At 30.4% G+C, this 144,179-nt stretch overlaps 7 protein-coding genes and 3 long non-coding RNA genes across 12 annotated transcripts; 6 read left to right on the top strand and 4 right to left on the bottom strand.

Annotated features, from left to right (window-relative positions):
- The first annotated feature begins 33,070 nt into the window (after nucleotides 1-33,070).
- On the top strand, nucleotides 33,071-48,575 carry LOC115724913 (protein SRG1-like). Its single transcript, XM_030654286.2, has 4 exons — nucleotides 33,071-33,514; nucleotides 33,816-34,063; nucleotides 36,930-37,257; nucleotides 48,080-48,575. Exons 1-4 carry the CDS (start codon nucleotides 33,248-33,250, stop codon nucleotides 48,320-48,322), a joined length of 1,086 nt encoding a protein of 361 aa, XP_030510146.2. The 5' UTR covers nucleotides 33,071-33,247; the 3' UTR covers nucleotides 48,323-48,575.
- Nucleotides 37,990-39,891, top strand: LOC133039026 (uncharacterized). The gene is made up of 2 exons (XM_061117840.1): nucleotides 37,990-38,583; nucleotides 39,373-39,891. The coding sequence occupies exons 1-2, from the start codon at nucleotides 38,479-38,481 to the stop codon at nucleotides 39,718-39,720; spliced, it is 453 nt and encodes a 150-aa protein (XP_060973823.1). The 5' UTR covers nucleotides 37,990-38,478; the 3' UTR covers nucleotides 39,721-39,891.
- LOC115710630 (uncharacterized) lies at nucleotides 45,014-46,652 on the top strand. The gene is made up of 2 exons (XR_009688571.1): nucleotides 45,014-45,430; nucleotides 45,519-46,652. It is a non-coding gene; the product is annotated as an uncharacterized LOC115710630 (long non-coding RNA).
- A 2,565-nt stretch (nucleotides 48,576-51,140) lies between the features above and the next one.
- LOC115724915 (protein SRG1) lies at nucleotides 51,141-123,589 on the top strand. Of its 2 annotated transcripts, none has more exons than XM_061117839.1 (4): nucleotides 51,141-51,473; nucleotides 51,778-52,025; nucleotides 122,120-122,444; nucleotides 123,289-123,589. In XM_061117839.1, the coding sequence occupies exons 1-4, from the start codon at nucleotides 51,219-51,221 to the stop codon at nucleotides 123,532-123,534; spliced, it is 1,074 nt and encodes a 357-aa protein (XP_060973822.1). In that variant the 5' UTR covers nucleotides 51,141-51,218; the 3' UTR covers nucleotides 123,535-123,589. The 2 variants fall into 2 exon arrangements, with proteins under 2 accessions (XP_060973822.1, XP_060973821.1); XM_061117838.1 differs by lacking the exons at nucleotides 122,120-122,444; nucleotides 123,289-123,589 and adding exons at nucleotides 52,673-52,997; nucleotides 54,650-55,026 and having other exon boundaries at nucleotides 51,144-51,473.
- LOC115725218 (tryptophan decarboxylase TDC2) lies at nucleotides 74,383-76,246 on the bottom strand. Its single transcript, XM_030654662.2, has one exon. It carries the CDS (start codon nucleotides 76,027-76,029, stop codon nucleotides 74,521-74,523), a length of 1,509 nt encoding a protein of 502 aa, XP_030510522.2. The 5' UTR covers nucleotides 76,030-76,246; the 3' UTR covers nucleotides 74,383-74,520.
- LOC115725219 (tryptophan decarboxylase TDC2) lies at nucleotides 110,907-112,716 on the bottom strand. The gene has a single exon (XM_030654663.2). The coding sequence runs from the start codon at nucleotides 112,566-112,568 to the stop codon at nucleotides 111,063-111,065; it is 1,506 nt and encodes a 501-aa protein (XP_030510523.2). The 5' UTR covers nucleotides 112,569-112,716; the 3' UTR covers nucleotides 110,907-111,062.
- LOC133039027 (uncharacterized) lies at nucleotides 115,750-121,781 on the bottom strand. Its single transcript, XR_009688570.1, has 2 exons — nucleotides 116,990-121,781; nucleotides 115,750-116,167 (listed from the first exon to the last, which is right to left on the bottom strand). It is a non-coding gene; the product is annotated as an uncharacterized LOC133039027 (long non-coding RNA).
- Nucleotides 123,590-127,097: 3,508 nt separating the features above from the next.
- Nucleotides 127,098-127,530, top strand: LOC133039025 (uncharacterized). The gene is made up of 2 exons (XR_009688569.1): nucleotides 127,098-127,317; nucleotides 127,395-127,530. It is a non-coding gene; the product is annotated as an uncharacterized LOC133039025 (long non-coding RNA).
- Nucleotides 127,531-128,552: 1,022 nt separating this feature from the next.
- Nucleotides 128,553-134,219, top strand: LOC115725741 (disease resistance protein RPV1). Of its 2 annotated transcripts, none has more exons than XM_030655337.2 (6): nucleotides 128,553-129,089; nucleotides 129,784-130,870; nucleotides 131,049-131,357; nucleotides 131,673-132,839; nucleotides 132,979-133,052; nucleotides 133,896-134,219. In XM_030655337.2, exons 1-5 carry the CDS (start codon nucleotides 128,596-128,598, stop codon nucleotides 133,006-133,008), a joined length of 3,087 nt encoding a protein of 1,028 aa, XP_030511197.2. In that variant the 5' UTR covers nucleotides 128,553-128,595; the 3' UTR covers nucleotides 133,009-133,052; nucleotides 133,896-134,219. The 2 variants fall into 2 exon arrangements, with proteins under 2 accessions (XP_030511197.2, XP_030511196.2); XM_030655336.2 differs by having other exon boundaries at nucleotides 133,879-134,219.
- Nucleotides 134,220-139,696: 5,477 nt separating this feature from the next.
- On the bottom strand, nucleotides 139,697-142,257 carry LOC115695589 (ferredoxin--NADP reductase, root isozyme, chloroplastic-like). Its single transcript, XM_061117836.1, has 4 exons — nucleotides 141,854-142,257; nucleotides 141,411-141,755; nucleotides 140,554-140,734; nucleotides 139,697-140,401 (listed from the first exon to the last, which is right to left on the bottom strand). Exons 1-4 carry the CDS (start codon nucleotides 141,944-141,946, stop codon nucleotides 139,899-139,901), a joined length of 1,122 nt encoding a protein of 373 aa, XP_060973819.1. The 5' UTR covers nucleotides 141,947-142,257; the 3' UTR covers nucleotides 139,697-139,898.
- Between the last annotated feature and the right edge of the window lie 1,922 nt (nucleotides 142,258-144,179).

The following is a 144,179-nucleotide window of genomic DNA, read 5'->3' as shown; positions in this document are numbered from 1 at the left end:
AAGCAATAGATCATACTATAAGTATAAAACAAGCCCAAACTATCCATGCGGACAAACAATCCTGGATAATTTGGAGAAGCGTATTTAAGAGTCCTTACTGACTCAGCCTCTCCAAACGGGTCTAAGGTATTTCGTGCATGTGTAAAATTGAAAAAAAATTAAATTATCACTATGTGATAATACAAATACAATTGTTGAATTCTATCTTTGGTGTATAACCAAAGAGATGAAGAAAAGATAAAAACAATTTAATTTTATGCTATTTTACAATATCTTATCACATACTTTACAATATCTTATGCTCATTTATACTTATTATAATATCACTTTATTACATTTTCACTTTTATTATTTCAATTAAAATTACAAATATTTTAAATTTATAATTTAAATTAAAAATACAAACTTTTTAAAAAAAAAATTAATAACACTTTATTACATTTTAAATTATATGTTACATTTTTTACTTTTATTATTTTTTTAATAATTTATTATTTAAATTAAAATTACTAACTTTTTCAAATTTATAATATCACTTTATTATATTTTAAATTATACATTACATTTTTTTCATTTTTATTATTTTTTAATCATTTATTATTTAAATTAAAAATACTAACTTTTTAAAAAAAAATTAATACCACTTTATTACATTTTAAATTATATGTTACATTTTTTACTTTTATTATTTTTTTAATAATTTATTATTTAAATTAAAATTACTAACTTTTTCAAATTTATAATATCACTTTATTATATTTTAAATTATACATTACATTTTTTTTCATTTTTATTATTTTTTAATCATTTATTATTTAAATTAAAAGTACTAACCTTTTAAAAAAAATTTAATACCACTTTATTACATTTTAAATTATATCTTACATTCTTTAATTTTTTTTAATCATTTATTAATTATTAATAATTTATTAATCATTTTTGAATCATTTATATTTAAATTTATACATTACATTTCATAATTAAATATTTTCCTAATTATTTATTATTTAAATTGAAAATGTTTTTTTTTTTAAAAAAAAAATGAGTACTATTTTACTAACTTTTTAATTACATGTTTTACATTTCAATTTCAATTTTATTTCATTTAAACATTCAATTAATTTTACATTTTCTCTACTAAAATTTCGGCAGCATAACGGCTTAAAAAGTGTAAACCCAAAATTTTTAATACCTAAAAATAACACAAACAAATATTTCCAGACAATATATAAACAAAAATATAATTCACCCATCCAACAGCAGTCAATTGTATCACAGAACCTACTTCTCTAACATGCATAGACATATTAACTAGTAACAAACCCTACTATGTACTAAGCGAAAGCAAAACAACATACCTGAATCGAGTGTAAAAATGACAATTGCTTGCAGCTAGCGGTAATCCGAAGCGGTCGAACACGAACCTAATTCCATAAAAAAGTAAAACAAAACATTCAATTAATACCTATAAAAATTTCAAAATTTAATCACATATCCATTACCCTACACTAACTTACACATATACACACACATACACATACACTCACACACACTCACATACACTTATGCACACACATACACACACATATACATATATATTTACATACATATATACATATATACATACATACACATATATGCCTACAAACATACATACAAATATATATACATACACCAATATACACATACAAATACATGCATACATATACATATACACACCCACACCCACATACACATACACATACACATAAATACATACACACATACATACATATACACACATATATATACACATCCACATACACATGCACATACACATAAATACATACACACATACACACATACATACATATACACACATATATATACACATCCACATACACATCCACATACACATACACATACACATACACATACACATACACATACACATACACATACATACACATATATATACATAATCCAACATATATACACATACATATACATACATACATGTATTTATACATACACATACATTTATACCCATATTAAAAAAATTAAAATTAAAAAAATTAAAAATACCTTAAATAAATTGGAGGAGGTGGTCTGCGGTGGTGGTTTCTATCCTCGGCCGTCGACGATGGGAACGGTGCCTGCCGGTGGTGGTGGCGGTGGTGGCCGACGAAGTGGCGGTGGTGGTTTTTTTGAAGAAAAAAAAGGGTTATTGAGAGTGATTTAGAGGGATTGAGAGAGATTGATAAAGAAAGAGAGTGATTGAGAGTGGGTTTGAGAGGAATCGGAGAGGGATTGAGAGAGGTTTTGAGAGAAATTTTTTTTCAGAAATGAAAAATGAAAATGGGGAAGAAGGGGGGGCTTCGTGCTCGACTGAAACATATATACACTTTTACCGGCGCATTTGGATGCGCCGGTAAAAGTTCTTCTAAAAGTTTGACCTAAGTCAAACGCGCGTTTCATTTACATCTTTTACCGGCGCACAATTGCGCCAGTAAAAGTATACCCACTAGCCACGTCAAAGTCCACACGTTTTGTTTAATACTTTTGCCGGCGCAAGTCTGCGCCGGTAAAAGTTTCCCCACCTACCAAGGAAATCCACGCGGGAAGTTTCCCTCTTTTTTTTTTGGGACTTTTACCGGCGCATATCTGCGCCGGTAAAAGTATATAAGCGCCACAATAAATGAAATGAAAGGGGGCAAACTTTTCGCGCCTGTTGGCGCTTCATTTCATCACTTTTACCGGCGCATTATTCATTGTTGCGCCGGCAAAACAAACTTATACTGGCGCATTAATGCGCCGGCAAAAATAAAGCATAAATGCAAATGGGATTTCAGTTTTTGCTTTACCTCGACAACTTTTACCGGCGCATTTGACGAACTGCGCCGGTAAAAAGTCCTTTTCCTGTAGTGATCAAGCAAAACAGATAATAACTATCTAGACTTTTCATAGACTAATTAATTCAATTTCTAATTATTATATATTTTAGTTCATTTATTTTAATTAACCATCAAATGAAAAAGTCACTGATTTAAGGTTGTCCAAAATTAAATAAATAATTTTCAACTTTAATCTATTTTTCAAATAAAATTCGAAATTTCTACATTAAAGAAATGTAATTTCGAAATTTTGGGAAATGATTAACAAAATAAAATAAAATATATTTTGAAAATTATTCAAACTTAAGTTATTCTGAAATAAGATTCCAAACTTAAGATAATTTTCAACTTTAATTAAATAACATGAAAATAACAATATTAAAGTATCATGATGAAAATCAACTTAGATATTGAAATTTTCAATTTAATTAAATATATTAAATTCAAGAAATAAATAATTAAGTAAAGAGGAAACTTAATTATTAATTCTAGTTTAATACTAGGAAAATATTCTAAACTTAGATTGTACCAAAATTAATTAGGAAACAATTAATTTCACAATCTATGATATTTTCCTATTTAATATTAGAAATAATAACTAGTACTAGAAATAACTATCTAGAATATATCATTGACTAAGTGTTTTTCTAAAATTAACTTTAAAATATTACAATGAAAAATAAATTTCATATATTTTAAAAGTTAATTATGTTGCTAATTCAATTTTAATTAGGTTAGACTAATATAATTAACCTAATACAATTATTTAAATAAGGCAAATGGGCCTTCACAATTGGGGTAGTTCATGTGAGGGAGAGCTGGGTTCAGTATGTCGTACCCACTTCTATGGCCCCCAACTCTCACACAAGGCCCAAAAGAGAGGAATTTAACCTTAAAATAAACAATTGTTATTCATTGAATAAGCCCAAATCTAATTGGGCCTAAATAAATTTCCTTATGTCAAAATTTATTTTAGCAACCTAGTCCATTTACTTAGTAAAAACTTAAATGGGCTCCCTATATGTATCTAAGCCTAAAAGCAAACATATAGGCTCACACAGGTCAAATGATTTGGATGGACCCTATCATGTTACTAGGTTTACACAGATGAAAGAAGTACAAAATTTACCTGTTACAAATTATTTATAAGATCTATCGTCAATTGGACGATGATTAAAATCAGATCATTGGATCATGATCTGTCAACAAGTTAATCATAGCAATTTAGATCAGATAAATAATAGGTTTGTTAAAAAGTTTTGAATAAACAATATAAACAAACAAACATTGTCCATGTAACAGATGTGAATCAAGATATTAATATAATTAAATTATTATTCTTAAACTAACCAAATAAAGGAAACTAATTTTAAAATATCTAGGTTTATTTGAATCAAATTAAATATCTAATAAGATCAATGATTTGAAAGGAAAGAATCTCCAATATCACTTTCAGATCTTATAATTTAATAAAATAAACCAATTTTAAAATAGATTTGGTTAGATAATTATTATTTTAGGAATAAAACAATAAATGAATAATAATTACCATAATTATATGTCAAAATATCTCAAATTAAGCAATATTCAAATCTCTACAAAAATATCTATGTTATTTAAATATTTAAGATATGATTTATAAATTTCTAATAAGGAAAAAATGATATATATAGAAAAAATATCATTTTTATACTTATAATTTATAAATAATTAAATATTTAACAAAATAACAAATTTTTGAATTTGAAAAAACATTATGGTAAGTATATCTATAAAAATATCTATGTTAATTTCAAATTTATTAATTATTTAATTTACCATATAAGATAATTTTAATATAATATTTTAAATAAAAAGACAAAGTTATCTTTTAATTTAAAATATCTTAAGTATCAAAATATCTAATCTTATAATTAAATAATAAATAAATATTAAAGAACTTAACAAATTTTTAAATCTGACCATAATAGGAAATATTTAAAAATTGGAAACAATCCAAAATAGAAATATTTAAAATTGGAAAAATTCCAAATTGAAAATATTTAAAATTGGAAACATTTCAATTTAGAAATATTTAAAATTGGAAACATAAATTTTGGGAAACAATCTCATGAAAAAATTGGATTTTTGGGGAAAAATCCCAAAAATCGCAACTTTTGGGAAACTGCCCAGGAGGCTGCACGTGCAGCCCAGGAAGGCTGCACGCAGCCTCCTACGCGCGCGGACACAAGGCAGCCAGCCGAGGTTTCTCGGCGTCAGCAGGGTGCATGTGCGTGAAACATGGGCGCTGGCAGGATTTTCACGGGCGGACAGCAGGGTGCTCACGCGCGCGATTGAGCACCATGCATACCCGAAATCCCGATTTTCCAAAATTCATAACTTTTTCAATATTTATCGGAATCGAGTTCCGTAAAAAACAAAATTGCTTAATTTTTCACAAGGAATCCAAATAAAATATTTTCAAAAATTGAAAAAATAATTTCCATGGAAAAATTTCGAACAACATCAACATTCATCATAAAAGCACATAAACCAACATGAAACCATCCAAATCAACACAGAAACATGCAATCATTGTTTTAATTCATATTACATGAAAGTAAATCATTACCATGGCTATGGTGCCAGTTGTTGGAAATTATTTTACCAGGATCTAGATTTACTAACAAGTATGTTGGATTAACAACCTAATATGAATTCTAAAACAATGAAAATAAACACATATAAAGTTAGAAAACCTTACAGTGGGTGCAGCGGAATAATATGACTCCTTCCATTCAGATCTCTAGCCCTTGATTCCTTTACGTAGCGAGCATCACCAAGATCCGAACTCCGGATCTTCTTTTCTCCTTCTTTGATGCAGAAATTCCATAGTCTTCCATACTATGATTGAGATACCACTTGATGTGTGTGGGCACTACTCATCTCACAAGGATTTCGAAAATTCTCTCTCTTTTCTCTCTTAATTTCGTGGTTGATAGCATGCAAGAGAAGAGACACAAAGGTTGCTTTATATAGGGAGAAGGGAGAGCACAACTTTCCAAATAAAACAGTTTCCTCTTTTACTGTGTAATTGATTAACTGCCTTATTTAGTGTGATCCACCACTTTCCTATTATTTGCTAGGCTTTGATTAGCAATTACATGACAATTAAAAAATAAAAATAATAATTGGGAAACACAAAGGGAGTGCTCGGCCATAGAGGGAAAATGGGCCTCACTTGGATTTTGTAGTTTCCTCAATTTTATTTCAATTTCTCCAAAAATACAAGTTTTCCAATTCTAATCATTTAAATACCAAAACTAATTATTTAATAATTAAAATAGATTATTAAATAATATTGTCATTTAAAATAATTATTAATTAGACATACAAAGTCTCTTAATTAATAATTAAACCTAGAAACCCTTTTCTTTACGATTGCATCCTTAAACTGTGAGAATTCATAAAGTAGACATAGGCTAACTTTTAGAATTATAATTGATTAATTAAAATCAATTAACTGAGTCTTACAAGCAGTATGGCCTCAACTAGTATGGGGACCATGGGTCTATATAACCGAGCTTCCAATAAGTCGAACCGAATTTACCACGTAAATTCCCTAACTTATTAATTCCTCATTGAATCCACACTTAGAACTTGGAATTGCACTCTCAGTCATATAGAAACGCTCTATATGTTCCACGATATAGACACGTCATTAGTTATCCATTGTTATAACCCTAATGTGATCAATGATCCTCTATATAGATGATTTACACTGTACATGATTGAATTACCGTAACACCCTACAATGTATTTTATCCTTAAAACACTTAACCCTGTATAAATGATATTTCACCTAAGTGAAATGAGATCTCCACCATTTATCTTCGTTTGGTTAAGCTCGAAGGAAATCATCCTTTACTTCTATTTGCCAAATAGAAGCTATAGATTCCATATTTATGTTAGCGCTCCCCCACTCAATTGCACTACAGTGTTCTCAAAATGTACGTATCACCCTGATACAAAACTAGGCTTAGCTAACAAATCAAAGAACACGAGTAATACTCTTGAAATTGAGCCTAACCATATCAGGATTTCGATCATGTGATCTAGGATCAACATATGATATTTAATTGAATAGATATTTACGGTAAGTTTCAAAATCTAATTCAAAGTTCAATATCGGTCCATTCCAATGCATACTCCATGCATCCGATACTGGTAAACTTTGCCAATGTCCTGGAAATGACATAACACTTTTCCAAGGTGTAAGAATACCTATCGCTGATTATACCATGTCAGTCTAAATCCAGTGTTCTGACAAATCAGGGAATCTACTTTTGAACATATAATAAAGATTATATTCCACTGTGCTGACAACACTATAATCTTTAACCAACTCATATGTTCTGGACTTAAAAAGAATTCATACATTATATACATATAATCATGAAATAAATCATGTGAACCATGCAACATAAAATGTTATTTCTGATCTTTATTAATGAGTAAATCTGATTATATGAAATGAGTTTTATTTAGGGCATAAAACCCAACAGTATAGATTACAAAGGCCGTCAAGGTGCTGGTAAGCTATAAATTTGGGTTGGAACAATACAATGATTCTGATTTCTCAAAAAAAAAAAAAAGTGGGTAAATTTGAACCAAAATGAAAAATTATAATTTAAGAACAATAAATATAAAACTAGAAATATGGGTATGAATACTAGAAAGAAAAATAAATTAGAATACAATAATAAAATTCCAAGCTTTCTACTCCATCAACTATGATCTCGAGCATGACCATTTTCGAGCCCTAATCAACACAGATTCTCCATGGATATATAGAGAGGAGAGAGACATACAAAATTATTAGCAAATCCATACACATAGAAAAAAGAGGAAAAAAAATCTAATGAAATAGGTCCTCGCCTAGGTTTTTCAATAAATTAAAAATAAAAAGTCATACTTTTTATTATTATAGTGTTAAACACAGAAAGACTACTTCAGCATGAATGGCCTCGACAATAACCTAGAACCCCCTTCAAACACAAAACGTCAACCATGAATGGGGTTGAAATGCCCAGATCCATAGAGATCTTAAACTCTATCAACCTGCAGAGAGAGAGAGAGAAGCTGAACAGAGCAAAAATAAAAGTGAAGTGATGTCAACCTTGGGTTTTTAGGGCTGAGAATCTCAGATTTGTCGTCGTTGGGCATTTGGTAGCTGTCTTGCTTTCGTCGGGGGTGTGCATGGGCATCAAGTGTGTGTGTGTGTGTGTGTGTGTGTGAGAGAGAGAGAGAGAGAGAGAGAGAGAGAGAGAGAGAGAGAGAGAGAGAGATCAAACCTCCTACAACCTCAACCTCTACCCAAAAATGCCCTCATCATCTCTCGCTGTTCAGCATCTGTAAACAAAGAGAGATGGAGAGAGAGAGAGAGAGAGAGAGAGAGAGAGAGAGAGAGAGAGAGAGAGAGAGAGAGAGAGAGAGAGAGAGAGATCTATCTCGTTAGAAATGAAAAAAAATAGAGGAAGAGAGTTGCGATTTGAGAGATGGATTTTGAGATCATTTTTAGGGTTTTTATTATGTTTAAAATGGGAGAGACCAAATGCCCTAACTTTTTACCAATGCAGGTAACATAATGTACGTAGATAATGTAACGTTACCGCTTCAAGCTTCCACTGAGCCTTTCCCTACGGACTAGTAATGGATAAGGTTTATTTTATTTAATAAAATAAATAAAAAGGCAACAATAAATAGTAATTCTCTATTTTGCGATAAGAATGCACCACATTCACTTAATGATGATGTGTCACAATTATATGATTAGCTAAAGAAAACCTTATCGATGGGGTCATTTTTTGTACGCATATTAGAGAGGTGTCGTAGAGAAAATTTTAATGGTTACATGAAATATGTAAACATGATAGTTATATTATTAAGTAGTTGTGATCAATTTAAAAATTAACAAAAAATAATTAATAAATTACTTGTAACTTGATACTAACTTGATTTTATTTTATTTTTTTATAAATAAAGAAATATATTTATAAATATTAATAGCTTAAAAGATTGTAAGAGATATTTTTATTAAAAAATTAATTTATAAGTATATAATTAATTATAATTAATTTAAGTCTAAAATAAATTTTAAAATAACATGTTATAGTAAGTTATATAAAAATGTATAACCATCCTATAGCTACATGTTTGATGTAACAATAAATAATATTTATTTAAATATATACGTATACATAAATATATATATCATATATACCAATCAATTAATCAAACAAAAACCTAAATAGGTACCTTTCATTATTTAAAAAAAAACACAAGGCAAAAAAAGAGAAATACAAAAACCAAACTAACAAGTTCGGAATAACAAATTAACTAAGACAATATAAGAAGCAAAGCATGAGTATACTTAGTTTATACGTACACTTCATGCAGTCCAGCCTTGGTACATAAGGTACTATATATAGTTTCTTACTTACGTAACCACGCATGCATGCATGCAGTGGTATACGTACTATAGATATATATATATATGTATATCTATATTGTATAATATTTAAGAAGTTGATGAGAGGTGATCATCATGATCATTACTAGAAAAGGTGTCGATATTATTTAGTATCCATGTTCGAACACAATATCCAGAGCCCATAGCGTTGCAATTATAGGGATAACAACACTCGTTCATAAAGTTACATTGTTTACCACCAGGCGTACAACCATAACTAGCCACACATTTTCGATCTTCTCCAAATGCAGAACCCTCGCAATGCAATCCTCCACAACAAATCTTGCCTTGTACCACGTTACAGTATTCGCCGGGCCTTTTACAATTATTAGCGCCATTAGTACCTCCATAGCACCCGACCACCGCTACCACCGTTACCATCATTATTACTATTCCATTAATATTAAACTTCTTCATTATTTGCTTCAAAATGTATATTTGTATAAATGTTCTTGATTTGCTTGCTCTATTTATAGGAGAAAAATCAAAACCTAGTTCATTAGTTTCTTATTATTGTTCATGCATGAGTCATGACTCTGATGAAATTAGTATATTATTAATTAATGTGAAGTATATATTGGATTTGCTGCATGCAAGATAATATTTTATTAATCGATTTGATAAGATAATAATGTTTAATATTTCAAAAGATATTTATTGCGGTTAGCTAACGGATAATGTAAACAAATTATTGTGTTTTTATTTTTCCTCAATCCAATACTAATTAATATATGCTGACAAATGGTACATTATAGTTAAAATGAAGATTAATATTTTATATTGTTATTCACGTTTCTGGTTTAGTAACGTGCGCATGTTTCAGCAAAATCAATCAAAGCAAGCTCATTTTTAGGCCCAACCAAGTTAACCTATCAACCACTACAAAAAATCTTATTTTTAGTCACAATAAAAAATTTATGACTAAAAGTGAAAAATCTTGTTATCTATTTTATAGTCTTGGTTTTTATAAATATTTTTATAATTTATTGTTGTGTAATCAATTTTTTATTCTTGGTAAATTTGGTTTTTATTTTATAAACTTTATCTATAGTTTATTATTGTGTAAATATTATAAATATTTTATTTATGATTAATAGTTTTAGGCTTTGTGACCCTTTTGTCTATGTATATCGGTACGTAGTTTCCTTATTTAATTAATTATTTGTAATAGTTGTTATATTTTCAATTTAATTTAAATATGCTTACATTTTTATGTGCAGTTTTGGTGGATTTACTATTTTAATTATAGTCTGGGCGGCGAAAGGGTATTAATTTTAATTTATTTAATCCTTAAAATAATATTAACGTTAGGTGAGCAACTAATTTTTATGCTTTTAATTATCTTATTTAGTTTTGTTTAAATTTTATTTATACAAATATAAGACTGTTGAATTTTATATGTTTTCTAATTATTCTTGATAATATTAATTTATTTATATATAATTATATATGAATTTTATCTGTTTCTTTTTACTAGTTATTCAAATAGTTTTATTATATGTTTAAATTATATATGAGAGCACACTCATTTTTGCATCACTTTTGATAGTTTTGATAGTTTTTACGGCTGTTGTGCCTTTTTGGCTTTTGTGCCATTTATTATGGCTTGTTCCTTCTTGTTTAAGGTAGTTTTGTGGTATGGTCAATGAGCAAGGGAATTGATCCATTTTGTGCTCATGATTTCTACTTCAATGACTGTTTCACTTTAACAGATAAGTATTTCAAGTCTTTTAAGTCCTTATATTTAATATGAATTGTTTTACCATCGTTCTTTCACATTATCTTTTTCATTATATTAGGTGATAATAGAGTTTTATTTTTTGTTATTTTGTAGGTTGGTTTGTGGAGGGTCTACAATTACAGAGAACTTACCGATAAGTTTAATTTTAAAAAATAATTTGTTTGATATTGATTTTCAACAGTTTCTAATTAGGGTAATAGTTTGTTGTTACTAGCCAAAGGGTAATACCTTTGGCTAGTTTTTCTCAGAAATTATGTTTGCTTTTTTAGTTTTTAGTATTGTTGAGCTAGTGTTATGGGTTGTGTGTTAAATTCTAAGTTTATTTTTAGTTTTATTTTGAAAAATGTTATTCTAATATAACTATATTTTTTTAGTTTGGTGTTGTGATGTTTTTCAGTTTTGCTAGCTCTAACGACAATTTATATTGGGAAGGTATTTTTCAATGTGATGGGGTGCTGTTTGACTTCGTTATAGCTGTATTGTCTAAATTTCTGGGGGCAGTTTTGTCCCATGCGGCTCGGAATAAGAATTCTGCAGTGCTTGGTTTGACAAAGCATGCCCTTCGGTTAGACAATGAGCTATCCTGGTTCAAGGAGGTGTCGTCACCAATTGAGGATTGCTGCTTTGTTAATCATGTGTGATTTTATTCACCGCGTCAAAAAAAAAATATGACTAAAAGTGAAAAAATTGTGACTAATTATAAATTATTATTCTTATATTGTGACTAAAAGGTTCGTGGCTAAAAGTATTATATAGTCACAAAAATTACAATTTATTGTGACTAAATGTATTTTTAGTCACAATACTGTTGTGACTAAAACTAAATTAGTGACAGCTTGTAACCAAATACTATTTTTAGTCACAAGTCATATTTTGTTGTGACTAAAAAGTCACATTTAGTCACAAAAAAATTATATTGTGACTAAAATATTGTCATTAAAAATAGCAGTTTTTTGTATTAAACCCCCACTATAAGAAATAAGACTTTTGCTAGTGCATTTTTACACTGTCAAAAGTTGGGTATTTCATTGACAAAAGGGGTCGACAAATCAACGTCAATACTAGAGCTTTTGCCGGTGTAAAATGAAAGCGTCGACAAAAATGACTATTATCGGCATATTAAGATGCAGATAAAAGTGCAACGGCAGTAAAAGATCCAGAGCCGATAAGCCCAACTTACCGAAAGACAAGGTCAGACCACTTCGGTCCACGAAATGATGTTTGGCCTAGATTGTGAAAGCTCCATCAGGACATTTCTAAATGCTCTCAAGGGGTAATCCGAATACAGGCAATCGAAGAGACTTCCTAAAAAACATCTTGCGTGGCGATCTCCAGACTCGGGGTCCCACCATGTCAAGGATTTTTCCCCTACGTCAGATCCAAGGATCATGCACCACCAAAACGAAGCTCTTTTTTTTTTCCAAAGATATATGCTCTGACATTCTAAGTACATCACCTAATTAGCCCAAAATCAATATAAATTATAATTTACCTCATTAATGGGTCAAGTGGACACATATATACCCTACCAGGTTATTCACCCATACTAGGATCTAGACTACAAATAGAACATGATCCCTCTATGTAAAGGGATCAGTTGAGAAATTATTTTTCTACTATAAGAGCTAATAATTAGGGTTCTTCAGCTAAAGCAAAAATACTTGTATAACAATACTTTAAAATTTTTCTAGCTCAATTGTTGACTAAAATTCATTAACGCTCTAACTACATAAAAGTTTTGATTTCTTCTTTTTTAATTTATTTTTTTCTTAAATTTAATTATTTTATATTTAGTTTCAAAAATCTCAATAAACATATACCCATAGCTATTAGTTAATGCAATTTTTCAAATATCCTTAGATTTGAAAAATAAAAGTTATATATAATATATATTTATATATAAATATATATAGCGGTGAGGCACGCATGCATGTCATCCAATTAATTAATTTATGAAACTTGTGTACTGATGTCCTACTGCAACACAAGTTACCATGCAATTAGATAGACCTACCAATATAGAAATGTGTGTTATAGAGAAATAAATTATTGGATCACTTATAATTTGATGTAATAATTTTTATAGGATAATATCACTAATTAATTGTAAAATAAAACGTTTAGAATATGCTAAAGTAGTGCCCTATAATAGCAATAATCTAATATATATGGCTACGTACTAACACCAATAATATTTTTTTAAATAGTTAATGATATTTTAATAATATTATAAATAATGTAGGATTTAATACTTAATCGCTCAAATAATAATATAACACTATTAATATAGTACTAGACGAGAAATGCTAAAGGGCACCACTGGTGCCTAGCACCCTCCTACGTGTCAATATCGCTATTGGTGCAATTAAGTATCGGGTCCCATATAGTTTAATATAATAATTTTTATAGAGTATCGCTAGCCAATTGCAAGTCGACACATTTAGAAGGTGCTAAACACCACTGGTGCCCAATAGCAATGCTCGTACTAGACACCACTGGGTACCTTTAGCATTCTCTAATTAATTAATAGCTATAGGTGTACAATTTCAATCTTTAATTTTCCTAATATATATATGATTATTTTGTATATATTATAGGTAAATACTATTTTAGGTCTTGTGTTTTGTAAAAGTTATAGATTGGATCTTCTATTTAGTTAAATGATAAAATGCATCTTGTATTTTCTAAAATGGTACAAATAGGACCCTCAACTGATTTTTTGTCAAAATAAAACTTAATAATAATCCGACCTAGAGGTGTTATGACAAAACATGTTAAAATTTCTGTATCTATTCGTGTTAGGATTGTCTTCAAGTTAGTTATATTAAAAAAATTATCGAAAATTGAGCTCAAGGTCTTATATTGTCATTTAACAAAATAGAAAATCTAATTTATAACTTTTGTAAAATACTGGGTCCAAAATAGCATTTATCCTATATTAAATAGTCACTACAAAAAATATCACTTTTACCAGCACAGTTCGCTACTGCGCTTGTAAAAGTGAACTGTGCTGGTAAAAGTAACTTTTACAAGCGCATTTCACGAATTGCACTGGCAAAGAGGTCAAAATTTTACCAGTGTACATTTGTAGTGGCTGAAATCTAACTTTTACCAGTGCATTTACGCGCTGGGAAAAGTCATTTTTGCGAGCGCTTTTCATTTTATGCTGGCAAAAGTTCTAATACCAACATTGATTTGCCAACCTCTTTTTGCCAACACATTACAAGTAAATTCTATTTTATCAGCGTAATACCAACTTTTGCAAGCACATCAAAAGTGACATTTTTTTAGTGAGTATTGAATCATCCTTTGGTTACATTTATATCCTTATGAATTTTATTAATAAAATATGATCCTTGCATGCATCATATCCAATAATATATACTTCATGAGAGTCAGCATGATCAATTAATAATAAGTAATTACGAGTAGCAGGTTTTGAATTTTTCTCCTATAAATAGATCATGAAAATCAATAACATTTATAAGTAACGCATTTTTATTAGGCATCAGTGGTGCCTAACACCATCTAAAGGTGACACCTTACAATAATTAGTTAGCGATATTTTCTAAAAGTTATTAGCTTAAGTTATATGAGACCTGATACTTAATTTCATCCATAGTGGTATGACACCGAGATTATAGAGTACTAGACACTACCTAGCGATTTAACATTTCTCACCTACATACATACATACATATATACATACATACATGCAAATAATAAGTTTAATAATGGAATAGTACTAACAATGATAGCATGGTGATGCTAGGGTGGTGTTTATTGGATCACATTCAATAGATTTGGACCCAACTGATTCAATCTAATTGTTTGTTGGATATCAAATTTTGTCATCCAATCCAATCCAATCGAATTAAGTCATCCGATCTGATCCAATAGATGTATTGGATTGGTACGGTTCCAACCATTAGATGCATTGACTGGGTTTTTTTATTGGATATTAGATTGGATCCATCCAATCCACTTTAGCTGCTATTTAAGTTAATTTCATTAAAAAGAAAAATATAAATATAAAAAAATAATTTAAAATTTAATAATCCAACATACATAATAAATATTAGTTTAGTCCAATTTAATTCTCACGGATAATAAAACTATTTAAAAATAAAATTTATTCAATACGCATTGACAACTTTATTAGCGTTTAGGAAGATGAGAATTAATATTTTAAATCTAAGGTTTTTTTTCTTTAATCTCATGTGTTAAATGTATATTTAATCAATTAACATATTTTTTAAATAAAATATATTAAATATATAAAATTATAAATGTATTTTAAAAATATATAAATATAATTAGATGACCATTGGATGATAACTGGATCGGTTTGGTCGGTTATCCATTAGATCGGATGTCCGATCCAACAACCGATCCGATCCGATTAGATTTTTAGAATTTACATCTGATCCGATCCAATTATGATTGGATATCTGATTCTACTGGATCGATTAGGATTGGATCGGTCGGTTGTAATTAGATTGGATGATTTTCGCATACACCTAGGTGCTATGTAATACTATTGGTGCTAGTGATTGTAAAAGATTTGGAGCTCGTTTAATAGGCTGTGTAAGGGTTGTATTGTATTAAATATTACATAACACAATGTGTTGGATAAAATATTGTACTGTATTAATTATTACGACCATAAATTTAATACAATGTGAGTCGTATTATTATAAAAAAATGATTCGTATTAGCTTGTATTATAATGTTTACAATGACTCAGACCCAGACCCAAAAACGGACCCGAATCCTAGCCTCAGACCTGAACCTAGACCCACATCCGAACTTGGACCCAAGCCCAAAAACGGACCCTGATCTCGCCCTTGAACCCAGACCCGTACCCTGGACTCGAACCTTGGACCCTGGACCTGGACTCAGATCTAGACCTGGACCTAGACCTCAGACTCAAATCTCGGGATAGATCCTTACACGGACTCGATTCCTAACCCCTGAACTTCAGCCCCAATCCCGGATCCAGACCTGAACACGGACCTAGACCCCGGTCTCGGACCTGGACCCAAACCCTAGACCCCGACCTAGACTTGGACTTGAACTGGACCTAGACCTGGACCTTGAATCCAAACCCTAACACAGACCCTTACATGGACCGGCACCTCGACCCTTGGACTTTGGCCCCTGGCCCCCAACCCCAAACCTGGACCCAGAGTTGACCTAGACCCCTGACTCAAACCCAGACCTCGGACCCCAGACCCGAGACCCCAAACTTAGACCTGGCCCCAGCCCCTAAATCTAAACTCCAATCTCAAAACTCGAACAGGGACCCAAACACAAAAACCGAATCGGGACCCAACTAGGACCTAGACCTCGAACCTGAACCGCGACCCGGGCCCATACCCTGACCATGACCTGGACCCAGAGCACGAACTCAGAACTTGTTATAGACCCTAAATCCTGAACTCGTACCCCAAATCGGGACCCGAACTCGAACCCCGGACTCGAACTCAGACCCAAACTGCGACCCCGATCTCGGACCCGAACCGCGACTCGGACCCGAACAGCGACTCGGACCCCAGACCCCGGACCCGAACTACGACTCGGACCACGGACCCAAATAGTGACCAAACCCTAGACCCAATAAACTAGGACATAGACCCGAACTCTAGACTCAACCTTGAATTCAGACCCAGACCTCGGGTTCGGGTTCGAGGTCTAGGGTCTGCGACCGGCGACCAGGGTCGGGTCCGGGTATAGGTCCGGGGCCGAGGTTCGAGTCTAGGTCCAATTCTAGGTTCGAGATCTGTTTTCGAGTCTGAGTCCAGGCCGTGGTCAGGGTTGGGTCGAGTTTAATGTAAAAAAAAAATTATTTTACCCAACCTATTAGTACAAGCCAATATCAAACATAATATTGTATTAAATAATACTAATACAATACATTATAATACGAAATAATACTATACAATATATCACGTTGTACCAACGAGTCTCCAATTTATACTATAACGTGGTACAAGGCAAGATTTGCTCTGGAGGATTGCATTGTAAGGGTTCTGCGTTCTGTTGGGAGAGGATCGAAAATGTGTGTTAGTTATAATTGTACTCCTGGTGGTGAACAATGCAATATTATGAGTGAGTGTTGTTATCCCTATAATTGCAATGCTATGGGCTCTGGATAATGGAGATTGTGTACGAACGTAGATGTCAAATAATATGGATAATCATGACCTCTCATGCATGCAATATATATGGTAATTAAGTACTAATGCATGCATGCATGGCTTTACGTACAATGGTTTTAGTTATGTTATGTTGTCTGTGTGTGTGAAACATGTAATAAACTATTACCTTATAAATTCAGAGAAAAGCCTATAATCATTATCATATCTTGTAATTTAGTATTAATAAATAAAGATAATCAATCTTCACATGTAGCATTTGTATATTGTAATATTTGTATATTAATAGAATCTCATTTGTATAATAATGATTCGCACTTTTCATGAATATGCCTATACCATTTATATAATTGAACAACTATAATCCATTTTCATAAGCTAAAAGAAATAATTAAAACAAACTATCAAATAAGAATTAATCTTGACTAGTGTAATAAATTATTTTATTACCTAACGATTTAAAATATTTAGCTACCAAATTTGACTCACAAAATTGCATAGCTAATACTTCTATTAATAAATAAAAAATTGAATTTGCTACCAAATTATAGTAGCAAACAAAATTAATAGAAAAAAACATTAAATCATTTTGCTACTAATAAATATTTTTTGCTGCCAAAAATTTAATAGTAAATAATGTACATTTGCTACCGAAATTTTTGGTAGCTGAACACTTTTAGCGACCGGGATTCAGCTACGAACAAGCTACCAAAAATTTTGGCAGCGTAAAGTTTTTTCGCTACCAAAAAGATATTATTGGCTACCAAAAATTTTGTAGGTAAAACACATTTTTCTTGTAGTGAATTAGTCTGCATGTAGCTTCGCCCATGGACACATATACCTTTTTCATGCGTTTATAGGCAATTTAGTCTTCACTTTTCACATCAAGTAAGAAACAAGATAAGTTTATAAATGATCAGGCCCGACTCTGGGATAAAGCAAACTTGATCCGTGTCTAAGGCCCGCCCAAATTCAGGTCCCAAAACTCTAATGCACAATATATGAAAGCATAAATATTGCATATATATGAAGCATACATATATAGACCCAAAATATAATATGAAGCCCACACTTCTTTCAAATCAAGTCTTTTGTAATAGTAAGGGCGCATTTTTTATTTTTACTTTTTCTTAATCTCTTAGGTCCATATGTGATGATCAACTGCGTTACACTCCACCTTAGGCCAGTTTGATTTTACAGAGATAACAAATTGATGAAAACTCAGCTCAATCGAGAGAGTGCTGCTTGCATTTCATTAAATAGACAGAATACAAAATACAGAGGAAATAAGGGAACCAATACAGAAGCAACACGTATTACACAAATGATTGCAGAGAATCATAACAGAAAGGTTGTTAGACAAGAAAATGATTGCAAAAATGATCACACAATATCCCTCGGGATTCCCTCATTCATATTGACAGATTTGCCCTCTGATGAATCCTCATCAGTATATTCAAATTCTTTGACACCACCCCTCAAACGAAAAGGTGACTCTGTCACATGAAGTTTGTCAATTAAGAATTTGAATCTGGTAGGAGACAGTCCTTTTGTTAAACAATCCGCGATCTGGTCATGCGAAGGAACATAGCGAATTTCCAACTCTTTGGCTAACACTTTATCTCTGACGAAATGCACATCTAGTTCGATGTGTTTTGTTCTTGTGTGGTACACCGGGTTGGCTACAAGTGCACTTGCACTTAGATTGTCGCACCAAATTACTGGTGCAGAGGGCAATTTAAGTTTCATCTCAGTAAGAAGACTCTGCAGCCAAGCTATTTCAGCAGCCAGCTGAGATAATGCCTGATACTCTGACTCGGTGCTAGACCGAGCTACAACATTTTGTTTCTTCGAAGACCAAGAGATCAAGGATTCACCAAGAAAAACACAATAGCCTGCTACCGACTTTCTGTCATTAGGGCATGAAGCCCAGTCGGCATCCAAGAATCCTATTTGTCACTAGGGGCAAGATGAAGGCCATGATGCATACTACCTTTGAGATACCTGAGGATTCTCTTGGCTGCCCCCCAATGAACATCTGTAAGTTGTTTAAGAAACTGACTCAATTTGTTGACGGCAAAGGATATATCGGGTCTAGTGTGACTAAAGTATTGGAGAGCTCCAATCACACTTCTGTACAACGTTGGATGTTTGAGTGGTTCACCATCACTAATGGACAGAGGCTTTCCAGCAGTGATTGGTGTAACACTCGGCTTTGTGTTTTCCATTTGAACTTTCTGAAGCAGTTCAGCAATATACTTGCCTTGTGAGAGATAAAAACCAGTGTTGTCTCTGAAAACCTCAATTCCCAGGAAGTAGTGTAATGCTCCAAGATCTTTGAGAGAAAAAGTTGTATTAAGTTTGTCAATGAAAACATTCAACTCCTTGGTGTTATTCCCAGTCACAATTATGTCATCCACGTACACTAGGACCATGATGACATAGCTTGTTTGTTTCAGAAAGAAGAACGAAGTATCGGCTTTAGAATTCTCAAATTTCCACTGAATGAGGGTTGTCTTGAGTTTGTCATACCACGCCCTCGGGGCCTGTTTTAACCCGTATATGGATTTGTTTAACTTGCACACGAAGTGAGGGTTGTGTTCATCTTCAAAGCCAGGTGGTTGGCACATGTAGACATCCTCATCAAGGACTCCATTTAGAAACGCGTTATTGATGTCTAACTGCCTTACTTCCCAGTCATGAGTAGCTGCAATGGTAAGGACCACACGAACAGTTGCAGCTTTAACTACCGGACTGAAAGTCTCTCCAAAGTCGATTCCCGGCCTTTGATGAAAACCCTTGGCCACGAGACGTGCCTTGAGTCTTTGATAACTCCCATCTGCATTATACTTAATTTTAAAAATCCATTTGCACCCAATTATATTATAGGCATCGGATGGAGGGACAAGTATCCAGGTGCCTTTGCGTTTGAGAGCTCCAAATTCTGTGTTCATGGCAGCATTCCACCCCTTATGTTGGAGGGCAGCAGCCACAATAGCTGGTTCGATAACAGACAGATCAAAACGAGAGTTAGCCATGAACACTCGTGGCTTAAAGATGCCTGCCTTACCTCGAGTGAACATAGGATGAGTAGGCACGACAAGAGCAGTGGCTGTTGGTTTGTAGGCCTCGGAGATGAAGTTGTTGTGATGGGAGATGATGTTGCAGATGGTAATACAGATGGTGAAGTGTGCACATGATCAAAATTATCATAAGGTGAATAATGTATTGGAGATCCAGAGAAAGAATGTTCACTTACATTGTGTGTTGGAGTCTGAGGTGAAGGTACTGCTGTAGGAACATTAGGCATGACAGTGGAAGAACCTGCAACACTAGATTGATCAGTAGGAAGAACAAACCAGGAGTGAGGAGTGGACATATTGACAAATTGTTCAGGCTGCTGTGTGTGTTAAGAAAACCAGTTTGACAAGGGAATTCAGCTTCGTTAAAAATAACATGTCGAGAGATATAAATGCGCCCATGTGGAGTGAGGCATTTATACCCTTTGTGAACATCACTATACCCGAGATTAACACACTTGAGAGTGTGAAACTGAAACTTATGGGTCTGATATGGACGAATACAAGGGAAGCATGACACACCAAAAACCTTAAGAAACTTATAATCTGGCACACGGGAAAATAGAGTTTCATAAGGTGATTTGCCTTGCAAAACTGGGGTAGGAAGACGATTTATCAAATACACAGCAGTTTGAAAAGCATCAGACCAGTATTTTAAAGGCATGCTGGCCTGAGCTAACAACGTAAGCCCAATTTCAACAATATGTCGATGTTTACATTCAGCGCGCCCATTTTGTTCAGAAGTGTGAGGACAACTATGATGAAAGTATATTCCACTATCAGTGACTAATTGAGAAAAAGCTTGAAACTCACCACCCAATCGGTTCTAAGTTGTTTGATCTTTCTATCAAATTGGTTTTCAACTAGATTTTTGAATTGCTTAAAGGCTTGAAGTGCATCAGATTTCTGTTTTAAAGGAAAGAACCAGGTGTATCGACTGTAATCGTCGAGAAAGTGAATATAATATCTATAACTAGTGTGTGATGCAACTGGGGAAGCACCCCATAGATCTGTATGTATGAGTTCAAGAACTTGAGAGGCACGGTTAGTGGAATTTTTAAAGGGCAGTAAGTGCGACTTCCCAAACTTACATGCATCACAAAAGTTATGTGTTTCATTACTCTTAGTTTTAACATTACATAGTTTCAACACTTGATTCAAAACAGAAATCGATGGATGACCAAGGCGTCTATGCCATATGTATCTTCTAGGGAATTTAAAATTAAACTGTTACTGGTAGACTGAGGGGTGTGATCATGGGCAGACGACTGACTTTGGGAAGATTTCCTGGTGTGAAAACATGCTGGTGTAGGGCTAAAACAGTACAGGCCGTCCTTAATTGTTCCTCGCAGTACCTCCATCCCTGTGTCCAGATCCTTCACACAACAAAAGTTAGGAAAGAACTCAATTGAGACATTATTATCACAAGTTAGTTTTGACACACTAATGAGATTCTTAGTGATTGTAGGAACATGTAGCATGCCATTTAACTTTAAGTGAGAGACATCAGATAACTTTAATATACCAGTTCCTACATGTTTAATAACAATCTTACTTCCATCTCCAATTACCATATGCTTCTTACCATTGTATTCCACCTTGTTGTTGAGTTTCTCAGGTTCGGGTGTAAGGTGATTTGTGGCTCCACTATCTGCATACCAGCTGTCATCACTCAGAAATTGTGGTGTGGCAACAAGAGCAGTAAGATGAGATTGTTTGTCACTCTGCTGATTGTTCTCAGGTTGTGGAGGCTGACCCATAAACCCTTCATCATATCTATTGTAACAAATGGCAGCAGAGTGCCCATATTTCCCACAAACTTGACAAGTGGGTCTTGAGTTGCCTCTTCCATATCTACCTCTGCCTCTATTGTTGTTGTTACTGTTGTTTCTTCCACCACCAGTTGAGTAATTCGAATTATTCCCATAGCCACGGCCTGTGTTGTTGCTATATCCTCCACCTCTTCCATTAAATCCTCCTCTGTTGTTTGGATGAGTAGGCTTTTGAGCAAATGCAGCAGAAGGACTTCCCAGTGTTTTGTTGGTAGGTGAGACAGCTCCCAATCGTTCTAGCTTACTGTCAAAGCTGAGCAAAGACCCTTGTAGTTTCTGCCATGTGAGATCTGTTCTATATTCAAGTAAGAGAACAATGGAAAGGTACTCCATGTCCAAACCTGATAACACATTTGCTATCAAGTGTCTCTCTGGGTATCAGTCTCCTGCAAGAGCAAGCGAATCGGCCCAAACCCTCTTTTGCCTCAAGTAGTCGACCATGGATTGACCTCCCTTTCGAACAGTTTGGAGCTTGGTGCGAAGGTCATCCATATTGGCTTTCGAGTGCACCCCATATAGTTCCTCTAGTGCAGACCACAAACCAGATGCATACCTATATCCCATAACTTCGGAGGCTATGCCTTCAGACATAGACCCATACAGCCAACCCATTAGGAGTTGGTCATGAACAATCCACGCTTCATAATCTGGGTTGGTAAGTAATTCATTGTTGTCATTTTTTGTTTCAACCGTAATAAACTCTTGAGGACATGATTTCTGACCATTTAAGTATCCCTCCAATCTGTGTCCTCTGATAATAGTGAAGACCATTGTCTTCCACAACGGAAAGTTGTTTCGATCCAACTTAAGAGAAAAGGGCTGACTCAGAGTATTACTGAACGGAGTCGCCAATGGAGGAATAACAGCAGCCATGGAAGGCTGTGTACCGGAGCTTCCTTGAGAGTTCCCATTTCCTGGTCTAGCAGGAGAGACTTGAGCTGTTTGGCTTTGCTCAGTCGACATGGTAGAGCCTTGCTCTGATACCAAGTTTGATTTTACAGAGATAACAAATTGATGAAAACTCAGCTCAATCGAGAGAGTGCTGCTTGCATTTCATTAAATAGACAAAATACAAAGTATAGAGGAAATAAGGGAACCAATACAGAAGCACACGTATTACACAAATGATTGCAGAGAATCATAACAGAAAGGTTGTTAGACAAGGAAATGATTGCAAAAATGATCACACAATATCCCTCGGGATTCCCTCATTCATATTGACAGATTTGCCCTCTGATGACACCTCATCAGTATATTTAAATTCTTTGACAAGGCCGGCCAACTAATTTTTCTTAATTAACTGTATTCTATCGATATTAGTAAAATTAATTGCAATCAAGGTTCAATTAATCTGGCCTAACACACATGGTTGCCTATAAAATATATATATTTAAAAAAAAAAAACTATTAATTGTACTGTAAACATATTTGAAATTTCAGTTGTCAAGCTAAAACACTATTTTTTCTTAAAAAAAACAGATAAATTTCATTACCAGGCACAAAGCCTATTGAAATCTCCAAATAGGAAGTTTCATCAATTTTTGCAAATATTCGACTCTTAATATAATGACTCGCGTAGATTGAATTTTTTTAGAAATTGAACCACATAAAAAATCGTGTGTTCTTTTGCTTAACTAGTTGATACATAAATACTTATAAAATAGAGAATGGTGAAGATAAAGAGAATATTCACAAAAAACTTTTACTTTTAGTGACAACTTTTTAGTCCACAACATAATTTTTTTATGACTAAATGTGACTTTTAGTCGCAACAAAATTTTACTTGTGACTAAAACATAATCTTTAGATACAAGTTATCACTAATTTAATTTTAGTCACAACAGTATTGTGACTAAAACTAAATACATTAGTCACAACAAATTATAATTTTTGTGATTAATACTTTTTGCCACGAACTTTTTAGTTACCACATATGAATAATAATTTATAATTAGTCATAACTTTTTCACTTTTATTCACAAATTTTATTGTGACTAAAAGTAAAATTTTTTGTAGTGATTACAACACAAAACATTAAACAACATGTAAAACATAATGCATATATAAATAGTATATATAAAAATAATATTTATATATATAAAAGAGCTCTGAGAGCAATCTTAATACTATATACGTACACCTCAAGTTTACAAGGAATCACCAAAATTTGAAAAAAGAATTTATACCCTTGTCCCAAAATTTATTTTTTCCTATACCACAAGCACTTATGGAGGAAAAATAATAGAAATATAGCTTTCTGGACTTATCAAGCCTAAAGACAGTTTCTAGTAATGTGCGCTCTTAATAGGACTAAGTGTCACACAAAGTATACCAAAAGACCTCTATTTATAGTGTTTTGAAAATTACTTTTGAATTTCAAGCTTCCTTACATCCCATAGCTATTACTAGGGCTAAACATCGAGTAGGTTGCACCAGATTTCTGGTTGGCGAGTTTTGGGTGAAAAAAGTGAAACTGTACCCGCCCATTCATGTGTTGCGAGTTGGCGGATTTAGGAGTTCGGGGTGGGCAGGTTGACTAGGTCAACTCTTTTTTTTTAACCTAAATTTTTTGTACTTATATTTTTTTTCTACTTTATTTATTTATGAAATTAAGCATAACACTTTAATCTATATTCATTATAGAAAAAAATTAATTCCAAATCCAAAATACAAAAATTAATCCAAAACCAAACAATTACCAAAAGTCATTCATCAAACTTCATGTTCAATAAAAAGTAAAAAGTCTCAAATAAAAGTTCAAAGTCTATACTCTATAGTCTATATCCCATAGTCTATACATACTCCATAATAAGTTTGTGTAATATATATACAAAATATAAAAATAAATAAAAATAAAAGTGACAGGGTTCACGAGTTGACCAAAACTCGCTATTCGTGGCACCGGATTGGACCCGACCTGCCCGCATTAAGCAGTTTTTTGAAATATACGGGTTGATTGGGTCTAGTCCGTGTACGTTGACCAGGTCCGTCCAGGTTGACTGGGTCCGGGTCAAACCCGGTAAAAATGTTCACCCCTAACTGTTACTAGTCGAAATACGGGAGTAAATATGATTCTAAACGTTGACATTGATTGTTAGTAATACCTCATTCAATTAGGAAGAGTTTCACACGTTTTTCCCAAAAAACGCCTCCGGGCAACATGTTGCCTTTGTACTTTTTCAGCACACTAAATATGGAGTTTTGCAACTCCTCTCACAGCTAATTTAATTATACCCTCGACGTCTTACTACTCATTGTAATAATATAAATGAGTACAATATCAATTTCTATGGCTAAAAATGTAACTCTTTGAATCCATATATAACTCATTTGTGTATAATAACTCATGACTTATTTACATAATTTCATTCAATGTGGTTCATATAAGTTACAAATCATTTTCAAGTTTGTAATATCTTTATGTTACAAAGTTTGGCATATTTTTATAAAACTATATAATATAATTTAATCATCAAATATTATATATATATATTAGAGCAATTTGCGGCAAAACCCCCTTATGTTTTAATTTTTATACACTTAACCCCCTTATCTTTTTTTTTTGTGGCAAAACCCCCTTATGTTTTAATTTTTATACACTTAACCCCCTTATCTTTTTTTTTGTGGCAAAACCCCCTTATGTTTTAATTTTTATACACTTAACCCCCTTATCTTTTTTTTTTTGTGGCAAAAACCCCTTATGTTTTAATTTTTATACATTTAACCCCTCTATCTTTTGTTTTGGTAGCAAAACCCTTCAGTTTACTTTTCTTTGCAAATTTAAAGTTTTAGTTAAATATTACCGTTAAATACTAACCGGATTACTACTGTATCGACTTCGAGGTTTTACCGTTACATATACAAAGGTGTATACAGTGGTCATGCAGTTGATATTTAACGGTAATATTTAACTGGCGTGTCAAATTTGCAAAGAAAAATAAACATAAGGGGGTTTTGCCACCAAAAAAAAGATAAGGGGGTTAAGTGTATAAAAATTAAAACATAAGGGGGTTTTGCCACAAAAAAAAAGATAAGGGGGTTAAGTGTATAAAAATTAAAACATAAGGGGGTTTTGCCACCAAAAATAAAGATAAGGGGGTTAAGTGTATAAAAATCAAAACATAAGGGGGTTTCACCGCAAATTGCTCTATATATTAATCCAATATTAATACATATTTGTGACACTTCAATATATTATACCAAATTATATAGCATGTAGTTTTTCACCAAGACTAAGTGCACTAATAGGGACACTTTAACAAAAAGGCATCTTTAAGAAGATGTACTATAAACTACTCTACGGGGCTCGTTTAGTACCCTGTATTGGGCCAACCTTGAGTTAAAATGGGCCATTGGCAAAAAAAAATTTTGGGCCCTTATTATAAAGATAAATGGTACTTTTAAAAATTATTAAAAATATATATTTTTTTAAAAGGTAATTTTTTTTTATTTGGGCCTTTATAATGAGTGGGTCCAAGGCGCGAGCCTAGCCCGCCTATGTCTAGGGCCGGCCCTGCGTATTGTATTATATTATATTATATTAGTATTATTTAATACAATACTATGTTATAGTATTGACTTGTAATATTATAATATATTTTTAATAAACTCGATCTAAACACCGACTACGAGTCTGAATTCGGGTTCGAATCAGGTCTAAGTCAGAAATTGGCGTTCATCCTGAATTCTTTCTAAATATTATAATATAAACTAATACGAATCATTTGTTATGTATTAAATTAATACAACTTACATTGTATTAAAAATTTTAGTTGTAATAATTAATACAATATATTGTTTTATTTAAACATAAAGTTATTTATTATTAATACAATACACGACTCTTATACAGCCTACCAAATGAACATGAACGATATATGTATTTCTAAAATATATTTCAAGAGTTATCGAATATGAAATTATGGATAGGTTTTGTTTTAGAATTTTTTTTATGAGAAGTTTTGTTTTAGATTGGGTTGATTGGGGCATCCAACAATAGTCCGAAATAATTAGAATAATATGTCAAATCAAAGAAGTATAATATATTTTGTTATTATAATAATGATTGGGAGATTCACGTTAATTATAATTAATATATCAAATCAAAGAAGTATAATATATTTTGTTATTATAATAATAATTGGGAGATTCACGTTAATTACAATTAATATATCAAATCAAAGAAGTATAATATATTTTGTATATATTTTGTTATTATAATAATGATTGGGAGATTCACATTAATTATAATTAATATATCAAATCAAAGAAGTATAATATATTTTGTTATTATAATAATAATTGGGAGATTCACGTTAATTACAATTAATATATCAAATCAAAGAAGTATAATATATTTTGTATATATTTTGTTATTATAATAATGATTGGGAGATTCGCGTTAATTATAATTAATATATCAAATCAAAGTAATATAATATATTTTGTTATTATATTATAATAAATGTGAGATTCACGTGTTGCAAGTAGCTCTTTTAGTGAATGTTGTCTTTTTGCATGATTATTTTTTTATTATTTAGTAGAAAACAGCTATTTATAGTCTACCAATAATGTAGAATAATAGTGTTCAAATAAAATTATGATAGGTCAAATAAATAGATTTAATAACATGTATTTCAAATAAATCGTGATACAGTCAATGGACAAGAAAAGTGATCCATTTTATGCTAATGAGTTCTACATCAACAATCTTTCAATTTTAACAAATACATAAGTATTTCAAGTCTTTCTATATTTATGGATTATTTTATATTATAATATGATTATTTTATCATCTTTCTTTTATTTTATTTATATTTTTATTAAATAATGTACTAATAGAATTTTATTTATTGATGTTTTGTAGGTCAGTTTTGTGGAGAGATTACAGAGACTTTGCCAATAAGCATAATTCAAAGATTGTCTCTTCTGATACATGTTGTTTCTTGGTTTTGTCTATTTTTTTAGGTAGTATTTCAGTATTACAAGCTAAAACTTAGGTTCTTTTGCTATCAACAAAGGAAAGGTATTTTTTAATGAGCTGGGAGTGCTATTTGAGAATATTATAGCTTTATTATCTAAATTTTTAGGAGTAGTTTTGTTCCATGTGGCTCGCAATAAGATTTCTACAGCTCATGGTTTGGCAAAGCATGCCCTTCGGTTAGAGGATGAGCTGTCCTGGTTCGAGGAGGTGCTGCCGCCGATTGTAAATTGCTGCATCATTAATCATGTATTATTTTGATCACCACATCAAAAAAAATAGATTTAATATGTATATTTCTGTAAGGATTTTTTACGATTAGGGATATAGCAATTTTACTAAGAAACTAATTTAACTAGAGGTACCCTACCCATATGATTTGGGTATTATCTATTTGATTAGAGTATAAGATAAAGGTGAAAGTATGAAAACATGTACGTGCCCGGTGCGATTATAGGATAGGGTACAGGTTTAGGTGTATCCTGCCTTATTACTCTACTTGATCCTATATATAATCATATCTATATGTATATTTGAATGCATTTGGTGTATATTTGGAAAGTACATAAAAAAGATACTTTTATAATTTATTATTATGTCATTGAACATAATTTTATTGATTTTTTTAATCATTGTTTTTCTTAAAATTTATCAAGATAGAGTTACCCGTGAGTAACCTATACTCGTTAAGGTAATACCACATACCCTACTCGCAAAAATAACAGGATAATAGGTGTAGGCTAGAGTATATGGATGAAACCTTTTTCATAAAGTAGGGTCGTGTAATACGCTTACACTACCCATACTTTTTTTGTAGTGACCTCAAAAGGCAGGTCGAATAGGGAACACTGGTGCTCGAAGACACTAAAGATTCTGACCTTGGTGCTTGGTATAGATGAACACGGTGGACGTGTTAGGGTCATGGTGACTGATTGACTGAGCTAAAGACGAGACTTCAATAGTCTCAGGAAATAGATCGTCAAACTCAACAACAACTCAAGGAACTTGTCCAACAAATTGAAGACTACTCAACATAACAACGTGGCTGGGACGTCAAATGCATCTAGTTCAAGTATAGGAGGAGCATATAAAATGAACCAATGAATGTTTCACTACCGACTGTCTTTGCTCCACCACCGAGTGTCTCACTCAACCACCAACACCACCACCTAGTGTCTCTGCTCGACCACCAGCAACACTACATGTCTCTTCAAGTAACCTATACAAGCTAGTAATTAATAGGCAATAATTAATCCTCATATACATGTAAGTTTTGCACCTAATTTCTATCATCTACAAAAGTTGTATTTATGTATATAAAAAGATTACACTGAGCTAAGACATCCCTGTTAACTTAGGCAACTATAAACTCAACTCTAGGAACTTTGAGATTCGAAAAGGCCGCATTTCGAGCCCTCCAAAGATGATACACCAATACTACCACAACAACCCCAAAAATATTCCTACAAAAATGAGGAAGCTCATGTCCACGACGTAACCATCTAAGCAATTTATGAATATTAGTTTCACGAACTTTCCACCCCAACCAAACTTAATCTTGTCAAGACAAAATCTACTCAAAGTGCAATATCAAAGAAAAAATGGTCAACATCTTCCCTAGTAACATCACAAAGTACACACAATTATTCATAACACCAAAATGGTGTAAAAGACCTCTTAGTCTTCAACCTGTCCAAAGAAGCTAACCACAAAATAAAAAATGTTTACGAATCATTAACTTTGAAAGATTTGAGGAACCCATTTGTTGATTAGCATTTATGAGTTTTTGGTAGATGTGATGAATACTAAATTTCTCTACCCACTACAAAAAATTTCACTTTTAGTCACAATAAAACTTATGATAAAAAGTAAAAAAGTTGTGACTAATTATAAATCATCATTTTTATGTTGTGACTAAAAGGTTCGTGACTAAATGTATTAGTCACAAAAATCACAATTTGTTGTGATTAAATGTGTTTTTAGTCACAATAGTTGTTGTGATAAAAATTAAATTAGTGACAATTTTAGTTACAATTAACTTTTTATTGTTACTAAAAGTTACATTTAGTCAAAAAAAAAGTTATGTTGTGACAAAAAATTATCACTGAAAAGAGTTAGTTTTTGTAGTGACCATAAGATCATGCATGCCCAAAATATTTTTAAGACTGTTCTTCGATTTCACAATCTCCCTCCAAGACCAACTAGCATTATAGCATTATTAGTAGGACCAACTCATTTGTTTTTATATGATCTTTTGAAATGCATTTAGTAGTGTCTAATAATTGAACTTTTCGTATTATATCACAAAAGTAATAATGATATCTTGTTTTGGTGTGTGTGGTCATAAGATCAGAAAAGAGAAAGAGAGGGAGAAAATTAAGAAAACGGTGGTATTAATTAAATTATTACTACATAGAAAAGGCTAAAAGGCATAAGTAGTAGTAGCACCTTCCTACGTATTAATATTGTTATTGGTGTAATTAAGTATTGAGTGTTATATAATTTAATGTAATAATTTTTAAATAGTATCGCTAATCAATTACAAAACAACATCTCTAAAAGATGCTAAGCACCACTAGTGTCCAATAACAATGTTGTAAGTGTCTCAATCGATTCCTAATTAATTAACATTTTCATATATGAATTATTATGTAATTATGAAATAATTAATTAAGGTTATGATCCAATAATGGATTACATCTAATAATATTTTTATATGTAGCTATCGATAGTACTATAGCTTAACTTCTCCTATATATACACTTCCCTACATACAAATTCACGATCAAGAAAAAAACATAAAAACATATATACATCTAAAAAACGATGATGATGATGATGAAGAGTTTAATAATTTTTCTATTTGTGGTTAATAATATGGGGTGGTGCTATGGTAGTAGAGTAGCACATAGTGTTACTATGATCCCAAGTAATCGTTGTTATATAGAAGGTGAGTATTGCAGTGCCTTACCTTGGCAAATGAAAGTTTGTTGTGAAGGGTTTAGCTGTGAAGGGTTTCTGAGTAGTGAAAACAGATGTGTGAGATATTTAGATTGTCGCAAACTTGGTGAAGAATGTGCTCTTTTAACCCCTTGTTGTTACCCAAATCATTGTAGTGGTACAACTTCCCCTGGCTCAAAATGTTTGGCCCCTAGAACTTCTTCTTCTACTTCTACACCATCATCAATATTGGCACTAGCTCATGTTGATGAATAATTATATATATGTATGTGTTGTTTGTTTTTGAATTTTAATAAGAAAGTACTGATCTCTAGTAGTACTTGTATAGACTAGCTAGGATATACATATATGTCAAACCATGTTATTATAATGTGGTAATATAAGATGTATGTATTGTATCCCAATTGGTACTTTCTCATGAATAATAATATATATATATTTATGTATAAAATAGTAACCCAGACCCGCCCGTTTATCATGAACGAGTTCGAATTGAACCACCCGTCCTATATGGGTGTTTTCCAATTTTCGGGTTTTACAGGTTAGGTTCGTGCAGATTGGTCGAGTCCAGGCGACCAATGTTCAATCCTACTATCTACTAGCTTAATTTCTCCTATAAATATGACTACATATACACTTGCACATACATATATATCATCAAGAAAGAATAAAAACAAGATTATCACAATATATACACTTTTATTGGGTATTACTCATTGATGGGTAATATTATGAAAAATTGAGTTTTATGCTTAGTTTTTTTTTTTTTATCTAATTAAAAAAATCTCTCGTTTTTATATTATATGAGTTGTGATTGTTCTATCGGCTGAAAAAAAATAAAAAAAAAAGTTTTTCAACTAAAAAAAAGTTTTTAAAAAATACTGATAAAGTTTTTTTTTGAAGGAAAAAATACTGATAAAGTTAACCTTATGACAATTATAAATAAATTATAAAATAACCAAAAAAACAATATCTAATATTCTACTGAAGTACTTATTTTTTGAGGTAAAAAAATTCAAACCATAAAAATAAAAATTTCTCAAAATTAACTTATTTTATTATTTTATTTTTTTTTAAAAAAAAATTGATCTATTATTTAAAAATCATAAATATATACATTATATATATTATTAAATATGTTAATATATAATTTTATAATTTTCCCCCTCAAAATAAATTTATTAACAATTTGCCCCCTACTTGTGAATTGGCTCCATCTGTCGGTGAGGGTTTCCTACTTTTCTATCTATTGTTATATAGTCAACGATTCCCTATATTTAATATATGATTTATTGCACATTAATTACTAATTAGAGTAGGTAAGGAAAAAAATATGTGCCAATATATATATAATTTCATTTTAAAAATAATCATATATAAATATGAATATATATAAGTGTACTATAAATGAGTATTACTCATGAATGTGTATTATTAAGAAAATTTGACTTTTTATGGGTAATTTTGCTATATCTAATTAAAAGATTTTTTTTTTTTTTTTTTTTACATTATATGATTGAGGTTGTTTTATTGGGTTAAGGAAGCAATAAAACCAAAGTTGAATTTGATGAGTAAAAAGAGACAAATAATCAAAATAATGTTAAATATAAACATATTTTTAATTTATTATGAAAAAAAATATTTTTTAAATTAAATAATAAAATTAAGCACGTAATTAAATTTAAAATTTTCTTTTATTATTGATCGTTTAATTAAAATTTCATTTTTAAAAATCCATATTTTTAAAATTAGTATTTAATTATAGTTTTTTTAAAAAAATTCTCATCAATGGCTATTATACCCATTAAAATTACTGTTAGATTCAAGACTTCATTCAAACAGGGGCAGAATAAAACATCGAAACAATACAGTATACAAATATAACTATACATATTTATTTAAAAGGGGTGTGTAGTTATTTTCTTCTACCTAATTAATTTTTATTTTTTTTTTTGTATACATCCACATGAGCCTCAGATCCTTCATTGCATGTGGCACTATATAAATATAGGTTGGATATATCTATATTATATATTGGTCATCACCTCTTCAAAAACAAAATCATCTCAAACTAATATCAACTCTTCAAAAAAATCTCAAATTAATCAATAATGGAGTTTAAAAGTTGCAGTTTGATTGTGCCAAGTGTGCTTGAAATGACAAAAGATCCCAATATGGTGACAGTTCCAAGTAGATACATCCAACTTGAACAAGATCAATTAGATGAAGCCAATATTGATCTCAATTCTTCTTCTGATGATTTCCCAGTTATCAACTTCGAAAACTTGTCATTGCCAATGTCTCATCATAACTCACAACTCTATGAATCTGAACTCACTAAGCTTGACTTAGCATGCAAGAACTGGGGCTTCTTCCAGGTATTTATTTATATATTATATATTCTCTATTTATTATAATATTTCCGCCAAAAAATATACTTAAAGTTATTCGTAACATTTATATTATTTTTTTAGCAGCGAAAATACTTAAATTATTAATTGTGTATCCAAGTTATTATAAGCATATCTAATAACTTGAGTTAAAAAACATAACAAGTTAAATATTTTTGCTGCTAAAAAAATTATGTACTAATTTTAGCTTTTTTGTCGTAAATATTCTTAATATTTACATTAATAATAATAATAATAATAATAATAATAATAATAATAATTTTTGCAGCTGGTAAATCACGGTGTAAGTAATTCTGTGGTAGAAAAAATGAAGGAAGAAGTGAAAAAATTGTTCGAATTGCCAATAGAGGAGAGGGAAAAGCTATGGCAAAGGCCGGGAGAAGTAGAAGGTTTTGGTCACACTTTTGTTTTTAACGACCAACAAAAAGTTAATTGGAAAGATGACTTGTTTCTCTTTACCTTACCACATGCATTGAGAAACCCTAATTTATTTCCCAATCTCCCTTCTTCATTGAGGTATTACATCTTTAATTAGTTATGAGATGTGATTAATTAATTTCTGCAAAATATTTTTTTATTTATATTTATAGTTATCTTTTAGAATTGTATCCTTCTTATAATGTGCATAACACTTCAAACACATAAATACTGCAAAATAATATTGAAAATAATCTATTTTCAACCATTATTAACCATATGTATATATATTACTTTTATTACCACTTAATGATAAATGTTTTAAGGAACATTATCATTAAGTCAACATAGTATTTACTATAATCATCAAGAAAATGAACATAGTATTTGAAACCATCTTTTGAGACAACATGGGAGGGGCCCCACAAGTCAGTGTGAATGAGAGCTAATGGTTGGGTAGCCCTACTGGTAGATAAGGAAAATGGCAATTTATGGCTTTTTCCTTGATGACAAGCATTGCAAAATTGTAATGCCTTTAGAGAACCTGTATGAGAGATATGGGGTAAAATTTTGGCTAAAGTATTCTCAGCAGGGTGCCCCAATTTGGAGTGCCAATTATTTATGTCATTAAATTTTGATGTAGAGTAAGCTTGTGGAGGAACATCAAAAACAACTTGGCTACTTTTATTAATTGTTGGAGAATTACAATAGTCGGATTGTACATTAGAATGACAAGAACAAGAACAGGTACAACATGAATTATCTACCCTAGAACTTGTGGTAAGATGACATTGAATGGCTGAATTAGATGACTCTCCAAGCTGGTATAAACCATCTTTGGCCCTCCCTTTAAGAAGAACAGTCCCTGTTAACTTGTCCTTTACAAAGCAACAAGATTTATGAAATTCAAGAAAGACATCATTGTCAGTGGTGAGTTGAGAAACACTAACTAAGTTTTTCTTAATAGCAGGGACATGTAAAATGTTTTGTAAATGCAAAGGAGATGAATTGCTAGAGGGAATAGACAATTGGCCAATATGGGAAATGAGTAATTGCTTACCATTACCCACAGCTAGAGACTCGGTTCCTTGGTATGGAATAGCAGTGTCCAAAGTGACATTGCCATGACTGACATGGTTGGTGGCACCGGTATCCACATACCAAAGATCATCATCTCCCATATCAGGAAGAATTGTTGTGGTTAAAGCCTGTGGATCATAGGTAGATTCAATCTCAGTTAAAAAAGCATGAGAAGAAGAAGAATTACCATACTTGGGGGTGGTGAAATTCTTGTCAAAGCGGTAGTGACAAACAGCCGCTGTATGACCAAAGCGAAGGCAAACTTGACACATTAATCTGGAGCTATTCCCACGCCCAAAGAAACGCCCATTGGTACGGTTAGACTCAGCATTTGGAGCACGAGAAGAAGGCATACCAGATTGGGAATTACCCCCATTTCTTGACTGGTTGATACTCAAATTGGCTTGCATTTTGAGAGATAAATCGGTGATACTACTGTGATGTTCGAGACGGGATTCATGAGAAAGGAGCAGGGCCTGTACTTCCTCGAAAGAAAGATTGTCACTACGGGATGTGATGCCGGATACCACTGGATCGAAATCTGGTCCAAGGCCATTCAAGAGTTGGAGAACCAAGTCTTGGGTGGAAACAGGTGAACCAGCAATTGCCAAAGCATCAGCAGTAGCTTGGGCTTTCTCCACATATTCAGCAATAGGTAAGGTGCCCTTTTGAAGTCTTGAAAAATTACCTTTCAATTGCAAGAGCCGTGCCTTAGTTTGGCTGGAAAATCGTTGTTCAAGAGCTCGCCAGACCGTGAAGGATGTTGTAAATGTTGCCACAGAAGCAAGAATAGGTTCGGACATGGATGACCGAATCCAAGAAAGTAAAAGCTGATCCTTCTTTTTCCATTGCAGGTACTCTGGGTTGGGGGTTCCGTTGATCAGATGTTGGGGTGGGGTGATTTCAGTGAACAAGATTTGATCCAAGTCATGCCCGATTACAGTAGGAACAATTTGGGATTTCCAAGAGAGGTAATTGAGGCGATCGAGTTTGACGGTGAGGGAAGAGGACAACGAGTTGGCAAATGGATTCCAGTGAACGGCAGGGGCAGCAGGAGCCGTAGGGGCAGTAGGAGCTGTAGGGGCAGGAGTAGCAGCGGTAGCCATGGTGGCGAGAGGATCGGAGGTGGAAGATTCCATTGACGCAAGTCAGAGACGATGATACCATGAAGAAGGTAAAAACCAGTGGAGAAGAAAAAAGCTAAGAGCTGAAATGAAAGAACAAAGATTGAAAATGAATGCAAGGCTTACCCGAAAACAGGGGAGCCATTTCTTTATTTATAGACCAAAGTAATACAAAGCAGTACATAAAAGTTTGTTACATGCTAAAACAGAATTAACAACTAATTAACAAAAAATCTGTTAAGTAATGATAAGTTGGTTAACAATTTTCAACCATTATTAACCATATGTATATATATTACTTTTATTACCACTTAATGATAAATGTTTTAATGAGAATTTTTTTAGGAGATGAATATAACTATCATAAAAGATTGCAATAATAATAATAATAATAATAATAAATAAATAAATAAATAAATAAGAAATTTTATAGTTGCTTTTGTCTATCTAGTATAAGTGCACTAGAGCTTATATTTAAGGAGATAGCATATAAATTCAAATTTGATAACAATAAATACTATATACAATAATTTCAATTTTATCATGTATATTTAATATATAATTTTTTAATTAATATTTTTTAAAATATTTAATTTATTGATTATTATTAATGATATTTTATTATTTTAATACAAATCTGTACCTTAAAATGGTTTTATTGGGCTAGATATACAATCTATTATTATTATTATTATATTGTTGTTGTTGTTAATTCCTCTTTTATTGCTATTATTCTAACACACATACATAAATGTGTGCAGGGAAATTTTGGAAATTTATTCATCAGATTTGGCAAAGCTAGCCAAAAGTATAATCTCCCAAATGGAAAAAGTTCTTGGAATAGAAAACAAAGAAATTTTAAGGTTAGTTGAATTTGATGGAATGCAATCAATAAATATGATCAACTACCCTCCATGCCCTCAACCAGAGAAAGTTATAGGTGTGAAACCTCACTCTGATACTGTGATCCTTACCATTCTCCTTCAAGCCAACCAAGTAGAAGGCCTCCAAGTAAAGAAAGATGGCAAGTGGGTCCTTGTGAAGCCTCTCCCAAATGCTTTTATTGTCAATGTAGGAGATATACTAGAGGTAAATAATAATCTCTTAATTAACTGGTTAAATATTATGTTTGGTGTGATTTAATTTAAGGGTAAATACTATTTTTGATCATGTGTTTTGCAAAAGTTATATCAATTTGACAAAATGGACCCTGAACTGATTTTTTGTTAAAATAAAACTTAATAATAATCCGATCTGGAGATGTTATGACAAAACTGGTTATATTTTCCATATCTGGTCGTGTTAAAAACTGCCTTAAAGTTGGTTATATTAAAAAGTAAAATTGTTAAAAATTGAGCGCAGAGTCCGATTTTTACCATTGTGGAAAATAAGGTCTATTTTGTTATTTAAAAAAACAGAGACTTCAATTAATAATTTTTGCTAAACACAGGGTCTAAAATAATATTTACCCTAACTTTAAAAAAAATTATAAATTTTATAGATTTTTATATCTTCTGTGCAAAAATATGACTCTTTTTCAAAAAAATATTTTATAGGAAAAATTAAAAAATATAAAAAAAAATTAAGGATAACCAATTATCATATACTGATTTTTTTCCATATTTTTAACTTTTTTTAAAAAATTCCATAAACTAACTTTTTATTAAAAAAAAAAGTCATACTATTAAAAACTCATACCTTAAAACCCGTAAAAATGAAAATATATTGTATGTGAAGGGTGGAGCCGGAGAAATTTTTGGCCTAAGAACATTTTAATAATATATAAAAAAAAAAAAAAAATGGGTCCATTGTCATTTTTCCTTGTTTTACACTCTATACGTTTTTTATATGAGTAATTGGCGGCAAAACCTCCCCAACTATCAATTTACTTGCAAAAAACCATCCAACCTCATATTTTGGTGGTAAAACCCTCCAAAGTGCACTTCCGTTTACATTTTTAAGGTACCGTCAGTCTGACCTCGTTAAGCCCTAATTTTGCCCACGTGGCAATGACAGGTCAGTTAAAAATTATCCTATGTGGCATATTTAAAAAAAAAATATTAAAGTAAGTAATTAACATAAAAATAAAAACTTTAAAATATAAACAAAACCCTAAAATTTACAATAGAGACTGGAAATTAAAATCTACACAGAAAAGAAAGAAGGAGACGAAGAAGAAGAGAAAGAGCAGAGAAAAAGAAGAGAAAGAGGGGAAGAAGAAGAAGAGAAAGAGAAGACGAAGAAGAAGAGATAGAGGGGAAGGAGACGAAGTTCAGCAGAAGAAGGGAAGAACGAAGAACAAGAAAGAAAATGACTGTAAAATGTCGTTGTCGTCCTCCGAAGAGATCTATGATTTTCACCTCTTGGACTGATGCAAATCCAGGTAGAAGATTCATGAGATGTCCTCTGTACAATGTAAGTTTGCATATGTTGTATGTAAATATGAATTTATTATTTTTCCAAGTTTTTTTTTTCTTTTTCGATAAATCAGAGGATTGGGAATACATCTAGAACAATATAGAACAATAGATATTATTCTTAGGATGAAAGTAGTGAATACAAAAGACCCAAAATAAAAGAAAGATAGATACGTACCAAAATTTGAAGCTTTAATCAATTAATCTTAGGAATGCATTCATAGAAACCCAAAACCTTTAAAGCCCAAATAGAAATAAGTAACAATAGATATTCAAAAAAAAAAAAAAACAGTAGGATGAAAAAACTGTGTTTGTTTGCCAAGAAGGAAAAGTGAATGAAATAGAAGAAAATAATGTAAAGGGAGGTGAATGAATATATATTCTAGTTTTGTCGGCTCTCTTTACCACACGAACAAGAGAAACTATATGAGCTGATGAGCTTGGATTGGCATTTGATGAGCTAATCTTTTGCAAAGATCATCCCAGTAAGTCAAGCCAATACCATACCACCTTTCAAAGATCTTTCCGTGATTCAAAAAGATAAGAAGAAAAAAAATGAAAACGACAGCTGATTTGTCTATAAATTAATGCTAATTAACACTAATTATGCTTTTTATTTTAAATATATAATTATTGATTTGTGATAACGGTTATATATATTTCAGGTTAATACTAGCTCTAGCTAGGCTACTAAGTGTTTTTCCATACTAGAAAATAGAAATGGGTTACTACTTATACTAAATCAATCTGATATATAGGTATTTTAATTAAATGTTTTTTTTTACAGCAAGTTGGTGGGTGTAAATTTTGGGAGTGGTATGACCCTCCGATGTGTGAGCGTGCTGCAGTAGTCATACCAGGCTTGCTGAGAAAAATAGGGAAGTTGGAAGATGAACTTTCATCTATGACGTCGAAAATTGCTGAACTTTCATCTATGTCGAAAATTAATGAACACTCATCTATGTTGAAATTTGACGAAGATCCTGATTTAACAAACATGGATGAGGGCTACAATGAAAGCTTTGATGACAGCAGCCCAAGTATTCTTGTTCCTGAAAATAAAAGCAGTCAAACTTTTAGATTTGTATTAATTTGTATTGTAGTTATTTTTGCTTTCCTGTGGTTAAAATCATAAAATTATGTAAGGTGGTGTTTAGTTTACCGAAATGTAATTGTAATGGTAATAGGAATAGTAATGGAATGTAAAAGTAATAGTAATGGGAATACTATTACCATGTTTGGTTTATTTTGTAATTAGAATTGAACTTATAAAACTTTGATTCAGCTATGGTTTATTTTGTAATTATAATTGAATTGAGAAAACTTTGATTATATGATGGTTTATTTTGTAACAGAAATAATAATAGGAATATTATTACGATGTTTGGTTTATTTTGTAGCTAGAATTGAATTGACAAAATTTTGATTCCATTATGGTTTATTTTGTAATTAGAATAAAATTGACAAAATTTTGATTCCATTATGGTTTATTTTGTAATTAGAATAAAATTGACAAAATTTTGATTCCATTACGATCTTGATTCCAATCAATCAAAAAAACAAATTCAAATGTAATAAAATGAAGGCAAAAGTTCGCTCTAATTTTTTATTTGTCAATGGTTTATAGTTCATTACAAAATAAGCTCCTGATGTTCACTTAACTTAACCCAAAAAAGAACATTCAATGGCAGCAACTCCTAATTTCACATATAGTTCATGTGTGCATCCTAAAACATAGAACTCACTAAATTAAGCAGCATCCAAAAAAAAGTAGGATATACTGCTTACAATTCATACATCCAGTACTTACTTACATAACAAAAAAAAACAATTACAATTCAAACACTAATTTAGTGGTGTGCTATATCAAGTTGTAGGATTGGAAGACCCTGCATTTGGAGCTGCTGGTGCATTATCCCTTGTCTCCCTTGCCAACCGTTTCTCTTTCCTCTTCCTCCTCTTCAAAGTTTCCTCACTTGGGTTTTTGGAAGGTGGGCGACCTCCTTTGTTCTTCTCCACCTAAACAATAAGGAAAAATAAATAACAATATGTATCCTTCAAATAACAATATGTAAATTAAATACCTGTGTCTGTGGGGTTGTAGTCTTTGGTTTTTTGCATTTGGCTTTTGTGTGTCCAGCTTCTCTCGTTAGCTTGAGCAATGCATAACCAGTCCAAATCTCCTGGTTTTAGTTGCAGTTGGTGGTGGTGGCTCATCACCCGCTCTCTTTCTCTTCTTTCTAGGTCTGCCTGGAAGGTTGTGGTCTCCAGGAGGCAAGATCGGATTATGACCTTTGTTGGGCCATTGGTCGGGGCTAGACATAGGAAAGATTGTGCCTTCATAAGCAGCTTGAAATGCTGGCTTCTGGTAGTAATCATGAATATAACCCCATTGATGATGGTTGCAAAACCAAATAGCAGCCAAAGCATGTCCACAAGGTATTCCTGAGAGCTGGAATACTCTACAAGTGCAAGTTCGTTTATCCAAATCAACCGTAAATGCACCTCCAATGTTCATCCTAACTTCAAACATTGTTGCATTGGCACGTGTAACTGAACAGTGTCGTGAAACGTTCTGCCGTTGTCTGACAATCTTCACAATATTGTTGTGGACAGTTTCTGTCCACCTCAACACAGATTCTCTTCTCTTGCAAAATCGACACATCAACCAGAATCTTATACTCTCTAGAAGAGTAATTATTGGCTTGTCCCTTGCATCCATGATAGCGTGGTTAAAACTTTCACATATGTTGTTCAGTAACATGTCACATTTAACTCCCTCTTTAAAATGTGCTTTTGTCCATTCTGTTGGTGGTTTAGCAGCCAACCAGTTGTAAGCACTCTCATTTTGATTCTTTAACTCTTCCATTCTGGAGTCAAAATCTGCTGGTGTTGTGGCTCTAGCTGCTGCCCAAAGCATCTGTTTCAACTCGAGTCCCGGATAGTCCTTTTTAAAGTTTCCATACATGTGTCTCACACAAAAGCGACTGTCCGGGGTGTTGAATATAGATTCCACAGCATTTTGGAGACCCTTTTGCCTATCACTCATCATAGTGAATGTGTTAGGGTTAGTCGGTGTCAAATCATCCTTCAACAACTCTAAGAACCATGTCCAGCTGCTAGTTGTCTCTTTTTCTGTAACTGCATATGCTATTGGAAATATGCAGTTAGCCCCATCTATCCCAACTGCTGCCAACATCACTCCTTTGCAATAACCTTTAAGGAAACACCCGTCTAAACCTATTAGTGGTCTGCACCCTCTTAAAAATCCATCCTTGCAGGCTTTCAAGCATATGTATACTCTCTTGAATATTCTTTTTCCATCAACTAAGTCAGTCTGAATCTTAGCTGTGCTACCAGGATTTGTAGCTAAAACCTGATTGCAATAATCCTCCAACATAGCATATTGTTGAGCTACCGATCCCTCTAACTGAGCCCTTGCATAATTCTTAGCCCTATAAAATTGAGACTCGGTTACCTTTGAGAACTTGCTGTCTTTTGTCATCTCCTTGAAGGATTTGAAGTCCATGTTTGGATGCATCCGAAACTGGTCTAGGAAATACTTTGACAACCATCTGGCATTAATGTGTCTATTATCCAATGCTATTCCACAATCGTGAGTTTCCTTGTAAGATGTCACCTTAAATGTCCTCTTATCTTCTTGGACATGAGCATGAACAAGCCATGGACACCCATTTGCTTTGCATTTGGCCCTAAACTTCCTACTGTCATTGTTTATCAGAACATACTCTTTACACATGAAAATGAAATGTTCTTTGAGAGCAGTTCTGAGTTGTGTTATATTTGCAAATTCCATTCCCAAAGCAAACTGGAAATCTTCTATTTTCTGAGTTGGATTATATTCCAACTTGTAACCACTTGCTTCGTCATCTTCGCTGTGAACACTTCTCAAATCTTCTGCATCTTCAACCATAATTTCCTCCTCATCCCTATCATCAACTCTCAATTCAGGCACACTACTCCACCATGTATTAGGGTCGGTTGGCCCATAATCTTGCCTTTCAACTTCCACTTCAGCAACATATTCCTCTTCAACAAATTCAAAATCAGCTTGTGTATCACCCTGAACCTCTGGTTCTGCATCAACTTCAGGTTGTGCAAACTCTGGAACCTCTGGTTGTGGTGGTTCTGCACCAAGTTCTGTATGTGGTGGTTCTGTTTCAACCTCTGGTTGTGTCTCTGGCTGAGTGTCAAAAATAAATTCAGGAGCTAATACCTGAAATGGTTGCAAAACAAACACAATTAATTGAAGCTTTGTTCTGAAAAAAATATGTATTCACTATTGATTAGTATAGTAGAAGAAATAATAGAACCCAGTAAAAATTAGGAACTTCCATGATTAGTGATCATTAGGATTTTCTCTGGTTTCAAGTGTGTTGACTTGCTTAAATATAGTCCAAAATCTCATTTTTGTCTATGATATTGAGAATATTTCAAGGCTGATGCCCATATACCTTTTCTTTTTTATCTCAGGTAACATTGGAAAGTGACACCACAAATGAGGACAGTGAAATTTATAAGTTTAAACAAAAATTAGTTATAATAGCCGTTGTAATAGTTGACTGATGAAATATAATAGTAAACCTCTGGTTCTGCATCAACTTCAGGTTGTGCAAACTCTGGAACCTCTGGTTGTGGTGGTTCTGCACCAAGTTCTGTATGTGGTGGTTCTGTTTCAACCTCTGGTTGTGTCTCTGGCTGAGTGTCAAAAATAAATTCAGGAGCTAATACCTGAAATGGTTGCAAAACAAACACAATGAACATTCACATCCAACAAGAGCAAAATGCATATTAAAAATTTATTAGAAACTTTGACCATGCTGCTTTGAACAACAAATACAAAAGTGATCAGTATTGAGCAAATAATTGCATATTAAATTGTAAGATAAGACCAGTATACTATTTAGCTGTAACTGATCATAAGCTCAACACTTTACCCCAATTTAGAGCCATTGAATCTCTTCCACTATGTAAGAAAAAGAAAAATACTATGTTTTCATCATAACCTATATTAACATATTTAAGAAATCTAACTCTCACAATAGGTAGAGAGATATATATATAATTTGCAAAAAGAATAAAAAAATCTACTATACACATATATACATGAACTGACGCTCATGTCAGTGGTCATTCAAGCTATATATCACTCAAATAAGTACCATGGTTTCAAATTAGAGACAAAGATGTAGCTAGAAACTCTAAACTATATCACTCATGAGCAACATCATACCAAAAACAAATTAACTATAAATGGCCCCGAAGACAGCATGGCAGAGAGGCTGTGATTTTAAGCAAAAGCAACTAAAGTGAGGGAATATTTACCACATGAGATGGTGAGGGTACTTCACGTGTTTTTGATTGTTCGCTTGGTTCACCACATGATACCTACAAAAAAATAACAATTCAGTTAATAATCAATTAAGAAATCAGACTATTATCAAAAATTTATTAGCATAAGTGTTCCACCTGATCATCTTCACACTCTAATTCTTCCTCAGCAAACACCATGTAATCATCTTCGTAACTAACATCTAACTCTTCCTCTGATTTTGATTCGATTTCAGAATCAGATGATATATTAATAGGACTACATGTTGCAGAATTTACTTCATCAGTTGAACCATGTGCTAATGCATCACCCCATTTCACAAACATGTTGAAGAAGTAGTCATCAGTGCTTATCTTTCCCGATGGATTAACAACAACATCCACTTCCAAATTTGTATCCGAGGGAAGCTCTTCAATTGTGCACTTATGCAATTTTTGAGAATCTGGTATGTGTCTCAGAGCTTCCGGGTCTTCTTTCCACTCTAGATCCACAATAGGTTCTGGCATAACCATATAAACTTGAGCCTCCCTGTATCTCCTATCTCTTAAGTCATCTAAGATAACACTAGCCTCTACAACCCTTATGCCCATGTTCAAATGCTTCTTATATGGCTTAAAAAGAAAACCAAAAGGAAATTTGTAATTTAAACCTATAGCCATTTCTTCTAACTTTTGCCTATTGAAACCTTCAAATTCACAGTTGTCGAAGTATGTAAACCCCCCTCCCTCGTACCTTAAGTTTCCATATGGAGTAAACCACCGACCCCCGTGAAATAGTTTCACAGTAAATAGATCATCATTGCAGCCTGCAATCAAATTAAAAAACAATAATTTAGCCAATGTATCTAACAGATAGAGCTTACCATCAATTTTCCATACAAGCATGGAGTGAAGGAGACTCTAGTTTCATAACGCCTTATCATCTAAAAGCATTATTTGACTTTAATTAAAGTTAAAGTATATTTAAAAGAATAATAATATATGTATCAGTAATTGTTGCATCTTTTCTAGTGTCTAATATTAAGTCCAAGTCCAAGTCATTACAGTTAGATATCCAAGTGTATGGGGGGTGATAGAAGAGAATTTCCAACAGGTTGGCTTTAAGAGAAAGCTAATTCTAACAAAACATCACCTTTAATTAATTAATTAATTTTTATTTTAATGAAAAAGCATATACTATAAATTGAAACTGAGGCTAATTAATTAGAGTGTGCAGCAAATTCTTTGAGCATATATGGCAAAGGATCAAGTGGCCATACCCACCTTGAAGGTATTAAACCTTAATTAATTAATTAGTCAAGCTTCTTTGGTTTTAATTTGATCCACTTTCAATGTATATATATATACAATATATTAATAATGATTAAAATCAAAAAACTAATTAAGTTTCAATATTATTTTTGTCTATGTTGAGAAGGTTGAATTGAAGGTCTTCATCCATTGTTGTGATGGGTGCAGAAGGAAGATTAAAAAGGTTCTTAGGAGTATTGAAGGTAATTAATTAACAATACTAATTTTGTTTCTTTAATTTCCAAAACAAATTAATAATTGCTAATTTGTGTGTTAAATTGTTTATTGCAGGTGTATTTGGAATAGAAATTGACCCAATGATGCCAAAAGTGATAGTCACAGGAAATGTTGATCCACAAATCTTAATAAAAAAGCTTTGCAAAGCTGGAAAACAAGCACAAGTAACAAAGAGTGAGAAAGTCAAAGACTTTGATGATGATGATGATGAAAACAAAACTAGCAATATTAATAGTAATACTAAAAATAATGAAAACAGTGTTCCTAATTCAAGTGAGACTACTACTAAAAGTGTTGTTGTTCCCACTTCTTCTATCCACAAAACACAAGCCATGCCTATTAATATGCCTAATTTGGTTATAGATTCATCTAATGAGGTTAGAAAACATAATATGATCATTCCTAGCAGAATGGCCCTACTCTGCCAATGGCCCTAGCAGAATTAAAAATCAGTTCAAAGAATGGTTCAAACCAGTTCAAATATCTGAGCAATTAGCTCACAATCTTCCCTCCAAAAAGTGGCAAAACCACCTTAGCATTTTACCCCACTTTCAGCAAAAGACAATTATGCTAAGATTCCCTACAGAACCCATGTGCAAGTGTACCCCACAAGCACGACAACTTGCTAAGATTCCCTAAATTTTTTAACTTTATTAAATAGCAACTAATAGACCACACCTACTTTTATTCTTGATCAACTAACTCACCACCAACCAAAAATATCATATAAAAGGGGTCATTATTCTCTAAGAAAAACCTAGAAATCAAAAGTAGGAGGAGTTGAGATGAACACTTACTGTAATCAGGAGCTGCATCATCCTTGTTCCTCATTCGAAAAGCCATTGCAACCCCCTTCCACCCAGTTTGAAGCCCTCACTCTCTCTTCCTCTCCTCTTCGTCTCCGAGTCGTCTTGGTCTTCTTCTTAGTTTCAGTCTTCTTCTGGTGCGAACGTCTCCTTCTTGTTCTTCTGTTCTCCCCAAACTTCTTCTTCGTATCCCTCTTCTTTTGATTTCTGATTCGTCTTCGTCTTCGTCTCCTTCTTCTTCCTTTTTCTTTTTGATTTTTGATTTTGATTTTCACAGGTACTGTTTTGTTTTATTTTTAAGCTTTGTTGGATGTTTGTTTTAATTTTAAGTTTAGTTTATGTAATTATTTTTTTTTTCAGATAAAAGATTTATTAAATTTCATTTATGATATTTGTTTTAAGTATTTACTATTTATTTTTAAATTTAGTAAATGACATGTCATTGCCACGTTGGCCAATAAATGAATGATCTGTCATTGCCACGTGGGCAAAATTAGGGCTTAACGAGGTCAGACTGACGGTACCTTAAAAATGTAAACGGAAGTGCACTTTGGAGGGTTTTACCACCAAAATATGAGGTTGGATGGTTTTTTGCAAGTAAATTGATAGTTGGGGAGGTTTTGCCGCCAATTACTCTTTTTATATTGTCCTCTTTTATTTTTACCTTCTTTTTTAAAGTCTATCATTTTTACCTCTTTTTTTAAATATTGTACCAATTTTGCCCCTGTCACTTCAAGATACTCTCCATGTGACTCTCTTATGTCAGGGTATTTTGGGTACAATACATATAAAAAGAGGTATGTTTCAATTAAATATAAAATTAGAGGTAAATTTAATCAATTGATTAATAAAAATAGTAGTTTTCAACTTACCCCTAAATGAATTGGGGGTAAGTTAGTAGATGGGCTTGACTAATAGAAAGGGATAATTATATAAGGTACAATTTTTTATAAAAAAAAATATTTTTACGTTTAAAGAATTTTTTTAACATTTTTACGATTTTTCATAGAAACAACAAGAAAACTACATAAAAGTAACATGGAAATGGCATCTAAATAATATCAAACAACAACAAAAATAGCATACATATAACAAAAAATCAACAATAAATTAACAAGATTACAACATAAAAAGACCATCTTTTCTGTAAATAAAATAAAAAAATCGTGAGATATTTAAAATACAGTAAAACCGTATTTTTATAATTTTTTTATTTTTTTGTGTATTTTTGAAATAACACCTAATAGAAAATGTCAATTGGATTGGGCCTACTTATTAACCTAATAAATAAATAAAAAATTGTCTTTTTTTGGGAGCTTTTATGTATGAATCAGATTTTGGGGTCTTGTGTTTATTGAGCCCTAAGCACGGGCTTAGCTGGCCTTAGCCTAGGGTTGGTTTTCTGTATGTGTGTTGCCTCCCACATTATTCATATGTACTACTTTATGAGGCTTATATGTATTAGTCTTAGCTACCAAGTCTTATTCCCATGATAAAATTTTAGAAATTAAATGTTATATTCGATGTGATTAAATTAATCCATCAGATTGGGCCTTGAATTTGACCATTTGGGTGAGCCCTAAGTACGGGCTTAGCTTGCCGTAGCCTAAGATTGAGCTTGTGTATGTGTGTTATCTCCCACATTATCCATCCTTGAGCAATTTGTCATGTTTATAATTATATTAGTTTTAGATACCGAGTCTTAATTCGATAGAGTTTTAATAATTAGAAAAATGTTATATTTAATGCGATTAAATCAATCCAATATATATAATATTTATGTAATTTTCATATGTATGGTGCTTGCAGATTTTAACAAATGGACTATATCCTAGCATTGAGCACAGAGTTGTAGTAAACCCTAAGGAGGAAAGGCTCTCAATTGCTACATTTCTTAATCCAAATTTAAAATATGATATAGGCCCAGCCTCAAGCTTGATCACTCCACAAAATCCTCCCAAATACAAAACAGTTACAAATAAAGAATATGTGAAGGGTACATTTTCCAGTGAACCTGATGGAAAAGCTTATCTTGATATTATGAAATTGTAATTAAGCTTAATTAATTACATGTACTGAAGGACTTGAATCAATAATCAGTTTATTATTAAGATATTTCTTTAATAAAATAATAAATCAAGAGATTGTTCTTGAGGTGGATTTTATCCTTGCTACAAAGGCAAAAGATACATTACTAGTTACTAGTTACTAGTTGCTAGTAAAGTAATAATGCCTTTATTCTTAAAATTATGTAATATGTTATTCATATTAAATAATGTAAACTTTATTAGAAGGCTTTCTTTGATTGGAAGACGATATAATTTTACTTCTTTGAGGGCATAGAGGGTAGTTCATCATATTTATTGATTGCATTCCATTTTCAACTAGCTTGGAACTCCTGTAATTAATAGAAGACAAAGTCACTAAGACCAAAGGAGAAGTTTCTTGATGATGAAATTTATTGGTAATTGTCATATATGAGGCACTCTAATCTTTTATTAATTTATAGAAAATACAAATGAAATAAATGATAGCTAAATAACAAAAGACATGTGATGCATGACAGTAGAAAATTGATTTGTGAATTTATATGAGCTATTATATGTAAACATAAAAAAATTATATCTTATCTATTATATATGTGGTACTAAAATCAAATCTTATCTTTTATATATATGGCACAAAAATAAAATCTTTTTTTTTTAGATTTTATTTTTATATATTAAAGTCATTAATAAAATAGAATAGAATGAAAAATATAAATATACATATATTTTGTTTGGTTATATTATGAAGTATTGGAATGACGTTCTATTATTTTAGTAGAATGATTATTCTATATTTTTAAATAAAATGAATGACAATTATAATGCAAGATAAGAAATAATTTAATAATTTTTTTTATAATTTTTTTATTTATTTTAAATTTGATTCCATTTAATTCTTATTTTTATTCCTATTCATATAATTTTATTCCTCCAATCAATCGTCACCTAAGTATTGATAATATATACTTTTTTTGGTTTCGACAAATGAATACTTTGACAAATATATATATGTATTATATAAAAAGATAAAAATATAAAAAAAAAAATCATGGACAGCTTTATTTTTCAAAAAATAATTTCTTAGCTTTGATTTATTTATAATTTTACAGTCTAAAATTTTTATTTACAAAAATATAATTTTAAAGTTTTAAAATTATAAAAATATAATTTTTTTCAAAAAAAAAAAAAGAAAATAACTTAAATGAGAAATTAACCTCACAATAACTCTAAATAAACTATAACACTCAACCAAAAACACTGATAAAACTAATATATAAAAAAAATTATAAAATAACTAAAAAATAATATCAAATATTTACGTATTTTACGACATAAAAAAAATTCAAACTAAGAAAATAAAAATTTCTCCACATTAACTTATTTTATTATTATTTTTTAAATTTGTAGTCTACTATTTAAAAATCATAAATATATACATTATATATAATTAAATATGATAATATATAATTTTATAATTTGCCCCCTCAAAATAAATCTGTTAACAATTTGCCCCTACTTTTTATTTTTTTTGCCCCCTACTTTTCTATCTACTATTATAGTCAATGATTCCCAACCATACAATAATTTAAAAATAATAAAGATATATATTTAATATATGATTAATTACACATATACATCAAAAAAGAGAATGCCACTTTATTTGTTTGCCATATCAGATTAATTAAAATTATTATAGCTTATGATAGGGGCACCTGTCGTTATTGATTAATTAAATATAAGATTTCATATAATTTATTATAATAATATTTAAAAAATATTACTAATTAATCGCAAAACGATATATTTAAAAAGTACTAAACATTACTATCGTCTAATAGTAATGTTTATTAGAACTTGTAATTTTGCCACTCATAATGTGGCTAGATGAGCGTTTGCTCATCAGGTATTTGGGTCTATCCCGGTTTCAGTTGTACTTAACAATATTCTGTGTAACGACCGAGAGGTCTAATTTATTTGAATCTATGATATAGACGCTTTTCCTCAATAAAAAAAATAGCAATGTTCATTAAAAAAAAAAAAAAAGAATAAATAAAATAAGCATAAGCATGTGCTCCGCATATCCTTCATTGCATCTGCATTAAATATCTATCTATATATAGAAAAATCAATGAATCCTTTTTGAGTAGCTCTAAAAAAAAAAAAAGAATTTTTTTTTGTCTTGTAGTTAAATTGAATACTTTTTTTTTCTTTTTTTATAAAACTCTTTCTTGCTGTTTAGAAAAGAAAAAATATATTTATCAAATTTTAGTTCTTGTATGAAAATTGTGAGACTGACTAATAATTACATTTTTCTTTGTTTTCAATTAATTAATCCTTTTTTTTTCCTTTTTCTTTTCAAACTTCTAAGTTTTATCTCTATATTGTAAAACATAATTACAAGTCAGCTCTAATTTTTTAAAAAATATAAAATCCTTTTTTTTTTATCTCTTTTTCATTTTCTTTTCTTCAATCTAAGTGAAACAGAAAATTCATTACATGTTTCTTTTAATTTTTATGCTTAACAAAATTATTTTTTAATAAATACAATTTTAGTTAAATATAAAATGTTGTTTTTATAATAATTATTATTAGGTATTTATACAAAATAAATTTGTTTTAATATTAAAATCTAATTCTCTTTCATTAAATTAGATTCATTTAAAATTTTTGTTGTAATTTTTTAATAACTAATATTTATTCATATTTAATCAAATTAATTCTTATAATTCCTTACAAAAAAAAATATATTTTGTTTTTATTTTAATTATCTTATACAAAATAAAAAAAAATATTACATTCACACAACTAATTTCTATATATATATATATATATTATTGCCATTGGTCATATCACCTCTTCAAAATCAAAATCACCTAAAACTAATCTCAACTTAATTCATAATGGAGTTTGAAAGTTGCAGTGTGATTGTGCCAAGTGTGCTTGAAATGACAAAAGATCCCAATATGGTAACAGTTCCAAGTAGATACATCCAACTTGAACAAGATCAAGATAATGTAGATCTCAATTCTTCTTCTGATGATTTTCCAGTTATCAACTTCCAAAACTTGTCATTGCCAATCTCTCATAACTCACAACTCTATCAATCTGAGCTCACTAAGCTCCACTTAGCATGCAAGAACTGGGGCTTCTTTCAGGTATTTAATTATAATATTTCGGCGATAAATATACTTAAGTTATTCGTAACATTTATTATAATATTTCAGCGAAAAATATACTTAAGTTTGTATCTAAGTTAAAAGAAGATTTGATAACTTGAGTACGTAATTACGTGTTTAAAACATAATAAGTTAAATGTTTTTGCTGCTAAAAGTATTATAATTTGAAAAGTTAAGTATTTAAATTGTATAAATTATTTATTAATTTTAACTATTTTTGTCGTAAACATCCTTAATATTTATATTGAATTAATTCTTATAATAATAATGATAATTTTTGCAGTTGGTAAATCATAGTGTAAGCAATTCTGTGGTAGAGAAAATGAAGGAAGAAGTAAAAAAATTGTTCGAATTGCCAATAGAGGAGAGGGAAAAGCTATGGCAAAGGCCGGGAGAAGTAGAAGGTTTTGGTCACACTTTTGTTTTTAACGACGAACAAAAAGTTAATTGGAAAGATGACTTATTTCTCTTTATCTTGCCACATGCATTGAGGAACCCTAATTTATTTCCCAAACTCCCTTCTTCATTAAGGTATTACATCTTTAATTAGTTTATGTGATTAATTAATTTCTTGAAAAATAATTTTTTATTTATATTTATATTTATCTTTTAGAATTAATGTATCCTTTTGCACAAAACATTTCAAACACATAAATAGTGCAAAATAATATTGAAAATAATCTCTTTTCAAACCATTAACCATATATATTACTTTTATTACCACTTAATGATAAATGTTTTAATTAATATGAATTTTTTTTTTTTTTTGAAATCATTAATATGAAATTATTTAGGAGATGAATATAACTATCATAAAGATTGCAATAATAATAATAAATAAAATAATAAAAAAAAACTATAGTTGCTTTTTTGTTTCTAGTATATAGGTGCACTAGAGCATATTTAAGGAGATAGCATATAAAGTCAAATTTGATAACAATAAATACTATATAAAATAATTTCAATTTTATCATTAATCATTAATAATATATTTAATATATAATTTTTTAATTAATATTTTTTATAATATTTAATTTAATAATTATTATTAATAATATTTTATTTTTTAATACAAATTTGTACCTTAAAATGGTTTTGTTGTGCTAGATATCCAACTTATTATTATTATTATTATTATTATTATTATTATTATTATTATAACACACACAAATGTGCAGGGAAATTTTGGAAATTTATTCATTAGAATTGGCAAAGCTAGCCAAAAGTATAATCTCCCAAATGGAAAAGGTTCTTGGATTAGAAAACAAAGAAATTTCCAAATTAGTTGAAGATGGAATGCAATCAATAAATATGATCAATTACCCTCCATGCCCTCAACCAGAGAAAGTTATAGGTGTGAAACCTCATTCTGACACTGCAATCCTTACCATTCTCCTTCAAGCCAACCAAGTGGAAGGCCTCCAAGTCAAGAAAGATGACAAGTGGGTCCTTGTGAAGCCTCTCCCAAATGCTTTCATTGTCAATGTAGGAGATATAATAGAGGTAATAATAATCTCTTAACTAACTACTATACTTATTGTTGAAAATAATTGGTTAAATATTATGTTTGGTGTGATTAAAATTTTAAAAAAAATTATAAATTTTATGGGTTTTTATAACTTCTGTGCAAAAATATGATTCTTTTTTTAAAAAATTATTTTATGAGAAAAATTAAAAAATACGAAAAAATTAAACAAGAATAACCAATTACTTTATACTGTTTTTCTTATATTGATAACTTTTTTTTTAAAAAAAAAAAAAAGAATACATAAATTAACTTTTTATTAAAAAAAAAAATCATACTTTTACAGACTCATACCTTAAAACCCGTAAAAATGAAAATATATGTATGAGAAGGCTCGAGCCGGAGAAATTTTTGGCTTAAGAACATTTTAATAAAATAAAGAAAAATGGTTCCATTGTCATTTTTCTTTGTTTTATCAAAATTGGTTAATAAAATGTGAGGAAATTACATTTTATACCTTTTTTATATTGTTCTCTTTTATTTTTACCCTCCTTTCTAAAATCTATCATTTTTACTTTTTTTTTTTAAACATTATACCAATTTTGCCCTTGTCACTTCAAGATACTCTCCATGTGACTCTCTTATGTCAGGGTATTTTGGGTACAATACATATAAAAAGAAGTATGTTTCAATTAAATATAAAATTAGGTAAATTTGATTAATTGATTAATAAAAGTGGTATTTTTCAACTTACCACAATAAATTGAGTGTAAGTTAGTAGGTGGGCTTGACTAATAGAAAATGTCAATTGGATTGGGCCTACTTATTAACCAAATAAATAAATAAAAAATTGTCCTTTTTGGGGAGCTTTTCTGTGTCTTAGGCACGGGCTTAACTGGCCTTATAGGCTAAGGTTGGGCTTCTGTATGTGTGTTGCCTCCTATATTATTCATAGGAATAATTATATAAGACACTATTTTTTTGTAAAATAATTACATTTTTACGTTCAAAGAATATTTTTTTACATTTTTACGGTTTTCTAAAAAAGAACACGAAAACAACATAAAATCAACAAGAAAACTACATAAAAGTAACATAAAAATAACAACAAAAAATAAAATACATATAACAAAAAATTAACATCAAATTAACAAGATTACAACATAAAAAGACTGTATTTTTTGTAAATAAAATAAAAAAAAAATCATAAAAATATTTATAATTCTGTGAAACCATATTTTTGTAATTTTTTTGTTATTTTTATGTTTTTGTGAAATAATCCCTTATTCATATGTACTTTATCAGGTTTATATGTATTAGTCTTAGCTATTAAGTCTTATTCCCATGATAAAATTTTAATAATTAGATCAATATTATATTCGATGTGATTAAATCAATTTAATATATATGAATCAGATTGGGCCTTGGGTTTGGCCGTTTGGTGAGCCCTAAGTATGGGCTTAGCTTGCGGCCGTAACCTAAGATTACGCTTGTTTATGCGTGTTGTCTCCCACATTATTCATATGTGAGCAATTTGTGAGGTTTATAATTATATTAGTTTTAGTTACCGAAGTCTTAATCTTATGATAGAATTTTTGTAATTAAATAAATATTATGTTTAGTGTAATTAAGTCAACCCTATAAATATATATATATAATATTAATGTAATCTTCATATGTATGCTTGCAGATTTTAACAAATGGACTATATCCTAGCATTGAGCACAGAGTTGTAGTAAACCCTAAGGAGGAAAGGCTCTCAATTGCTACATTTCTAAATCCAAATTTAGAATATGATATAGGCCCAGTCTCAAGCTTGATCACTCAACAAAATCCTCCCAAATACAAAACAGTGACAAGTAAAGAATATATCAAAGGTGTATTTTCCAATGAACCTGATGGAAAAGCTTATGTCGATATTATGAAATTGTATTAAACCTTAATTAATTACATCTACTGTAGGACTTGATTGTTATTGAGGTGGATTTTATCCTTGCTACAAAGGCAAAAGATACATTACTAGTTACTAGTTACTAGTTACTAGTAATAATGTCTTTATTCTTAAAACTATGTAATATTTTTTTTTATCAAGAAGAAAGTTTCATTAATTACACCAAAAATATATACCCTCACGGCTCTCCAAAGGAGACCAACCTTACCCCTCACTTAATTACAAATCAATCTCTTTAGTAAATCTATCTCCACTTTGGATCCATTCCTATTCTTGAGAAGATACAATCTATACTTGACATCTTTTTTAATTTTGCTAGCTATACAATTAATAGTATTAGAGTAATTTAGAAAAATACAATTGTTCCTATTCCTCCAAATATGGGATATTGTGGCTGCCAAAATAACAACCAGCAATCTCCCAATCAAGCTTGAATTTCCTAGCCGAAGCCAATTATTCCAACTCCCATAATCAGCCGACCAACTTCTAAACCCCACCCAAGCAAAGACTGGATCAAGAACTAGCTTTGAGAACCTGCAGTTGAAGAATAAATGCTGATGGTTTTCACTATCATAACCACAAACAGCACAACAAGTATCAGTTACTGGTATGTGAAAGATGGCGAGTTTTCTCTTGTGAGCAGGTTAGAGTGGGATGCCTGCCATAAGATGAAACTCTGTTTTGGAACATTCAGTCCACACCAGATAACCCTTGCAGCTAGGTCCGGCTGCTGAATAATCTGAGAGTTATAGAGCTTGGAAGCTCTAAAAATCCCTTTCGCACTAGCAGCTTTTATGTCTTGAGCCGAAAAGCTCTTCCTCAAATTGCACAACTTCTTCCAATACTATATTGTATCGAATTTCAACTCATAATTCCAAAAATCAGCCCCTTGAGATACACAACATTAACCCAATATTTAACCCATTTAATATGTTATTCATATTAAATAATGTCACTACAAGAATAATGGTTAATACCAACGCCACTATTACCAACGCCTAAAAGTCCTCATTAAAAATGAGAGTATCAATAACGACATTTGCCTGTCGTTGGGAAAGCTATTCAGTTTTTTTTTTTTTTAAAAAAATAGTTAATTAATAACGACTTTTTCTTTTCAATAACGACAATGTCGTTATTGAAAAAATCTTTAATAACGACATTGTCGTTGGGAATGTGTGTGTGGTTTTTGAAAATGAGCCGTTGATTTAGGCGGCAAATTTCCCCTCAAAATTGTCCCCAACGACATACCCCAACGACTATGTCGTTGGTGGCAGACTTGTCAATCTGCCACCAACGACATAGTCGTTGGGGCATGTCGTTGGGGATAATTTTGCTATAAAAAAAAAATTTGCAGAGGAAACCATTTCATTTCCTTCTCATCACAGTCCGCCTCTCCCCTTCAAAAACCCTATTTCAGAAACTTCGCCTCTCCCCCTTCAAAAACCTCATTTCAGATCCTTCCGCCCACCACCACTCCGTCCCCGACGTCGTCTGACCGCCCAGGCTCCGGCTCCTTCGGCTGTAGCGTCGGCCCACCACCGGTGGCATTTGTGAGGTAATATTTCATTATTTTTTTTAGTAGCATATATTTTTATATATGTATTTGTATTTATAATTTTTTTTTGTTTTAATCTTTGTAGCTATTTAGTTGTATTTATTTTGATTTGTAAAATGTTATATGTGATTGTAGTTGTTGTTTGTTTTATTTTTAATATATATGGGTGAATATTCTGAAATTGGTTTTTTTTAGATAATATTTGTATTTGTATTTGTTTTTGTTATTGTGTAACTCTAAATCTATTTGTTAAATTCAAGATTATTAATAGAAACAACAACAGCAACAATATAATAATAATAATAATAATAATAATAATAATAATAATAATAATAATAATGTCAGACTTTTAAAAAAACTTTAGTCTTAATTGAATATATATCTTAATGGAGGATAGGAAATCAACAAATATAACACAAAATATATATCTATAGAGATTTAAATAAAAAAGTTGCTATGTAAGATTGTAAAATAAAGAAAAGATTGTGGTATTTCATACCTAATTTGACTTGTTTACTTTGATGCTTTGGTCAATCAAAGAATCTGTAGGCTTACTTAATTACATTGGCAAAGGAAAAAAAATCATGTGTTAATTTCTGTTTATATATATAAAAGATATAGATGCGGCTGGTTTGTTTGTTTGTTTGTTTTTTTATATATATATTTTGATAATTTTTTGGTTTATATTGATAATATGTAATATTTTAATATTTGTGATGTATTTGGAAATTTTTAGATCGTGTAAATTAGGTTTAAAATTTTTGGGTAGTTTAAAATATAAATATTATTTTGGCCAAATTTTGTTAAAATTTTGATATAATTAAAAAAAACATAGAAGTTATATTTAAAAAAGAAAATTATAAGTTAACAATTATTTAAATAATGAAATTATTCTAGAATTAAGTAATTTAACTAAATAATTTTTTTTTTTGAAAAATAATAATAAATAATTAAAAATTTAATAAATAACTTTTATTAGTTGAAAGTAGATAATTAATAATTGAAAAAGTAATGAGTTTAATAATTAATAAATTCATACAATAAAAAATATTAATAAATAATTAGACTAATAATAAAAAAATAATCTAATATTTTATTAAATAAAAATAATTTAAATGAAAAATTAATATTTACTTTTAGTTAAAAAAAAAATAGACAATCTTGTATTGAAGTTACATGCAATTTTATTTAAATATCAAACCTACACAATTTTTTAAATAATATTTTGATATATTAAACCTAGAAACTAGAAATTACGTATATATATTCTTATATATATTTATATAAGTTAGTTTTATTATCATATGAAACGTATAAAAAGTGGTAATAAAATACAGTATACTTATTTATGGGGATAATCAATGTGCTAATGATCTAAGTTACTACTAATTAAAGTTTTTTTTTTTTTTGATGGAAAAAAAATGAATGAATGACTTGTATAAGAACATAAAAGCTATGATATTGTTACATAATTGAAAAGGTTTTAGCATATGTTTAGTAATGAGGTTCACCCCAACATATATAGTTTACATATATCCCATTGTGGTCCTGAGAAGTGGGACAAGAGCAAAAAGAATAAGCTCAAATATATAAAGAAATGAGGGTACATAAAATATCCTAAAATAATAAATAATTAAATACTTAATAAATAAGTTTTACTAGTTGAAAATAGATAATTAATAATTGAATAAATAATGAGTTTAATAATTAATAAATTCTTACAATACAAAATATTAATAAATAATTAGATTAATAATAAAGAAAATATTTATAAATAATAAAAATAATAAGTTAATAGTTTCTTATAAAAATGGTAACAAGTTATATTTTAAATGGATAATTATTTAACAAAATTAGTGAAATAAATCCTAAAATTTAGTAATTGAATTAAAAAGATTTTTTGTATATTTATAAAAAAAAATAGTAATAAATAATTAAATAATTATAAATAACTTTAATTAGTTGAATATAAATAATTAATAATTGAGTAAGTGATGATAAATTTTATAATTAATAAATCTTTGTAATGTTAAGTCTGGAATGTTAAGTCCTGAGCAATTTCACAGTCAAATGTACCAGTCATACTTGCAGTTTGTGTTTCAGTCGCCAAACAATTCGCAAGTATTGTTGAATATGATGACGCACTCGCCTCAGACGTCTCATATGTTAGAGCCTCGGATGCCACAAATGTCACAGATGCCGCAAAATATTCAGATGTCGACACAAGGGCAGCAATATCAGAACACATCGCAGACGATGCCGACACAACCATGGGAGCAGACATCTCAAATGATGCCGACACATCTAGGACAACAGACTTCTCAGATGATGCCGACACAACAAGGGCAACAGACATCTCAAATGATGTCGACACTACATGGGCAGCAGACATCTCAGATGATGACAAGTTCGCAAATGCCGCCATACTACCCACAGATGCCGGATGTTCCTGGGTCGGATGTTCCTGGAGATGCTAGTGATGAGGACGATGCTACTACAAACTTCTTTTAAAATATCTATTTTAATTTTACGAACTATCGATCTAATATGTTTGTTAATAGTTTATGAACACTAATTTATATTTAGGTATGCAGTACTATAATGTTTATGACTCACTTTTTATTGTAATATTAGTGACTCTAAATATTTTCTTTTAGTTAAATGATTTCATATCTTAATTAATTCAATAATTTTATATATTAATTAAATAATTAAAAAAAATTAAAATTAAAATTAATTATTTAATTTAATAATTTTAATATAATATTATATATTAATAATTAATTACAAATAATTTTAATATAATTATTTTTTTTTTTTCGAAAAAGCTCTTCAATAACGACATTGTCGTCATTGATAATAATATCAATAACGACAATGTCGTTGTTGATGCACTCAGGTTTTAAAAAAATAAATAAAATAAAATATTATTCCCAACGACAATGTCGTTGTTGATAATTTTTATTCCCAACGACTTAAAAAGTCGTTGTTGATAATCGTTTTTACCAACGAAGTATTCCCAACGACTTTTTACCAACGAAATGTCCTCATTGATGCGCAATACTGACGAAAACAGGGGTTTTTACCAACGAAATTTGTCCTCATTAATGCTCATTTTTCTTGTAGTGTGTAAACTTTACTAGAAGGCTTTCTTTGATTGGAAGACAATATAATTTTACTTGTAAACTCTAACTTATTTTATAAGGAAAAAGTTCCATTATCATCTATATATCTATAGAAACATAGGGTGGTGATATGATGGCTTTTATATGAATTATATTTTAATTTATTTTTTTTCTCATTTTTACATTTTTTATTTATTTTTTAAAATTTTATTGATTTCACTCTTTAGTAAGTTATTTTTTTTAAAAAAAAATAAATCTCACATTTTTTAGAAATGAATGTAGTATAGCACTTAGAGACTATTTATAGATCATTATTCACTTAAGTTTATATAAAATTAATATTACATAATTTATAATTTTTATATGTATAATTGATGATTTTTACTTAATTAATTAATTTTTTTTAGATAAATGCAACATATCTAAAAAAAATTATTTTTTAAATTATGTTTTTTTATTTAATAAATATCTTAACTTTTTAATAATGTTTAAAATAATTAAAAAAATATAAATATGCACAATAATTTATCTATCTATATATATAAAGAAAAACACAATTTATATGAGCACTTTTGTCATGATTATTTTGCTCAATTTTTATCATTTAATTAGATTTTAGACTAAAATTTAACAATTTATATAAAATTAAAAAATTACAGAACATTTGACTAATAAAAAAAATCATTATCAAAATCAAATGGTATTAATTTTAGTAATTTATATTTATATATCTATAGCGCCTTCTATAAGTTATATGAAAATAAATTAGTAATGTTAAAATTTTATACAATTTAAAAATTTAGTTATCATTAAATAAAAGATATAATTTATTATCTTGAAGAACATGTTGTTTACTAGGTACTTTATAATCACAATATTATTAATATTTAAGTTAGTATATGTTGAAAATACAAATGAATACTTCTAACTATTCGTGTCATTTCGAAAATGGCCAGACTTGGGAAGACAGGAGACGAGTTTCAGCCATTATCAATCGGTATTTCTCAGACCTTTTTACTTCGTGTCAACCTGTTATCTCTTCAGACTTTGATAACCTATTATCCCCATTAATAGAACTGTGTGACAATGAACTTATGCTGGAAATTCCTTCTGATAAGGAAATTACAGCAGTAGTTTTTGAGCTTCACCCGTTGAAAGCCCCGGGGCCAGATGGATTCTCGAGTTGTTTTTATCGAAAATTTTGGGGCATAGTTGGGAAAGATGTGTGTGCCTTAGTGAAGGATTTTTTCATCAGTGGAGATATGAATAAAAAGCTAAATTTCACCCATATTTGTTTGATACCGAAAATTGAAAATCCAGAGAAGGTAGAGTAGTTTAGACCCATAAGCCTATGTAATTTTGTTTACAAAATTGTCACTAAGATCCTTTCTAATAGGCTTAGACCATTGATGGACAAATTGGTGTCTCCTGTTCAATCGGGCTTTATTCCTGGTCGATGGATAGCGGAATCCTCTATTCTGACTCAGGAACTCATCCACAAGATTAAGACAAAAAAAGGCATAGGTGGCTTGATGGCGATTAAATTGGATATGCACAAAGCATATGATAAGATGGAGTGGGGATTCATTTCGAAAGTCCTGCTTGCTAATGGTTTTTGCAATAGAGTGGTTCACCTAATTATGCAATGCATTTGTACTGTGTCTTACTCTGTACTCCTTAATGGTAGTCCCATAAAAAAGATTACCCCGGAGCGTGGTTTAAGACAGGGTGACCCCCTCTCTCCTTTCATCTTTATCCTTTGCCAGGAAGTACTGACGAAACTCATATGCCAAGCTGAAGAGAGAGGGAAGATCCATGGTATAAAGATTTCAAGGAATGCTCCCCCTATTTCACACCTTATGTTTGTCGATGACACAATTCTCTTTGCTCGAGCAAATGAAAAAGAAGCTGAAGAGATTATTAAGTGCCTCTCAACATATGAAGCATGGTCAGGAAAAACTTGCAGCAAGCACAAGTCTTCGGTTTTCTTTTCCAAGAATCTTGATATGCATAGAAGATCTTCAATACTAAAACATCTAAATGTCTCACCAGTTCGTGGAGATGAAAGGCACTTAGGGAACCCTTTTATTTTCAAGAGAAGGAAGACAGAAGAATATGATCGTTTGAAAGAGAACATGACCAGAAGACTTGAAGGCTACAGCAGGGAGGTTGACTTTGATAAAATCGGTATTATCCTCAATGCCAATTTATGCAATGTCGACTAGCGAAATCCCGGTTACCACTTGTAGAGAGTTGGATGGAATTCTGAGAAAATTCTGGTGGGTTGGAAGTGGAAAGAAGGATAGATTCTTGGCTCTTCGCTCTTGGGATACCATTTGCCAACCAAAAGAGTCGGGTGGTTTGGGGTTGAGGAGATTTGAGGATGTTAACAAAGCCCTCATATCAAAACTGAGTTGGGATCTGGTTAGTAATGTTAAGAAGCCATGGACTTCTTCCCTCTTAAGTAAATACTGCCGTTATGAGAAATTCTGGGAGGTGAGACCTAAAAGTTGTGATTCGGCCCTTTGGAAAAACATTTTAGAGACTAGAGATGTGATAAGGAAGGGTTCGATTTCTCTTGCTGCTGCTGGTGAGCAGGTTGATTTCTGGAGACAACCATGGATACCATGGATGTCTTTTGCTGAGTTTCAAGAAGTAATGGATACCCTGAGGGATCGTGGTTTTACAGTCAAGACGTTGGTGGATATCTCTATTGGTCATGAGTGGAATGAGGAGTTAGTGAGACAAATCTTTGGAGACGTTTTGGGTGACCGAATTCTTACCATTAACAGAATTCCCTACCCCCATCAGGACAGAGTCTTTTGGAAAGGAAGAAAGCATGGTCGATTCCGTGTTAAGGATGCTTATATGGAGGATCAGAGAACTCGGTTTAGTCTCAGGAAAGATATATGGAAGTGGATTTGGGAACCTGGAATCCATCCCAGGTTATCTATAATCCTTTGGAAGGCTATCAATGACGCTCTGCCAACTGTAAACAGACTTGCCACTTTCACAAGCTTCGGTTGTTATCTTTGTGGGAATGATGTGGAAGACACGATTCATCTGTTTAAAGAATGTGCCTTTGCTAAGGCTATTTGGTTTGCAGGCCTCTTTCCTGTCTCGGTGGATCGTATCACTTGCAACAGTTTGGCTCATTTTCTGGAAATCTTAGTTCCGATGCTTGCTGGTACTTCAAGATTGGAGGTTTTAACTTATGTGGGCTGTGTTTTTGAACAGATTTGGAAGTGCACAAATAAGGTTAAATTCAAAGGAGGAGTATCAGATATCAATCTTGTAGACAATTCTTGGTTCTACAAAGTTGAGAATCTGGCGGCTGCTAGTGCCATGGAAGCGGAAACCTTGGCTGTTCGCATGGCTTTGAGCCTTATTGCAGGGAATTCCTGGAGAAAGGTGCATATTTTATCGGATTGCAGAACTGTTTTGAAAGCTTGCTCTTTGAGGAAGTGTCACTTAGACTGGAACTTTTTTAATTTGTCTTTAGAAGTTAATGAGCTAATTGATTCGGTAATGGATTGTAGTTTCTTTTATATTGGTAGAAGCCAGAACACTATAGCAGACTGTCTGGCTAGAAACATTAGAAGGTCTATTATTAACCCCGGTTTGTATTGTGGGGAGGGTGATCCCCCTGTGATCCCCAATTTTTGCTCTTTGCCTTAATTAAACTAAAGTTGTTTCAAAAAAAAAAAAAAAATCTTTTCGCGTCATTTTATTGTGTCCAATTCACTAATGTAAGATATTGGGAAAAAGTATATAACCTTAGAATATTTTAAAAATGAAGAATTGTTGTTCAGGATTGTATTGAGCATTAATGTAATTGTTTTTTAAAATTAGATAAGAAAATAAATATTGCATTAAAATGTTTTATAAAAAGATTAAAAAAAAAAGCAAAAAGTACAAAATGTCATCAACCTGTCTATTCAAAAATTTATATATATTAAGTAGATATAGATATAATTAAATATGCCAATATATTGTTAAAATGTATTATTAGTGTTTATTACCTTCCTCGGTCACATACCGCTATTAGTGTAATTAAGTATTGAATCCTATATAACTTAAAATAAATAACTTTTAAAAATATCGACAACTAATCATAAAACACCAATTATAAAAGTTATTAGGTACTGCTCAGAATATATAATTTTATAATTTGTCCCCTAAAAATAAATTTGTTAACGATTTGCCCCTACTTTTCAATTGGCCCCCTCTGTCGGTGTGGGTTTCCTACTTTTCTATCTACTATTAATATTATAGTCAATGATTCCCCACCATACAATAATTTAAAAATAATATATATATTTAATGTATATTTAATTACATATAAAAGTAGGTAAGATACAAACAAAAAAAAAAAAACAAAACAAAACGTGCCAAAATAATTTTATTCTAAAAACATATTCTTATATAAATATGTATATATGGGGGCATATCTATGTTGTTTGGATATATATATCTATATATTATTATTGATCCTCTTCAAAATAATCTCAAATTATAGTTCATAATGGAGTTTGAAAGCTAATTGCTACAAGTGTACTATAAATGACAAAGGTCCAAGTAGATACATCCAACATGATCATGATCAAACCAATAATATTGATATAATCAATTCTTCTTCTCATTATTTCCCAATAATTAACCACTACAAAAAAATTATTATTTTTGGTGATAATTATTTAGTCATAATATAATTTTTTTGTGATTGAATGTAACTTTTAGTCACAACAAAATATTACTTCTGACTAAAGCATAGTATTTAGATACAAGTTGTCACTAATTTAGTTTTAGTCACAACAAGTATTGTTACTAAAACTACATTTATTCACAATAAATTGTAATTTTTGTGACTAATACTTTTAGCCACAACCTTTTTAGTCAAAACATAAGAATGAGAATTTATAATTAGTCATAACTTTTTCACTTTTAATCACAAATTTTATTGTAACTAAAAGTAAAAAAATTTATAGTAAACTTCCCAAACTTGTTATTGCCAATGTCTCATAACTCAGAACTATATGTGAATTTGAATTCACTAAGCTCCACTTAGCATGCAAGAATTATGACTTCTACCAATTATGTACGTATATAGTTTTTATTCATAATAATATTTTTTGAACAAAAATTTCCAAATCATTATAGTCTTAATTTATTGGACTTTTAAAAGCTGCTTACTTTTGCTACTAATTACAGGAAGAACTTTCTGATAAGCTGAAAGCAAAAAGTAGAAACTCAACCAAACATGATTTATATTTAAATTTGTAGCACTTAAATATAAGTAATGAAAATACTTAAATTGTAAATAATGTCCTTAATGTTTATATTGATGAATTAATATATTTTTCTTCAATAATAATGATTAGCAGTTTATAAATCATAGTATAAGTAATTGTTTTATAAAGAAAATGAAGGTGGATGTTGAAAATTGTTCAAAATGCCAATAGAAGAGAAGAAAAAGCTATGGTAGAGGCCTGGAGAAGTAGAAGGCTTTGGACACTTTTATTTTTAATGAAGAACAAAAGCTTAATTGGTAAGATATTTCTCTTTACCTTACCACATGCCTTGAGGAACCCTAACTTATTTCCCAAACTCTCTCCTTCTTTGAGGTTTATTTATTTATTTTTTTATTTAATTCCTTAACAATTACATATTTGAATATTATCATTTTGCATTTTTGAACAAAATTAATGCTTCTTCTATAGTTGTACATCAAATTTTGATGCACAATAAATATTATATTTTAGCTACAGTGTTTTCGTTGATCATTAATGATAGCTTTTAATGTACAAATTATAAGGTAAATACTATTTTATTGGCCACTCTCATTCTCTATTGTATCTTGTAACTATGAGGAGCTTTCATGTGATTGGTCCACCTCAATCTTCATTCCTTCCTGTAGTGTGTTCGAAAAATTTCAAGAATGAACTTGATCTTCATAGCCATTTCCTATTCCTTAAACACAACATTTCTGCTTATCAAGCATTTCTTGTGTCCTCGTTCAAGGCACCACAGTTTGTAGCCCTCACTACAACAATATTGGATATAGGTGACATTTAATTTTGTGACATTTGCTAAAATATGTTACAAAAATAATAATTTGATGACATTTAGCAAAAAAATGTAACTAAATGTATTCTACTTTCTAAACTTAATTTTTAATAACATTTTTAAAATGTTACTAGAAATAAATTTTAGTAACATTTTAAATAAATGTGAGTATAACTTGATTTTAATGACAATTAGTAACATTTCAATTAGTAACATTTTTAATAAATGTTTCAATAATAGTAATTTAATGACATTTGGTAAAAAATGTCATTTTAGTAAGAATAAATAACATTTTAATTTGTGACATTTTTTTAAAAATGTGAGTATAAGTATATTTAGTGGCATTTGACAAAAAATGTTACTATTTGTAAATATATTTTTTTTTACATATAATAAATATTTATAAAAAATGATATTTATAAATATTTACACATAATAAATATAAATATCATTTTAAAAATGTCACTAGAATATTTTAATAATAACATTTGTAAAAATGACACAAAATAATAGATTTAATGGTATTTTAAAAGTATTACTATAACACAACAACACGATTTCAAATATATTTTGTTTAATAAATTTTTTTTAGTTTATAATTATTATTAAAATTTGTATTTATTTCAAATATTTATAATAAAATTTGAAATGTTATATATAACCTAATTCATTTGATGTAGGAAAAACTAAGTAATGAATAATAGCAAAGGATCATAATAAATTTTTTTGAAAAAAAAGTTGAAATAATCTGTCAATAATTATTAAGAGAAAATAAAAAAAAAAAATTACAATAATCTCTAAGGTTCTTCTTCACCCATGTCATTTGTACCAATTGACACCAATGTATCAATAGCTATGTCTTCAATATCATTCCTTATCAAATTGATATCTCCATCCTCAACATCAAAATTTGTACTACACATTTCACTTTGCAAATAAGATTCTACATTCTCATCGTGTGATTGCACGCTCATATTATAATAATCTCTAGGATTTATTTTTAAAGCAACATGCCATCCTATGTGTTTGAGGTCTTCCACATACATTACTTGTTCAGCTTGAGATGCTAGTATGAATGGCTCATCTTCACGCATCAATTTTGAAAGGTTGACTCTTGTGCAATCTTTTTCTTTTTTAATTCCACTTCTCGAAATCCAATCACACTTAAATAACACAACGCGATTTCCCGAAGAATAATCTAGCTCTATAATATCAGTTAATACCCCATAAAATGTAACATCTCCAAAAACAGGATTTGGATCACTACTACTTGCAAAACTTTGAGTCTTGGCAGTCATAATAACTCCACTATTTTGAGTTTTTAACTTCTTCTCAACTGCTTTTGTGTGGAATTTGAAACCATTTATTACATATTTTTTGAATTTAATGAAAACATTGTTTGGTCCTTTAGCTAAACAATGTAAATCGTCAGAAATTCGATTATCTCCGTTATCATATAATTCTTCTACCTGATTTAACAAAAAGTAATAGCTACACTTAATGCGACACTTAATGCGTAAATGAATTTATTAAGTTAAAAAAATTATGATAATATTGAAAAAAAGCTTACCTTTTTTGCAAACCATGATGGAAATGACTGACTATGAATCCGATCTATAGTCATTGCTCTTTGACGAGAATTTTGTTGTGCAATAATATTACGATGTTCCCTACAAAATGAATTAGTATTATACACATAACTATATGTGATATTATAAAAAAAAATTTATTATTAGAGGTATAACAAATAATATACTTACTCAATGAATGAGTCCACGACATTGCAATTAAATAGCACATATCGATGTGCCTTAACTTTAGTATCCTCATTTAAACTTTTAATATACTTTTTTCCCAAATTTCGGCCCGTCATTTGGAAAATAGGAAGCAAATTTTCATTGACTTCCAAATTACTGTAATTTCTAGGCTTAAGATTAAACTTTGTCTCCACGCCTTCCATGTATCTTGAGCAAAATGTCAAACATTCATCAGCTAAATATCCTTCAGCAATACAACCTTCTGGTTTGCTTCTGTTTCGAACGTATGATTTCAACTTAGACAAGTACCTATAATTATTCATATGAACATTAGAAAAAAAAATTAGAACATTTTCAAATTTAATAATATAAAAATTAATTCAGATTTTACCTTTCAATAGGATACATGCAACGATAAACTGATGGTCCAGCAATTCTCGCCTCATAAGCTAAGTGTATCACCAAATGAACCATTATATCAAAAAATGACGGAGGGAATAATTTTTCAAGATTACAAAGAGTGACTGATATTTCTTGTTCAAGTTGCATAAAATCTTGTGGTCGAGCAACTTTTGAATACATCATGCGAAAATAATTACTTAAAGCAGTTATATGTAGACGAACACGTGAACTTGATATTCCTCTCAATGCTAGTGGTAGTAATTGAGTCATAATAATATGAAAATCATGACTTTTGACTCCCTCTGAATATCCTAAAAACAAACACATCAAAGCCCTAGGCTTTAGTTTGTCTTATTTGATACGCACATAGATTGTGCAACCAAACACTCTCTTAGATGTTCAAACCTAGGTGGCTTTCCTATCCACACCTCTTGAGGTGTCTTAAAATTGTTTGGCACAGAAGGACATTTGTTTATTAGATAACATGCATCTTAAGAACTTCTCCCCAAAATGGTCTTTCTAAACCAACACCCACAAGCATGCATCTAATTACCCTCTCTAACTGTGTCCTATTCATTCTTTCTGCACCTGTGGTGTGTTCATCATTGTTTTGTGTTTGAAAATTCCCTCTTTTGCACAAAACATCTTGAATTCTCCTGAGCAGTAGTCTAGGCCATTGTCTGTCCTGAGTATTTTGAGCTTGTTACACTACAAGAAATGTTACTTTTACCAGTACAGTTCGCTACTGCGTTGGTAACTTTGACCAACGCATTTTGCAAACTGCCCTGGCAAACCAGCGCACATTTGCAGTGGCTAAAATCTAACTTTTACCAACATATTTACGCGCTGAGAAAAGTCATTTTTGCCAGCGCTTTTCATTTTGTGCTGACAAAAGTTCTATACTAACGTTGATTTGCCAACCCCTTTTGCCAACACATCAAAAGTAAATTCTGTTTTACCAGCGCAATACTAAACGTTTGCCAGCACAAAAATGTATCGGCAAAAGTAACATTTCTTATAGTGTTACCAGTTTGGTTTTCTAGAAGCTTTCTACACTCAATGAAAGTACCCAGGGCTTGATTCTTATTCTTCAACAAGTATACCCACACCACACCTTCTTTCTGAAATCATCTACAATGCTCATAAAATAGTGTGCACCTCCCATGGTTGAAATTCTTGTTGGTCTCCAAAGATGTGAATGTACATAGGCAAGTTTCTCTGTGGTTATGTGTTCTCCTTTACTGAATAGGCCTTCCCAAACACAAATTCATCACAAAATTCTAGTCTTTCTTACAATTGCTCCTTGAACAACCCTTGCCTGTTTAATTGCTCTAGTGCCCTTTGGTTAACATGTCCAAGTCTAAGATGCCAAAGTCTAATTTAGCTTGTTGCAGGGTTTTGTACAATAGGTACGTGCTGCACTTTCAATGAATGTTTTGTCATCCGAAGAGTAAAGACCATTGTTTAGTTGACCTTTGATGAGATCTTGAAATCCATGACAAATTCCCATAACTACATTTTCAATCTTGACTGAGTAACCAACCTTATTAAACATTCTAATGGACAGTAAGTTTTTTTTAAGTTCAGGGACATATCTGACTTGTTATAGAGTTTTAATATTCTCATCATGAGTTTCAATCATTAATGTTGAGGGAAATGATGTTCTTTGGTCACAAAAATTTTGGCTTATCAAACATATTGTACAAAGAATAGAAAATGAGATTCAATTTAAAATTAGTCTTGTAATGTGAAAAAAAGCTACACAAAGTGATAGAGATTGATTTGCTTCAATTTGTAAAAATTAAAAGAGATTTTGTGTTTTTGTGGTAAAGGGGTTGTTAAAGGGAGGTTGTAACAAGTTATAATTGAGCAATACAAATACAATCATCTTATTCATTGAAAAAGTATTAAATTTGTCAAACAAAACAATGATTACAAGACAACAAGACAAGATAAGTCTATATTGTGTTTTCTCCCTTAATAAAATGTTGGGGTTCCAACTAGACGGCAATGTCTTTTAAACTTTTCACAATTTTTGGGGTCAGTGAAATTATTTCAAAGTGCATTAAAGTTTTGCAGGTTGTGGAGATGAGTGATAGTCACCAGGAAACAGTTGCAATGAATGTCGAAAGTGAGGTTGGTGGGGTAGTTGAAGAATTAATGGAGGGGGAGGAATCTGTTTTATCTACTCCCCGTGGTAGTGAAAAGGAGGCTTTTACTTCTAACTCTGGGGCCTCAGAAGATGGAAAACAGGGAGAATACAACGGTGAGAAAATACAAGATAAGGGACAGGGAAATAATGAAGGAGGGGATCATGATGGCGAGTTGGAGAAGCTCAGGAATAAGTTTATTCAGACAATGGCTTTGGACCTAGAGCCTGATTTCGAGATTAATGGGGAGCTGATAAGAATAGGGGTTCTAGCTTGCTTCTTCGATGGTAAGGGTCTATCTAGAACGAGATTAAAGGAAGTACTAGGCAATGTCTGGAAACAAAGGATAAAGGGCCCATGGAGGTTCAAGACACTCAAACTAGGCCTGTGGGGAATTTTCTTCGACTTAGAAGAAGACTGTGTCGAGATACTTCACAAACGACCGTGGATCATTAATGGAAAGCTTCTGATTATTAAGGAGTGGCCAGAGGATGGGAGCTGGAGCAGAGTTGATATGAAGAAAACCTTATTCTGGGTGCAGGCTACAGGGCTTTTATCTCCCTATCTAAACAGGTCAAATATTCCTACTATAGTGGCAAAGGTTGGGGTATTTAAAAACAGTGACACTTGGGATCAACGATCAATATCTAGACATGGATTTTTCAAATTTCAAGTGGAAATTGATACGGATCAACAGTTGGTTCCAGGCTCTTATCTGGATATCATGCGAGGTAGGAAGGAATGGATTCAATTCTAATATTTCAAATTGCCAAAATTTTGTCATAATTGTGGGAGAATAGGACATGACAAGAATGGGTGTTGGAGACCAACTGCGTTTGCATAACCATTGGAGGGGAAAGCTGTCATGGCTTTTGGTCCTTGGACGAAAGCAGAGACTGCGGTGATTAGCTGTTTCAACACAAGAAACCAATTAGAGTGGTTCAATAATGAAGCCGGAGTAAATTGTATTCCTCCCAGAAAACCTTCAGAGAAACCACTGGTGATGGTGGATAAAGGGAAGAAACCAGTGGATGAAAGGAAGAAACCAACAGAAAGCGAAAGAACTGGTATCGATGGAAGAGCTCATCCTATTAGAGGACTAAGAAGGAAGGTTATCAGGAAAATACTCCAAAGGCGGTTAATGGAAAGAATCTGAAAATGGTTAAGGCTTCTTACTTTAACCCAAGAGTCATTTACTTTAACCCAAGCGAAAGAACTGGTATCGATGGAAGAGCTCATCTAGAATTTTGGTTTGTTCAGATTGTATGGCTGCTATTCAGGCTTTGGGGAAGGGGAAATGTGTTCCTAATTGGAGTTTTTTTAGTGTTTCTTTGTCCATTTTAGATCTTTCTAAAAGTTTTATGTCTCGTAGTTTTTCTTTTGTTAATCGTTCGAAATTAGAGTTTGTTGATGGTTTGGCGGTGTTTACCATGGGGAGGGCATCCCCTTGTGCTACCCATCCTTTTGTTTCAGTAATGAACTCTTAAGTTCCTTTAAAAAAAAATGATTCAGTAAAGACAAAATTGAGCAAAATCAGATATATATGATGCCATGTGATATTTGTAATGTTATATTTATGAATAATTTATATTATGATATGCTAGGTTAGTGTTGTATATGGTATTAATTAATTAATTGATCATGATTCATGCAAGCATAATAAATTAATATTATTTGTAATGTTTAAATAAATATTATTAATATATTTAGATGTAGATCAAGATCTAGATCTTTGATAATTAATAATGTATAAATATAACTTTTCAAAGATATTATATGATAATATATAGGATCATATAAACAAATGTTTTTCCAATTTTGTTTTTTTCCACATTGATTAATGGTCCAATTAATTGATCTGGTCAACTACTACAAATATTGTTGAATATATAATTCATTATTAGCTACTTATAGCCACATACACTAAATTATAATGTTATAATATATATTCATTAATATTCAGGTACCTACTATAACAAATATAATTAATTATATAGTAGTTCATGTTCTGTCAAAATAATACTATAAAGAGTAATAAGTCTCTATAGTGCATTTCGGTTGCTTTGGTTTTTAACATTTAAGATACTTTTTTATCCTAGTTATAATGAGAAATGTTAAAATGTATTATTGGTGATTAACACTACTTTTTTCGGTATTATAACGTTATTGGTGTATTTAAGTATATATTGAGTCTTATATACTTTAATAAAATAATTTTTAGATAATATTATTAATCAATTATAAAACGTTACTTATAAAAAATTCTAAGCACCACTAATATCAGATAATAATATTCAATTATAATAATATATTTTTATAATTATTTATAACTATTTGTAAATTTTAGAAAAAATTATAGTGTTGGAAAAATAGTGCTCACTTTCTAGCTACCTCCACTCTTGTGGTAGAAGTACTAGCTGTGTTATAATTACTATCCTTACTTGAGTATTAATTATATATTATATTTTAAGACTATTATTATTAGGCATGCATCAGTAGTGTTCGATAAAAAAAATAGCTACTTTTAGTGATAATTTTTTAGTCACCATAACATTTTTATGATTAAATATAATTTTTAGTCACAACAAAAAATTATTTTTGTCTAAAACACAGTATTTAGATACAAATCACTAATTTAGTTTTAGTCACAACAAGTATTGTGACTAAAAATACATTTAGTCACAATAAATTGTAATTTTTATGATTAATATTTTTAGCCATACAGATTTTTAGTCACAACATAAAAGTAATAATTTGTAATTAATTACAACTTTTTTACTTTTAATTACAAATTTTAATATCACTAAAAGTAAAAAAATTTATAATGAGCATTAATTATACTAAAAGAATCTTTTAAATACCAAAATAAATAGAAGATTTATCAAAACAACTCTTTAAAAAAGTGGTGTACTAATAAATTTCTAAACTAATATATAAATATTTAAATATATATATAAATATGTCACCCCGTAACAATTGGATACATAAAGACAGTCTTTTCTGTTTTGAGATATTCATATAAGATTATGTTCGGATAGAGGATTTCCAATTGTGAGTGGCACTCATAATGATAACAATATATTATGTATTTAATATATATTTTTTTAATAAAAAGTATGACATTAAAATTAGAATATTTTATATATTAAGAATAAAATCAATCAAATGATTTTATAAATGTATATAATAAAATGAATATTTTATATTTATTGAATTTAGTCACAATAAATTGATTGATATATTTTATATATAGATTTATCAAATATTTGATTTCTCAATTTAATTTCTTAAATTAATTATTAAACTATTCTAATAATTAATGTGGCAGAGATTTTAATGGAAGGTCTCACCTATGTAAATATAGATTCTCGGTCTCTGAGTTCACTACTGATCATTCTGTGAAACATAGTAAATTCATCTAAAGAGAGTAGAGAGAGTTTAGATGCCCGATTATCCACACTAATAATTTTTCTTTTCTTTAGTAGATCCAAAGATCGCGTGGAACTAAAGCTCGGTATTTCGATCCTTAATTATATTGTGTATACATTCATTTAATTTCGCATTTCATATACACATTCATATGTATTATGCATATAAAATATCTAAGAGTTGGTATTAGAATAAATTTTATATCTCTGTCTTGATCCTTTAAAGTTTTTGGTGGGTACATATATTTTGTATTTTTGTTCATTAATAGTCCTTTATATATATAGGGATATGATTTTGTCCCGTTATTGTACTTTCACGGATTGTAATCTGTGATGTACGACAGCCGTCAGATAAAACAGTTATTTGATCCGACGGCTGAGATTGATCTAGGAGTAATTAGGGTTAAAAAGTAAAAACGTACCCTGACACTCATTTAATGTACCCTGAGACTCATCTAATGTACCACGGAATACAATTCCGTGAAAGTACATCACGAGAAAAAATCATATCCCTATATATATATATATCTATTTAGTTTATCAATTTAGTAATATTAAGATTGTATTTTATTCATCAATTTGATATTATCTATGCATTAAGTAAAATCAATATTTTCATATATATATAATTAGATATCACTATATTCATACTCTCCATGTACATATATACATATAATTTTGCCTATATATATTTATATATAATTTTCTATAATTATATAATTTTATTATTTAATATTGATTAGAATATAATCTAATCTATATATTCCTCACGGTTTCATATACGATAAAATCATGTTATAAACATGTATATATATATACCAGTTTTTGAAGAACATGGTCGGACCCGAACTTTTTTTTATTGAAAATTAAAGTATATTTTTACGTATTTTGGATGCATAAAATCAACATAAATCTCTTAATTTATATATTTAAATTCATTTAGAATTGATTTTGGGTATTTTCATCGAAATTATTTTTCCTATACAGTGTTTTCAATCACAGCCAATTCATTGCAGACAACAATAATAATAATAATAATCACTCAGATACAAAACACGCATTTATTAAAAGCAAGCAATATCAATTGCACATATTAACTTAAAAATATATATAAACAAATATAATTTTTAATTTTTAAGTAGTTGAGTGGCTCCCTCTTGTATTAATTTCCATGCGGCGATGACGTGGCACTCTTCTGTAAACATAGTTCCCACACAAAATCTCAACATATATATCCCACCCACTATAGTGTGAGACACATAAATCTTTCCAGATGAGTTAACAAAATCAAGAAGCTTTCGGTTTAACAACTCATTAGCATCTTTAGAATTATTGTTATTAGGGTTTATGAGCCTAAAGCACACAAGAGCAAACAATCTTGGCACCACAATCTCAAATCTTGGGTCGGATTTTACAAACATTTCGAAATCGGCTACCATTTGAACATCGGATCGAATATGGTTTTGAAGATTCTCAACACCGTGGCTACGAAGCACAATCCATAATCGGATTGAGTTGAATTTTCGAGATGCGCCTAGTTGCCAGTCTTTGAAGTTCACCACCGGGTTGGACTCGGTAGAACTACTCCATTCGTTTTTTAAGTACTCGGGTTCGACTCGCATCGCTTTCACAATCAAATCTGATCTTTTAACCCACAAACAACAACAACCTAGGCCAGTCAGAAGCCACTTGTGTGGGTTCATACTAACTGAGTCAGCTCGCTCAATCCCGTTGAAAAAATGTTGAAACTCAGGACAAATGCAAGCGCTTCCAGCGTAGGCTGCGTCCACGTGGAACCACATCCCATACTCTGTCGCCACGTCAGCAAGTTGCTCAAGTGGATCGACAGCGTTGGTTGATGTGGTCCCCACACTTCCACACAAATAAAGTGGGACTAATCCTTTTGCCACGTCATTCTCTATTTCTTTTCTTAACTTGATAGGACACATGGAGAAAGGTCTACCTTTCTCCATGACTGTGGGAATTAATCTGATATTATTCGGATTTATTCCCATAGCCTTAGAAACTTTTTCAAATGTCGAATGGGTCTGGTCAGACCCATAGACAACGAGTTTCAACATGTTCTCTGTCCCGATTTTCTTTATCGCTCTGTCACGTGCGGCATGTAGGGTCATGATGATTGCATCGCTAGTCGTATTCTGAATGATTCCGCCGCCAGTACCGCTACCACCCGAGAAAAGAAAAGATTTTGGAAGATTGATCATGTTCGCTAGCCAATCCATGACGACCATCTCGAGCTCAGTAATGGCCGGAGATACCTGCCAGCTAAACCCGGGACAATTGAAACCGGTGCATAGCATTTCCCCGAGAAGGGCAGCAGTGCTGACGTTATTCGGGAAGAATGCGAAAAAGTTGGGACTCTGCCAATGTGTCATGCCTGGGATTATGACATTGGTAATGTCTTTCAAAATAGCTTGGAGAGGTTCTGATTGAGATGGAGCTGTATTAGGTAATTGGTTTCTGATATCACCCGGTTTGACTTGGCTAAGAACTGGGTAAGACTCAATTTGGGTATAGTAGTTGGCTATGAAATCCACTACTTGGTAAGCTTGTTTACGAAATTCTTCTGGATTGAAAAGATTGCCATTTGAGTTTACCAAGTCAAAGCTACCCATTTCAATATTTTTTAGAGAGAGATAGAGAAAGAGAGAAAAGTATTGCTTGTAATGAATGTATGGAGTGGAGAGGATTTTATAATACTTGAGCTTGGTCTATTTTTATATATAATATTATATATATGTAATGTGACTGAATTGGTTTATTTTTTTTTTTATGAACTAAGTTGGTCTATTAATCTATTTATTAAACAAGGAGCAATAAAGTATTTTGTGGAAAAATATTATTATGTTTTAATTTATTTATTTATTTTTATCTTTTTTCAAAACTCTCTTATATTTACTTTTCTTTATAAATTGGAAGTCTTAGTTAGATATAACCGTTAAATACCAATGAAATTACTATTGTATTATGTTTGAAGTTTTAGTATTACATATACACAAGTGTACAATAGTCATTTATTTAATATTTAACGATAATATTTAATTGACATCTCAAATTTTAAAAAAAAACTTAAAAAAAATTTATTTAAGAAAATAATAAAAAGATTATGTGTATAAAAATAAAACATTAAAAAATTTCACGACAAATTTTATAAATATAATCTATAAATAGCTTTACAACAACAACAACTCTCACCCCACAATATTAAATTATCATAGTCACCGACAAAATTGATTTTGTGATATCAATATTCTTCATTTCTTGATCTCTCTATCATTTTACCCAAATTTCAATGTGTAGTATTATTATTGAAATAATTTAATATATCCTATTATATTTTATTTTAATAAAAATTAAAAAAAAAATTACCAATAATTTATAGAGGACCATGTGATAGTAGTACTAAGGAGAGGTATTTATCAAACTATTCATACTGCATAAATTGCACGCACCGTATCACACTGCATAAAAGATATAATTAAAATTATTTACAGGGTATAATTTACATTTTTAAATTTAATAATTTAATCCACAATGCACTATATATTAAAAATTACTAATTTTTACAATTACTTTTAAATAAGAATAAATATGTGTAATATAGTCATAATTATGTATTTCCACAAAATATTCCAAAGAATTGATGGATTGGGCAATTATGCATTAAGAGCAAGTGTAAGGAGACTGCATATACCTATATACACGGGGATTCAACCTCTACTGAGATTCCATTTGATGCACCATTTTGAGATTTTCTCTATAGTGCACGGCATATATGTGTGCACTGTAGCCGCGTCATATATATATATATATTTAATTAATATTTACATATATTTATATTATTATATTTACAAAATTAAGAATTTATTTTAAAAGATTTTATAATATATATATTTTTAAAATTAATGTACGAATATAATCTTATTTGTTTCAGTACTTGATAATTTTTTTTAGTTTATTTTTTATATAATCGTGTATATTATAGTTTTTTAAAATATTTTATAAAATTTTGAGAAATTTAGAAAATTTTAACACGCCGAAAATAATGCATTTCTTTAAAAGTGGCACGCTGATATACTCCTACCTATTTCGATATTTGAGAGACTTATTTAATCTTTTTTATCATGGTCATGTACATTATATAGCTATTTGAGATACACTATAAAAAATTTTATTTTATAAAAAAGTTGTGGCTAATTATAAATTATCATTATTGAGTTGTGACTACAAGATCCGTGGCTAAAACTATATTAGTCACAAAACTTACAATTTATTGTGACTAAATGTATTTTTAGTCATAATATTTGTTGTGACTAAAATTAAATTAGTGAAAATTTGTAACTAAATACTATATTTTAGTTACAAGTAACTTTTTGTTGTGACTTAAAGTTATATTTAGTCACAAAAAATTTATATTGTGACTAAATGGTTATCACTAAAAGTAGCAGTTTTTTGTAGTGATATTTTGTAAAATTTAGAAAAATTTAATACGCTGAAAATAAAATTGAGTATTATTATCTTTAATCTAATTAGTAAGTTTATTTAAATTATTAGTTAAATATAATAATTGTGGTGATTTTTGTTAATTAATATGATAATATTTTTTATTTTATTAAAAGATTAATATAATAATAAATAATTTTTTTAGTATTATAGTTGGAATAAAAATATTTTTGAAGACTAAATTTAATGATAGTGTAATACTAAATTTGGTATGTTCTTAAAAATGCTCTAAGCTTTGAATGATGGGGCACATCCAAGAGTAGTAGGTATGATAATTAATTACTAACCAAATCAAAAAATGAAATGAGATTCACGTGGTGCAAGTAGGTAGGTAGCCTCTTTTCTATAAATATATATATTAAAATATTTTTACAATTATGTGGATCTCTTATAATATTGTTATAGTAAATTATTAATTTAGGTGGTATTTGGTAATATTTTTTTTAATCAGTTTTGTATTTTTAAAATCGAAAAAGTGAAAATATTTTTCAAAAACATATTCTATAAAACTGTTTTTACTTTTTTATTTTTTAATTGAGAATCAAAATATTAAAAAAAAAAATTACTTTCAATATTTTTTTAAACAATTTTTTTTTTCTTAATCAATACTTTAGATTTCAATCAGATCTGAACTCAAAATCCCCCACAACCCTGGCGCTGAGCCCGGCCTCTGATCTGAACCTGAATCCGACCCCGGACCTAGACCCAACGTAAATAAAATAAAAAAATAAAAATAGAAATGAAGTTTATCGAACACACTTTTATTTTTTATTTTTAAAATTGAAAAACAAAAGTAGTTACGGAACGTATTTTCTTTTTTCAAAAACAAAAATTTTAAAATAAAAAATTTTACTTTTATTTTGTGATTAAAAAATTAAAAAACAAAAGTGTTATCAAACGACACCTTAGTTAATTAATAACAAATGGGAGATTCAAGTGGTCGTGCTCTAAATACGGGCTGTTTTTTTTTTTTTTTTCTTTTTGAAATAGCTTGAAATTGATATGAGTCTCGATTAGGCACGAATAAATATGAGTTTGGACGTGATACAATACGATACTATAAATTGGCACGACACTATGAGGCACCAAAGTACTTAGCGTAGTGTTTAACGCCTCTATGACATGACATCTTATAATTAGTTTGTGGTTCTTTATAAATATTATTAAATTAAAATAAGTGGCTGGAACCCGATATTAAATTGTACCAATAATAATATTACATCTTATAAAAGTGGTAGGACACCATATATTAGTGTTCTTTGAAGCTCAACATATTACAAATATTTTATTTGATAATAATAATTTGAATATTTATTCGTAAATATTTAAATTTTAATTATTTTATTTTTTTTATATAATTTTATGTGAAAATTGTTAAAAAAATTAAAAAAAAAATAATAGAAGATATAAAAACACATAATTTTAGTAATTATCTTCTTAATTGTAAAAGTAATTGGTAAAAAAAAATAGAATACGAATTTAAGTCTGTATAAGAAAATAAATTAGCTTATATAAAGCACAATACAAACTTGAACATGATAAGAATTTGAGTATAACATATCTCGAATTTTAATGGCATGACATGTTGTGACCTAACCTATAATTTTTTATAGCATGGTACAAAATAAATTGTATTTTTTTCTTTGGCACCTTAAGATACGACGAATATTTATGACACCACATATTCACAGCACTAGATCCAACCAGCTAGCTATAAATTAATACAATACTTGTTTAATAATCATGATTATTTTGTCCTATATGTAAGAAATAAATTAAAAAAAGTAATAAAAGTAACTATTAGTTATGTTTAAACTCATAAAGAAGAAGAATAAGATATAATAACAATATTATTGTGCGTGGTGATGATCACCGATTAGAAGAGTATTGCTATTGAATATTAGTGGTATTCGGTATTTTTTATAGGTGATATGTTATGATTGATTAACGATATTTTTAAAAAATTGTTTTCTTAAGTTATAGGACCTAATATTTAATTATACCAATAGTTGTATAACACCGAGGACGGTATTATAGGCACGAATGGTGCCTTTTAAGAATTCTTTAAGAATTGCTTAAAGGGTACTTAGTGAAAGTCCTAATTTCTACCAGTTCATATTGAAAGTCCTAATTTCTATCAGTTCATATTGATGATTCTTAGCAGATTAATTCTATGTTATGAATTAGAAATTAAACACAATGAACACAGAATTTACAAGTTTCCTCTGCATTGGAAACGCATTCCAACCGAGTAGTGCTTGGGTTCCCTTGAACCGGGTACAGTAACTTTCACTAAACAATCAATTCAATTACAATATCCAGTTCTGATTCTTCAAATCAAACAAAGTAATCTAAATTGACTTTTATACAAAGTTACCTAATGCTTGAACAACCTCAAGCTTTGAGATCTAAACACATTTAGATCTCAAACACAAGAAACACACAGCTGAACAACCTTCAGCAAAGAATCTGAACTCCCTTCAGATCAAGCAGATTTGAACTTCATCTTCAACCTCAGGAAGATCTCTCAAACTTCAATCTGCACAAACAAAAACAGAAAATATGTTGCCCTAGCAGAGCAAGAATCAAGAAGAAGATTCTAACAGAAGAGAGTTAGTTAGAACAACGGTTTTGATCGAATTTATATACTAAAGATAATAAACCAGACTAACTAACCAACCAGCAAAGTACAGCTGGCACACTCTAACAAACTAGCAGAAAGCTGACATGGCACTAAAATGATATTAGTGAAAAACAGATGCAACTAACTCCAGAACAGATGTTAGAGACAACAAATACTAAACAAAAGCAATATCTAATTTGCCACACAAAACATGACACTTACACTTAGTATTCTCCTTGGTGTTATACAATTATTGGTGTAAGTATCACGTCCTATATAACTTAAAAAAATATTTTTTTGAGGATTTCGGTAACCAATTGTGAGACGCTACCTATCAAAAGTGTTAGACAACATTGATCCTCAATAGCAATACTCTTAATTTTATTATTTTTAATTTTTTTTAATTGTTAACATAAAATTATAAAATATAAGTAGAATTTGTATATATTTATCAACTACAATTTAATTTCCTCTGTCACTTATTTTTCTTTTTTAAAAAAAATGAATTAGTGTATGATGAGAAGAACCACCTTAATATAAAATTTATTTTTTCAGAGTTATTATTTATAAGTCGTATATTATAAGAGACATACAATTTAATAATATAGAAATTTATGAGAAAAATACCAACTACTCCTTTAATAGCGATTATAAAAATTAATAACTATTTATAGAACTTATCTGTAAGAGTGTGCCTCATATCTGTACTCATATTTTTGTTATATTATTTTAGTACTATTTCTTTTCTACAACATCAATGAATAATGAAATTAATGATGTAGATCCAACAATAATACTATATAGCTTTTGTAATTTATCAAATATATTACTAATTTATTATTATTATTTTCTTTTTAATTAGGAGGCCTATTTGATGTTGGTGATTAGTATTAATGTTTTTTTTAATAAATGTACTTTGTTATTAGTAACATTTAGATAAAACTATAACAATAGTTAAGTTTAATTAATAATTTAATCACCATGCAACGATTTTCCTAGTAAAAAGGAAAAAGATAAAACTATAAACTAGAGCATCGAGAGACCCAAATAGATGCAAATACGATCCCAAAAATTTGATTAGATTCCAAAAATTTATATTTTTTTAAAGGAAATAGGGATATTTCATTAATACGCACAAAGCCTAAAAAGTCTCAAAATACAAAATAAGCAGAAAAAATTAAATAATAAAATCCATAAGAAGCCCCGACCACCAAATACGAGACTTATCTAAACGCCTTCCTTACAAGAGATTGGGCAACGATATTCTTAGATCTTTACAATGAGACAAAGATAAACTTTGAAAAGAATTCCATGCATTAGAAATATCATTAAGTATAATACCAAACTTATTATAACAAATATAATTATCATTGACAACGAGAACCATATGTAGATAATCAAAGAATGCTATAAAATTGTTAAACCCCAATCGAAGGTAAAAGGAAAGGTCGTGAAACAGGACCATTGCCTCTGCTATGTGAGGCTCGAGGTTACCAAACAGTGGAAAGGCACCATAGAACAAGACATCTCCATTTGGAGCGGAAGGTACAACTCCTAAACCCATCTTTGAATCCTCGTTGCAGAGATTGGCATCAACAAATAGGTTCACATCACCTAAAACAATATCCAAACTAGGGGCCGAGATACTCCTCGAGCCCAAATTAGTGGAGATCAGGCCATTAGACACACCCATACCCATTTGAGGGTCTTGATAACCCCCAAAGATAGTTAAGTGCCCAAGGACTAACCATATTATTTGAAGGAAGCTTGTTGTCATGGACAAAGATGTTACGTTTATGCCATATATGCTAATTAAGAACAACAAACTCTTCCAACTCTTGTTTGCTCAAAATGTGCATGCAACCCAAAAGAAGCTCATAAAAACTATAGGCATCCTCTAAAGTATCAAGACCTTTAAGATGTCATTCCGAATGAATTGTGTTAAGGGAGGTGCAAAGCCATAGCGCATGCATGAATAGTGGTCTCATTATTCTGAAAGTAAATGGAGTAGACCTTAGACACATGAAGGCCATGGCGAGTGAGGTTGGCATAAGATGGCAAAAAATTCAAGCTTGCCTTCCAAACGAAGAATTTAATATTTGGTTAGAGATTAAGGCCCTAAATAAATTTCCACCAATGAGACGTCCCTAAAGAGGTCGACTCTTGGCCCCAACCCAAGCTTGAAAGTATTCCAATAACCACTCTCAACTAGAAAACACACCATTGTTAGAAAAGTGCCATATAAGTCTATCTTGTCTATCAAACAAAGAGCAAGAAATAGAAATGATAGCTTTAGCTTCTACCTTATCAAACACTTCCTGAATAAGAGTTGAATTCCAAATGCCACAATCAAGTTTGAGATCACTAACCAACCAAAGATGAGGACCACCATTGAAAGAGTAGGTATGACCATGGTCTTTGGTATCCAAACATCCTCATGAGTTTTTATAGTGTTGCCTTGTCCAATAAGCCAACAACAACCTTGCTTCCAAAGATCACGACCCAAAAGAATACTCTTCCAAAGAAAAGAAAAACGCTTTGTCTCTTCAACATCAAGCAAGGAACTATTGGCATAGTAGAAACCCTTCATAACTTTAGCAGTCAGGGACCCTGAGTGGTTAAATAGATAAGCAACCTGCTTAGCAAGTAAAGATTGGTTAAAACAAGAACATATCACGAAAGCCCATACATCCATCATTTTTGTGCCAACAAAGACGGGACCAAGTACACCAATGCATCTTCATAGTATCATCATCTCCACCCCACCAGAATCTAGCACACATTTGATGTATTTCATTCGCAATGCCCACTGGCAAGCAAAATAAACTCATAGCTTAAGCAACGATGGCTGTGATTATTGATTTTAAAAGAACTTCCTTGCCCCCAACAGAGAAGAGCTTAGACTTCCACCAAAAGAGTTTCTTCCAAATTCTATCTTTGATTGATTGAAAGAGGTCACTCTTACTTTTACCAGCAAAACAAGAAAGCCCTTATCATGGCAAGGAACAAGAGGGACACCAAGGATATGTGCCAAGAAAGCACAAAAATTTGACGGCATATAAATGAGAAACATACCGCAGACTTATGTAGATTAACAAGTTGACCTGAAGCATTTTCATATGCCAAAAGAATTTCTTTAAATCGAGAACAACTGGCCACTAAAGCTTCAAGAAAGAAAAAGCTATATATCATCAACAAACAAAAGATGAGAAATCATAGGACTTCACCGACCACAATTGTTACATGAAAGAGAGCCTAAGTCAATCTCGTGCTTAATAATGGAAGACAACCCCTCAACACAGATGAGAAACAAAAAAGGGGAAAGAGAGTCCCCTTGTCTAAGACATCGAGATGGCTCGATATGACCAATGATATATCCATGTTAACATTAATAGCACAAGACACTGTACTGACACAACGCATAATTAATCCTATCCAACCAGGATGAAACCCAAGCTTGGAAAACATACCTTTGAGAATGACCCAACAAATCATAAGCCTTTGCCATATTTGCCTTATAAGCAAGAAAACCCTTACGACCCTTCTTGTGCCTTTTGATAGCATTAAGTGACTCAAATCCAATCATCACATTATTAGAAATTAAGTGCCCTAGAAGAACTTTGTTCTTCAAAAATAACGCCATTCAACACTTATCTTAATCTATTAGTCATCATCTTTTTCAATGATTTTATAAAGAGCATCACAAAAGCTGATGGGCCAAAAATCACGTGTAAGAGAAGGAGATTTTACCTTAGGGATCAAAATAAAGATAGTTTCATTAATAGAGGAGTCCGAATATGATCCATTAATAAAACCAAGACAACCTTTACACACATTCTTACCAACAATATCCTAAAATTTCTAATAGAAACCAACCTCATCCCATCCTTACATGGGCTCTTGCTCAGGTGCATTTGGAACAAGGCCACTCAAACATCACCTTTAGTAAACGGTCTCATCAACACACCATTCATCTCATCAGAAATCCGAGGCTAGATCGAATCAAGCACCAAGTTTAAAGCATCATCAGGCGGTCTATTAGAGGAAAACAAAGACTGAAAATAATCTTTAAACATCGTAGTAATACAAATAGACGAGAACTCTTTAATATGGGAATGAAGAATGTGGAACGTCTAGTTATTCCCAAGACCTTGAACGTTCCAAAGCTAAATAATTCATAACGCTCGGTGGCCTTGTTCTACATGGACCACCTCTTCAAAACTAACCACAACATATTTCTCAAACACACCAGGTAAAAGAGAAGATATCATGACACCAGGGACATGTACAATTGGAATCGACTGTATCGATACGAACCTCATGAAGATCAATCGGAGTCAAAATGAGCTGAATGCGATCCTCCTTAGGACCACATTTAAGAACCTTTTTAGGACTCTAAGACTTAGATTTAAGAACACCATATTTATCTTGAAAAGAAACCTTTTTAATTTTTCTTTGTACGCACCTGCGATGAGCTTGATGTGGTTCCATGCAAGATATGCATGGGAGTCACGTACGTGAACAGTGCCTACTTCACCTTCAACCATATCTTTAGAAATCCCATGCATTGAAGAGCCCATATATATTACTAGCACATAAAGTATCCACGTCACCCTTAGCATGGTCACCTCTTTATGCACCAACTCATATTATTAGGCACACATTGAGTGTTAGACTCCCCAATCACAGGTAAATAATTACCATGGGCCACGGGTAAATAAATAATGGGGATTCTGTTAATTATGGAAGAAGAGTCAATACGTCTGCCAACACAAGGAATTATGTTTTGAACTTTCCAAACAGTGATATCATTTTCAGGCTCGTTTGGTACGCTGTATAAGAGTCGTATTGTATTAAATAATAAATAATACTATGTTTAGATGAAGCAATATATTGTATTAATTATTACGACCAAAATTTTTAATACAACGTAAATTGTATTATTTAATACCCGGACATGGACCCAAATCCGGACCCAAACTCAGAACTGGACCCGGACCTGGGACCCGGACTCGAGACCCAGACCTGGACCCAGACTCGGGACACGGACCGGACCCAGACCCGGACCAGGACTCGAACCTAGCACCCTGGACTCAGACCTAGACCCAGACCCGAGACTCAAAACCTATACCCAGACCCGAACCCGAACCCAGACCCAAACCTAGACCCGAACCCGAACTCGAACTCAGACCCGGACCCAAACTCGGGACCCGGACCCTGGACTTGGGACCGTAACCCAGGACTCTCGGACCTTGACCTAGACGCAGGACCGGACCCGGGACCGGACCCAAACCCGGACTTGGACTTGGTCCTAGACCCGAACTTGGACTCAGACTCAGATCCGGACCTAGACCCAAACTCGGACCTGGGACCATGGACCCGGACCCAGATCCGAATCCCAAACCTGGACCCAAACCCGACCCAGACCCAGGACCCAAGATCCAGACCCAGACCCAAACCCAGTCTTAGACCCGGACCCAAGACCTGGACTTGGACTCAAAACCCAGACCCAGACCCCAGACTTGGACTAGGACCACCAAAGACTCAGTTCTTAAACCCAGTTCCAAACCCAAGAGGCAAACCCACTCCTAGTCCCGGTCCCACACTAGGACCCTGGACCTGGAGCCGGATCAGACCCAGCCCCAAACCCGGACTCAGAACCTAGACCTAGATCCATACCCCAGACCTGGACCAAGACCACCCCAAACTCGGTCCCTAGACCCAGTTTCAAACCGAAGACGCAAACCCGGTCCCGATCCCAAATCTGGACCCTAGACCAGGACCCGAACCCAGACCTGGCCCCAAACCTGGACTCGAAACCCGGACCCAGGGTTCGAACCCGAGACCCGACCCATGCGTAGTCGGTGTTGTGGTTGAGTGTATTGAAAATATATTATAACTCTATACAATCTATTAATACAAGTCAATACCAAATGTCGTACTATATTAAATAATACTAATACAATACAATACAATACGATACAATGCAATATAATCCAACACAATACATTTTAATGCGACGTACCAAACGAGCCCTAAGTGTGCTAGATAGATGATGCCATTTCACCAAATCATTGGCCACCTTTTTCGTCATTCATAGCCGGCGTTGATTGAGACGTCAAAACACCACCACCAATAGCCCGCACCTCTGGCCTCGAACTCATCACCGTAGCAGCACACTTCCTCACAAGAAACACCTCCTTAGATGACAAATCACAACCCTGAGACTTCTTCAAAAAGGGCCAGTAATCTTATCGGGATAAGAAACCCGAACCCAAGAACAGGGAAACCTCATGTTAGCCGACTTTCCACAGCTTACACAGTTAGGCTAGGATATTTCGTAGTTAGGATTTTGGGCATTCTTTATATATTAAGGATAAGTAGGGTGATATATTTGAGCTTAACACAAATACTTTAATTTTTTTTTTTTGTATCTTTACAATTGTTATTGGAGTACAATACTAAAAATAAAGACAAAAATATGACAAAGTTATTTTTGGCATTAAATATAACAATTGAAATTGTTTCATGAATTGTGATTTTTTTTTTTTATTTTTACATTTTAAAGCAGTTTTTTTTTGTACTTTTACAGAAATCCACATAATAACTCATATAAAAACAAACAGAGCAACTTAAATCGTAACTAAAATCCACATAGAAACTACTGGAAGAACTACCAGAACAATATCCAAACTGTAAATTTTAAAAAAAAAATTAAAAAGTAGTATATATGAGAGAAGGTTTTTAGAAATGCCATTAGATGAGAGAAATTTAATGTGTGGTAGGGTGATGATTTATTTATTTATTTTTAAATAGTATTGTTTAAAGTTGGTTGTAATAAGAAGATGATCGATAGTTGCCCTTTTCACTGTTAGTGAATACATTATTTCAAAACATATCTCAACCATTAGACTTTTTTACAAAAAAAGTCATGATGAAATATTACATTCTTCATGGGAACTATTAGATCATAATACATTCAATGAACATTAGGATGATGCAGTCATTGTTAACTTATATGTACTAGAAGTAATTTTTATTGAAGAATACTTTATTTGTTAAATGGGTTATATTTTAACTTTGCTTCACTTATTAATCAGAATTGTTAAAAGTATTATTGGTGTCCAGCACCCTCCTCGATGTCATACCACTATTGGTGTAATTAAGTATCGTGTCTCATTTTCAAACTTACTGGGATATTGTGGGTTCTTCCTTTTGCAAGGCTGTTCAGGATGTGTTCTGTAAAGGGGTGATTAATCCTAAGTTGAATTATACCTTCATATGTCTCATCCGAAAGATCCAGAATCCTGAGAAGATTGAACAGTTTCGTCCAATCAGTTTATGTAATTTTCTCTACAAGGTAGTTGCTAAGATCATTTCAAATAAGTTACGCCCTATTATGAATGATTTAGTATCGCCTTTACAGTCGGCATTTATTCCGGGAAGATGGATCGCAGAATCTTCTATGTTGACTCAAGAAATTGTCTTTAAGATTAGGAAGAAGAAAGGGAAGGGTGGATTAATGGCGGTCAAGCTTGATATGCTTAAAGCATATGACAGAATGGAATGGTCCTTTATTGAAAGAGTTCTTATGGCTAATGGTTTCGATTCTAAAGTTTGTCAACTGATTATGGCTTGTGTGAGAAGTGTGTCTTACTCTGTTCTGCTTAATGGTAGCCCGATAAAGAAAATTGTTCCCCAGAGGGGATTGCGGCAAGGAGATCCGTTGTCCCCATTTTTATTCTTACTTTGTCAAGAAGTCCTTTCAAAACTTCTGCTGAAAGCTGAATCTGATGGGTTGGTTCATGGAATTAAAATAGCTACATCGGCTCCTCCTATTAATCATCTCATGTTTGCAGATGATACTATTTTGTTCTGTAGGGCCAATGAAGGGGAAGCTGCGGCTATTATTCAGTGTTTGTCAACTTATGAACAATGGTCTGGGCAAATGTGTAGCAAGACAAAATCCAGTGTTCTTTTCTCTTCAAATTTGAATCATACCCGTAAACAATCTCTGCTGAATTGCCTCAAGGTATCTCAAGTTACTGGAGACGAATTGCATTTGGGGAACCCCTTCGTGTTTAAAAGAAGGAAGAAGGAGGACTACACCAAATTGAAGTCGAGTTTGACAAAGCGTTTGGAAGGTTGGAAGCTAAAACTTTTATCCTATGCGGGCAGACTTACTCTCATCAAGTCAGTGGCTGCTTCCATCCCGGTATACATGATGTCAACCAATGTGGTTCCCCTTTCGATTTGTAGAAGTTTAGATGCGTTGGTGAGAAAGTTCTGGTGGACCGGGAATGTGAACAAGGATAGATTTATGGCCTTCAAATCCTGGGATATCATCTGTCAACCGAAATCTCATGGTGGCTTGGGAATCCGAAAATTTGAAGACATGAACAAGGCTCTCTTATCGAAACTTGCTTGGTGTGTTGCTTCCAATGTCTCTAAGCCTTGGGTTCAATGCCTTTTAAGTAAATATTGCCAATATTATTCTTTTTGGAATGTCGATCACAAGGCAAATGAATCCTATGTTTGGAAAGGAATCTTAAATGCAAGAGAGCTAATTCTTAAAGGTTCAGTTTCTATGGCTGCAAGTGGCGCTTCTATTGATTTTTGGAAACAACCATGGATCCCATGGTTAAGCTTGGGCGATTTTAATGAGTTGATGAAAAAGTTAAGGGGGAAAGGTTTTACTATAAGATCATTGGCTGATCTTTCCTTGGAGGGAAGGTGGGATGAGGAAGTGATATCCCAAATTTTTGATGATGAGCTTGCAAAGAAGATTCTTGATATTCCTAGACTCCCCATTCATCATGGTGATCAGTTGGTGTGGAAAAATAGGAAGAATGGCCTTTTCTCTGTTAAGGATGCTTACTATGTGGATCAGGTGTCTAGTTTTAGACCTATTCTTGAGATTTGGAAACTAATTTGGCACTCATCAATTCATCCTAGAGTGTCAATAATGCTTTGGAGAATTCTCAATGAGGCCCTCCCAACGAAATCTAGACTTCCATTCCTATCGGAGAAGGAATGTTTATTGTGTGGGGTGCTGAAGAGAGCTGTCTGCATTTGTTCAAAGAGTGTTCTGTGGTCAAAGCAATTTGGTTTACTGGTTTGTTCCCCTGTCGTCTTGATTCCATCCCTGGTGTCTCGTTGATTCAGGCGTTAGAAGCCATTTGTACTACTTTTTCGAATGTCAAAAAGCCTCAGATCCTTCTATATTTTGGCTGTGTTGCGTTGGCTATTTGGCAGCAAAGAAACTTAGTGAGATTAAAAGGAGGAGCTGTGAACTTTGATAAAATTCTTTTCACTATTTCTTCCTCCTTAAATGAATTTGCTTGCCCTTCTTTCCCTGTTGGTAATTTAGGGGCTGTTCCTAGCTCTCTGACTGCTGATATTTGTAGAAAGGGAGTGGATATAGTGCTGGTTGTGGATGCTTCTTGGCGTGAGGGTGTTGCGGGGTTGGCGGCTGTTATGACAAACTTTGTTAATGGGAGCTGGGCCTATAAGACTGCTCAGGTAAAATCGTCTTCCCCTTTGGAAGCTGAAGCGAGAGCGATTCATTTGGCTTTGGCATGGGCTGCTAGCTCCGATTGGACCTCTATTCACCTGTTCTCGGACTCTTCGATAGTTATTAACAATTTTTCTAAGGATAGAATTCTTCCGGATTGGTTAATTATGGATGTTTCTCTTTCTATTTTAGACTTAGTCAAGAATTTCGATGTGTGTAAGTTCTCCTTTGTTCCTCGTTGTTTAAACTCTTTTGCGGATGGTCTTGCTAGGAGCACTAGAATTGCTAGTCCAAAGGCAGGATTGTTTCTTGGGGAGGGAATTTCCCCTGTGATTCCCATCTTTTGCTCTTGTTGTTATTGAACTTTGTTTTCTTTCAAAAAAAAAAGTATCGTATCTCATATAATTTTAAAAAAATAGTTTTAAGAGAATATCGTTAATCAATCTTGAGACCCTACTTATAGAAAGTGTTAGATACCACTGGTACTCAATAGCAATGCTCTTTATTAATTTACATATCCATTAAAAATGCTCTAAGTTTTTTTATTTAGTTATTTTTTAATTTTTTTCTTATCAATATTATATAATTAATTATATTTATTAGTGTTTTCTTTTTTCATCAATTTATTTAGTTTATTTTTCTTTTTCACAATGCAATATACATAATTTTTTTTTAAAAAAAAATATGTGTTTTGTTTTTGAAAAATAACCACATATATCATATTTTAACTTTTTTAAAAAAAATTTACAGTTTGGGTTGCTTCAGTGATTAATCTGGTAGTTTCTATGTAGGTTACTATGTAGATTTTGGTTACGAATTAGGATATTCCATTGGTTCCTATGTGTATTTTTGTAAAAATTAAAAAAAAAAAACCGCTTTAGTGTAAAAATACAAAATTTTCTTTACTGTTTTGTTTAGATATTTATAGAAAGTCTGTATATATATATACATATATTGTTTGTGTTTTGTGTTATTTGTATCAATTATAATTACATGTTAAGTTAGTTATATCTTTTTATTATCTTTCTCCTTATTTTTTTTTCATTTTTTTTTAGTATTTGAGTTTTACAAAAGTTATTAATTAGATCATCTATTTTATTAAATAATAAAATATTTCTTGTATTTTTCAAAATAGTATAAATAAGACCATGAGTTTGTGATTTTTTTTTAAATATAACCAACTTGATGATAATTTTCAGCACGAATAGATGCAGAAAATATAATCAGTTTTGTCATAACACCTCTAGATAGAATTATTATTAAGTTTTATTTTAACAAAAAAATTAATTCAGAATCTTATTTATATTATTTTAGAAAATACACTGTCTATTTAATTATTTAACAAAATAAAAGATTCAAGCAATAACTTTTGTAAAATACAGAATCTAAAATGGTATTTACCGTATTTTTTTATGCTTTATATTTTTTCTTTCATATGAGTTAATATATGAAATTATTATATGAAAAATACAAATTGACATTTTATTTTAAAAAATACATCCATAAGGTGTGGACAACATTTATACTTTTTATGTGCTTTTAATTACCAAAATAACTCTTACACTATCACTTACTGTGTATACCACCTATTAACTTTTTTTTCCAAGAATTCAAAATAGCCCCTGTTTTGATTGATTTTGGTCATCTTCTTAAGTGAAGTCGCCAGAATTAATGATGGTTCTCTTTCTGGTTGGATTTCATTTCGATTGTGTTGGCTTGCTGGATGGTTGACCAAGGCTGAATCAGACAAAGGTTTCAATCTCAGAAAGCATGGATCGTGGGTTGAAGGTGTATGTAAGAGGTATTTGTTTAATATTTGTAATTTAGGATGTATATTTGTTTATTTTGGCCAGCTAGAAGTTTTTTTTGGTAAGATTGACCCCAATTTTTCTCCTTGTGGCTAAAGGTGGTCGTCGTCCAGTGAAGAAGAAGTCGAAGGTGTCTTTGCTAGAAAAAAAATTTCAACTTCAACGGTTAGAAAAGAAATAAGTCAACTTCAAGGAAACTGTGATGAAACTGTAATGCAATAGTTATATCTGTTCCGAGCCAACTAACATAAAATCACAAAACAACTAATTCTGCATATTTAATACAAACAAATATTACAACAATTGTGTTTTATTTGTTCAGATCGCGTATTTGACAATTTGGAGTCATATTTTTATAATACTATGATATTGTAGTAGGAAAACTATTATTCAACTAACGTGTAACTTAATTGTAACTAAAAATATTAAATGTGAATGTGTATATGTAAAAAAAAACTATTTGTCAGTATTTGTACCTAATAGTAATATGTGGAGAAATAACTGTTAGTACAATATTTATGCAGCTGTAATACAACTGTTATGAAACATTAAAAATCATAACAGTGTTTCCACGTACATAACTCTATCTACATGTCTCTTTGTGATTTAATATGAACAAATTCATTATTGGAAATTTAGAAAGCAATAAAAATACAACAGGATAAACACTTTTACTATAGTATTGATGTAATTTTTTTTGGATTATACTTGAGTTGGATTGTTTGGGAACTCCAGTTCAACTTTTTGAGATCTACATGTCATAATTTGGAAATTAAAGTTAGGACATTAGTTTTATGCTAATTAAATTAGATTTTTAATTGGTTGAATTTTAGTTTCGTAGTAATTTTTTTGTATTTTTTTTAGGAATTCAAAGCAGCCCTATTTTGATTGATTCTAGGTTAGAAGGCGAAGTTGTCGAAATTAATGGTGGTTCTCATTCTGGTTGGATTTTGTTTCGGTTGTGTTGGGTTGCTGGGTGGTTGACTGAAGATTGTATTAGACGAAGGTTAATCACAGGAAGCATGGATCGTGGGTTGAAGGTGTGAGTAAGAGGTATTTGTGTAATTTTTTTATTTTAGCTGTATATTTTGTTTATTTGGTTGGCTAGAAGTTTTTAAATAATAATATTACATTTTTTTGTTAAAACTGAAAAAATCTCTCAATATATTCTAATTAAACATACTCTTGATGAAAATAATAGAGAAAACGCACTATAGATTTTTTTTACTTTAGCCACAGCAAAACTTATGACTAAAAGCAAAAAAAGTTTAAGTCCGTCTTGACAATACAAGAGTTGACTGATGGGACTTATAGTATTGAAAATGTCTATAAGAAGCTCATTGAGAACGAAGATACAAATGCTCATTTTTTTCTCCAACATTATTTGGAAAAAGTTTAATGTTTCGAAACAATCTTCTTATTCTTTGGCTTGCTCACTTGCATAAGCAAAAATTTGTGCTCAGATGTTTCAAATTGGCCGAATAGCGGATAATCCTTTTTGGTTGATTTGTGGTGATAAGAGAGAAGATATTGAGCATCTATTTTTTGATTGTTCTTATGGGAAGGTTTGTTGGTTACAAATCAAAAACTTGTTCGGATAGATGGTTCATTCTTTTAATCTTCAAACGCTCATTCGGAGGATTGAGAGGGGCCATGGTCTTTTTCCTTTTCGCAAGAAGATTTTTGTTACTGCTGTGGCAGCCACTACTTATCATGTTTGGAGGGTCCGAAATGAGGCTTTATGGGATCATAAAGTTGCTAGAGTTCATTGTACGATTTAGCGAAGTAAGAAAGATGAATAAATAGAGTTACATATTTTTTGACTGATAAAATCAGTATTGTAGAGATAGACATTGGGTTGTGGAGTTACATGTATAGTAGGGTTTTGCCTTTATTTGGTGATGGTTGTAGTGTTTGTTTGATAGAAATGAAATTTACTTACTTACAGAAAAAAGTAAAAAAGTTGTGCTTAATTATAAATTATTATTCATATGTTGTGATTAAAAAATTCGTGGCTAAAAATATTAGTTACAAAAATTACAATTTGTTATGAATACATGTGTTTTTAGTCACAATACTTATTGTGATTAAAACTTCAGTAACAACTTCCATCTAAATATTATATTTTAGTCATAAGTAACTTTTTGTTATGAATACATGTATTTTTAGTCACAATACTTGTTGTGACTAAAATTTTAGTGACAACTTGTATTTAAATATAAGTAATTTTTTGTTGTGACTAAAAGTCATATTTAATCACAAAAAATTTATGTTATGACTAAAAAGTTATCACTGAAATAATTATTTTTTGTAGTAAATGGTGATAGGTACCATTGGCACCCACCCCTAAAATATAAATGGGTCCCCTTCCATAGACACTAAATCTACAGTTATATTTTACAATAATTTAAGCCAAGGGTCAAAATTATCTTATGCAATGTGATAAAATTCTTCAATGCAGGCAAGGGCCACCAAAATTAATTATTAAGGCTGTGACAATGATGTCGGAGGCAGAAAATATTAATTGAGGGGTAAGTTCTGAAAATAATTATTTCAGGGGGTAAATTATAAGTAGCTATGTATTATTTTTCTTTTAACATATTTAATATAGGAGAATTAATTTATATATTTTTTAAAATATATTTTTTTATTATTTTTTTTAAATTTAAGGTTTGGATTGCTTTTGTGGTTTTTGTATAGGTTGCTATGTGAATTTTATTCGCGATATAGGTTGCTTTGTTGGTTGCTATGATTTTCGTAAAAATGTGAAAAAATAAGTATTTTAAAGTAATTAAACATAAAAAAACCTATTTAATATATACAAAAGTTTATTTATAGGATTTTTCCCGTTAAACTATTATCTATATATATTATTGCAGTCCCTAAATTTACCAGTATATATGTTAAAAATTATTTATATACAAAGTATAGATTATTATTTTATATTTGGGTAAATACTATTTAGACTTTGTGTTTTGCGAAAGTTACTTTTTTGACCCTTTGTTTTGTTAAATGACAAAATCGACTCTATATTTTTCAAAATGGTACAAATAGTCCGATCTAGAGATGTTATGACAAAATTATTTACATTTTCTATATTTGCTCGTGTTAGAAATTGTCTTTAAGTTGGTTATATTAAAAAAAAAATTGTCGAAAATTGAGCTCAGAGTCCTATTTTTTATTATTTTAGAAAATATAAAGTCCACTTTGTCATTTAACAAAACAGAGAGTCCAATCAGTAATTTTTGTAAAATACAGGATCCAAAATGGTATTTACCCTATTTGCATGTTGTATTCTTATTTTTTATTCGAGTTATTTTCGGCAAAATTTTATTATATATATTTTTAATTTTTATACACTTAACCCTCTTATTTTTTTTTTTTGGTAGAAAACTCCCTTATATTTGCTTATCCTTGCAAATTTGAGACTGTAATAGATATAACCATTAAATACAAGTTGGATTACTACTGTATTGACTTTGAGGTTTTACTGTCACATATACACAGTAGTTATCCAGTTGATAATATGTAACAATGATATTTAGTTGGCACCTCAAATTTACAAAAAAAAAAAAAAAAAAAAAAACTTAAGGAAGTTTTGTCATTAAAAAAAAAATAAGAGGAATGTATAAAAATAAAATCTAAGAAAGTTTCGCTATAAATTATTTATTTTAGATGTTTTTTTTATGGATATAGCAAAATATTAAAAAAAAAATTAAACCGTATAAATGTTAATGGTGATATATACTTTGTATAAAATTTCTTATACATAACATAATTTATTATGTATATTATAAGAATAAATACTACTTTGAATTTTGTGTTTTGTATAAATTATTGATTGGACTCTCTATTTTGTTAAATGATAAATTAGACCTTGTATTTTTTTGTCCAAATGAAAGTTAACAATAACCCAATATCTTGATCACTTTTTATGACAAAATTAGAGACATTTTCTGCATCAGTTTGTACTAAAAATTATCTGCCAGTGTGTCTGTATATCTCAAGGAGCTTCGCGACTTCCAGAAGTAGGCTAAGTCGGAGGCCTCTAAGGCTGCTCTGAAAGCTCTTGTAGCTCCAATCACTTGTGAGCAGTGCGTGAAGCGCTTTGAGCACAGTGTCTTGATGGCCTGAAGATCCAATAATTTCAAGCCCAAACTTAATTTCTTACCCAACCATGAGGCAGGTCTAGCCCTTTTTTTTGGAGAAAAACAAGAAATTAGAGGCCAAACTGGCTGAGACTCTGGGTCCTCGCCTACCTCCAAGAGTTGACTGCACTGCAATTTATCACAGACACTTAGAATCCTAGACTATTGGGTGAATAGTAATCCTAAGATGACGGTAGAATAAAGTAAAACCTAATTTAGTGGTCATCTAAACAAGATTAAAACAATAATCATGACATTGAACATAGAAGAATAGAAACAATTTGATATAATGGAAACTAGAAATTAATATTCAATAAAGAAACTAAGAATTCATGTCTCGAGTTTTGAAATAACCCTTAACTAAAAGAAAACTACTCGGAACTAGACATTATAACGAAAATCATAATTCTTCTCATTCTACTCTTATTAAATATTATGATTTGTAGCCCAGATCAGAGAAAAGAACAAATTTGTAGCCCAAAAAGTAGAGAAAAAGCAAAAGAAAAATTACTAAAATCACAACGAAACTAACAAAGCAAAATAAGTAAAAAAGTTTGCATAGGGTTCGATTCGAAGGTGGGAGGGAAAGAGAGGGAAAGAGAGGGAAAGGGAGAGACTTACGGAGGTGGAAGAGGAGACTTACGCCGGTGGAGAACACCTTTAGACCTTCAGAGCAAAATCGCGCGCATATAGGGTTCGAATTTGGTCTGTCTAAGAAATTTGGGGGTAAGTAAACAATAGAAGAATTTGAGTCGTTTTAAAAACGCCACACAATTTCTTTACCGTCGGTTTAAAAATGCCACACAAAGTATTCGTGAGCTTTGTAAAACGACGCTAATCATGTATGTATTTTTTTTTTTTTTGGCTTTTACCGTCGGTTGTGTTATTAGTGAGGGATATAGAACCGACGCAAATTATTTATTATTTGCGTCATTTTACAAACGACGAATATATTAAATATGGTACTATTCACGTCGGTCAACGCGATGAACAGTCGCGTTGACCGACGTGAATAGTGAATTTTGTAGTAGTGTATGATATATGGATTATGTAAGTGGGCATATGTATTGATTTTATATTGAGGTATCGCTGTATGATGTTTAATTCATCTATGGTTATGTTATCTAGTTGGATGAATTATGTCTTACATAGCTCTTCTTACTATGCGTTATAAGTTCACGGGTACTCTGTGTGCTGGTAAAGGCATAACTAAACAGTAAGAATGGCGAGCTCGAGGCATGGATTACATGTTAGGAGATTGTCACAATGTTTTGGTTTAAAAATATATTGTTAAAGATTATGACTCGAATACTTTTATAAAATTTAATGATTAAAAGTTTATGAATGAATCAAGTGTTTTTGTTTTAAAATAATGAGATTTCATGCTTTAGTTATTTTCAATAAATTAATTTATTGTCTTTATTATAAATAGTTTTAAACGGACTAGGGAGTGATGTCTCGGGAACTCTGGGCGTGTTAGGTTATTTTTAGTATTAATTTTAGTATATTTTTAAATTAATTTTACTCGTGTTTGGAGCAAAAAAAGATAACAAGCATAAAATTGCTCCAAACACGAGTAAAATTAAATTAAAAATATACTAAAATTAATCTAAAATTCATACTAAAAATAACCTAACACGCCCCGAGTTCCCGAGACATCACTCCCTAGTCCGTTTAAAACTATTTATAATAAAGACAATAAACTAATTTATTGAAAATAACCAAGGCATGAAATCTCATTATTTTAAAACAAAAACACTTGATTAATTCATAAACTTTTAATCATTAACTTTTACAAAAGTATTCGAGTCATAATCTTTAACAAAATATTTTTAAACCAAAATATTGTGACAATCTCCTAACATGTAATCCATGGCTCGAGCTCGCCATTCTTACTGTTTAGTTATGCCTTTACCACCACACAGAGTACCCGTGAATTAACGCCCAGTAAAAAGAGCTATGTAAGACATAATTCCTCCAACTAGTTAACATAACAATAGATGAATTAAACATCATACAACGATATACCTCAATATAAAATCAATACATATGCCCACTTACATAATCCATGTATCATATTGTACATTATTCTTATATATAATATAACATCATACCATAGTATAAACTTAATGCATGCTATACTCACACACATATAACATTGTATTGTATCACACATTGTCCTCACATACGATAATCTACTTCCACTCATGTTGATCAGACATGAAGTGTAACCTGTCCTACCTTGTGCTGTTCTCACACTTGGTATCAACGGGACAGTCTCTTATCACAAGTTGTACTCACCCATGATAAGACAATCTGCAAGTAAACTCATACAAGCAGCGAAAAATATATCCTGCAAGTACTATGCTCATACAAGCAGCAGAAAACCTATCCTATAAGTGTTATTCTCACACAAGTAGTCAAAAGCCTTATCACTATCACATGCTAACAATACTAATCATAAACAACAATTCATTATACAAAATCTCATAAGCACATAGACATCATATATCCACAATAAAATCGTATGTTTCAACATACACCCTGTGCACAGATGTTCACTCTTCTTACCTTAGCTATCAATAAATTTTCTGGTTGAGAACAAGATCCTCATAACTGTGGTTGCTGGAGTTTATGCCGATTTCATCATTGGTAAAGTGTAACTTCGTCTTTGATTGCTCTTGACACACCCTTTCAATTGGGGAAGCTTCCCATGGTGTTCAGGATCTCAAAACGATTAAAAATAACCAAAGAAAAGCGTCCCAAATAGACGGATCAAAGTCGTCTCGATCCTTCGTTGGCCGTGTACCGCCATTAATGAAGCCAAAAATGGCAATTTTTGTTCAGGGCCTTAAAGCTTCCATTCTTCACGTCAAAAATGATCCTTTAGGTCTCATAAGCTTAAATACAACCTTTTGTAAACCCAAAAATGATTCAAACACGTTTAAATTCCTGATCGCTCAAGAACGTGTATGAACATGCATGAAAATGGTGAATCTCGTTTTGGGTGTTTTCGAACTGTTTTAATATGCTCAAACTCTTTCTTAGAATCTCAAAAGCCCATTGAAAACTCTCAAAGTAACCAGAACACGCCCGACCCGAAGACGGAAAAAAAGATAAAAAAATTAGTTCTACGGTAGTTCGTTACGGTCCCGCCCCACACACTCTCTGCCTCTCACTCCGTCGCACGACTTCTGAACCCTAGAAGTCGATCTCCAGTTAAAATGAGAATAAAGAGGATCGTTGACCAAATATTTGAACGATTCATTTCCACAATTTTAGCTATTGTAACCGTACGTATAAAAAATAATAAAAATAATATGTTTACAACTATACCATATAATACCATTATATAATAATATTTTCTATTACTGTACTAAAAATAATAATAATAACAAATATTATTATTCTATATTGTATTATAAAATTAACACATAATATCATTACTATTATACCCATAACAATAACATTATTTATTGCAAATATTAAGCAATATACACATGCCAAAAAAAATTAATTAGTATATCATCATAAAAAAATAATCTCATACATATTTAAACATATAAATATGTAAAATGACAAAATATGTTTTCAAGTTAGCGGATATAACATGATAACCTTTCAGTCACAACATAAATTTTTTATTACTAATTGTGACTTTTAGTCACAATAAAAAATTACTTGTGATTAAAACATAGTATTTAGATACAAATTGTCACTAATTTAGTTTTAGTCACAATATGTATTGTGACTAAAAATATATTTAGTCATAACAGATTGTGGTTTTTGTAATTAATACTTTTAGCCTCAAACTTTTTAGTCACAATATAAGAATAATAATTCATAAAATTTGTGACTAAAAATAACTTTTTTGTAAGTGCAACTAAGTAGAAGGTCTTCAAGTCAAGAAAGATGTTAAGTGGATCCTTGTGAAACCTCTCCAAAATGCTTTCACTGTCAATGCAGGAAATGTACTGGAGGTAATAATCTCATAACTACTAATTAGTATTTATCATACATTATGATTGGATATTTTGGTAATTGAATATATATTATGTTTGGTGCAATCATTACAAAAAATTTCAATTTGAGTCACAATAAAATTTGTGACTAAAAATAAAAATGTAATAACTAATTATAAATCATCATTCTTATGTTGTGATCAAAAAGTCCGTAGTTAAATGTATTAGTCACAAAAAATTACAATTTATTATGACTAAATGTGTTTTTAATTACAATACTTGTTGTGATTAAAACTAAATTAGTGACAACTTGTATCTAAATACGTTTAGTCATAAGTAACTTTTTGTTGTGATTAAAAAATTATTACTGAAAGTAGCTATTTTTTTGTAGTAAATTAAAGCTATCGGAAAAAAAAAAGAAACTTGTAGTATATTTGCAGGGTTGGCCCTAAAATTTTTTAAACCTAAGAACATTTTAATAAAATAAAGAAAAAATGAGTCCATTACCTTAGAAGCAACATGTTCTTCTTTTTCATTGCTTTAAAGTCCTTTCTCTTTTGTTGTATCAAAATTGACTAATAAGTGAATTGGGGGTATGTAGCAAGTGGGATTGACAAATAGAGGGTGTCATTGGATTGGGCCTACCCCGTTTTAGCCCATAGTCAATCTTGTGTATATATATGTTGTGTCTTACATTGTTAATTTATCAAAATTATATAAATCTTTAGCTACCAAGCCTTAATCCCATATAGAAGTTTAGTAATTGGGTAAACACAATATTATTCATCCACATCTCATATATATATATATATATGCAATTTTATTTAACAAATAATGGACTATATCCTAGCATTGAGCATAGCAGTAGTAAACCCTAAGCAAGAAAGACTCTCTATTGCCACATTTCTTAATACAAAGTTAGATTGTGATATAGGCCCAGCCTCAAGCTTGATTACTCAACAAAATCCTCCCAAATACAAAACTGTGACAAGTAAAGATTAAGTCAAGGATTGATTTTCCAGTAAACCTGATGGAAAAGCTTACATATTGATATGATGAAATTGTAATTAAGCTTAATTAATTACATGTTTTGAAGGACTTGAATGGCGTTTATTATTAAGATATTATTTATTTAATGAAATAATAAATCATGAGATTATTATTGAAGAGGATTTTATCCTTGCTACAAAGGAAAAATATTTAAGTAGTTATTACTAGTTACTAGTTACTAGTAATAATGTAATGATGGCTTTATTCTTGAAATTATGTAATATGTTATTCATCATATTAAATAATGTGCATCAATGTAAATACACTCACTACAACAAATCTTATTTTTAGCTACAACAAAATCTTATTAAGATTTGTTCTAGGGCTCACCTTAGCTTCCCTCTTCCAAAGCTTCCTCCTAACCTTGAATTCCTACTAGAATCAGCAAGGTAAAGAAGAAAGAACCCTTGGTTCTTGGCTGCTACAACAAGAGAGAGAGAGAGCAAAGAAAATTGGATTTCTTCCTTTTTCTTTTAATTTGTATTTTTCTTTTAATTTTCCTCAAATAAAATACTATACTTAGCTGAAACAATATAAATGGCCAGTTGCCAAATAAAGAGGAGGCCACCTAATCCCTTAACAAAATTATAATGCCATTATAACTTATAACTTAAGGAATACAAATCCTAGGGGTAAAATGGTCAAAAGCCATACTTCGTCCAAACTTAGTATTCTATTTATCTCAAATATTTATACTACTAAGAAAAAAGTTCTAGACTTATCCATGTGACTCAAACGACCACTCATCGCATTTTTCGTTGTCGTTGATCAAAAATCATAAATATTACATAATGCATATATAACTTAAATAATACCTCTAGAATTTAATAAAATCTCCATAATTAAAAAATTATAACTGTAATGCCTCTTTTGATAATAGAACCCAAAACATAGTAAACTCATACATAATTATAAAACACATGACCAATAATTAATGTTAATTATCTTTACTAATTGCATACTCTAAAATACGGTTATTACAAATACAGTATAGAGATAGTAAATTCTTATTTTAGAAATTTATATTTTTATAATAATAAAGTATAAAAGTATAATTTTTATGTAATTTCCAAATATGTACAGTAAATGCATAATATTTAAATATATATATAGAAATAATTTTATATAGGGTGGGATAGGGTAATAGGACATGATATATGCACCTATACCTGTATGTACCCTACCCTACCTTATCCTATACCTGCATCTAGAGAGGGAAATTGGGCTGTTAATGTACGGGGAATGCAATCCCCGCCCCCATCCCCGCCCCCATCCCCGCCCCATCCTCGTCTAATAACCAACGGATTCGGGGTAGGGGAATACCCATCGGTTATGGGGAACCCATCGGGTATCCATTAAGGTAAAATAAAAAAAACATAACCTAGTAGAAAATAAAAACTAAATATGTCTCAAAGTTTGAAAAAAAAAATAAAAAAATCATAACCCAATAAGTATAGGATCATAGTCGCATACCTCTCAAGCCTCCCAACAAATTAAAAAGTAAACAAAGATGAAATTAAGAATCGAGATGAAAGTATCTTTACACATGTAATCCACAATGATCATCAGTTTACTATCGTCATTAGATCTTCATAATTTAAGCATATGATATATAATTTTGATTATGGATGATAATTAAAATAATTTTGATTATCAATCATATATATACTATATATGTTAAGAATAAAAAGAAAATTATATATATCTGTATCGGGGTCGGATATGGTGCGGATTGTATTATCTCCGCCCCTGCCCTATCCCCGCTTCGGGTATTGAAATTGTCCCCCACCACCGCCTCATTAACCACCAAGACGGGGAATCCCTACCCTATTAGGGGCGGGTCCCCGCAGTTACCTATCCCCGCGGTATAAATTTCCATCTCTACCTGCATCATGTACTGCATGTTTTCATATTGTCACCCTAATCTTAAAAAACCCTTAAAAGAAATATACATATTAAATCTATTTATTTGATCTTGGCGTATCATAAATTTGTTTCAACACTATTCTACATTATTGGTATAGTCTATAAATAGTTGTCTTCTACTAAATTATAAAAAACTAATCATGCAAAAAGACAATACTCAACCCAAAAATGAAATTGAAAATTATTGTGATGATCATCATAATGATATTGAAAAAGCTAGTTTGATAATGTAATAATATATTGCTGTGGTGGAGCCATATATAATATATTAGAAAAAAAATACATCACGATATATATATATATATAAATATTAAAATAATATATATGTATGGAAAACGCTGATACGAAAATAAAAATTTAAACAATTAATAAGTGATCTAAATAATTATAATATATAAATTTATATTGAAAAAATTAAGTTATGTCTGTATTCTAGACTACTCTATGGGCTCGTTTGGAAAGCCGTATTAGGTCGTATTGTATTGTATTGTATTATATTGAATTGTATTTTATGCAATATTTTTATGTAAAACTATATGTGGTATTAACTTTTATGGACACCTAAATATATAATATTTTAGTATAAATTAAAGTTTAATATAGTATTATATAAAAATATGATATATAATCCAATTCAATATAATACAATACAATACAATACGACCTAATACGGCGTTCCAAACGAGCCCTATATGTATTTCCATAAAATATTCCAAGAGTACCTGTCGATCGAAAGGGAAATATAAATTAAGTTTTATTTGAGATTTGGTTGATGGAGGCATCAGCATCAACAATATATAGTTGGAAAAATTAAAATATAATATAATGTTAAAATAATGAATGGCAAATTCACGTGGTGCAAGTATCTCTTCTTTTAAAATTAATATTATTAGTAAATTATTATAATTATAAAAATAATAATAATAATAGTTAATAATATCTGGAAGGACAAATTCACGTGGTCCAAGCAAAGCTATTAATTTCAAGAGTATTGCATGTTTAATGTTGTGGGAAGTTGGGATTAATTAGCGATTTTTTTTTATTATTAAAAAATATTTATATTTATATTATAATCATTTTTACTAGATTTATTTAACTTTGTGGGAGATTTTTTATTATTTTGGTCTATAATTATCAAATTAAAAAAATTATATTTAATTTTTAAAAGACAATATTTTTGGTAGTGGGGCTATATAGCCCCCACATTGAGAGTAGTGGGTCCGTCCCTATTTGGTAATACTTTTTTTTAGCTTAATAGAATTAAAAAGTAACATTTTTATATAAGTGTTGCCTCCTAGTGTTGCTAAAAATTTAGGTATAAAACAACATTTTTATAAGTGTTACCACATGTTATAAACTTAAGACACATATAACAACACTAGTTATAAAAATGTTGTCATATCATCCCTTTTTATTTTAATATTTATAAAAAATAAAATTAAAATAATCACAATTTGTTTCTTTTGAAAACAATTATTTTATTACTGCAAATCAGCTAGCTTGCAAATCAATAGAGACAAGCCCCCCGCAATAACTACATTTTCGGTGTAAACAAGCAGCTCTAGCTAAATAATTGGCAGCCTTTGTTTACAACTTTTTTTAAAATAAATGTTTTGCTAAATTTTATAGATATTTATACTCCATTAAAATTCAATATTTTGCAATAAAACAAGAAAAGGCTAAATAAAGCAATTAAAATGTTAAATAAGAATACTTAATGTACTAATAAGAAAATCTAATTAATAACAAAGTTGAAGATTTGAATAATGAAGTACGACAAAAATTTCTATTTCTCTTTGACTTAGTTTAGGTGCCGTTTGGTAACATTTTTGTTTTTTAATTTTTTAATCACAAAATGAAAGTAAAATTTTTGTTTTTAAAAAATTTATTTTTGAAAAACAAAAATGCGTTCTGTAACCACTTTTGTTTTTTAATTTTAAAAACAGAAAACAAAAGTGTGTTCTATAAAGTTCATTTTTATTTTTATTTTTTGATTTTATTTAAGTCGGGTTTAGGTCCGGGGTCACATTCGGGCTCAAGTCAAAAGCCGGGTTCAGCGCCAGGGCCGTGGGGAGGGGATTTGGGTCCGGGTCTGGTCGTAATCCAAAAGATTGATTAAGAAAAAAAAACTGTTTAAAAAAATATTGAAAGTGATTTTTTTTGTTTTTAAAATTTTAATTTCTAATTATAAAATTGAAAAGTAAAAACAGTTTTATAGAACATTTTTTGAAAAAAAAATTCACTTTTCTATTTTTAAAAAACAGAAAACTAATTAAAAAAGTGTTACCAAACGCCACCTTAGTACTTTAAAAAAGCTAGATATTATCCATGTAATTTTTTCATATGCTTGGAAGATTGAATAGTTGCTCCATCAATGGATATCTTATGAAGAAAATACATAAAAAAAAATGTTGGTATAAAATAATATATACTAATACCAAAAATGAATAATTAGAAAATAAATTTAAAAATTATTGTTGTGAAATGTTATTTATGGATGTCCAAATCACCATATTAATTATCATCATTAATATTTGATTGTATTTTCTTTTATTACTTATTAATTTAGTTTCTCATTCCTTTAGTCAATACTTTTGTATAAGTAGAGTTCACCCTATTAGAATAAACAACTTAAAAATGCTCATTCACTTTCTCTTTATCTCTTCATCATCTTCTTCTTCTTATCTATTTTATATTATTCTATATTATTTTATAATAACTTGAACTTATATATATCTTTATATATTAAAAGTGTCTATCTAACAGCAATTCTTGGTTTAACGATTCTTTTTTTTATTTAGCCTTACACGATTAACTTAACAGACTGTTAACAGACTGTTAACGTTAAACGTTAACAAATAAATAAACCCAATAATTAAACCCAAAAAATTAAACAATCTTTTTTTAAATTAAAAAAAAATATCTTACCCACATATCTCTCTAACAAATCCTACCATTTTTGAAATTTTTTTACACGGCTAAATTCAAATTTCAAAAAATAAACCCAATAATTAAACCAAAAAATTAAATAATATTTACGATTAACTTATTATATCTCTCTAACAAACTACAATTTAAGAACTGGAACAAATGTAACATATATTATAACCTTATTATTATGGTTTCCAATATGTTTTTACTGGACATAAAACTTTAATTTAAATTTATTATTCAAATCTCTCTAAATTAAATATTATTTATTTTTTATTCATTTATTTCCTTCCGAACTCATAATATAATACTTCATATAAAACATAACATACGTGCATATACTAGTATATATATATATATATATATATATAAAGTTTACTTTCTCTACACACAATTAATCTCTTCATAAAAAACAATTACAATATAAAAAAAATTACATACGCAACAAGCATAAAAATAGAACACAATCGAAAAATATGAAAACTACCTTAAATTGAGCCCACAATTGTAGTTCTCTGATATATAAATTTGATGAAGAGATAGATTACATCAAGCTTTAAAAGTGGAAGTCAAAAATGTCCAAATTAATTAAGTGGAAATTGAAATGTCCAAATTAATTAATAGCCAACCTATAGTAGGGAGGTACTTTGCAGAATTTTTTTGGAGGATTGGTTTGTGTTAATAAAGAAATTAATGGATAGTTTTTTCTTCATTTGAAGTTTATCATTTATTTATATGAATGATTGTGTAACTGAAAGAATAAGTTACACTCCACTAACATCTCAAAAAAAAAAAAACATTCTTTTTTTAAAGATAACATATGAGTATCAATTTAAATTATATATGGCAACACTTATTTTGTAAGGTTTACTTGGATTTTTTTTGTATTATCAATGAAAACACTCTTTTAAAAGTGTTAGTATTGGTTATTATTATTTGGTCTAAAAATATTAAATTTTTAAATATGTGAATTCTTTAGCAACACTTCTTTTTTAAGTGTGTCCAATTACAATAGTAGATAAATTAGTTACACTTTTTAATTAAGTGTTGTTTAATAAATGTTGCTAAATATTTTTTTTAGTAGGTGGATACAAGGAATAAGTATTTAATGATTATTATAGTAAAGTAGTGCAGTATTGGTATTAAATATTGAGTTTTGAGTGGTTATTGATTTAGTATACGAAAATAATTTAGTTTAATAATTATACTCTTATAATTAATATATCATTTATTTTATAAATATATTTTATATATTTTTAATATATTATCCATTAATTATTTATTACTTTTAGGGCATAAATCCTAACATTTGTACCACTCGGACACATGTCAACCAAAGGTTCAACCTTTAAAAGCAGAGGCTACTTGTCGCTCAAAGCTTGTTCGTTTATGATCAGTAGGAGTCTGTAAAATCTGTCTGGCAAAAAAGTGGGCTGGTATGCGCCACTACTATGCTCGAATGTAGGAGACAAGATCTAATCTTTGTTAAAAAAACATAAATGTCACTTTGGTTACTTGGCATGTATAAAAGGTCGACATCTGCAACATCTCAAGATGGTAGACGTCCGTGTTAAACCTTTCAAGTACCCATTCGGGTAAGGTCTTAGTGAGATTCCCTTTCTCCAACCCCTCCGGGTTCGAGAGAGGTAATTCGCCTTCCACGTCCGGGAGGTTGAGGCGAGCATGAGTAGGCTTCTGTGTATCCTTTCGTCCTGGTTGTTTCCCTGCTCCAGGAAGCCTCTTCATGACAGAGTAGACTTTAATTAAGGAAGGAGTAATCCCTCCTCATTAAATGACATGTGTCATACTTCGCGGAAACGTGGATAACAACGCCCATTGGACTGTTTTAGTCTAATTTTTTTATAGTCACGTATGTTATAATTATTTAAGACAACTCGCAAAATTTTAAGAAATTCAAAAAAAATTAACACACTGAAACCGATGTACCTCTTTAAAAGTTTTATGCACTATTGTACTCCAACCTGTTTCGACATTCGAGAGACTACTTTTTTAGTCTATTTTTTTTATGGTCGTGTACATTATAGCTATTTAAGACATCCTACAAAATTTAAAAATTTTAACACGTCGAAAATAAAGTTTGTACTAGTTATTGTACATGTGACTCTTTTATTTAGATATAACAATTGTGATCATTTTAGTTAATTAATTTAATATATTTTTTTATTTTATTAAAAAATTAATATAATAATAACGAATATTTTTTTATTATAACTTTTGGTGTTGTGGTTGGAGTGGAAATAGTTTTGACACTAAATTTTATGATATGTGACACCAAATTTAGTGTACTCTTTGGAGATACTCTAAAAAATTGTTAACACCGCTACAAGAAAACATTGAAATAACTAAATGTTTATAACTTCATTATTATCAATTTTGGTGGTCTAATTTTCACTTTGCATTGACTTTTGTGATTGTAGGAGTTTTAATGTTTAATATCCTCTACCTTAGTAGAGAAATTTAAAAGTTAGACTAAATTTTTATGTAAAGACCACTTAGCTTAAATTTAGAAATCAGCAAATGATTAAGAGTTTAATTATGAAAATTATTCATTAATTCTAAATTATTAATTTATAGTGATTTATTTGAATTCAGAATGCATTTTATATGTTATATATAGAAATTTCATAATTTTGCATGTTCAGTGCACGGCAACATTGGAACGCGGTGTATGGCTTAGTTGAATCACATCTTAGTATTTTAGTTTAGCGGGGCGACATAGTTAGATATTGGGAATGTCGAGAATAGTCAGGATTTAAGAATTTCCTAAAATACCCCTTAGTGTTCTTTTTATGGCTTTTGTGTGGGAAGGGCATTTTAGTCTTTTTCCCACTTATTAATTTGTCCTTTAGTGTGATTTCTTTTAAATTATTCTAATCTGAATTTTATTTAATTCTTGGCTGATTATTTTAAATAAAACCAACCATATTTAATTCATTTGATGAAAAATCAAAATTTGGACAAAAAATTACATTTCTCTCTCAAACTCTCTCTCTCTCTCTCTCTCTCTCTCTCTCTCTCTCTCTCTCTCTCTCTCTCTCTCTCTCTCTCTCATTTTAGAACCGCTAGACCAGCTAGGGTTTGCTTCCATTTCCTCTCAATTCAAGCAAGTTTCTGCAAGATTTTGGAGTGCTTAAGCTCTAGGTAAGCTTTTGACTTTGTCCTCTTGAGTTTTCTTGAATTTTAAGAAAGTGGATATGCATGATTTTGTGGTTTATGTTGCTATAGCTGATGTTAGGGTTTGATGTTGTTTTCTGGAAGTTAGATATGTTGTTTAATGTTGATTTAAGCATGTAGTAGTGGCTGATTGTTGAGTTAACCAAGCTTTGAGTTTTGAAGCTCAAACTTGGAGCTTTAATGGTGGTTTTTGTTTTTGAGCATGTTGTGATATTTTATTGCTTTAGAAATGTTCTCTAGGTTTTATAGAACAGGTCCGGAAGGTTTCATGTGGATTGGGGTTAATTTGGTGGAGTTGTAGAAATTTTGGTCTTTCCTGCACTGAACCGAAATTCCGGTTCAGAGGGGCCTGTAGGAACCAGAATTCCAGTTGGCTCCCAAGAAACCCCACAGAACCGGAATTCCGGTTGGGCAGTTTTTGGAACCCTACCTTTTTCCCATTTTTGAGTTATTTAGGGTATTGCCATGTTATTTATCGATAGGGAAACCTTTTAGTTTCAAGTTTAAGTCCCCGGAAAGTGATTTAGCGTGTCATTCACCTATGTTATGATTGATGTGATTTAAGAGCCTATAATTCGCCAAGGAGTTGTTCCACTCAGGTTGGCTAGCACACCTGAATTCGGAATCAAGGTAAGATTAGTATAATGTCATGCATATGCTTATACATGTTTAGCGTACATATTAGTTGCCATCAGAATAACATATCAGATATATGTTAGGCAAATCTATAGCCATCAGATTAGCATATCGGGGCAACAGTGAGGTGTACATAGAGTTGCACCGAGATGCCATCAGATATAAGCTAGGCTATCAGATAGTATGGATTAACTGCTACTACATTAGTGCGATTAGAGTACTGAGTATAGGCTGGATTCGTGGTTAGTCATACTTTGTCAAGATCGATCCTAATTCAGTTAGGGTTATGGTTATAACCCGGGATATTAGTATGTTTATTATGTTATGCTTTTCTTACCGAGTCTGTCGACTCACAATGCTATTGCTATGTGTAGGTAAGGGCAAGGCTAAAGCTGAGGAGGCGTGAGAGCGAGCAGGTAAAGATTGTACATGTCGGGGCGGTTAGGCCTGGAGCGTACGATCCTTGGGACACCAGGGCTTTTGTTGTTTTGTCGCTAGGTGACAAGTATTTTGTAATTGCGTAGTAAACTTTTGTAATAGTATTTTGTAAACGGGATCCCGGAAGTTTATCAAAGTTATATGTTATATTTTAATTAAATAAGGGAAATTTTAATTAGTCACATTTTTCCAATAACCTCGTTGATTAGCAACGAGCTGCACAGTACGTTAAAAATCACGCTAACACGCCTATGCTAGTTAGGGTGTTACATTTTAGTTTCAATAAACGACGACACTATATTATTCAGAAGTTTTCAAATATAAGTTATTTTGTTAAATTTTATTTCTTGTTAGAAAAGAAAAATTGTTGGACATTTTTTTGTTATATAAAATTTCATAATATTTTGTTTTTTTAGTGCACTAATCAACTTTCAACTTAATGTGTTTATTTGTAGGTTAGCTTAAATTATTCATTTAGATTGCGAGTCTCTTTTGGGATGGTCTCAAATAATTTTATCTAAATTTTTGAAGTAACTTGGTGGTATATAAGTTGCTTTATTTTGTAGCGATTAATATGCTCAGTTTGTATACCTTCTAACTAAATAATTAACTTGTTGACTAGATGTTCCTCTCTACATCGAAGGTTGTCTTTTTATAATCTTAATCACTCTATAAAAAAAAATAACTACTAATAACAAATGGACTTTTATTATTTACTATGCATAAATAAATAAGAGTTTCTTCATTATATTTCCTTCAACGTTTTCAATCATAGCCCAATTCATTAAAGACGACAACAACAACAATAATAATCACTCAAATGCAAAACACACATTTATTCGGCACATAACAAAACAAGCAAACGTTATAAATCACACATATTAACTTAAGAATATATATAAAAAATATAATATTTAATTTTTAAGTAGTTGAGTGGCTCCCTCTTGAATTACTTTCCATGCGGCGATAACATGACACTCTTCTGTAAGCGTGGCTCCCACAGCAAATCTCAACAAATATATCCCACCAACTATAGTGTGAGACACATAAATCTTTCCGGACGAATTAACCAAATCAAGAAGCTTTTGGTTTAACAACTCATTATCATCTTCAGAATTATTGTTATTAGGGTTGATGAGCCTAAAGCACACAAGAGCAAACAATCTTGGTACCACAATCTCAAATCTTGGGTCAGATTTTACAAACAATTCAAAATCTTTTGCCATTCGAACATCGGATCGAATGTGGTTTTGAAGATTCTCAACCCCGTGGCTACGTAGGACGAGCCATAATCGTATCGAGTTGAATCTCCGAGTTGCACCCAGTTGCCAGTCTTTGAAGTTCACCACCGAGTTAGACTCAGTACTACTCCATTCATTTTTTAAGTACTCAGGTTCGACTCGCATCGCTTTCACAAGCAAATCAGATCTCTTAACCCACAAACAACAGCAGCCTAGGCCAGTCAGAAGCCACTTGTGCGGGTTCATACTCACTGAGTCAACTCGCTCGATCCCATTGAAAAAGTGTCGAAACTCCGGACAAATGCACGCGCTTCCGGCATAGGCTGCATCCACGTGGAACCACATCCCATACTCTGTCGCCACGTCAGCAAGTTGCTCAAGTGGATCGACAGCGGTGGTTGATGTGGTCCCCACACTTCCACACAAATAAAGTGGGATTAATCCTTTTGCCACGTCATTCTCTATTTCTTTTCTTAACTTGATAGGACACATGGAAAAAGGTTGACCTTTTTTCATGACTGTGGGAATTAATCTGATATTATTCGGATTTATTCCCACAGCCTTGGAAACCTTTTCAAATGTCGAATGGGTCTGGTCAGACCCATAGACAACAAGTTTCATCATATTCTCCGTCCCAATTTTCTTAATCACTCTATCACGTGCAGCATTTAGGGTCATGATGATTGCATCGCTAGTCGTATTCTGAATGATTCCGCCACCAGTACCGCTACCACCCGAGAAAAGAAAAGATTTGGGAAGATTGATCATGTTGGCTAGCCAATCCATGACGACCATCTCGAGCTCAGCTATGGCCGGAGATACCTGCCAGCTAAACCCGGGACAATTGAAACCGGCACATAGCATTTCCCCAAGGAAGGCAGCAGTGCTGACGTTAATCGGGAAGAATGCAAAAAAATTGGGACTCTGCCAATGTGTCATGCCTGGGATTATGACATTGGTTATGTCTTTCAAAATAGATTGGAGAGGTTCTGATTGAGATGGAGCTGTATTAGGTAAGTGGTTTCTGATATCACCCGGTTTGACTTGGCTAAGAACTGGGTAAGACTCAATTTGAGTATAGTAGTTGGCTATGAAATCCACTACTTGGTGAGCTTGTTTACGAAATTCTTCAGGGTTGAAAAGATTGTCATTTGAGTTGACAAAGTCAAGGCTACCCATTTCAATATTTTTTAGAGAGAAAGAGAGAGAAAGTTAATAGGAAATTATTGCTTTGTAATGAAAGTATGGAGTGGAGAGGATTTTATAGGACGTGGCGCTTGGTCTATTTTTATATATAATATTAACACGTGACTAAATTGGTCTATTTTTGTTTTTTTAACTAAATTGGTCTATTAATTATATAAATAGCTTTACAACAACAACAGCTCACACCCCACAATATTAAAATTTATCATAGTCACCGACATAATTGTTTTAGTGATATCAATTTTCTTAATTTCATGATCTCTCTTTCATTAATTTACTCAAATTTGAAGAAGTATATATAATATTATTATTACAATTTTTTAATATAATATTTTATTTTTTTTATTATAATAAAAATTATAAAAACACTACAATTTTTTTTTACTTTTAGTCACATTAAAATTTGTGAATAAAATGAAAAAGATTGTAACTAATTATAAATTATACTAAAAGATCCGTAGGTAAAAGTATTAGTCACAAAAATTACAATTTGTTGTGATTAAATGTATTTTTAGTTAATATATTTATTGTGATTAAAACTAAATTAGTGATAACTAATAAATTCATTGGATTCAGTCAGTTTACTTTAAGAATTGGTGGAGTTATGAAGCTCCACATGACTCTATTAGGTAGCTGGTGTTGAAAAATAGTAGTGATTATTAAAAATTTGATTAAGCAAAACATAAGCTTAACATATTTCAAAGGTATGAACTTTAGTTTACTTTTAAATAATGTATGTTAAGAAATGTGTTTGGTTTTTAGATGCTATTGTTCTTTGGTTTATTTTTAAGATAAAAAATAAAATAAAAAGTTTGACTACTTTGTGAATAGGTTAATTTTCTTTTTTTTTTTTTTTTTTGTATTTCACACTAAAGTTATTGTACGTTATTTATTTTAAATTGTATTGTTATTTGGTTTTCCTTAAGAAAAAAAAAATACATTTCAAAATATTAAGTGTGAATATATCTTGAATATTAAGTTTGCAATTACATTATTATGATATCTTCAAGTGTCAGATATATTAAATTATTAGAACTATATTTATTTTAGATTGCAACACCATCATTTAAAATATTTGAATATAAATAAAAATTACTACACCCAATAAATAAAATAAATTTTTCTTGAATAAATCACTTTATTAAAAAAATTCAATTAGACTATAATAATAAATTAAATTATATGATTATTTATTGAATCATTTTCATTTATATTATAAAACACCTAACATAAAACTAAGTATACATACCCCTTGCACGTAGCTTTCTCCTAGTCATTTATGTATTTCCACAAAATATTCCGAAAGAGTTGATGGATTGTGCAATTATGTATTAAGCTTTGTGTTTTAGGTTTGAATGATGGGAGACGTTGAAGAATATATTTTTTTTTTGTTATACATTAATTAAATTTATCTTCAAATAAAATTTAATTAATTTATATATCTATTAAAAATGCTCTAAGTTTTTTTTATTTAGCTTTTTTTTTTATATACTTTTGTTTTATTGATATATAAATTTATAATTAATTACATTCATTAGTATTTCATTTTTTTAATCAATTTATTTAATTTATTTTTCTTTTCTTTTACCGTGCATTATACTTAAATATTTTTAAGATATGTTTTATTTACTTTTTTTGTTTGGATATTTATAGAAAGTCTGTTTATATATATTGTTTGTATTTTATTTTATTTGTATTAAGTATAATTACATATTAAAATAGTTATATCTTTTTATTATCCTTCATCTTATTTTTTTTAATATACGTATTTTACAAAAGTTACCAATTTATCTATTTTTTAAATGATAAAATAGACTTTGTATGTTTTAAAATATTACAAATAAGACCATGAGTTTGCGACAATTTTTTTTTAATAAAACCAACTTGAAGTTAAGTCCTAACACGAACAGATACAGAAAATGTAACATGTTTTGTCATAACACCTCTAGATTGATAGAGTTATTATTAAATTTTATTTTAAGAAAAAAATAGTTCAAGATCTTACTTGTACTATTTTAAAAAATATAGGGTTTATTTTATTATTTAACATAATAGAAGGTTCCTCAATCAATAATTTTTATAAAATATAAGGTCTAAACAAATATTTATTGTAATTTTTATATGCTTTAAAATTGTTTTTTTTTTCATATGAGTTAATACATTCTAATTGAAAAATACTCTTGATGAAAATAATTAAAATGTACCATTGACACCCACCGCTAAAATAGTGATTATATATTTATATATAAATATATAAATAATAAAAATGAATGTTGTGTTTTTTAAAATAGTACAAATAAAAATTATTTTTGATTGGGTTATATTAAAAAATAACCAAAACTTAATATTGATACAAGTTGAAGATAAACTAGTTACTGATCACATATAATCGACCTTTAACAGTTACATATTTACAAAAATATATAATCAGGCATGTGATAAAATACTTAAATTTTATTTTTAATATTATAAATTATTTAACATTTTCTAAAAAATTTATAAATTGATAATTATCAAAAAAAAAAAAATTAACTGATGAAGTCTATACAAGACTAGTCATTCATGTATTTCCACAAAATATTCGATGGATTGGGCAATTATGTATTAACCTTTGTTTTAGGTATGAATGATGGGCACATCAAACAATATTAGGTATAAATAATTAATTACTAATCAAATCAAATCATCGAATGAGATTCACGTGGTGCAAGTAGGTAGCCTCTTTTTTGTTTTTTCAAACAATTAGGTATTATAGCTTTTTTAGTAAATAGGTCTATCTCGGCGGGTCCGGCTTCCATTATTGATTTATCTCAGTGGGTCTGGCCTGCCGTAAATTTTAATGCCGAGATTGCTGGTGAATCTATCTCGGCAATCCCGACCCTTCGTTATTGGAGGCATTCTCGCCGTTAATTATGACGCATTCTCAGCAATCTATGCCCGTCGAGATAGGTATATTTTTTTATTCCAATTTAATATTTTTTGACACCTATCTCGACGGGTCTAGCCTTCCGATATTGGTCAATCTCGGCAGTCTAAAGAGCCCGCCGAGAGAGTGTACTGGTGGAAAAAAACAAAATAATTTCTCCTACTATTACATTGATTGCATACAAAAATTTACAATTAAAATATAATTTGTAAAACAATCTTTCAATACTTTAAATAGATGTATGTAATTCATCTCTTAATAGAATAAAGTATTATATAATAATATATATTGTAATTAGTTCAAAAGTTTGACAATAATTATGATTAGTCATATATACTTAATAAATTTTAATCTAAATCATGATATATACTCAGTTAAATTGGAGACTCATTCTTCGAGCACTTCTTGATCTCATCCATTGAGTATGTTTTCTGAACATAACACTACAATATAAAAATCAGTCAAATTTTATATATATACTAGTTTCTTTATGAATCAAAATTTAAATTATTGTAAAGGTACGATAGCTCAAACACTTGCATGCTTCACAAGATAATCTTTTGGATCGTTCGACATAGTTAAGTCTCTCATTAGTCGCATGATGTAAAAACCACAGGCTTTACCGTCAGGTTGTTTAATTAGGACCCTGAAAATATTTATATATATGTCGTAATTCTTGAATAGAAAAATAATTCAAATAGAAAAAGTTTTAAAATTCAATTTAAGTACTCATGCCATATCCATATCCATATCTATATCTATTTTTGGTAAGTTTGGTCTATACCATTTACGTATAAGTGTTCTCTTATATCTACAACTTTTAATTTTTTTTAAATTTCCACACTTCATACACGGGGTAAGATATCATAGTAGGATCCTCTTCATTTTGCATGGCAAAATTCATGAAATAATTAACTCCATTTTCATACTCTTTTGACAATTTATTCTTTTTCATCCAATCTGTATTCATATTAATCTATAATTACTTAAAATAATTTAATGCTATTACAAGTTAAAAATTATATCAAAGCAATTTTTAAACAAGTCAAATTATTTTAGTACTTATAAATCTTCATTGTTATTAAAAATTGAGTAGAGTTTCCTCTGTTTCTATAATTTTTTCCGATTTTATAAGTACCAATATCAACAAACAAACACGATAAACAACACACAATAAACATAATTGAAAATTGGACAGAGTTTTCTTGGTTTCTATAATATTTTCTAATTTTATAATTAAGTACATATATCAACAAATAAAAACACGATAAACAACACACGATAAATATAATTAAAAATTGGGTAGAGTTTCCTCTATTTTTATAACATTTTCTACTTTCATAAGTACCTATTGTTGGAATATATTTTACCAGGATTTAGATTTACTAACAAGTATGTTTTTAAGATCCTAATCATGAACTTCTAAAACAATAAAAAATAAACACATAAAAGGTATGAGAAACCTTACAGTGGTAGCAGCGGAATTAAATGACTCCTTCCGCTCAGATCTCTAACCCTTGTATCCTTTCTGTAGCAGAGTATCACCAAGATCTGAGCCCGATTCTCCTTCTCTTAAATTTGGATTCTTCACAGCCTTACTGAGTACCACTTGATGTGTGTGGGCACTTACTCTATAACTATAGGATTCGAAATTGAAGAGAGAAAGAGAGAGAGAAGGATTCGAAATTAGTAGAGAAGATGGCTCAAGTTTTTGACTCAAGAAAAGTGTTTTCATCATCTTTTTCTTTGAGGCCATCACTACCTATTTATAGGAATCCAACTAGGGTTAGGTTAGAATTATTTGACATTAAAATATTGAAAAAAATAAATGGTAAATTAGCCCTTAAGTGGCCGGCAATGGATATGGGCCCCACTTTGCAATTTTGACATTTTTTCAACTATTTATCTTATTTTCTTAAAAAATACTAGTTTTCCAATTCAACCACTTAAATGCCAAAACTAATTATTTAATAATTAAAAATTAATTATTAAATAATATTTCCATTTAATACATTTATTAATTAGACTTAATAAAGTCTCTTAATTAACAAATAAACTCTAGAATCTCTTTCTTCACAATTAAGCCCTAGCTTAGTGAAAATTCATACTAAACATAGTCTGATTTTTTAGAATTATAATTGATTAATTAAAATCAATTGACTGAGTCTTACAAAAAGTATTGTCTCAACTAGTATGGGGACCATGGGCCTATATAACCGAACTTCCAATAAGCACATCTAGAATTTACCAAGTAAATCCACTAACTTATTAATTCCTCATTGCATCCACCATAGAATTTGGAATTGCACTCTCAGTTACATAGAGCGCTCTATATGTTCCATGATATAGATACGCTATTAATTATTCATTGTTATAATCTCAATAATCAATGATCTTTTATAGATAATTTACATTCTTAGAGATTAATTTATCGTTACACCCTTCAATTTATTTTATCCTTAAAACACTTAGCCACCTATAAATGATATTTCAGTGAATTAACATAATCACTGAAATGAGTACTCAACCATTTATCTCTATTTAGCCAAGCTGGAAGGAAATCATCGTTTCACTTCTATGTCCAGATAGAAGCTATAGATTCCATATCTTTGATTAGCGCTCCCACTCAATTGTACTACCATGTTCCCAAAATGTACGTATCACCCAGACACTGTCGGACCCAATTAAGGACGAGTGTGGATTAAGCCCATGCTGAAAAAAAATATTTCTTTTACTTCTTAACTAAAAAAAAAATCTTTTAATTATTTTAATTACGCACAACAAATGCGCAACAAAACGGGAGATCAATAGTTGAATGATATTTTGACAGCATATCTCGAAAAGGATGTATTCAATGCTATTGACAACGAGCTTATCATTCATCGTTTTTCCAAAACATGAAAACTCGTCAAGGACAACTCTAGATATGAGCTCAAAAATTGATATATTTGCTAAAATTTTAAGATATTGAGTATGTTATATATTTTGAACATCGTTTTAGATTGCTTTTTTTTTTGTTTCTTTTAGAAGATTTTTAGTGCGTGATATTTAATATCTTTTTAGTTGGGAATTGAAATATTGAATTGTGTTTTTCTTTATATATACTTGTTTTTTTTTAGAATATTTTATAAATGAAAAAAATTTACGCCCACCCTCCAATTAAATTCAGGGTCTGCCACTGCACCCAGACCAAAAGGTAGGCTTAACTAACAAATCAAAGAACATAAATAACACTCTTGAGATCGAACCTAACCATGTCAGGATTAAGATCATTTGATTTAGGATCAACTAGGTGATATTGAATTGAATAGATATTACGGTAAATTTATCATATCTAATCCAAGTTCAATATCGGTCCCTTCCAATGCATACTCCATGCATCCAACCCAAGCTTTACTTTAACCAATGCCCTGGAAGGGACATAGCACTTATCCAAGGTGCAAGTAAACTATGTTGTAGATTATCATATCAGTTAAACCCTGTGTACTGATAAATCTAGGAATACATTTAATCACATAATCTTGATTACTTTCCACTGTGCTGACGACTCAATAAACAAGAACATCAACGTGATAAGGATTTAAAAGAATTTATAAATCAAATAAACATATAAATGATCACATGAACCAAATGACATACTAAGTAAGTGATGAAAATACTTCTGTTTCTTTATTGATAATTGAATGGTAAAAATTCAATTGAAATAGAGTTTTATTTAGGGTACAATCCCAACACCTATTATATCTACAAATATCACACAATAAGTTTCCTTCTTATATCTCCGCAACACACAAATTTTTGAGAACCTACTTCACTATGGATGAATATTTAAGATATTCAAACTATTCTAAGATGAAAAATATTATGTCGTTAAGTAAAGAAATGAGTGATTGTACACACCTCTTTTGATAAACCACCAAACAAACTTCACTTCAATTTGTAAAATGAATCCTTGCTAATTAAATCCACAACCTAGCTACAATATTATAGTTGATTGTACACAACTATAATTTATTAAATGATTAAGTAAAGCGTAATTAATTAATTACGGAGATTATTTTAGAATATGTGAGTATCATGGATACCATTTCTGAAATAAAATATTTTTGGGCTTGGTGACTGTGGAACTGGACGGTGTGATCCGAAATGTCACGACATTTAGGGATGGATTATTTTGGAAATATTCTAGATTAATTTTTAGAAAATCGGTGTGGCGGATTAGCTAGAATTACTAAAATACCCTAGGTTTAATTTAAGATTAAAGGGGTATAATGGTCTTTATGATTTAGATATTATATATTTATATTAGTGGCTGCTTTTAAAAAAAAAATAGAAAATTTGGTTAGTAAAAAGGGGGTTAGCTTTGTTAGAAGCATTGGTGGTTTTGCTTCTTATGCTTGGCCGAACCCTAGGGGAGCTGCAGCCTAAGGATTCTCTTACAATTCATCTTCTTCTTGGCTGAATTAGTTGTGAGTTGGAGTCAATTGTACACTAAGGTAAGTATTCAACACTTTTTTCTTTGTTTTTTTGAAGTTTTAGATTGGTTTAAGCTAGTGTTTTAGGAGTTTTTGGGGCTGTGGTGTTAAGATAGGATTAGAGTATGTTTCTAAGTTAATTTATGAGTTTGTTTAAACTTGTGGAGGTTAGATATAAGGGCTGTTTGGATTTGATATGATTGGTGAAGTATATTGAGCTTAATTTCCATTTGAGAATGTAGTTTTGAGAAAGTGGAAAAATTATTGTGAATTAGTGCTTTGGATACATTGTATTTATGGTATTGAACTGCTCTGGTAAGTTTGGACAGGTTTGGAGCTGATTTGTGTGGTTTTTGGGTGAAAACCAGTTTTTCCCGTTTCTGCCAGTAGAGAAACCGGTTAACCGGTTTTACTGGTGTTGTAAAATCGGTCCACCGATTTTGCCAGTAGGGAAAATTCTGGTGTTATAATTATTTCAAACATATATCCTACAAAATTTTTAAAAATTTAGAAAAATTCAACACCCTGTTCAAACATTGTGTTGCACGTATGACTATATTTTCTTATAAGCATGTGAAATAGACTATTTGAACACTAATTTCTATATTATAAATTATTTTTAAATTTTTTAAAATTTTGTAAAATATCTTAAATAATTATAAATGTGCACGAATATGAAAAAAATTGGACCTAATTTTTTTTAAAATATCGAAACAAATAAATGATACATCAGTACATTCTTTCTGAGGGGTGCATTGTAAAAGCACCTAATATCATTTATATAAATTGCATAAAATACAAAAAACTATGGTTGCTTTTTTTTTTTTGTTTCTCCTATAACACTAGAGCATATAATATATATATATTTATATATATTATATTAAGAATGTGTCTTTGATACATAATAAATGCTAATTTTAATTATGGATATTGCTATTAAGTTTTATAGGTTCCTAAGAGTACTACTGGATCACATTTTATAATTAATTAGTTTTATTTAATAATAATTATTAAATTAAATTATGTGAGACTGAGACTAGATACTAGATTTTATTAATAACGATATAACACCTTAATGATACATTTTAGTATTTTTCTTTAATTACAATTTTTTTATTTATCATTAATGAGATTTTGATATACATATAGTTTTTTTTAATTATAATACAGTAGAACCTCTATTTAAGAATACACTTGGGACCAAAAAAATAATATTCTAATTGAGAGGTTATAACTAAATAGAGTTACACTTGAAAAAAAAATCAAAATATCAAAAAATATCAATGTAACAAAAATACCAATAAACAATTCTTAATACTATATTATATTAGAATTATTTTCGAGTACATATAATATTTATACATGTACTATAATTTGAAATAAAATTATTAATTCTACGTAAATAAATTTAAAAAATATATGTATATATTTTTTTTAAGATGTAATTATTCTTATATAGAGGTATATTTTATTAATACGGGACTTAAAAAATGTATAACTAATTACAATATAGAGGTTATTCTTATTTACAACTGGCCCAAATTGGGACTTCATTTTTTTATAACAAATTAGAAGTTATTCTTGAATAGAGTATTCTTAAATAGAGGTTCTACTGTATTATTATTAATAGTTTTTTTATTAAAAAATTTTAATTAATTAATAATTATTATTAAAATGATATTTTAATTTTTTTTCTACCTTGAAATAGTTTGCTTATACTAAAAATTAGTTTTCTTATATCATATATCAAATGAAACAAATACTAAAAATTGTGTCTAATTTGATCCACAAATACTAAAAATTGTGTCTAATTTGATCCAAAATATATACTATATAATAATATTGTGCCATGGCACACCAACAGGAACGGACACACTATTTAATTAAATATTTTTCATTTAATTAAATAATTATACTACAAATTTGTAAAAAAAAAACTCCCACAAATTAAATAAACTTATTAAAAATAATTATAATTTTAATTAAACGTACACATAAATATATTTTATAATAATTAAGCCTCCACAAGAGGAAATTCCTGAGTTACTGACATCAAAGAATATTATAAATTATTATTATTATTATTTTTATTATTATTATAACACACATACATAAATGTGCAGAGAAATTTTGGAAATTTATTCATTAGAATTGGCAAAGCTAGCTAAAGATATAATCTCCCAAATAGAAAAGGTTCTAGGAATAGAAAACATGGAAATTTCCAAGTTATTTGAAGATGGAATGCAATCAATCAACATGATCAATTACCCTCCATGCCCACAACCAGAGAAAGTTATAGGTGTCAAACCTCATTCTGACACTGTGGCCCTTACCATTCTCCTTCAAGCCAACCAAGTAGAAGGCCTCCAAGTTAAGAAAGATGGCAAGTGGGTCCTTGTAAAGCCTCTTCCAAATGCTTTCATTGTCAATGTAGGAGATATACTAGAGGTAATAATCTCATAACTACTATAATGATCATTATCTCGCTATAAAATATTTTATTTTTAGTCATAGTATAAAACTTGTGACTAATTATAAATCATCATTCCTATGTTGTAACTATAAGGTTCATGGCTAAAGGTTAATCACAAAAATTATAATTTTTTTTTGATTAAATGTATTTTTAGTCACAATAATTATTGTGACTAAAATTAAATTAGTGATAACTTATATCAAAATAATATATTTTAGTCACAAAAGTAGTTTTTTTATTATGACTAAAATCACATTTAGTCACAAAAAATTTATATTGTATGAAAGATTTATGAAGTAATATATCTTTCAAAATATATTATTAAAATCCCACTTTTTCTATTTTATCTCAAAATTTTACATTATACTATACATTAACTTTTTTTATATAATATATAACGTTAAAACTTTTGGTTTTTTTTTTCTTCTTTTTCATCTTCAAATTTTAATATATTTTATTCATTCAAAAATATAATGTTAATATTTGTTCATATTTTGACCAAAAAAAAATATTTACACATATTCTCGTATTAAAAGATAATTAAAATCTAAAATAATTAATAAAATATATTTATAACAATAAATAGTATTTTATAAATATAGATTATGAATATTAAATTTCAAACAAACTTTAAAATAAAGAATATGAATTTAGAATATCTGATGTAACATATTCTTAGTAATCAATTTTTCAAATGTTTTAAAGTCTTAATGGTATGATATTGGTAGGGTTTTGATAATTTTTAAGTAAATATCATATTTAGTGTAATTAAATCTATTTGTATATATTATTTATGTAATTTGCATATGATGGTTGCAGATTTTAACAAATGGATTATATCCAAGCATTGAGCACAGAGTTGTAGTAAACCCTAAGCAGGAAAGGCTCTCAATTGCTACATTTCTTAATACAAATTTAGATTGTGATATAGGCCCAGCCTCAAGCTTGATCACTCAACAAAATCCTCCCAAATACAAAACAGTGACAAGTAAAGAATATATCAAAGGTGTATTTTCCAATGAACCTGATGGAAAAGCTTATGTTGATATCATGAAATTGTATTAAAGCTTAATTAATTACATGGATTGAAGGACTTGAATGGATCAAGTCATTATTATTATATTTCTTTAATAAAATAATAATTATATCATAATATTATTATTGAGGAGGATTTTATGCCATGCTACCAAGGCAAAAGATCACATTACTACTAGTACTATACTAAAGTAATGATGTCTTTATCCTTAAATTATGTAATATGTTATTCAGATCATTATATTATATTGTCTTAATATTATTATATAATTTAAATAAAAAGTGAATCATACTATTTAATACATAATAAATCATTTGTATTGGGTTTGTATTGTAATATTTACAAAATGTCTGGGGTTGGGGACTCGAGCTCTAGACTCGATCTTGTTTCGAACCCCATATCCTTATCCAAACCTGACCCCAGACCCCAAGCCCTGAGCCCTAAACTTCAGACCTAGACCTGGAACCCAGACCAGTTGCTCGGACGCCGGACCCGAAACCAAAACCTGGCCCTAGACAAGGCCATGGACCCAAGACCCTAGATCCCAGATCCAGGCCCGAAATCAAGCCCTTACACCGTCCCCTACACCAACCCCGGGCCCTGTCCCCAGTCCCAGCCTTGGACTGCAGACCTGACACCAAACTCCGACTCTGACCCAGACCCAACACCGGACCCGATATGAACTATGAATGATGCAATTTCACGTGGTGCACTACAAAGTAGCTCTTTTAAAATTAATATTTATCATTTTCTCATTGTAATATGTCTTTAAAACTCACTCTCTAGCTAAGAGGGTACTTATTTTATTCGTATGGATTTAGTTGTTTAATATTTTAAGCTCCTCTTTGTATCTTATGGCTTTATAGACTTTGTGCATTTTAATGGATATTTCTATTTTCTTTCAAAAAAAATAATAATTAATGATGTGTACTCGGTCTAATTAATTAGCCTAAAGTAGTGATGGTGCATATTATGGATTATACTGAAAATAATACTGTTATGGGTTAAGTATCACTCAAGATGTAACTAAGCATTATATCCTTCATAATCGTTAGTCACACAGTAAAATCGTAAGTCATGTAGTTTCCTCCAATTCTATCGTGGCTAATTAATGCTATCTTAAAGATCTTCAAGTATTTCACGCTAGCCTTAAAACGTGCTTGAACAATTCAAAAAATAAATACACATGTTTTGAATAGGCATTCAAAATTAACAACAAGCTATTTACATCTCCGAATGTATGACAAGTTATTCGGAAGACTTTACTTACTGATGGACAAGTAGCTATCCAGAAGAATCATCGAGACTGATCACAACTTTAGAAACAAAATTTTCTGAATGAACACCATATTTTCTGTAATTCCTTTCATGAACTAGCTCCCTGAAAGAATACCAAACTTATAACCCTAATCAATAATAAAAAAAATATATAATTTACCAAACCGATAAATATATATATTTATATAACTGAAAGTCGAAACAGACAATAATTCAATCCTTTTCACACTATTATAAGTACGTGGACCACTTTTAATAAGGTGACAAAATCATTTCCCAATAATATATACTTATCAATAATGGTCATCACAAGTAATTCCAATCACATCTACCAAAAAAAAAAAAAAAAAACCCTAAAGTCATCACACGCCCTTTTTCTTTTGACAAAACCTTACGATATAGGGGACCACTTCACTTGACTAATTAATTTAAATATATAATATATATATATATTTCAATACAATCAATAAAAAATATTTATTTATTAATTTATTTTAAAAAAATATAAAAAAAAAATACACTTATCCTTACAAAAAATCTTATTTTTAGTCATAATAAATTAAAACTGAAAAAATTATAACTAATTATATAAAATATAATTTCTATAAAAATCTGTGACTAAATGTATTATTACAATTTGTTATGACTAAATATATTTCTAATCATAATATATGTTGTGATTAAAATTAAATTAGTAACAATTTGGATTTAAATACTATACGTTTTAATCATAATTTTTTTTTTATTGTGACTAAAAATTATATTTAATTACAAAAAAAATTATATTATAACTAAATAATCGTCACTAAAAATATTTTTTTTGTTGTAATATAAACTACAAATATTGGCCATATATTTTATAGGTCCACAATGAGACAATAAGACGTTTAAAGTCTTCGATAAATAATGTAATAATTCTAGTTTATTGGGTCCACAATGAGATATTTTATGCAATAAGAGAGTAATCTAAGGGAAATTTACATTATATACTAACTTTTGTTATTTTTTTACAAAAATACTGTCAGACGGTATTTTTTACTTTTTTACTGTGTTTTTTTATAAGTTTCATACTGCAGTATACTGTGTCAAGTTTTTACTGGTGTTCTACTAGTATTCTACTATTGTTTTGAGTTGTTCTGCTTTGTGTTTTACTAGTGTTTTATAAAAACACAGTATTTTTGAAAAAAAAAAATTCGTGTAACAGTATTTTTGTAAAAGTTAACCCAAATTCCAATATTTTTGTAAATTTCCCTAATCTAATCAATCTTTAATGGACTCATCAATTATTATCATTTATATAAATATTTATCAATGGTTTTTTCTTTACTAACAAAAAATAGTTCAACATATATTAATCACAAAAATTATAATTTTTATAATAATAAAAATACTCGTATTATTATTCTTTCTTTCTATTAAAAAAAATGTTAATTTTTCTTTTGAGCTGTCTAAATATTAATTTTTAGCCATAAAAAAAAATATATTATATTATTTTTTATTATATAGTATGTCTAGTTTCTCACAAAGAACATGTCTCAAACGAAAACAGGAATATATGAAGATTGTCTATCTAACGGCAATTTTTGGTTTAACGATTCTTGGTTTAACGATTCTTTTTTTATTTAGCCTTACACGATTAACTTAACAGACTGTTAACGTTATACGTTAACAAATAAATAAACCCAATAATTAAACCCAAAAAATTAAACCATCTTTTTTTAAATTAAAAAAATATCTTACCCACATATCTCTCTAATGTTTTTTGAAATTTTTTTACACGGCTAAATTCAAATTTCAAAAAATAAACCCAATAATTAAACCAAAAAATTAAATAATATTTACGATTAACTTACATATCTCTCTAACAAACTACCATTTTTGAAATTTTTTATTTATTTAATATTCTATTATATAACAGAATATTCTTAATTAATTTTTAAATACATTATTTTCAAATAATATCTCACAAAAAAACAGATGACATTCTTGCGATTCTTTTTTCACGATTTTTCTACCTTCTCCCTCAAACCTATATTTTGATTCTTCTTTCTTCTCTCTCTCAATCTCTCATATCGATATGAGGCAGCCATTTCTTAAATTTCTATTAAATATACATATGTATATGTTTATTTATGTAACTATTTGATTCGACCAATGCTAGCTCCTTTTTATTTCTTGTCTTCTTCTATGTATCATATATTTTAATTGACTACTCAGATGATAATGATTTTCACACTAATAATAATATTGTCATATTCAACCTGGAATCGCCAAGTTTACATACAGAGGGTTGTAGAGCTTTTAAAATGGTTTTCAAAAATATCATTAATAAATCTATTCAAGACGATGGTTTGGTAAGCTATATTTTATAATTTTTATTTTCTTTCTTTTCTAATATGAGAATAATGATGTAAGATGGGTGTGCATAGCATGACCTGGTTCTATCAGGGAAGAAGTTATTGTCACAAACAAAACTGGCTGAAGAAGACGCTGAGAGGAATGTGAAGAAGAACATCAGGAGGGAAAAACACTTGGTAAAATGACCTTTGTGTACATTACATTTGTATCTGTTTTTGTTTTGTGTTATTAATCTACATGTCTAATTTTATAGATGAGAGAAAAGGGACATGTGATACCAGCAAATTATTTGGATGCACTTAAAGAGTTTTAATTGGTGTTACAAAAGGAGGTAGTGGTTTCTTACTATATATATAGATATATGCAGTAGTTCTCACTGTAAAGATTTATTACGTTGTTTCTCTTACTATTTATGTATTGTACTGGTGGTGTTTTAGCGTCATGCTGTTTAACTCATGCTTTTAAGTTTTAGGGTTGTATTTGGCTAAACAAATTTGGTTAGTGTATTATCATTGCTGCTACATAGTTTATTATTTTTAGCTTTATAATGTTAAATTTCTTTTTGTGTACTTTCCAGAGCTTCTAATAGTCTTCACTGAGTTATATATTGGTATAGTTAGACTTGAAGTAAATTTTAATATTGTTGTTTGGTGGATCTCTATTTTGTTATTATTTTAGCTAGAACTCTTTTTAAATTAAGTGTGTTTATTATGTACAATACTTTCTATTATTAGCTAAGAGAAAAGAAAATAATAGAACATATTGATGAAATATTATAATTATATATGTGTTACTTATTTTATATTATATTACAACATAAGTTTTTGAAAAATATTCAAAATTATTTTTATAAAAACATCAGCAATTTGTTAAAACTGTCCCTGAAATTATTAACAAAAGAAAATGAACAATTCAATTATAAGCACACCGAAAAAAATGAAAGTGTGAACTACGAACACTATTTGACCATAAAAACTAAAAAAACATATATTATCATGTCCTCATTTAATATTCTTAAACTTTAGGAATTATTTTTCCCAAATTTTTAAATCTTTAAACAATATTTTTCTTTATTTTTTAAAAAAATTATAAATCGTTTTCTAACTTTATAAAATTTTAACATTATTGTTTTTGATACATCTTGCTAATATTTCATGTCTAATTTGCTTCTCTTAAAACTTTATATAGAATTTTTATTTAATTTTCTTTTTAAAATAATTTTATGTTTTTAGTATTGCTTATTTAATAACATTCATAAATTAAAATACAACTAATTATATAACTAAAATACAAATTATGTAAAAAATAATTAAATATATAACTAAGTATACGTACATTGTACGTAACATTTATCTAGTAAATATATATATATATGTATATAAATCTTGATCTTTCTTCAAAGCTATTCTTCAAAGCTGAGTATATTCATTACAATATTTCATAGAAGATAGAGTATGGATGTTGATGATCATGATAAGCCATGTGCCCCCGTCGCATGTTCGCAGAATAAATACGACGTTTTCATCAGTTTTAGAGGAGAAGACACTCGCGCAAATTTTGTAAGTCATCTATATAAAGGACTCAAAGACGGAGGAATTGAAACGTATATTGATGATAGACTTGAGCGAGGATATGAGATTTCCAAAGCTCTTTCGGATGCTATCAACAACTCTAAATTTTCCATAGTTGTTTTCTCAGAAAAGTATGCATATTCGTCGTGGTGCTTGGATGAGTTGGTGCATATTCTCGAATGCATGGAGAAGAAAACACAAATCGTTCTGCCTGTGTTTTATCATGTATCGCCTAGAGATGTGCGCGCACAAAAAAGAAGTTATGCAAAAATATTTCGGGAATACGAAGAACGTTACAACAATAGTATTATACATAGATGGAAGGTTGCTCTTGCTACAATAGCTAATCTCTCAGGATGGCATGCATCAAAAAATAGGTTCTAAAATTTCTTTCCAACTGCAATTGTATATATATTTTATTATTTTGTATTTGTCTTTCAATGATTACTCAAAATTCACTTTTATTTGTATATATATTAAATATTTTAATATGTACACTAAAATCGCCCCTAAAAAGTTTACAAAGTTGCAAAAAAAAAACAAAAAAAAAACTCAATTTCTTTAGGGTGACAACTTTATGTCGCCTCTAATATTTTCGCTCCTAAAAACTAAAGTTGTTGTAGTGTGTAGATGTATGGAAATTTATGTGGTACACTCTTTCTTAAAAGGGTTGTTTTAGCAGGCTTTTTTATCTATTTCGATATCTAAAAAAAATTAGATCGATTTTTTTTTTTATGATCACGTACATTGTAACTACATAAGACTATCTATAAATTTTCAAAAAAAAAAAATCTAAATAATTTGCTGTACTGAAATTAAGATTCAAATAGTAACAATAAACAGTCGCGTGTACAAAATAAAATATTTGAACCTTATTTTTAGTATTGTAAAGTACTCAAAATTTTCTAAAAATTTAAACGCGATCTTAAATAACGTACGCAATTATGTGAAAAAAACTAAAAAGTTGTTATAGATGTTGAAAAAAATAAAAGGTGTACTAAAACACTTTTTTAATTAGGAGGTGTACTATAGACTTACTAAAGTTAATTATATATAATTATACATGTGTAGGAACGAAGCTGAGTTAGTTGAAGTAATTGTCAACCATATTCAAGGGATGTTAAGATTTACAATATCTTCAACTAAATACTTGAAGCAATTAGACTTAGTTGGAATTGAGAAGTCTATTCATCATATCAACCTGTTGTTGTCCAATGCTCCCATGGTAGGAATTTGTGGCATGGGTGGATTGGGGAAAACCACCCTAGCTGATGTTGTATTCAAATTATATCGTCATCAATTCGACAGTTATTGTTTTCTTCGAAATATTAGAGAATTGCAACAAAAGTATGGTTCAACTTATTTGACAAGAGAGTTGTTCTCTAAATTGTCAAAAATTAAAGATTTCGATGATGAAAATATGGATGTTGTAAAGAACATGCTTTGTCATAAGAAGCTACTCATAGTTCTCGATGATCTTGACGACCTCGACGAATATGATGCTTTACTTAAAGATAGTAATTTTTGGTTAAGTTCCGAAAGTAAAGTTATTATAACAAGTAGGGATCAACAAGTACTTCGAAATGTTGTTGGAGATGACGATAACATATACAACCTGAAATTTCTAAACGACGAGGAAGCTCTTGATCTTTTCCATTTGCATGCTTTCAAAAGAAAAAAGGTTGACGAAAGCTACATAGAATCCTCAATAAAGTTGGTGAAATATGCTCAAGGTTTACCGTTGGCTCTCAAAGTTTTGGGGTCTAATCTATACTTAAAGAGCAAGAAAATATGGGAAAGCTTGTTGAAGAAGTTGAAAGTAAATCCTGATCAAGGAATTCTAAATGTATTGAAAATAAGTTTTGATGGACTTGACAACATGGAGAAGAATTTGTTTCTTGATATAGCATGTTTCTTTAATGGTGAAGTAAAATGTCATGTGAAAATCATATTGGAGGATAGTGACTCATTTGATGCTATTATTGAAGTTCTCATTGATAAGTGTTTGATAACTGATGTTAATGGTAGACTTCAAATGCATGATTTGTTGCAAGAAATGGGTCGATCGATTGCTCGGGGGTTAGATCATAACTGTTCGGGAAACTATAGTAGGTTATGGAAGCTCAAAGATATCTATCGATTCTTGAAAAATACTACGGTACTACAAATATTTCATTTTTCATTTTTTATAGTTACAAAATACGGTTACATTTAGTTTTACACATTTTTTACAGACTATAGTTGTTTTTTTTTTTACAAAAATAAGGATTTATTTTCATGTTGTTACGTTTTATGTCGCACACTTTCATAGCTAATTTTAATTTATAAATTCTCAGGAGGATGCAAGCACAATTGAAGGAATATTTCCAAATGATAGCGAAATATTCTTTTCAGAAGATCAAGAGCCCATGAACTTGGACCCTTTAATCTTCGAAAAAATGCCATATTTACGATTGCTTAAATTGGCATATTTTCAAATTCGTTGTCAACTTCCTCAAGGTCTTCACTCTTTTCCTAGAGATCTTAGATATCTGAGATGGGATTGTTACCCGTTAAGAACATTAGGGTCAAATTTTACACCACATAATCTTGTTTATCTGAGTATGACTGATAGTGAGCTTGAGAAACTATGGGATGAATTCCAGGTACGTATATAAATATTTATATATATTTGCAACAATTGTTCTTAAGTTATAATATATTTGCAGTAGTACTTAAGTATAATTATTCTGTTATGTATGCAATACTCACAATATTTATTTGCTCTTATAAAAGTGTCATAGTTATAAGTAGACTAATAATTTTACACCACACACATGAAAACCTAAGTACGTATCAAAAAATAACTTCTGTATCGTTAAGTGTTACAAACATAACAATTTGATTATTTTTATTATAAGAAAAATAATTAATTGGTAACCTATAAAATGTTATAAACATAATAATTTTGGTACGTGCAGGATATGAAAAACCTAAAATATGTCGATCTTGGAGGCTCAAAGAAGTTGACTTGTCTCCCAAATTTATCTAGAGCAAATATTTGGAAGCTTGACCTAGAATTTTGTACGAATTTAGTTGAGCTCCCTCCGTTGAAGTTTCATACAAATTTTGACGATGCGAAAGATGAAACAAAAGCAATTAATTTCTACAACGGTTGCATACTTGAAGAGAAATGTGACTTACTACTTTTGGAGGGTGTTTGGTTTGGCGGATTGAAGGATTGTTTTCTTAATCGCAATATGTGCTCTAATTTGAGAATTGTTTCTGAGATGTCTGGTAATATCAAATACATATGTTTGCGTTCCACGGCAATAGAAGAATTGCACACTTCCATTGGATCTCTCGACAATCTTTTCGTGCTCGATCTCTTTGGTTGTCGACATCTCAAGAATCTTCCTAGCAGTATTTTTGATTCGACATCATTGAGTATTCTTGATATGCATGGATGTGTCTCTATCAACACATTTCCAAAGCTTCCGAAAACCCTAAAGGCATTAGATTTGAGTGGAACATCAATACAACGAATCAACTCATCATCGTTCGAGTCCATGCCCTTTCTCAAGAATTTCTACATGAATAATTGCACAAAACTCGAAAGCATTCCAACTACCATTTGTAAGTTGAAGTCTCTCCAAGTACTTTCTTTTATAAATTGCTCGAAATTGAAAAGCTTTCCCGAAATTTTAGAGCCAATGGAGAATCTAGAGATGCTTTATTTAAACGGAACAGGGATTGAAGTAGTACCACCATCGATTTCGCTTCTAGCTAAGCTTCAAAATTTAGATTTAAGAGAATGCGAAAATCTCAAGTCTATTCCAGTATCGAACATCTATAATATGTGCAATGTTTATATCTTCATTGATGAAAATCCAACACAACAACATTTGATTGTTTCGTTACCATTCGATGTAAACATTTCTACAATGCTTGACCACTCAAAGTGCAAAGGTTCTTGTTTGGACATGAATCGAGTATCTTTCCTAAACTCACAATTTGTTGGGCTCATAGACTTTTCTCGTGACGAGTTAATACATTGGAAGTTTAATTATTGGAAAAGTTACATTTGTAGTGAATGCTTCTTATTCTACACAATACACAATATTTTAGTCAGCAAATATAAAAATCAGGTATGCCTCTCTTTCTTACATTACAAACTATATAATAAATATCTATATATATATATATAAATAGATATTACTTTTTTTTTATGACCATTGATATAACATATGAAGGTAACTATTCTTATTTTTGTCATATATATTACAGAAAGAAAATAAAATTCGCATCTTGGTTTGACAATTTGAAGTTCTGAGTTTGTTATCATCTCTTTTGTGTTTCAGGTAATTATAATCTATGTTTAAATTTCTGAGCTTTTGAATAATTATAGGAATGATACACTAACAGATAACACAATGTAACAAAAAAAAAAAATTAACGTATTAAATATTTTTTATCTAAGATGGATCTCACTTATTAAAAGCACTTTAGCCATCAGTCTCATTTTTCCTCACCTCATCCGTAAACAAAGGTCCTTTCTTCTTCATCTGCATAGTAAAGCTAAATTTTTTTTATAACAATTAAGCTCCCACACAGACGGCCTTGAATTGAAATGAGCTGTAGGTAAAAAAAAATTTCTTAACCTTTACTATAAAGATAAATAGTATTTTTAAAATTATTAAAAAAATTTGTATATTTTTTAAAAAATATTTTTTTTTATTTGGGACTCTAAAATAAGTGGGCCCTAAGCGCGGGCTTAACCTGCCTACACTTTTTTCATGAATCTTACCTAATTGCCCCTCTTTATTTTATAATTTATTTTATTTCTAATTTATATATATTGAAAAACATATTTTAACATATACCAATTTATATCTTTAATAATTGTAATGAAATTGTACATCACTAATTTAGTTTTAGTCACAATAAATTATAATTTTTATGACTAATATTTTTAGCTAAGGACTTTTTGATCACAACAAAGGAATGATGATTTATAATTAGTCACAACTTTTTTACTTTTAATTAAAAAAAAAATTCTAGTCAAACTAATTACAAATTTTCTTGTCACTAAAAATATCCGGCTCTACCCAAACTTTTCTGGTTCACCCCAACATTCCCCACTTGTCCGACTGTTGCTGAGCAGTTTTTGGGTTTAATTTTTTGTAGTGAATATCTTGAACTAGGTATATCGCATCTATCGGGGAACCAACACTGTTTCCCAAACGAGTTGCATCTAGCATCGCCGAGATCACAGCCAGAAATAGGCACACATTTTCGATCCGAACATACTATTCGACATTCACATACCAATTCACTACAACAAATCTTCGTTTCCGCCGAGTGACAGTATTCCCCGGCTACTCTACAACGCTCATCACCACCACCATCATCACAAACATTAATTATTGTGCCCACAAATTTCTTCATTTTCTACATATGTTTATAATATGTGGTGCAAAATTCAACTAATTTATTTTTCTATATCTTTTTTGCATTGAGGCAACCTACCAACTACTACAGTATTTATATTGATTCACCTGAAAATATGATTTATAAATCAAGATATGTTATCCTTAATCATAAATTAAGATAATTAATATGATAAATGAATTTAAATTAAGTATGCTCGTCGAATTTATGTTATTTCTGTATATAATATACTTCTATCTAGGTGGTAAATTTATTTTTTATGTAGGTAATTATTCAATTGGATATACTCAATCTAAATAATATATAATTAATAAATAAAAAAAACATATATTTTACTATTATATAAAAAAAAAAAATATAAGAGTTTTTACACTACATACTGAATTTTTAATTTTTTTTACTTTTTTACTGTAGCAGGGTTGAATTTTTTTCAAAAATATCATGGAAGTTTTATTTTTGGTACTGTATTAATTAAATTTTCACTATTGTTCCATGATTATTTTTTAGTTGTTTTACTGTTATTTTCATTAATCTGTTTTGTTGTTTTACGGTTGCTTCATAAAAAGAGTATTTTGTAAAAAATTCGGTATAGCAGTAAAATTATAAATTTTTACCCAAAATTTAATATTTTTGTAAAGACTCAAAAAAAATATATGATATGTTGAATAAAATAATCTTAACCTCATGATTCCATGCCACAAATGCCTACCTTATTTAGAGAATTTGACAATTGTTTGTGGAGATCTGCAATTGAGTTGTCCATTCCAACAATTTCTTGCTTTAAATTATGATGACATAAAGATCTTAATTTTTCTCTTACAGATTTGAAAATATCATGAACAGCCACCTCAGCTTCATTACTGCGTATATATAAAAAAAAATGTTATAGTAATCTCTTACATATTAATATGTATTGAGATTGTTGGATTTAAGAACTTTTGTTTAATTTTTGTAAAAAAAGTTTAACATGGATGAAACTTCAGGAGACGTGATTTAGTATATGTCAATGTTTAAAAGGCATGATTTGATAGAGATCAAAGTCTAGGGAGTATGGTTTAGATCATAAACAATCATTGAAATAGTAAAATTGAATGAAATTAAACAAAAGTCCTTAAATCTAACTATTTTAATAGTTCATAAGGGAAATTTTTAATGACCAAAAAAATTCAACACTACTACAAAAAGGAGTATTTTCGTCGGTTTTTTAGTGACATATAAAGATTTTGCGTCGGTTTATAAAACCGACGTATAAACCGTAGACGCAAATAGTATTTTATTTGCGTCGTTTCTAAAAAGACGCAAAAAATAATTTTCTTCACTTTAAACCGACGCAAAAAATAAAATATTCTTGATAACATACTGCGTCAGTTTGAAATTGACACAAAAAGCTTTGTGCCATTTCAAAACCGACACAAAATATTTTTACCGTCGGTTCTTAAATGACGCATAACTTGTTGTAAAATATTTTTATTTTTACCTATTGCGTCAGTTATAAAATGAAGCAAAATTGTAGGTAAAGTAAAATTGCAAATTTCTATACAATTTTTCCTACCTGTATTTTCAGATTTTACAATCATTAACTATAAAACTAACTATAACTAAATACATAATCCAAAAAAAGTTAAAAAGTTATAATTAAATGAGGCATGTAATCACTAAATAAGTTAGAAAAATTATCTACAAAAAATTGACCAGCTAAACTTTAAATTCATACATAAAATTATATAGTAACTTGATTACAATAATTAAAATGTTAATTCCAAGAAAATAAACCTACATAACAAAGTGTAAACCGAAGTAAAGTTACAACATTAAGTAAAACTGAAACAAGATAAGAAAAAGAATAATAAATAAATACCAATACTGTAGAAAATACTTTAGTACATGAAGAATATAATATACAAAGTCCAAAACACACTAAGGCAACTGATAAGTATTTGCAGTTTTATGTCACAACCTGCTAAATAAATGGATAAATAGTAGAACCAATCAGTTTAACTTTTTTTTTTTTCTTTTTTTTTATTGGAAGAGCCAATTTGACTTATTAGTACATCCAAAACATAACTAATACAGAAGGAAAAAACAGTTTCAACATTCAAGAGGATTTCTAACGAAAGGTTGGCCATATTTAAAAGTTTCTATACTATTTTTTTAGTGAATTTGTCAATTCCAAAAAAACGTCAATCTATCATGAAACAGTATTATTGATATTCTTATGACTTCACGAGACTTACTGATTAATTCATGACTATATGCTATCTTTGGTAAATACCTAAAATTTTAATAAACAATGTTTTAAATTAAGCAATGTTGATGATGTATTTTCCTACTTATTACAAGTTCAGCCAGCACTGAATTACAAAATTGAAAGTTTAAAGTGGCCAAAACTTTAAATGGACTAAAATAAGTAAAGAACTTTTAATATTGTTGGAGAATCCATAGTAACCAAGTGAAAATATGTGAAAAAAATTAATACTTATATTTGAATGAATGGCGTTGATATATATATATTATGTTTACAAATAATGATAATCATAATATATCAAAACAAAAGAAAACATCACCTCTTACAAACTATGAAAGCCTGGTTATGTAAGGCGTGTTATACCAAAATTAAGGATGGTCTTGTCATATTGACTTGAAGCGTAGCTCACTTTCAAAAACATAGTAAAATATTGTATTTTAAAATTAAAAATAGTCTAAAACAAAGTTCTACCAAAAAAATAATAAATAAATAAATAAAATGAACAACAACAAAGTAAAGAAAATAGCTCAAGTTGTACAAGCTTATTTTTATCTTCTTTGATGGAATAAAAACTGAAATAACAGAGCCCTATTCATTCACCTATCCATGTAAACTGTAAGCATATTCATATTAAAAAGAAAAAAAAAAGTTGAAAATCTTTAGGAAAGCATACATTGCATATTAATAAGAAAAAGTTGTTTATCATGGACATATTCCTTTGCACATGACATGTGCTCTATGACTCATGATGTTGTATCTCTCTCAAGTTAAAGAATAGAGAAACAAAAATCTCTATTTATATCTCATTTTTCCTTTTAGAAACAAATACAAGATTTTAAATCTTTAAAATAAAGCAAAGTCCCCTGAACTAATCAAATTAAAATAAAATGAAAAATTAACTCAGCTTACTACAATCTTGATACAACCAACTATTAAATTAATTAAGGGAAAGAAACAAACTGTTTATTTATTGAACAAAGAAAAAATATATTCAATAATAAAAAAATATGAAATACCCGAACGTTACTTGAAACAACATCAGAAATATAAGACATAATAAGAAGTAAGCCCAAGTGAATACAACCAATGAGAGGATCATATATTTACAATAGGACAAGCACCAACAAAAAAGAAATAGTATGTGCTAAAGACATTAATAAATTTGTAAAACAAACTTGAGAAATATATTTACAATTCTGCTGCTTCAAAGGTTATAAAATTTGAGTCTCAATATCATAATCAGCATATTGCTATCAACCCATCCCTGAGATAATTATGCAAATGAGTAGAACAATATGAAAGAGTACTCAAGCACTTACTTGTTCAATATGAAAAATGTAAGAATCTTGCATATGCTCTTGATTAGCGATATAAATTCTGTACACAAATTACAAACAACAAAGTTCAATGTTTTTATTTTCTATTTTTCTACCAAAGAGATAAAAATAACAAAAAAAAAAAATAAAGAATAAAGAATAACAGAGAAACAGATCAAATGAATATCCCACAATGCAATTGTAATCCACCTTGATGATTCTTGGAGAATTCATCAAACCTAGAAAAAAAATTATTGCTCTAGTTCCTTTGGTGGTGGACACCCATTTTTGAGATAGAATTACAAGAAAATGACAAGATAGAAGTCCCAAACACATATGTATTATCCATTGATGAAATATTTTTTAGAAAAAATTGAAGAACTTGTTGAGTGACAAACTCAACAAAATTCACCTTCCTCATATGAAGAGAACCTAGAATTTTATCAGGATATGATACATGAGCTATCAAACCCAATTGAAAAATAAAAATTACCAATTTCAGTAAGAAAATAAACATTAACAGTAAGATTATGTCAAAAAAAATTCTAAAAAATAATAATAAGGATAATTAAAACCTACCAAAACCATAAAAGAGAACTTGAATCAATCAAGGGATTAAATTAAAATTCAAATAAAACCCTAAACCCAATAGAGTCAGTCGCACAAGCAAAAAAAGAAAAAAAATCAAATTGATCCTCCAACAAAAAAAAAAAAAGAAAATAAAGAAACTCACAATATGAATGCCTTGGAAGCCAGAGAAAGCAAGAGTCTTAAGAACCTCACAGCCAATTCCACCCACCCTAACCATGGTACTTCTTATCTTTTATTTCTTCAACGATGGAGAAGGAATTCTTAAAGTTGGTCTGAAGCAAGCAGACATATAAAACCACATAGATGAAACCCAACAATGAGAAGAAAAATGAACCACGTAGATGAAACCCAATAACGTATTACAGAGGGTAAAACACAAAAGAGATTAAAGGAAAGAAATAATCAAACCTTCTATATTTTAAAGGTTTAGGAAGAGCAGAGAAGATGTTGAACCTTCGTGGTGCCGACTATGGAGAGAGACAGGAGTTGTGTCGTGCTGACCGCCGAGAGAGATGGACTGCAGGTGAGAGGAACACAGAGAGAGGGAATCATGGATGATAGGGGAGCGATGGGGGTCGAATATTCCCAGAGCTATACCCTAATTTCTGATTTGGAGAAGAGAATGAATAGTCTGCTTATTTCTCGATTTGGGTTTAGAGGAAATAGAGATTCAGCGTCCGTTTAAAGAACTTGAAACCATTTTTGTGAGTTTTTATAACTGACTATATAGTCATATTCCACCTTTCTAAACCGACGCAACAAACCAATTAAAATTTTTAATATTGTACTTTTCCCGTCAGTTTTTTCATTACTGTCTAATTAGTAACAGACGCAAATAATATTTTTTTAGCGTCAGTTTAAAACAGTTGCATAAATACATGCCTGACTATTTACGTCGGTCAACGAAATGAACAGTAGCGTTGACCGACGTAAATAGTGTAATTTGTATAGTAGTGCAAGGAGCATGATTTGGTATGTCACGACCCGAGCCCTAGGCCGTGGCAGATATGTAATATCCATAACTTGGGTGGTCAAAGGTCACACTTTGATCCTTGTTGGAAGATAAAACTTATAATGATCCTCTTTTGTGAATGACTTTGGGAATTTGTGATCATGCGCAGAGGACCTTTATATAGTGTTTAAAATCATTCAAAATAATTTATATAGGGTATCTACAAGTGATTTTTTTTTTCTTTCTTATACAAGTGATTTATCTAAATTAAAATCACATGAAGGGAAAGGAATATTATAGAATATTAAGAAACGTAAACTAAATTTAAACTAATAAGTGAAAACTATATACTTCTATGTTACTATGTATCTCTACAATAGTGGCACCAATAATAATAATAATAATAATAATAATAATAATAATAATAATAATAATAATAATAATATAAAATGACAATCAAAAATGAAATTCTTTTATTAATATTATTATTATTCTCTTCTTTATTCAACTGAAACAACTCAAACAAACTCCCATCACATGTTTGAAGGAGAATAGAGATACACACACAAATATATATAAATATATAATAGAAGAGAGAAGACACGCATGCATGCATGTACGTAGGCTTGTGCGTAGTAGGACAACATCATCATCAGTATACTTCAACTCGCCATTGGTTGTTAATCTTCAATGATGTGAGTATGTCATCCCATTTTTTACCAATTTTCATGGCAGCATCACCTAAGGCATCTTCAATTGGTTTTACCATGTCCTTACGCCCACCTAAGTATATGTAGGCTCCTTTAAGCAACAACTCTAGCACCTCATCAGCATAGTCACTAAAAATGTCTTGAACATACATCTTCCCACCCAATTTGTTCTTTTGTTCTCTGCTCAATGCTATGTTATAAAGAAAATTATTTGGGTACTCCTTTTGATATTGCTCGAATTCACTTTTAAAGAGTAGGCTATCGTTGTTGCTCGCCCCTTGGAATAGCCATGCAAGTCCGGAGAATTGGAATGTTGGAATATCTTCTTTGAAGAAACGTTGAAGATGAGCCCTAAATGGCGCAACACCAGTCCCAGTAGCCACAAATATGTGAGTTGCATTAGGGTTTTTGAAATCTCCCAAAATCATTGCCTCGCGAGTTGGGCCTGTAGCGAGTGCAGGGCTTCATATTATTGGTGATCAATAGATAATATATATACATTCTATGTCACATTGTAAAAATAATTTATAATATTACTGGAATAAAATTCCACAATAAAATCTTTTCAATTTGAACATTGAGCTTAGCTAAGAATACCTGCGAGTTGAATTTTATCTCCAGGCTTGGACTTGCATAGAATCTCACTAGTGGTGCCAGGAATACTACGCACACATAAAGTGGTTGTTTTTCCATTAAAAGAATCTCCATATCTTGAAGAAGCAGCTGAAAAGTAACTCAAATTTTTTGGATTTCCTGGTTCGAAAGGATTTTCATCGGGCTACACAAAAATTAATTAAGAAACCAATGAGACGATGTCATTTCTTATAATAATAATTAATATATCAATGCCACTATATTAATGTGATACAACGATTTGGGTAGAACTCGCTCCCAAAAGTTAGCTAGCCTGAGAGAGAAGGTGTATACTACTGATCAATCACATACACTACAAGAAATGTCACTTTTGCCAGCACATTTTTGTGCTGGCAAAAGCTGGTATTGCACTGGTAAAATAGAATTTACTTGTGATGTGTTGGTAAAAGGGGGTTGGCAAATCAATGTTGGTATTAGAACTTTTGCCATCAAAAAATGAAAAGCGCTGGCAAAAATGACTTTTCCCAGCGCATAAATGCACTGGTAAAAGTTAGATTTTAGCCACTGTAAATGTACGCTGGTAAAACTTTGACCTCCTTGCCAGCGCAATTTGCAAAATGTTCTGGTAAAAGTAAGCGCAGTAGCGAACTGTGCTAGTAAAAGTGATATTTCTTATAGTGATACTTGATCAATATAGGATCCTAACAATCCCATACTTAATCAATGTGAGATCCTAACATAATACAAATAAATATTAAATCTCACATCTCAATTGAAAATGTGTGAGATCAACTACTAAATGGTAGTACGATAAGAGTAATTCAAGAATCTCAAAAGAGTATTTAGACTGTAAATCTTACCGCTTTCATTACACGCAAAACTTGTCCCTCCCAGTAAGGAAGAAAGCCATCATGAAAATATACAATACGATAAATCTCACCAGGAGCATTTGGGCCAGAAATCTTGTCAACAGAGAGAATGGTGGCCGTGTGAAGTGACTTTTCCGAGTATAGATTTGTGGGAGGCCTTGTGGAATTTTCGAGCTCTAATGGAGCCACAGGAACCTTGTTATCTTGCCATATGGTGCATACTACATGACGAGAGCGATGATGAGGAGTAGTACCTAGCCTTTTTGATGAGACATTCTCTATTGCTTGTCCAAAATTTGTCTTAAAAGCCAAACTCAAAGGTGCCCCAGAGAAACCCTAATAATAACAAATTAATATAAAAAATACTCAATTAATGAAAAACCCTAAAAGAAAGTATATATGCAAAAATAAATAAATTAATAAACCAACCAAACCTTGATGAACAAAGATCTTTTGAGCCCCAAAGACCTATCATTGATGTGAGAATGAGTGGTTGCAAAAGAAACTTGAGAGAGGGTGATAGCCATGGCTAGCTAGAGCTCTTATGATATATAATATATGTTATTATTATTCTTTTGTGAATGAGTTTGAGAATTTGTGATCATGCAGAGGACCTTTATATAGTGTTTAAAATCATTTAAAATAATTTAATATAGGGTATTTACACATGTGAATTTTTTGTTCTTTCTTATAACAAGTATTGTCTTTATATAAATTAAAATCACATGAAGGGAAAGGAATATTATAAAATATTAAGAAACCTAAACTAAATTTAAACTAATAAGTGAAAACTGAACTATACTTCTATGTTACTATATAAATATAAACTTTCATTTTTATGTTAATTAATTTTGACTAAAAAATTTGTAGTTAAAAGTATTAGTCGGGACTAAATGTATTTTTAGTTATAATTTTTATTGTGATTATATAAAATTAAATTAATGATAATTTATATTTAAATAATATCTTTTAATCACAAATAAATTTTTATTGTGAAAAGTTATATATAATTGAAAAAAAAAATTATGTTATGATTAATTATCATTTCTAGTTAGTCTTTATTATCACGAAAGGTATCATTTCATTTGGTACATATAACTTAAGGATATATGTGGTATGAAAAATCATCTCTATTCTTTCCCAAAAAAAAATCGTGTCTATATTTTAGTGCCCTCACAAAAGTACTATCAATAATTATAAATAAGATATACTATTAATATTTCAATCACACACTAAACCAAAATTAAATTGTAGGGGGTCAATATTAGGTAGTTCATACAACTTTGTAGGGGGTCAATATTAGGTAGTTCATACCATGTTAGGTAGTTCATACAATATTAGGTAGTTAACAATGTAAATTTTGGTGACTTAATTTTTTCTTTTTTTTGAGTGATGAAAAAAAAAATATCATAGTAATTTGTTTTTGAACATTATTATTGGACATCAGTGGTACTCTACGATTAGTTAGCGAAATTTTTTAAAAATTATTATATTAAATTATATGGGATTTAATACTTAATTGTATACCACTAGTGCCTTTTCGCATTTTTCTTTGTTTTTAAAAATATTTTACGCGTTACTTTAAAATAATTAAAATCAAGTAACTATAATAAAATAAAATATAAGTGGTCATTTAAGGTGTTAAAGACTCAATTTAATACAACTAATATTTACTTGTAATTTCTTAAAAGAAAAAGAAAAATATCGGGTGCTTCTATAATGCACCACTTAATAAGGGTACACCGATACACCCCTATCTTTTTCGACATCTAAGAGAATTTTTTAGTTCAATTTTTTTATAGTTGTGTATGTTGTAATTATTTAATGCATCTTACAAATTCTTGAGAAATTTAAAAGAATTAGTATAGAAAACAGTGTTCAAATAGTTTATTTCACACGTGCAACAAACTATTTGAAACTTGTTTTCAGAAGGTTAAATTTTTCTTAATATCTCCAAATTTTGCCAGATAATTTAAATAACTACAACATATACGACCAAAAATATTAAACTAAAAAAATCTCTATTAAACCTTCTAGCCATAGCTGAACATAAAGAAAGGCAAGAACAAAACAGAGAGAAAGAAACCAGAGAAAAGAGAGAACTAAAGGTAGAAGAAAGAGTCACTTTATTGAATGGGTAATGGAAGAGTATTTATACAATGAACAATCAATAGACACGTGACTAAAGAGTTATAACAACTCATAACAACCAATCAGTTAGTTAAGTAACTAATATGACAGCTCACAATAACAGTAACAAACTAACTAACTGTCCAAACCATCAGCTCTAACAATCTCAGATATCAAAATAAATAAGGATGTATGGGTACACCATTTTTAGGAGGTTGCATCGTAAAATTTTCCAAAAGGTTATATAGGCCCATTGCTTGGCCCAAGACAGACCAACTAGCCGACCCATCATCTAAGTAGGGACAAATCCAAACAGCATGTTCAAATCTCATCTTATCCTCCAGATTCAAATCCAAATTAACCACCTATCACAGAAGGATGGTCGTTTTCAAAGTGATTACTTAAAATACAAGAATGTTGGACTTGAGCGAGGATGTCCTCAGGGGTCATCCAGGAACATGAGTCGAAAGGCTATCCAGGAGAGCATACCATCTCGGAAGGTTATTTACGTGGCATGCCTCTGACACAATCATGAGGAATAGAGATTATATATGACAAGAACTGATATTTAATTAAGTTATCTTTATCAAATTAGTTGTTTCCGACAAAAGATCTAATTCATATTACAAT

The sequence above is a fragment of the Cannabis sativa genome, chromosome 6 (genome assembly GCF_029168945.1).
Source record: "Cannabis sativa cultivar Pink pepper isolate KNU-18-1 chromosome 6, ASM2916894v1, whole genome shotgun sequence".
In the NCBI taxonomy this organism is placed as follows: Eukaryota; Viridiplantae; Streptophyta; class Magnoliopsida; order Rosales; family Cannabaceae; genus Cannabis; species Cannabis sativa.
The sequence above is the reverse complement of the archived record's forward strand: the minus strand, read 5'-3'. Positions and strand labels throughout refer to the sequence as shown.

Bases quoted from the DNA above. Each gene is read 5' to 3' on its own strand.
- LOC115724913 (XM_030654286.2), top strand. From the start codon at position 33,248: ATGGAGTTTAAAAGTTGCAGTTTGATTGTGCCAAGTGTGCTTGAAATG. The intron at 33,515-33,815 runs GTATTTATTTAT...TAATTTTTGCAG, and splicing joins AGAACTGGGGCTTCTTCCAG to CTGGTAAATCACGGTGTAAG. The intron at 37,258-48,079 runs GTAAATAATAAT...TGGTGCTTGCAG, and splicing joins ATGTAGGAGATATACTAGAG to ATTTTAACAAATGGACTATA.
- LOC115724915 (XM_061117839.1), top strand. From the start codon at position 51,219: ATGGAGTTTGAAAGTTGCAGTGTGATTGTGCCAAGTGTGCTTGAAATG. The intron at 51,474-51,777 runs GTATTTAATTAT...TAATTTTTGCAG, and splicing joins AGAACTGGGGCTTCTTTCAG to TTGGTAAATCATAGTGTAAG. The intron at 52,026-122,119 runs GTATTACATCTT...ATAAATGTGCAG, and splicing joins AAACTCCCTTCTTCATTAAG to AGAAATTTTGGAAATTTATT.
- LOC115725218 (XM_030654662.2), bottom strand. From the start codon at position 76,029: ATGGGTAGCTTTGACTTGGTAAACTCAAATGGCAATCTTTTCAATCCA.
- LOC133039026 (XM_061117840.1), top strand. From the start codon at position 38,479: ATGACTGTAAAATGTCGTTGTCGTCCTCCGAAGAGATCTATGATTTTC. The intron at 38,584-39,372 runs GTAAGTTTGCAT...TTTTTTTTACAG, and splicing joins TGAGATGTCCTCTGTACAAT to CAAGTTGGTGGGTGTAAATT.
- LOC115725741 (XM_030655337.2), top strand. From the start codon at position 128,596: ATGGATGTTGATGATCATGATAAGCCATGTGCCCCCGTCGCATGTTCG. The intron at 131,358-131,672 runs GTACGTATATAA...TGGTACGTGCAG, and splicing joins AACTATGGGATGAATTCCAG to GATATGAAAAACCTAAAATA. The intron at 132,840-132,978 runs GTATGCCTCTCT...TATATATTACAG, and splicing joins TCAGCAAATATAAAAATCAG to AAAGAAAATAAAATTCGCAT.
- LOC115695589 (XM_061117836.1), bottom strand. From the start codon at position 141,946: ATGGCTATCACCCTCTCTCAAGTTTCTTTTGCAACCACTCATTCTCAC. The intron at 140,735-141,410 runs GTAAGATTTACA...ATTTTTGTGTAG, and splicing joins TTTTGCGTGTAATGAAAGCG to CCCGATGAAAATCCTTTCGA. The intron at 140,402-140,553 runs GTATTCTTAGCT...CACTCGCTACAG, and splicing joins AGATAAAATTCAACTCGCAG to GCCCAACTCGCGAGGCAATG.
- LOC115725219 (XM_030654663.2), bottom strand. From the start codon at position 112,568: ATGGGTAGCCTTGACTTTGTCAACTCAAATGACAATCTTTTCAACCCT.